This window comes from Dipodomys merriami, unplaced genomic scaffold (genome assembly GCF_024711535.1).
Source record: "Dipodomys merriami isolate MVZ:Mamm:240054 unplaced genomic scaffold, mDipMer1.0.p SCAF_617, whole genome shotgun sequence".
NCBI lineage: Eukaryota > Metazoa > Chordata > Mammalia > Rodentia > Heteromyidae > Dipodomys > Dipodomys merriami.
The window spans coordinates 512,013-634,278 of NW_027206199.1; the positions used below are offsets into that span (position 1 = coordinate 512,013).

General features: G+C 41.7%; 4 protein-coding genes across 6 annotated transcripts in view; 3 read left to right on the top strand and 1 right to left on the bottom strand.

Annotated features, from left to right (window-relative positions):
* Positions 1-11,564, bottom strand: part of LOC138814860 (steroid transmembrane transporter SLC22A24-like) — a 27,661-nt gene extending 16,097 nt beyond the window's left edge. Inside the window, exons 1-3 of the mRNA XM_070003950.1 lie at positions 10,902-11,564; positions 3,726-4,114; positions 3,039-3,142 (exon numbers count right to left, since the gene is read on the bottom strand). Coding sequence (XP_069860051.1) covers positions 3,039-3,142; positions 3,726-4,114; positions 10,902-11,016 — 608 coding nt within the window. The 5' untranslated portion in view covers positions 11,017-11,564. The remainder of the gene's footprint in view (positions 1-3,038; positions 3,143-3,725; positions 4,115-10,901) is intronic.
* Positions 11,565-23,147: 11,583 nt separating this feature from the next.
* On the top strand, positions 23,148-51,968 carry LOC138814859 (steroid transmembrane transporter SLC22A24-like). Of its 2 annotated transcripts, none has more exons than XM_070003948.1 (10): positions 23,148-23,687; positions 25,614-25,717; positions 31,614-31,768; positions 31,885-32,047; positions 33,611-33,734; positions 36,701-36,816; positions 43,662-43,876; positions 46,316-46,427; positions 49,404-49,607; positions 51,555-51,968. In XM_070003948.1, the coding sequence occupies exons 1-10, from the start codon at positions 23,286-23,288 to the stop codon at positions 51,613-51,615; spliced, it is 1,656 nt and encodes a 551-aa protein (XP_069860049.1). In that variant the 5' UTR covers positions 23,148-23,285; the 3' UTR covers positions 51,616-51,968. The 2 variants fall into 2 exon arrangements, with proteins under 2 accessions (XP_069860049.1, XP_069860050.1); XM_070003949.1 differs by having other exon boundaries at positions 36,722-36,816.
* Positions 51,969-59,137: 7,169 nt separating this feature from the next.
* LOC138814861 (steroid transmembrane transporter SLC22A24-like) lies at positions 59,138-92,247 on the top strand. Of its 2 annotated transcripts, XM_070003951.1 has the most exons (10): positions 59,142-59,686; positions 64,044-64,147; positions 75,805-75,959; positions 76,076-76,238; positions 77,840-77,963; positions 81,006-81,124; positions 84,549-84,763; positions 86,550-86,661; positions 89,689-89,892; positions 91,820-92,247. In XM_070003951.1, exons 1-10 carry the CDS (start codon positions 59,258-59,260, stop codon positions 91,878-91,880), a joined length of 1,686 nt encoding a protein of 561 aa, XP_069860052.1. In that variant the 5' UTR covers positions 59,142-59,257; the 3' UTR covers positions 91,881-92,247. The 2 variants fall into 2 exon arrangements, with proteins under 2 accessions (XP_069860053.1, XP_069860052.1); XM_070003952.1 differs by lacking the exon at positions 89,689-89,892 and having other exon boundaries at positions 59,138-59,686.
* Positions 92,248-99,185: 6,938 nt separating this feature from the next.
* Positions 99,186-119,805, top strand: LOC138814862 (steroid transmembrane transporter SLC22A24-like). The gene is made up of 5 exons (XM_070003953.1): positions 99,186-99,745; positions 104,681-104,784; positions 117,009-117,163; positions 117,280-117,442; positions 119,068-119,805. Exons 1-5 carry the CDS (start codon positions 99,344-99,346, stop codon positions 119,198-119,200), a joined length of 957 nt encoding a protein of 318 aa, XP_069860054.1. The 5' UTR covers positions 99,186-99,343; the 3' UTR covers positions 119,201-119,805.
* The last annotated feature ends 2,461 nt before the right edge of the window (positions 119,806-122,266 follow it).

The window sequence follows — 122,266 nt, forward strand, 5'->3', positions numbered from 1 at the left end:
TCCTGGCTGGAGCATGACCGGTGGCACCCCAATGGAACCAGATGCTCAAGCAGGGAGTCTGGTGAGGATGTGGGCGGTGGGAGTTCCATAGAAGGTGAAAGGGAGTATTCATATAGAATGTAGAGGGAAGAAGCCTTGTAAGACATAGGGGCATGGCTCTGTGGGAAGGAGAAGGGGAAAAGTCTCTTAAGACATAGAGGGCCTGGTTCCATAGGACCATAGAGGGATGGAGACAGTAGAAAGGTGTGGTCGCCTAGGTGTAGGGGAGTGTGGTTCTGCAGCACTTAGAGCTTGAGGTCATGTAGACCACAGAGGGAGAGGATTCTAATGAGTGTTAAAACCCTTAGGAATGGCTGATGCCTGATCCATTCCCAGAGGCTTTTCCAAAGTGAGGCTCTATACACAGGTTTGAGGTTTCTTCCTCTTTCTTAAGGGATCCTGGGATGAGAGACTCAAGAAATTTGTTTTTATTCTTGCTCAAATCTGAATTGTACTCTCCTCATTCATTTCTTTGTGTGACTTCAGAAACAGAACAAACAGTACTGGCAGGTAAAATAGAGGAGGCTGAAAGAAGTTCAAATTTAAATTGCAAAAATAGTGCCTGTGTCCATATTTGTAAACATGAGCTGTGTATATGAAAGGTGCTTCTCCCATTGGTAAACAGTAGTTTAACTACGTATTTACACCATCGGAGAAAAGTTATAATACTGAAACTTCTAATCCATTTAATACAGGTACTTAAATACATGGACTTAGCCTATCATTTTGTCCACACAATAAAGTATCAAAATCAGATGTGGAACTCTAGGACTGTACATTTCTTGACCACAGCAATGGGAACACTGGTGAAACAACACATGGGATTTTTTCTTATGAGTGGCATCAGAATCATCCTCTGCTGAATTTGGATTTCTTGGTCGTGAACAACATGCCACTTTCAACAACAGGAAGGAAGAAAGTCTCAGTGCACAGCAAAGAATGCTCAGAAAATCTGCAGAGGAAAACACTAAACAAGATGAGGAATGAAGAAATATAACAGGGAAAGTCTGTAGAAAAAAGAAAGGAACATGGAGTTCTGACTTTCATAGACTTATAGGAAGTCACAAAACAGTTTCAGTCAAAATGCAAATATGTATAGATTCGCATGTCGATGACTTATACCTATACTTATGGCTGCTCAAGAGGCTGAGATCTGAGAATCACAGTTCAAAGCCTATCCAGCCAGGAAGGTCCATGAGCCTATCTCCACTGAACTTTAAAAAGCCAGAAGTGGAGGTGTGACTCAAGAGTAGAGCACTAACCCTTGAGCAAAAATAATGCTCAGGGATAATATTCAGGCCCTGAACTCAAATCCCAGTACTGTTATAAAAAAGCAAGCAAGCAAGCTATACTTGAGAAACTACACATTAATTTAGAACAGCATAGGGAAAACACTAGACGAACTCCTTCTTGAGAGGAGGATGCTGGAAGGCTATGTTAGGTGAAAAGGAAATTCAGCCAACAATTTATTATATAAGCATTTTATTCCTCATTCAAGATTCTACATTTAATTTCTAATATTTTTTTGCTTATGATATATCTCAGTGTAGGATACAGACATTATCTACTTAGATTTTATTGAGCCTCTTTGGATTTATTTGTGGTTTCCCACTGATAGGGCGCATTTTCTTCAAATCTCTATCCATTTCTCTCTTCTTCTGAGATTATCATATCATATATGTAGGTCAGCCTCATGCCATCCCTGACTCCTTTTTGTGCTAGCCACCTTTAACCTTCTTTCGTGGATTAGCCTTCTTTTCTGTTCCTTTTTTTTGGTCAGTCCTGAGTCTTGAAATCAGGGCCTGTACACTGTCCCTGAGATCCTTTTTCTCAAGGCTAGTGCTCTACCACTTGAACCACACAATACCACTTTGGCTTTTTCTGAGTAGTTTACGGAAGATAAGTCTCATGGACTTTCCTGCCCAGGCTGGCTTTGAACCATGATCCTCAGATTTCAGCCTCCTGAGTAGCTAGGATTACAGGTGTGAGACAGCAGCACCCGACATTAACTGCTTGATCATTTCTACTGCTTTGTTTTTTCATGTCTATCCATGGATTCTTATACTGGTTCTCAGCTTCCACTGAATCTCTCTAGTGATAATTTTAATCTATTTATTTCAAGTTTTAATCTCAGATTCTAGTATATGCCTCTCTACAATTCCTCCCTTAGTATTGATATTACTACTTTTCATACATTGTTATGTCTTCATACATCTTCTAGCTTATCTTTTTGAATATGCTTAAAATACTTGTTTGGAAATGTTTCTCTAAGAAGTTGGATGTCTGTGCTTCTTCAGACACCTTGGGGCATAGTTTTCTTTGAGTGGACTGTTTTTCTTCTTTATACATTGTGATCTGGTTGTTTTTGAAAACATTTGATTAATATGCTACAAAGATTTGGGAATGTTGATCCTCTGTCTTTCACATAGTTTTCTCTGTGTGTGTGTGTGTCTGTGTGTGTGTGTTTCCTATTGTGCAAAGATATAGCATTCTATATTGCTCGTGACTTTACCAGCCTTATTCTGCAGACTACTCCTTGTCATTGTGGGCACTAAAGCCTTTTGTCCTTCTGATCATGTTCATCTAAATTTTTGACACGTGTTTCTTTGAATGTTCAAAGACATTTTTGGCAGGCTGATTTTTTTTAATATAAGAACTTCTGACAGACAAATTTACTGAGTTGAAGCTTCTCCAATGTGTGCATTTAAGATTTCCTTTTTTTGGCTTATTCATGAACTGAGGGCCTGGACACTGTCTCTGAGCTTCTTTTCTGATGGTTAGCACACTACTACTTGAGCCATAGCACCACTTCTGGCTTTTTCTAAGTAGTTTATTGAAGATAAGTCTCACAGACATTCCTGCCTGGACTCTCTTTGAATTGTCATCCTCATATCTCATGCTCCTGAGTAGCTAGGATTACAGGCATGAACCATCAGTGCCCAGCTTCATGTAAGATCTTCATGTCCTCTAACAGAGAGTACTGTGAACCAGAAACTCACCTGTCTGTTAAATGGCCACATAGTGTGTTTCCCAACAAAATCCCAAGTGTCAATATGAATTTACTTATTGAAGTTAGTAACTGAAATTCACACACCAGGTCCCACTGAAAGAGAAGGAAATGAGCACAACAGAGCTTATAGTCTTTCAGTGTAATCTGAGCAAATCTGCCTAACATGACCTACACATTTCCTTTTTCAACCTAACAAGACTTCTCTCATTTAGGTTAAAACTTAACTGTCTCCGGCAAACTTCCTTTAAATGAATAGGTTTACTATGGAAATGATCCCCTTTAATCCTTGTTGAAACCACTGGGGGACCTTAAAGCATTTTCTGAATCCTGACTATCACAGTAGATCCTCCAGATAATTCTCCTAAAAGAACTTTGTGAGCATGTAAATTTGCTCAATCTCCAGGAAGTTGCTAATGTATAAACACATTTGTGTAACATGGACTGAGTCTAACATTTATAATGAAACCATGAGTCGCTTATGCACTGTATTAATAGTGTCTATTTACTATCTACTGTCAAATTCATTAGACTCATTGTATATGTGTCTTATATTTAATAAAGATTTAATAAAGTATTGGCTAAAAGAAAGAAGATTCACCTTAAAGTGTGGGAAGGATTTGTGTTATTTCTAAACACCCAAATCCTGAACTCCTAACTGGAAAATGAAGCTTCCTACCTTGGTCACGATGGTGGAGACGAAGGAGCTGCTGTCATACACCCAGCCGTCCATACAGGGCTCTGTTTCTGCCTCACTCAGGTTCCAGAAGGTGCTGTTCAGTTGGAGGAGCTGCCATTGGGGATGGACAAAGCGCCGGCACTTCTCTGGCCTGAGGTTGGAGTCGAGTGGGATGGAGATTCTCAGGAGGTCCTCCTGGCTGAGGAGCCCAGTGCCATTGTCAGAGAGCGTGCCATTGTCGAGGATGCGCACCCAGCAGCGGTGCTCAGGCACGGCTGCCGTGAAGTTCTCCAAGGGAATATGAATGACGGCCAGGAAATCACACATCATAAGGAAAGCCAACTGAAGGATCTGGAATCTTCCCAGGCTCCAACTTGATCCAGAATTTCCTGCAAGGCCATTGGGGCTAAATAAATATCTCCAGTGGGAGGCAAAAGTATAAAATCTAGACTGCTTAAGGAAAATTAGTGCCATTTCACAGGATACATGACGGGAGGTTGGTCCTGAACCAACTTCCTTTCACTTCTGTAGCCAGGTGGTAGAATGAGTATCCTCTTGTGATTATTTTTTGAACTCACAGAAATGTTCGACTGGTTGGCTTTCTCTAATTTTATCTGTTAAAGATCAACTTTCTGCAAAATAATTGTGTCCTGAGCAATGTTTCACATTCACCTGTGGACATGGATCTCTAGGTTCCCTGTAACAAACCAGGACAGACCAACTATTGATATGTAGTCTTTCACAAAATACACAATTTATAAGACTCAAAAGTAGCCAGGCACCCGTGGCTCACGAATGTAATCCTAGGTAGTTAGGAGGTTGAGCTCTGAGGGTCATGGTTAAAAGTCAGCCGGGGCTGAAAAGTCTGAGACTCTTATTGTAAGGTCCCCTCCTGGATGGCCAGCAGACCCCACCCTCCTCGCAGCAAAGTCTCCACCCAGTACCTAGGTTTCCTAGGCAACTGGCACACCTAGAAGAGGTTACATCTGCATCTGCTGAGGTCACATCTGAATTTGAAGTGGCCACACCTTTCTCCACCCATACCCTAGATCAGGCCTAGCCCAGGCCCAGAGGCTCTCTTTCCCAGCTATCCCTTTCCCAGCTCTTTCTTTTCCAGCTCTAGCTCTTTCCCAGCTCTCTCTCTTTCCCAGCTCTTTCCCAGGCCTTTCCCAAACATGTGGAAGGGCAAGATGGCCTGGTGCCAGTCAGAATGATGAATAAACCTACCATTTACCTGAATACCGTGTGCATGCGTGGTGCTGTTCTTACTTGGCTACCTCTTTTTAAAAACCTAACATTTATCTCCAATAAACTACTAGAAAACTGGAAGTGGTGCTGTGGTTCAAGCGGTAGAGTGCTCACCTTGAGCTGAAGAGCTCAGAGACAGCGCCCAGGCCCAGAGTTCAATCCCCACGATGGACCCCTCCTCCCCCCCAAAAAAAACTCAAAAGGAAGAGCTTTAAAATTTTTAAATAATTTTTAAAATTCCTTAAATGGCAGAAAATATTTTGAAAGGACTGAATTTTATTAAAAAGAGCTCATGAAAACAATCTCAAGGTATAATTCTTTCTGTTGAGAAATGCAAACCAAAACAACACCAAGTTTCCATTTGTTCCCAGTTAGAATGGCCATCATCAAGAACAAAACCAAGTGCTGGCATGGAGGTGGGATAAAAGGAACCCTAATACATTGTTGGTAGGAATGTAAACTGGTGTAACAACTCTGGGAAACAGTTTGTAGAGTCCTCAAAAAATTAAACATAGAATTATCCTACGATCCAGTGATACTACTGAAAGACCCCAGATCCCCTGGGGTGCTTTCTTCAACGGGAGGGCACCCCAAGAACCAAGACTCCAAACCAGCAGCTGCAATAAGAGGAGTTTATTTGGCGTTTGCGCAAACGGGCTCCCTGTCCAAGGCAGACTGGAAGCCCCGAGCAGCGGTTACAGGCACTTTTAAAGACAAAAGCCCCAGGATTAGCATAAGACCCCAGGTTCCCCGGGATTGGCTCAGTTTACTACACGGGGAAGTTTATAACACTCTTTGTAATAAGACAATTAGTGCAGACGGAGGTAGGCACTCTGGGAGATAAGGGTTAGGAGATTTACAGTGTTACAGGTTTGTGATTGATTAACAATTTGGCCTAGTCTGCAGAGCCCACCAGATGGCCCTTATCTTGAGCCCCCTAAACAGGGAATTTCTGCACAGGAATGCCGAGGAACATACTCTTTGTTCCTTATCTTGGGTCCCATTTGGCCATTTGGGGAATTTATTTGTTAGCTCTTTATTTACGACTACAGAGCTTGTCCCAGGGCCAACACCTAGACTCCTAGACTCTGAAGCTTTTTATATATCTCCAGGGAGGGGAAGGGTCAGTGCTAGCAAGTTTACAGAAGCAAAACCAGCAGTTAGCATTTGTAAAAATGTAACTCTAATTTTTAATCTTTCATTCCCCCGTTTTTTTCTTTGGGCTAATTTTAATCTTAAAATTTAGGGGCTATTATCTCATTTGCAAGTGTGTCACTTGCCTGTAACACTTGGTATTGTTGAGTTAATATGATGGCTTGTATGACGGACAGCCTTTTACGAATGAACTGCAATACCTTGTTAATGATGCAAGGACCAAAGGTGAGAAGCAACAATAAAATAATGACAGGTCCTGCTACTGCCAACAGCAGTGTAGTGAGCCTGGGGGATTTAGACCACCAACTCGCAAACCAGCTACCTTGCTCAATCTTGTCCCAATTTCGAGTGTCTAAACGCTTTGGAGTTCAGCCATGGAGTCGTGCGCTATCCCAGTATGATCAGTATAAAAACAGCATTCTTCTTTTAGGGCTGCGCTCAACCCACCATCCTTGATAGAGACTAAGTCTAAACCTCTACAGTTTTGAAGTACTACCTCTGATAGGGAGGTGAGGGAATCTGTTACTGCTGTGACTGAGTTTTGTATAGCTTTTTCTGGTTCAAGGCAGCTTTTAGTTGTCTTAGGCTTTGTTGACCTTCCACATATGCGGCCCATCCTACTCCTACTCCCACAATACCTGCGGCGGTCCCGAATCCCAAGAGGACAGCTAATGTTACACTGATGGGTTCTCTTTTGTATCTGCGGGGGGGGGGGGGGGGGGGGGGGGCAGGCCTTCCGCCAGTTCTTCGAAGGATCGGGAGTCATGGTATATAACCCGGGGGGTAGAGGTGCAAGACATACTCATACCATTTGCTACATACTTCAACTTTCTGAGGTTTGTCTTAAAGACAATCCTTACTTTTTAAATCCTTTTTTTATCCAAAGGGGATACCAATTTTTCCCCAATTCCTTTCCCAAGGCTTTCTTTACTACCCCTTTCCTTTTCAGTTTATTACTTCCATTGATAACACACTCAGGTTATCACCATACCAGAGCCAAACTAGGCTGTGACCATAGAGTGGATTTCCAGTCACTATGCACTGAAGTGCCTAAGGCAAGCAAGCCAGTGATATCCTTGTCCCCAATATCCACTGTGGGAAGAGAGGGTTTCTGGATATCACCCAAAAGAATGTCCCACAAGTTCTTAGATTTAGCAGCAGTCAACCAGGAAGCAGACTCAGGTGATGGAATCAGGCAGGAGTTCCAGGTGGCTGTCAGGCCATCGTTGAACTTTACCCATTAGGGTATGCAGCAGCAGCAGCAGCAGCAACAGCAGGGTCTCTCAGTGGCTCCAAGGGACTGTCACACCTCATGCTGGGCTGTAAATTCCTACACAGACTGGTTAAAGATACATTGCATAGGCTTGGCAGGTTTTGATCCTGCTGGTTTGTAAGATCTTTAAACAATAGCCCAGGACAATTTACCAGAATCACAACTTTTTTACTAACCAGATATTTTTGTAAATAGACACAGAATGCTCAGAAGGCTTAGTCTTGTAACCATCTCTGACAGATGCAGTCTCCACACCTTGCACATCGACAACTGTTAACACTATTTTTTATGCCTTTTTTAAAAAAAAATTATTTTATCTATTTTGCTCATTTCTCCAAAATTTCTGACTCTGGACCCTTGATCTTAAAATGGGGGTAGAAGGGCGAAGGTCAATCTTCTGTAACTTCTTCAAGCTGACTTCAGGGGCGTTTATCTTACCTAGCCAGGAACCTATAACCTTAGCCTATTTTACAAAGAGGCCATCAGGGTTAGATGTCATTAAGAACAATATTTAACTTTTGACAACTGCACAGACCTTTTCTCTGGCTACAGCAGTGTAGCTTGTTTAGCACTCTGGTTTGCAAAAGCATCTTCCTAGATGGCTTAGGGATGTGATCTCTAATGATCCCTACAATGCCTAAATTACCTTTGCTGGCCTTGAGACAGATATCAATAGAAACACTCTCTCAGGTTTACAAACTTTTTCCTGAGCAGATGAATTTCATGTAGCTGGTGTCAGCTCAATATTACTGCCAATTAGAGCTTTTGGTACATAAAGGGGTTGAGATTTAAACTATCCCCCACATTTTATAACATTAGCTTTTTACTATCACAGAGGACTGGCAGGTTCCTGTCCCTTACAAGGTAGTCATGAACATTAGGCATGCTTCCAAACTATCTTTCTATGACCTCCCGGCTCTGACCTGTTTTGAAGGGCCACGCACAAATGACTCTAGGATCTGACATTTCTGTCATCCAAGCAGTGGCTTACTGCCTCTGGATGCTCCTCCATTGCTTTTGTCCCAGGAGTGTCTTTTCCACATTGGGATAAATGCCTCATTGGCATTTCCCTTTAGCTGGTTGCTGGACTTGAACTTGGGGCCTGAGCACTATCCCTCAGCTCTACAGCTCAAGGCTAGCTCTCTGCCACTTTGAGTCCCAGACTCGGGGCTTGAATGCTGTCCCCTAACTCTTCAGTCCAGGGCTAGTACTCTGCCACTGTGAGTCTCGAGCTTGCGGCTTGAGTACTGTCTCCTGACTCTTTAGTCCAGGGCTAGCACTCTGCTGCTGGCTGAATAGAGGTGACAGTCTCACAGGAACCTTTTTCTGCCCGGGCTGGCTTTGAACCAGTTTGCAGATCAATGAGTCTTATAAGAGGCCACTTTACTCCAATTAAAAGCAACAAGGTGGTCAACATAGAAGTAGCTTTTAAGCATGCTCTTACCTGAAACTTATTAAGAGTCAAAGTTACATCTGACAACTTGTAAGAATCCTCTGTGCTTTGCTCTGGGCTTGCTGGAAACTTAAAAAAACTTATAAGAGCGAACTAGAATAGCAATTATTTTGGTAATCCTAATTTTTCCTTTGTGCACATTGAGGCCAATGTCAAGAACAATTTTACATTTAAACTTTATATCCAAAAATCCATTTTTAACTTTTTTAAAACCTCTTATTAATCACCTTTAATATTTTATACTTTAGTTTTCATTTGCATTTTGAAAAGATCCCTTGAAATCTTGAGGCCAAGTGTCACTCATTGCCTCTTGGTTGCTTGTTTTAAAACAGACACACATTAAAATTTTTAAACTCAAATGACAATTTTTCCTTAATGCAAGAATTACAGTCACCATCACTATACCACAAAGCTAGACTTAACACCTTTATAACTTTTAAAAAATCCTAATTGTAGAACATAATTGAAAGTAAGCCACATTATATAAATAACTTTTAACCCTCTTTTTAAGGCCTTCCTAATTTTAATGTTAACACATCCAAGGGGAAGTTTTAGCAATACTAATCAGATCATCACATCACTCAATTTTAACCATCATGTTTTCAGTGTCTGTCTGCAGGGAAAAGAGAGAACAAAGATGGGCCACTCAGCCCCTTCTATGGAATGGGCACATACCCAATCTGACTCTTTAGGCTGGCATTTGTGCCAGCCTACCCTCTTTTACCATGCGTGGACTCCTCCCAGGGCCTGTCCCATCATGCATGACCAGCTGAAGTGCACTTTTGCTTGTTCACCCCTCACCCCTAAAGATAGGTCTTCTGTTGGCTTCTAGTTTTTCCTTTCTTATCTCTTGGTTCTCGAATGAAATACACAGTATTAGATAGACAGAACAAGTAACATCTTTGACGGTGTTAAACTAACCTTTACATTTAAATTTCTAATATTTATCCCAAACAGCCAATGCATTTGTGTTAAGCCAGATAACTTGATTACAGTATAGTCTTATGCATTTTAAAATATTAGTTTTTAAATACCAGATTTTCTAATTTGCAAGTTAAAGAAACTTTAAAAAGCCATTTAAAACAATGCGAAGATTTAAAAAAAAAAATTTTGGTAATGTCCAAACCTCATAACCTTTTGAATTTTAAATTTAAACTCACCCAATTGTTACAGCATGCTGACAATTCTTATCTTTGAACACGTTCACAGACACACACAAAACACTTACACAGATCTTAAAGCGCGCAAAAACCAAAATCAGTCGTACGTACACCTTTTAAAGTTTTTAAACAAAAATTTAAGACAGTATTTCTTTTAAACTAGGTACCTTTGTTGGGCTTCATTTTCCCAGAGCTTGCTTGTCTAGCAAGGCAATTCACTAATTAGTCTTTTGAATCCCTTCTGTTGGAGGAGGGCTGGGGGAGGGGGTCACCTAAAACTAAACTGGCCAGATTTTTTTAAATCCAATTTTAGACAAGGGCACTTTACAAATTGTTACATTGTCAGGACTAGCTGAAAAAGTCCAAACTAGGCACACAGCCTTCTACACCCTCCCTGCTGGCAGCCTCCGCTGGGAGAAGGTGCAGCCTGAGGCTTGTCCATGCCCTGCCTCTTGGCTGCTGTAACACAAGGGGCAGACTTAGCAGGTTTGTGACCAAGCCCAGTGGGAGGCTGGAACTTTTATTCCCCCAGAGATGTTCAAATAAATAACAAAAACACAGATAAACACAAAAACCAAGGATCCACATTTAAAACTGGTACCAATTGTAAAACAGAACTAGACAAGAACCAAAGGCTGAGTTGGGGACTAATGAGACCCAGTTTATCCCTACTGGAACTCTGTGCTGCTCCCACTCAGCAAGCTGAATCCAGAGTCTGCTGAGTGAGCCTGCCACACTCACCCAGAACTTTCCTACCCCATAGAACAAACACACACACTAAAGTAAACAAGACAAACAAGTGGCCACGAAGACAAAATCAGGTCTCAGTGAATGGGGCGACATCTCACCACCATTCACTTATCAGGGGACTCAACCCCCCCACTCACCTCCGGAGGATTTTTCTCTTAGATTCCTGCAGACGTTGACCCAGGGGCCTTCCAAGGTGGTGGAGAATTCCCAGTCATCTTGGGGCAAGGGAAAAGAAAAATCCCCAGCGGCCATCCCCTCAGACTGACAGGTTCTCTCCCACGCTCAGACCCCCCCAAGCCAAGGCCGGAGGCTGAGATCTAACTGGGGCCACTCGCAGGTGGTCAGTGGCAGCTTCATAATTGACAAGCAAGCAAGTTACAAAAGCAGAACCATCGGTTTTTGTTTTTAAACGAACTAGGACAAGGTCTCGGGTGTCCTAGGAGTGGACTTACTTGTTGTCCCATCTCTATAGAGAATACAAAACACACATTAAAAACGAGTAACACTAAACAGAAACAGACAGAACCAGACGCTGCGCGGCAACCGAGTGAATACAGATGAGGAAGGAAATTACAGATGGGAGTGGCCGGCCGTGCCTAACCTCCCCAGAACAGAGAGACACTTGGATCTCCTCCTTCCTCCAGACTACCCTGGAGCAGGACTCCAGGGCGGGACCAGGGTACTGGCACATCTGCTTTTCCCTCTGGCCCAAATACAGATTCAGATGACCCTGGAGCAGGGTTCCAGGGCGGGACTAGGGTACTGGGCACGTCTGCTTTTCCCTCTAGTCCAAATACAGATTTGGATCCCAGAACATAAAACGAAAACGACAAGCACGGAGAACACAGAAAATTAGAGCTCTGCCTTACCTCCAACTGGTCTTGAAATTTTGGGTCTGGGGGCGCCTTATCCCGGACGAGCCCCCACTGAAAGACCCCAGACCCCCTGGGGTGCTTTCTTCAACAGGAGGGCACCCCAAGAACCAAGACTCCAAACCAGCAGCTGCAATAAGCAAGAGGAGTTTATTTGGCGTTTGCGCAAACGGGCTCCCTGTCCAAGGCAGACTGGAAGCCCCGAGCAGCGGTTACAGGCACTTTTAAAGACAAAAGCCCCAGGATTAGCATAAGACCCCAGGTTCCCCGGGATTGGCTCAGTTTACTACACGGGGAAGTTTATAACACTCTTTGTAATAAGACAATTAGTGCAGACGGAGGTAGGCACTCTGGGAGATAAGGGTTAGGAGATTTACAGTGTTACAGGTTTGTGATTGATTAACAATTTGGCCTAGTCTGCAGAGCCCACCAGATGGCCCTTATCTTGAGCCCCCTAAACAGGGAATTTCTGCACAGGAATGCCGAGGAACATACTCTTTGTTCCTTATCTTGGGTCCCATTTGGCCATTTGGGGAATTTATTTGTTAGCTCTTTATTTACGACTATAGAGCTTGTCCCAGGGCCAACACCTAGACTCCTAGACTCTGAAGCTTTTTATATATCTCCAGGGAGGGGAAGGGTCAGTGCTAGCAAGTTTACAGAAACAAAACCAGCAGTTAGCATTTGTAAAAATGTAACTCTAATTTTTAATCTTTCACTACTCTTGGGTCTTCAGCCAGAAGATTACAAATATGGATACAGGAAAGCAGCATGCACAACCATGTTCATTGCTGCATTATTCATGAGAACCAAGGTATGGGAACAGCCCAGATGCCTTTCAATGGATGAATCAATCAAGAAAATATAGTATAGATACACTGTGGAATTTTACTCATCGGTAAGAAGAATGATATTACATCATTTGCAACAAAATAAGCAGACCTGAAAAAAATCATACTGAGTGAAGTAAATCAGGCCAAGAGAAACAAAGGGTGCATATTATTTTTCATATATGGAAGCTAATTCTGAATTGTAAACATATATAAAGTAAACATATACCAGAGTCATATGCACATGTACACAAACAGATGTACTAAAGTATGGAGAATTAAAATGTTTAACTCTTTAGAACTACTAACTCAAAGTCTAACAAAGTGGGAGAGGTCAAGGAGAAGGAGGTAGATAAATTCAGACAGGAAGTAGAAGAGAATTTAGTCATCATATTTAATGCATATCCTAGGAAGCTAGGAAAATTAAGGGATAAGTTGGATGAGAGAGTGAGGAAAGGCATGATACTGATCAAGATGCATTATACTCAGATACTGACATGCTGATTCCTTTTATACTACTATGTAACGATAATAAATACATAATTTAAAAAAATCCTTCACTATTGATAATTTACTTTCTGCTTCTGGTCAAACCATAGCTTTTTAAAAAAAATTATGTTTCTCCCCTTGTGGTAATATTGGATGGTGACAGAAGAAACAGAAGTTAGCCAATCCTAATACATATAAGTTTATTTTTATTAATTATATTTTATTTTTTATTGATTCAAATAGTAATTTTAGTTTCTTTCTGTTCTAATAGCATAAGTACAGTAAGTTGAAGACATTTTTTGTTTTGTGTTGAGCTTAAACTCAGGGCCTCACACTCTCATTTGGCTTTCTTTTTATAAGTATTTTTATTGTTATTATAAAGGTGATGTACAGAAGGGTTACAGTCACATAAATCAGGTACAGAGTACATACCTCACTCCCAGTTTTTTCTAGGTATTCTAATGTGTTTGCATGTAGTGCTTTGTTACAGGAAAATCAGAACTACTGCCAGCCTCATCCTTGCATCAGCAAGAGAAGAATTCAGGAATGATACAAGACATAGTGAAAGAGTGATAGGAAGATTTATTATGAAAGAAAAATGGCAGAGAAAGGACATTCTTTTTTCAGAGAGTGTGATGACTTGGCACTTCTGTATTGTGATGGTGATAATGTCCATAGCAGCACTACCAGAGCTTATTGCTAGACACACCAAAGACACACGCAGGATCTCCATCTCTGGGAAGAAGAAAGGACCAAGTGAAATTCTGATATGTGAGTTGAGGAATTAACAACCACCCATGTCAATCAGAAATAGATGCCATAGGGCAACTGCATGTTTGAAATATGTGCAACAAAAAATGTCCCAGGGGCAGAGAGGATGGAGTGGTAAATCCAGAGAAGCATAAAATTAGCCAATAGGTGGGAAAGGACAGAATTATCAACATGAATTGTAGCAAATCTCTTTGCAGAACAGAGATTTGTCAGTAAGGAGAAGAAAAATAGATATAGCAGGAATTTCTTCTGAGTCCTGCTATAACCTTTCTACAGAAGGTAAAAATAAACGACCATTTGACAATTACCAGAATCTAACATCACTTTACACTTGACAACTATTTAATTAATGCACAATTGGAACTGACTACTTATTCTAATTTTTCCAGGGAAGGGGGTATGAACAGTATAGGATTTCCATTTATAAAACCAAGAAATTTCCAGAAAAGCCTGGGAAGTTCAAGCCTGAGGTTTGAACACAGGGTCTGGTCTGGGCATTGTCCCTGAGCCTCTTTGTGCTCAAGGCTAGCGAGCCACTGTACCACTTGAGCTACAGTTGCACTTTGGCACTATTCAGAAGTCATGAATAAAACAGGAACAAAGATAAACTATATCTAAGATGAAGATACACATCGAGAATGGGGAGTTCTACTTGAAAAAAATGTCAGGAACGCTAAGATTTAGAAAGAGATTTCATGTTGAAAGAGGCCTAACTATATCTTTATAATATTGGAAATTATGGAGGTGCTATCACCTAAATATGAATCGCTGATATTCAGAAAAAGGTCTAGAAGCCACTACTCAGTACATTCTAGTGTAGTGTGTACGTGCAGTGAGACCACCCAGTCGCAGCGAAATGTAAAAGATTTTATTGAGTGGGGCTGGGAAGGTGGCTCAGTGGTAGGGTGCTTGCCTTGCATGCATGAGGCCCTGGGTTCGATGGTTCGATTCCTCAGCACCACAATAAGCAGAAAAGGCCAAAGTGGTGCTGTGGCTCAAGTGGTAGAGCACTAGCCTTGAGCTGAAGAGCTGAGGGACAGTGCCCAGGCCCAGAGTTCAGGCCCCATGACAAAAAAAAAAAAAAAAAGATTTTATTGAGCAACAGGTGCTCACTCACCAAGACCACACCTAGAGTAGGGAATCCCAGAAAATGGCCCGGAGCACCAGTCCACCTTGGCCTTTAAGCATTTTTGGCTAGGGCGGGGAAAGGGGGAGGTTAGTGTTGGTTTTAGCCAATGAATGTTACAAGAAATTCACACTATAAGTTCAAATTTTCTGCCAAGGTTTTGCTGGTGGGAGGCTGGGGAATAGAACAAAGGATGGTTGAGGAAACTAAGCAACTCCATTTTACTTAAGACCCCATCTCAGTTCTGCGACTTAACTCGTGACCCACTTTAGCCCCAATGCCAGTAATTTATGACAGAAAGCCGTGCACAAACAATTCTTCGAGCCATAGATGGCGTTTGCTTAAGTCAGGTGTTTACCCCTGAGTGACTTTGCCCCTGAGTGACCTAGGGCTAAGAGTTTCAGTTAAAACCATATAATGTGCCCACGGTTCTTTAGAGCCCAGGGTGAAACATGCCATGCATACTGTTGGTCCAGATGTGACTCAACCATTTGTGGTCAAGCTATGGACCAAGGATATTTTTCTGTAAAGGTCAACCAATCATATTTGCCCAGCTTAACTTGCTTTAAATGTTAACCAATCATGTAATTTCTTATGTAAAAGTTCCTTAAAGTTGTTCAATACTATAAAAGCTGTGCTGATTCTATGCTCGGGACCTCTTAGAGTCAAGTGGTAGTGGTGCAGCATAACTTATGGAAATTGAGGCCTGGTGTAGGCAACTCAGAAATATGGTATCTAGAGAGGTGATTCTCCCAACCCCCATCCAAGCTACTGTTCACCTGCAGAAAAGTCCTTCCTGCTGTATAGCTATACTCCCTCTTGCTGCAAGGAACTTACCCCTCTCCCCTGAGCCCTCCTCCCTTGGAAGAGAAGCTCCCAATCGTAAGACAATTAATATTATCCATCATTTCCCCATTGAACTGCCAACACTTACTGTAAGGATAAGGTAGGCATTAAAAACAGACCTCTCAGTAGAAACTCCAGGTTAATTATTAAAGGAACTTTGGAGTGTAGTTTGATTTTGGAGATGATAAGTAAAAAGTTTGCAATCTATTGTGATAAAGGTCTGCTAAACCCATATCAGGAATGAAAGAAAAGGGAAGCCTGGAAATGTAACTTTTGCTTTGATGACTTCTGCCTTGTTTATTGAAACTGTTATTTGTAATCGCTAACTGCTAGCTTTGCTTCTGTAGATTTGCTTGCTATCACTTATCCTGCCACTTGTGAATGACCTGCCTACCCCTTTAAAATCCTGCCATGAGAGAGCTTGGTTGCTGGTCTTCACTGTCTCAATATAGTTAAGGTCAGAGGCCAAGGCTAATAAAGGTTCCGAACGCCCTATGACTGAGTGTTGGTGATTCCTTTCGCCAATTGTGGGTTTGAGTCCCACCTGCCTAGGGAAGTTGGGATACTTCATCTAGTAACTTAGAAATGCTATCTTTGCTTCAAAGAGAGGCAACAACGCATTCTTTCCTAAGGGATGCCTTTCTCACCTAAGAACTCACAACTGCCTGACAGGATGCCCCAAAATGCAGATAGGAGGGCTCTCCTTGTTTCAGGGATAAGGATCTGTTTTATGGCAGGATGCATTCTTACCTGGAAATTCAGAGAATAACACCAGATGTCGTTAAAGCGAAGACAAAGCACCTAGCTTTGCATAACTTAAAGCCAGACTCCTTGCCTTTACCCTATTAAATACCCAACAGCTCTAGGAGCTGTGTATTTCTCTGGGTATCTCCTTGTGTGTGTCTGTGTCTGTGTCTTTGTGTCCCTATAAGAGTACCCACACTCTGCTAAAGTGTGCCCCTGCCCTTCTGTTTCCTTGCTTGTTTACTTAATAAACTCTGCCAAGTTTTCACCATTGTGACTTGTCCAGAAATTCTTTTTCTGTGATCAAAGTCAAGGACCCTAAGTGAAGAGTGCTTGTATTTAAAAGGGAACTTCACTAAACCTCACCTCTGTCCGGTGACAGTAGCACTTGCCATTAGCATAAAGAGCCTTGGAGACAGTGCCCCAGCCCTGAGTTCAAGCCCCAGGAGCGGCAAAATAAAATAAAAATAAGGAAAGAAAAAAAAACCCTAAAAGATAAAATAGTAAGCGAAATATACTTTTGTGTGAGCGTGTGTATATGTGTATATGCATGCATGTGTGTGTGTGCTGATTCTGGGGCTTGAATTCAGGACCTGTCAATGAATTTCTTTTTGATCTAGGCTAGAGCTCTACCACTTCAGCCACAACTCCACAGGGGAGTCTCTAAAGGACATGTGCTAACCTGCAGGGTGTCTGGTTTAGATAATGGTCACCCAACCCCAGAAGGGGCAGTTCTGGAATTTCAGATACCTCGACATACTGTCTTAAAAACAATACCATCTGTGGTTCCGAGAATTGCTTGTGCAAGGCTCACTGTCCTAATTCCTAGCATTGGGGCTGAAGTGAGTCAAAGGTTAAGCTGCAGAACTGAAATGGAGCCTTAAGTAAATGCTTAGGTTCCTCAGTTTGAGCTCTTGGTGCCTTCCCCCGCCCCCCAAGGCTTTTAATCTATTTAGTGACTTTTAAAAAAAATATTGCACACTTCTTTTCTTCTTACAAAGGAATTCTGTCTCCTCAAAGTCATGAAGATTCCCACAAACATGGAATGCAATCCTAATGTCTTACCATCATTCAGGATGCATAGAAACTAGGGAGAATATGAGTCCCTGAAAATATCCTCATGTGAATGACCTCACACACAAGAGAAGGGACCATCCTGTGCCTCCAGTGGATACAATGCAAGCCCTAAACACTACACACATATTTGTAGGGAACTCTGGAGCCGAGCTGTGAGACCTGGAAAGGGTTAAGGGATTGAAGGCCATTTCAAACAGCACCCAGAAGGCTGAGAGCTGGGCCCTGGAAAGATAAAAGTCTAGGCAAAACCCTAAGTGAGAGCTGCTTGGGCACCAAAAATTTAAGACCTTGGAGATAAAAGTCTATATTAATGTTGGAGTGTTCATTGCTTCCTAAGATAAGGAGGCCAATTAACACTTGTATGCAAACTATGCTTCATGTTGATGTGAGAAGCATGATATATATAACCAGATAGACCTGTATTTGCCATTTTGTATTAGACCTGCTTGAAGAATGCAGCTGCTATTCTACCCAGACACTCCCGGATCTGGAGCTGAAATTAACAACCCTCCAGCAGGGAGTACTTGACAAAGTACACATTCCAGACCACTTCCCTTCCCCAACCCCTCCCGGCCTAGGATCGGAGATAGTGGCTGCCTGGCAATCACTTCTCCTAAGTTACCCTAGAAGTACCATCTAATTAGTTAGAGCACAATAGCTTGCTAGCCTGACCAGTTATTAGCCCCAGCCCTTTTCCCGCTTTGTATTGCGCCAATCATCCGCTAGAATTATGATTTAAATTTCCCGCGTGGTGTATTGATTTGTTGCCAATACATACTGAGGCCTTACCCCTACCAAAGAACATATAAAAAGTGCTGTAACCCTGTGCTGGGGGCCGCTCTCTGCACTCGGACATCAGTGCACAGAGGGGTCCTTGCTCGAGCTTCTCAATAAACGACTCATTGCCTCTTGCATTGATCTTTGGTCCCTGGTGGTCTTTTCGGGTGCTCCAAGTCTCCGGGCATTATAGATGGTTGTATGTAACTTCAAAAATGGATTGATACCCTAGTCTGTGCACCTTCCTGTAGTCACCTCCTCTGTACTGAACTAAATAAACAGGCTTGTTAATGGGATTTTGGGATACAGAAGCTGGCAGTGAGCTCTGAATCACATAGTGCACACCTGCACCCCCCCAGCTCCCTGCTTCCTATCCTTCCTTCTTTCTCTGTTCTTAGGCTCAGTATCCTGGGTCATGGTTATTGATATATATTGGAAAGTGGGAGTGGCCAAAGGTTGCATGATCAACCTGGGACAGGATACTGGATCCACAGAAGAAATGAAAAAAGAAAGAGAGAAAATAGAAAGACAGGGAAATGGGGGTGGGGTGGGGTGTAACAATGCTCACTAGCTATGGAAACCTGAGCTCCCATAAGCAAGCTTATTTATTTAGTTCAGTACAAGGGAAGTCACTACAGGTATATGCAGAAAACAGGGTATCAATCCATCTTATGGCTACAACCATTAACATGAGATATAATTTGTATACATAGAGATAACTGACTCCCTGATCATTAGGAAGCAGAGGGAAGTGGTAGATTTCTCAACATGTGTATTCCATCTCAATCTATAAACCTCCCATTCCATGCCTTAAAAGAAAATATTTTCCAGGAGCTGGTGGTGGCTCACGTCTCTAATATTAGCTCCTCAGGAGGCTGAGACTCGAGGATTATAGTTGGAAGCCAGCTCAGGCAGAAAACTCCCTATGAGATTCTTATTTCCAGTTAACCACTCAAAAAAAAAAAAAAAAAGTGAAATTGCTCAAAGTTAGAGCACTAGCCTTGAACAAAAGAGCTCAGAGGCAATGCCCAGGCCCTGAGTTTAAGCCCCACAACTGACAAAATATAAAGTATTATCACCAAGGAGACCATTGGGAAATCTTTTGGGAAATTATATTCTGATTAGAAAATCTAGAACAAATGAATAAATTCATAGATGTCCATGGCCTGCCAAAAAATGAAATAAGAGTATACACACCTTAAACAGATGTGTAAAAAACAATGAGATTACAACAGGAATACTCTATAAGCAAAAAGAAGTCCCCCAAATTGTACAGGTTCACTGCCAGCCTCTAAAGAGCTAATAGCAATGTCCCTTCCATAAAACAGGAAGATAATGAGCTACCAGCCCATTATATGATATATTATTCAGATAGCAAAACTGTATAAGAACACAACACAAAAAGAGCAACACTCTTGATGAACATAGACGTGAAAACTTCAATCTTGCATTTCTTTTTTTTTTTTTTTTGGGTGTGGTCATGGGGCCTGAACTCTAGGCCTGGGCACTGTCCCTCAGCTCTTCAGCTCAAGGCTAGCGCTCTACCACTTGAGCCACAACACCACTTCCGGCTTTTTTCTTTTTTCTTATGTGGTGCTGAGGAATCAAACCCAGGGCCTCAGGCATGCAAAGCAAGCGCTCTACCACTGAGCCACCTTCCCAGTCCTTCAATCTTGTATTTCTTTATATTCATTATTAATGGTTTTACAACCATTATTTTATACATGCACACATTTTTCCTTTTTCATTCTTTTCTTCCTTCCTTTTGTTTTCTTGCTTTCCTTCTTTTTTGCCGATAGTGGGACTTGAACTCAGGGCTTGGGCACTGTCTCTGAGCTTCTTTCACTCAAGGCAAGTGCTCGACTTGAGCCATAGTGTCACTTCTGGCTTTTTTTTGAGTAATTTATTGGAGTGAGTCTCACAGAGTTTCCTGTCTGTGCTGGCTTGAGCCAGGACCCTCAGATCTCAGCCTTCTGAGTATCAGCTAAGATTGCAGGCATGAGCCACTGGCACCTGGCACAGATTTCTTTAAAAAACAGTTGCAATGTAGTCATGGTATTTAAGACCTGCAATCCTAGCTACTCAAATATAGAGGATCACAGTTAGAGGTCAGCCTAAGCAAAAGTTTGGTGAGACATGATCATAACTACTGAAAGATTAAAAATTAGAGTTATATTTTACTATTGCTAACTGCTGATTTTGCTTTTGTAAACTTGCTTGCGCTAACACCAATCCCCTCCCTCGAAATAAGGAATTGAGTAAAGTCTCAGAGCCCAGATGTCAGCCCCAGGACAAGGTCAGTGGTCGCAGATAAAGAACAGACAGTTCCCATTTAGAAATTCCCCAGATGGGACCTTGAGATAATGACCACCTGGCAGGACCAGCAAACTAGACCAAATCCCAACCAATCACAAGCCTGTAACTATGTGAACTCCCCTAACCCTTATTGTCCAAAGTAACTCCCCCTTGAATTCCCCCCCAGTCATTTTACAAAGAGTGTTACAAAATTTCCCGCGTAAAAAATGATTGCTAGGGTATATGGGCCAATCCCGGGACGCCTTGTGTTAATCTTGAGGTCTTTGCTTTAAAAATGCCTGCAACCGCTGCTCAGGACTCTCTCCCTTCCCGAGGCAGGGAGTCCGTTTGTGCAAACGCCAAATAAACTCCTCTTGCTTGTTGCATCTCCCGGCCTGGAGTCTGAGTTTCTGGGGCGCCCTCCCGTTGACGAAAGTATCCTAGGGGACTAAGGTCTTTCACTAACCAAAGATAGGCATGGTTGTGCATCCAAGAATCATGGGGAGCATGAAAAGGACCGTGGTCTTAGCTGGCTCAGACATAAATGTGAGACCTTATTTGGAAAATAAATAAAGGAAAAATATCTAGGAGTGTGGGTCAAGTAGTAGAGTGCTGGCATGGCAAGTATGAGGTCAGAATTTCAAATCCAATATCAAAAAAAAAAAAAAACACCAAAAAAACACTTTGTGCACTGTGTTTACAACACACAAGAGACAACTGACAGTAAGGGGGAAAATACTGACAAGCTATGCAACAGATAAAGATAACATGTCAAGGTTACACATAGAGCTCAAAAATATATACAGTAAAGGAACAAATAATGCAATTTATAAATGGACAAGTAATTTGAACAAAATTCTCAGTCAAAAAAGAATTGCAAATCAAAACCACACAAAGGGCTGGGAAGGTGGCTCAGTGGTAGAGAGCTTGCCTTGCATGCCTGAGGCCCTGGGTTCGATTCCTTAGCACCACATAAGAAAAAAGAAAAAAGCCGGAAGTAGCACTTTGGCTCAAGTGGTAGAGCACTAGCATTGAGCTGAAGATCTGAGGGACAGTACCCAGGCCCAGAGTTCAGGCCCCACGACTGGACCCCAAAAAACAGAAACAAAAACAAAAACACACACAAAGATTCTGTCTCACTTCAGTGGGGTTGAAATCACCAAAAACACAGACAACATTGCTGATGAGGATGGGGAGGGAGAGGAACTATCCTATACTATTAGTGGGACTCTAAACTAGAGCAATTACTATGGAAATCAAGGCAGAGATTCCCCACCAAACTAAAAATAGATCTTATGAACATGCTAACTACTCTTGCGCATGTATCCAAAGACCTGCAAATCAATATAGAAGAGATACCTACATACCCACGTTTATTGTAGTCATGTTCATAAAGCCAAACTGGAATCAGCTGAGGTGACAGTGAACAATGGATAGATGTGGCAATATGGTCCAAACATATCATGGAATAGTACTCAGTAATATAGGAAAATGAAATTGTGGCATTTGCAGGAAAATAGATGGTTCTGTAGAGACCAGCCTGCAGGGTGAGCCAAACTCACAAATCCAAATATCATATTTTTTGCTCACTGTGGAATCTATATATAGAAAGACACATAAATAGATACACAGAGATGAAAGTAGAGAGAGGGGGGGCATAGATTAAAATTCTAACTATGGGACTACTTGTGGAGATGAAGGAAAGAGAAGGGAGGGAAAGAATGAGGGAGGTTGAATAACAGAGGCTACATTGTGTCTTTATACATAGATGGTATAAGAAGCCTCACTGAAGCCTGGTATATTAAGGGAGCCTAGGGAGAAACAGTAAAATCAGAGCCAAGGACAGCTCCCAAGCCTTAAGTTCAAGCCAAGGGACCAGCATACACACACATACATTATTTGTTTCCTCCCTTTTCTCTATCCTTATTTCCCTATTTCAAATGTCATAAAAGCACCATTACTAGAACAATTTAAAAACTCACAAAAAGTTAGCATTAATATTCAGCATTCAACTTTGCTTTACATTTAACTAACCACATCTTTCATTTCTTAAGGGAAAATTCCACTCTGCTCCATTCTTTGCATAGAAACATAATAAACCAGTTAATTTCGGAGTGTTCAGAGTCCCTCTTCTGAAGAAGGGGAAAAAAAAACAAGACCAGGGCTGGGAAGGTGGCTCAGTGGTAGAGTGCTTGCCTTGCATGCATGAAGCCCTGGGTTCAATTCCTCAGCACCACATAAGCAGCAAAAGCCAGAAGTGGCGCTGTGGCTCCAGTGGTAGAGCGCTAGCCTTGAGCTGAAGAGCTGAGGGACAGCGCCCAGGCCCAGAGTTCAGGCCCCATGATCGGCAAAAAAAAAAACAAAAAAAAACAAAAAAAAACAAGACCATTGGACACATGCCTTTTAGGTTATGAAAGCAGTAAATTAAATAAGAAGTACAAAGATCACAGTTATTCCTGGAAACAACAAAACTACTAACTATCAGTAACTATTAAAGCCATGTAGCTGCCCAAACCCACAGGACCAGGAAATTCCTTCCCCAGGCATAGAGTGGTGAGACAGGGCCCAATGAGAAGACAGTGAGTTGGGACAAGTGCAGCACTGCTGGGCTAGTGGAGGGAAACGTGTTCCCCTCTCAATATATCTCATAGCAGCACTACATTCCCCTTGGGGGAGACTTCCTGTTCAGTCCCAATGGGTTTTGAGGTCCTACTGGAGCATGTTGGAGTCCTAGGAAGATTCCAGATCCTTCAGCTACTTTTCTTTTACATCACTGGCTTTATAGCATATACTCATGTTCTATTAGAGAACTTCACGGCAGCTGTGCCTGAGCACCGCTGCTGGGTGCGCATCCTCGACAATGGCACGCTCTTTGACAATGGCACTGGGCTCCTCAGCCAGGAGGACCTCCTGAGAATCTCCATCCCTCTCGACTCCAACCTCAGGCCAGAGAAGTGCCGGCGCTTTGTCCATCCCCAATGGCAGCTCCTCCACCCGAACAGCACCTTCTGGAACCTGAGTGAGGCAGAAACAGAGCCCTGTGTGGACGGCTGGGTGTATGACAAAAGCTACTTCCACTCCACTATTGTCACTGAGGTAAGAGGCCCTATTTAAACCTTCTGTGTGTCTGCTCAAAGGTTTTTGCAGTAACACAGAGAATAGGCTTGCTTTATATATTCAATCCCCCCCTCTCCCCAGAGTATATTAGTCAGCAATTTGTATTTCCTATTCCTTCAGCAAGTAGCAACTGCTCATCTATACTACCACGATGATGAGTTACTAGTACTGAGGTCATGAATGAAACAATCTAAACAGACACCTGTTATTAAATAATTTGCTCTAATGAGAAAGACAGTTGTAATTTTAAAGAACAAGGGAAATACCATGAAGGAAAATATTATCCTAGGTCAGTGGTTCTCAATACTTATTATGAATTATTACCCAGAGCAAGTTAGTCAGAACCTTTGGGGCATAAATCTAGTCCCCAGCATTTGTATACTTTTTAACTGAATGGATGGGTATCCAGATGAGAGTTATTTTCTCAGTTGAATTATTCAGTGGTAAAAGAAATCAAACAAGACTTTGTATTAGTCCAAGTATAAAGGAAACCTTTCTTCCTAGGGAAAAAAAGAAGTTTTTTTTTTTTTCATTGTGAGAATACCATACAGAGGAGTTACAATTACATGGGCAAGATAACCAGTACACCGCCTATCAAACATTGTTGCCTCCTCTTTGTTTTCCCTTCCCATCCCATCCCATACTCCCCCCACCACCCGCGACCTGATTCCTCCCCCTCCACCCCGCCCCCTACCAAAGTTGTAAAGTTCGTTTTTCAAGATAAGGACTTGTACATCTCATTGTTGCAATGGGTCCACCTGTATCCCTAGTTATATGATTTGATTTTGCCCTTCCCCTCCACAAATTGTACTAACATCAAATATAGTGAAAGCAGGGGTTATACTGTGGGGGAGAAAAAGAAGAGTTTTTGTCATATACTCTCCATTATGGTAACTCAATTTTCTTTAAAATACTCCTTTCTATGCTATAAATTATGGTAACTAAAGAATATATGTGCTGGTGGCTCAGGACTGTAATCCTAGCTACTCAGGAGGCTGAGATCTGAGGATCATGGTTCATCAGGAAAGTCTGTGAGACTCTTATCCTTATTTAACCACTAGAAGACCAGACGTGGTGTTGTGACTCAAAGCTGTAGAGTGCTACCCTTGAGCAAAAGAGGTCAGGGAGAGTGCCCCGGCCCCTCAAGAACAACAAGATACATACATACATACATACATACATACATACATACATACATACATACATACATACATACATAAATGCTGAGGAAATAAAATTTTGACAAAGTAATGCATAGAACCAGGTATTGGTAGCTTATGCCTATAATCCTGTCTACGCAGGATTCTAAGATCTGTGCATCCTGGTTCAAAGTCATCCAGGCCAGGAAATTCCATAAGAAAACCTGAAAAGCATGTGGTTCAAGTGAAAAGCAGTAGACTAGAGAAAAAGAGAACCAAAAAACTCAGGGACAGCACCCAGGTCCCACCCTGACTTCAAGTTCCAGGATGGACACACACACACACACACACACACACACACACACACACACACACACACACACACACACACACACACACACACACACACACACACACACACACACACACACACACACACACACACACACACACACACACACACACACACACACAGAATGTGTGTAGAAGCTAATGCATGCAACAGATGGAGTTGGTCATCTGAGGAGAAGAATAGAGAGATAAAGCCATGGAAACTTTGAAGACAGAAACAGAATCTGAAGAGTTGAAAGCAGCTGAGTATTTGAAGGTGTGTGGCCTGGCAGAGGAGAGTGGCTGCAGAGGAAATGGACAGGAAGCAGGATCCACGTACCACAGCACATTTTCCCTCACGGGAAGGCGCTTACAGTCTGTTTCCACTGAAGGCTTCAACTCTCCTGACACCGCTCTCTCTTCCTTTCTCTTCCAGTGGGACCTAGTATGTGAGTACCAGTCATCCAAATCTATAGTTCAAGTAGTATTTATGATTGGGTCACTGCTGGGAGGTCTGATATTTGGCCATCTTTCAGACAGGTAGGTGTCATTGCACTTTCTCTCTGATGTTGATCAGATGGTATAGTCTTTTCTGTAGTCAAGAAATCTCAGCTGAGCTCTAACTTTGTGCTTTACATAGTAGTCCAGCACTCAGCAGAAAATTATCTTTTAGAAGACATTTAGAGAAATTTTAATTTGTATTATACAAACTTAGACAATAGTGGGATCTGATGAACTGATGTATTCACAATCAACAAAATAAAAAGTGAGTATCTTTTCTATAAAACAACAACAAACCATCTACAAAAAAAGCCAGAAGAACCATTTCATTCTCAATGGCTTTGTCAAACTAAAATATTTAGGATTAAACTTGACCAAAGAAGTTAAAGACCTCTAGAATGAAAGCTATAAAACCCAAAAGAAAGACATTGAAAGCCAGGTATGGTGACTCATACTCCTAGCTAATCAGGAGACTGAGATCTGAGGATCAAAGTTGTACCCCAGTCTGGGAAGGAAAGTCCATAGACACTTTCCTTCAATGAGCCTGTAAAAAGCTGGTGTGATGTCCCAACCCACAGGACATCAAGAGGGCAGTGAACCTAACCGAGAAGGAATGAAGGGACAAGAGACACGAAGAATGACAGCAAGAGAAGGATTCTAATCAAGCTGCTAATTTTTATTTTTCACACAAGGGTATTTATATGCTTGGAATAAGGAAGCTTTTTCATTGGCTGAAGCAGCTGCAGGGTGCTTGCTTAGGGCAAGGTGAAAAGGTGGTCGTTACTTAGGGCAGGGTGAGAAGGTGAAACAGCCTCAAGATGTTCCAGTGAGATAGTTGGCTCCCAACATCTCCCCCTTTCTTATTTAGAAAATTGACCATCAATTGTTGGCTGCTCTTTTTAAGGGGTGACAGAGGTTCTGTTCCTCTAAGGGCCCAGGGTTTTTTTCTGCTCCCAAGTGAGCAGCCTCACTCGGGGATGGGAATTTTACAGGCCCTGGCATGTTTTTTGAGGAGACGGCTTGTGGGTATGCATGCCAACTGTCATGCACCAGAGCTTGCCACTCAGGGGTCTTGGGTTTGGGGATCTCACGGATCCATCCCCCTGCAGTCTTACCTGCACCCTTGATTTGAGCATTTTTTCTTCCTCCAATAGGTGCATCCTCCCCCAAGCGGAGGGGACCTATAAGAGGAGGGGCGAACCTATCTCTTATGGCAAGGGCGCAATAGGTCTTGCCCGTTGAGTGGTCAGGAGTTATGAATAAGGAGAAGGGTTTTCTGAATAAGAAAAAGGAAGGGGGGGGTTCCCACTGGAACAAGCTCATGACGAAACACTAATTAAAAGCCTAGGGTAAATCCTAGATCTCAATGCCTTGGTCCGCCATATCAAGGCTATGGTGATGAACCTGTATGGGCTTAGAAGCCAAGAGATTAATCTGTTATTTAATAAATTCAAACAGGAAGGTCCACATCTGGAGTTCTGGCTGCATCTGTAAAAGAAAAGGCATCATCCTGGGCAGGGCCGGAAGGTTTCCCCTGGGTTGTGATAAGCCATTCACCTGTTTTATCAAGCATTCTGGCAGCCACCTTGTGGCTGCTTGTTCTTGATCTAAAAGTCAAAGAGTGGCAGGGAGTGGTCTACATGTAGCTTGGGAGGGCATTGCCCCTTGGCTTTGTTTGCCTAAGGGACATTCATGTGTGAAGTGACCAGGTTGTTTACTTTCTGCAGCCAAGTTAAGCCACAAGACAAAGTCACTGTAGGGTTCATCTGGCCCCTGTCTAACTTTTGTCAGGGAAGTAGTAGCCAATCCCTTTTGAGGGAGACGCTCCCAAGCATAAAGGCCAGCATTTTGAATTTGTGCCAAAAGTCCGGTAGGAAAGCGCACCTGTTTAGCATTGGTATCAAAGGGCGCATTTCCCAAAAGTTTAGTATAGGTCCAGGTTTTTGAAGATGTTTTAGCCAAATTTTTTTTTGCGTGGTCTCTCTACATTGTTCCTTAAAGTCCGCATTCCATAAAACCAAATCACCCCCACTAAGGGTGGCACGGGCCAGAAACTTCCAATCATTAGGGGTGAGCCAGCGCGCACTTTGGTTTTCTAACAAGGCTAATGTATAAGGGGCAGTCGGGCCATATTGGGCACATGCATTTTTAAGCTTTTCAACAAACCAGAGGCTAAGCCTCTTATACTCTTGTTGGCCTTTTCCCTGGGTGGGTTGTTCCTCTTCATCCCCAGTATCCTGTTCCTCATCTTCTTTTTCCTCCTCTTCTGATTCGTCCTCTTCACCCTCTGAGGTCCTATCTGTCTGGCTCCGAGTTACTGGAAAGGTGAGAACTGATTGATGGTGTGATCTAACCTTAATTTTATCAGGTGGTGTTGGCGTATTGGCCAAGGCCAGTATGAGGTGTTCATAATCACGGACCGCAGTTCTTTTAAAAGTTGGAGGTGTTCTCGCCTATGTTGAAGGGCCTCCTGTGTTGGGAGCCAACTATCTCACTGGAACATCTTGAGGCTGAGTTTACAGAATCCCACCTTTTTACCTTGCCCCAAGTAAACACCCTGCAGCTACTAGCGACCACCTTTTCACCTTGCCCTAAGCAAGCACCCTGCTGCTGCTTCAGCCAATGAAAAAGCTTCTTTATTCCAAGCATATAAATACCCTTGTGTGAAAAATAAAAATTGGCAGCTTGGTCAGAATCCTTGTCTTGCTGTCATTCTTCGTGTCTCTTGTCCCTTCATTCGTTCTCGCTTAGGTTCACTGCCCTCGTTGAAGTCCTGTGGGTCGGGACACTTATGTAAAGGGGCCAGGTTAGGTAAAGGGGGGAGAGAAAAAACATCTGGATCTGGAGGGGCAGTGGGCCCTTGAAGGGCCGGGCCACAAAATGAAGGGATTTTCAGTAAATTGACCAGCAGGCATATCTAATACAACCGATGGGCAAGCCGAGGGGGGCCAAGAGGCATGTTTGAGAACCTCCTCTCCCGTTTTTACAAGTTTTAAAATTCCACTATCAAATAGAGAACATTTTAAAACTTCATTAATCAAATTCCAATAGGAAAAGGCGGTAGCAGGAACCTTTTCTGAACCAAAGATTTCATAATAATCTGCTAAACAATCTCCTACTCTTTGCCATCTTTTTGCATCTATGATTCCTTCAAAGGGAAACCAAGGACACACGTCCTCTATGAATGAGAAAAATAATTCTAAATCCTTTTTCTTAACCCCCATTCCCCAGGTCTTCAATGCCTCCTTGAGGTCTGACAGAAATAGATCATGTGACGAATTGCTTCTCCCATAGTGGGTCACTCACCATGCGCCGTCCCCACTCTCTTCCTGGATTTGTCTCTCTGGGGGTCTGTCGAGGCCATCTTGGACTCTACTTGGCCAAGTTTTCCCGGAGGACTGCGTTCCTTCCTTAGTCAGAGGCTCGTGCCCCACATTGGGCGCTAGTTGTCCCGACCCGCAGGACTTCAACGAGGGCAATGAACCTAAGCGAGACCCGCAGGACTTCAACGAGGGCAATGAACCTAAGCGAGACCCGCAGGACTTCAACGAGGGCAGTGAACCTAAGCGAGACCCACAGGACTTCAACGAGGGCAGTGAACCTAAGTGAGAAGGAATGAAGGGACAAGAGACACGAAGAATGACAGCAAGACAAGGATTCTGATCAAGTTGCTAATTTTTATTTTTCACACAAGGGTATTTATATGCTTGGAATAAGGAAGCTTTTTCATTGGCTGAAGCAGCCAATGAAATTCTATATTTATCTAAATTATGTAATTATAATTATATAATTTACATAAATATAATTATTATATGTAACATGTATATCTTATATGTGTTTATATATGCTTATTTTAGGTCTAGCATGTACATATGAGAGAAAACATGTGAACTTTTTACTCTTAAACCTGGCTTACTTCATTTCATATGATGATCTCCAGTTCCATCAATCTCTGAAATGATGTAATTTCATTCTTTTTCTTAGCTTAATAACATTCATGATACATACATTTTCTTGATCCATTCATGGCCTGGGAGTAGTATTGATAGCTTGACCCTTGTGAATAGTGCTTCCATGAATATGAGCATATAGGCGTCCCCACAATAGTCTCATATACATCCTTTTGAATAAATGTCCAAGAGTGGTAGCACTAGATTGCATGGTAGTTGTTTTTGCAGTTTGTTAAAGAACATCTATACTGGTTTTTTCCAGTGCTCACATTTGTTTATGGTCCAAATGTAGTATATAAAAAAAGTGTGATTTCCCCAAAAAAATCCTTGCCTCCATTACTTGCTTATGTTTTTGATGATGACTATTCTGCCTAGAGTGAGGTGAATTCAAGTATTGTTTCAATGACCATTTCTTTGTCACCAGAGATAGTCAGCATTTCTTCATGTATTGCTTGGCCATTTGTAGTTCTTTTCTTTTTTGTGGGGGAGGGGTGTCAACCATGGACTTTGAACCTAGGGCCTTAGTGCTGTCTCTGAGTTCTCTGCTTATGGGTAGCACTATACCACCTTGAGCCACAAATCTACTTCCTGCGTTTTTTTGGGGGGTGGGGGAACGGATGGTTAATTGGATCTCAGAGTCTAACGATCTTTTCTGCCCATGATCCTCATATATCAGCCTCCTCAGTAGGTAGGACTACAGCCACCAGCACCTGGCTAATTTGTACTCCTTTTGGAAAGTCTCTGTTCAGTTCTTTTGCCCATTTATTAATTCATTGTTGGTTCTTGGAAGTTAGGGTTTTTTTTTTTTCGAGGTTCCTGCATCTATAGAAACGATCATGTGGTTCTTGACCTTATCTCTATTGATATGATGATTACAACAATTGACTTGGAAATATTGAACCAGCTTTGCATCCCTGGAGTAAATACTGTTTGCTCATTATGTATGTTTTCTGATGAGTTGTTGAAGTGATTGGCCAGAATTTTGTTGAGAAGTTCTGCATCGATGTTCATCAAAAATAGATTTATAGTTCTCTCTCTCTCTCTCTTTTTCTGATAAGTCCTTGTTTGGTTTTGGGATTGAGGGTTATGCTGGCTTCGTAGAATGAGTTTAGGAGTGAACATTTGCTTTCAATTTCATAGAAAAGTTTGAGGAATACTGGTGTCAGTTCTGCTTTGAAGGCCTTATAGAATTCAACTGTGAATCCATCTGGTCATGGGCTTTTCTTGTATGGGAGATCTCTTATTGTTTCATTGCCTGATATGGGTCTATTTAGATGGTTTAAATCTTCTTTGAGCCTTATTCTCTCTTCTGTGAACTTTCTATCCACTCCTGAAGGGAGAGGAGGTTTCTGAGTTGTCTATTGTTCATGATGAAACAGACTTTCCAAGGCACAAGAAGCCAGACACAGCTGAGAGAGGGTGTTAGCTATCTATCTGAAACTTTGATGGATTGTCTTCCCATTCTGTCTGTCAAACAAGTTGGACATCCACCTTGACAGTGCACAGACACTAATAAAGATAGCAGAACTTTCTTGATTTCACTCCTCAGGACTCTAAGCATACATAACACACAAACCTGTCTTCCCAAATATGTGTCTACTAATGAACACTACTGACAAACTCTCATATGTTATCTTCTTTTTTATATGGCTTGACATGGCACCAGAGTTCTTATGGTGACTTTGCGTGTCCTCACTGAGAGACTGTGGACATCGCATTCATTGTCAAATTTCTCAGCTTCTTCTATTTCAGCTGTTGGCTAATATAGAAATTGCAACAAATCTCAAGTATAATGTAGAAATAATATTTAGCATTGATTAATATTTAATATTTATTTAAAGAATAGCATATTTCAAATCAATGATACCTAATCTTTATAGAAGGATTTAGTATCTACCTTAAATTTCATGATGTGATATCTTTGGCTGTTTTTAGTGTTATTGTTTTTGGTCTTGAATAATCTCACATAGTCCAATATTTCTTAGGTTTGGGCGGAAAACCATCTTCAGGTGGTGTTTATTCCAAATGGCCATCGGTGACACCTGTGCAGCCTTTGCTCCCACCTTCCTTGTTTACTGTTCCCTGCGATTCTTAGCTGGGTTGTCTCTCGTGCCTATTTTAGCAAACTCTTCATTTCTCAGTAAGTAAGTCATTTGATCCTTTAATTTCCTTCTTGACTAGAAATGTCTTGAAAACATGATTTGGTAAAAATAATTATAACCATACAACTATAATTACAACTGTGTTTTCTTCCAGTTGTAGAGTGGACAAGACCTCAATCCCAAGCTATGGTAGCAATGTTGGCTTCCTACAGTACTGGGCAGATGCTCCTGGGAGGACTGGCTTTTTTCTTTCGCAGCTGGATCACCCTGCAGCTGATATTATCCATACCTCTGTTGGTCTGCTGCGTGTTATCAAGGTATGGACAATATGTGTGGCCTTTAACTCTAATGAAAGGGGAAATAGAGGCTTAGAGGGAGGACCTGACACTTGAGATCTGTGTAATCTCTAAATGATCCTGTCACCTCACCCATAGTCACCACTGTGCTATTGAGATACAAAGGAGAACAGAATGTACTCTGCGAGGAGGCTGCAGCTATGGAGTGAGCACTTTTCTATCTTAACCACAGAATTATTATGGAATCTTTTTTTCTTTCCTTTTTAAGCATATGTTGCTTGGAATAAGAGGGGTCTCAAGGAGCTATTTTCACGCAAGTAAATAATGCACTTTGAACATACTCACACCTTCTACTTGCTTTTCTTATGCCTTCTTCCCCTCTTTTTTAAAAAATAACTTTAATTAGTTTAACAAGCTTAACTGTGCAGTTTTTTACAGAATGCAGTTATATTTGCACTCCACCCCCATCAACTACTGACTTCAATCTCCCTGTGTTCCTATGGCTCCCCAGCAACTGGGCTCCTTTTACAGTCATAACATACAGGTGCCATATCATATAAAATATATTTAAGTCCAGATTTGCTGACAAGAGTATATGATATGTGCCTTTCAGAGTCTTGCTTTTTTCACTTAACTCGATGATCTCCAGTTCCTTCCACTTTGCTATAAACAACATAATTTTGTTTTTATTTTTGGGTAATAATATTCCAGTCTGTGGATTATTTCTAGGGCTTATATTCTATTCCATTGGAATACATATCTTTTTTTTTTCTTCCAGTACCATGGTGATTCATTACTCTGGCTTTGTAGCACAATTTGAAGCCAAATATTGTGATACCTCCAGCATTGCTTTTTTTGTCCAGGAATGCTTTGACTCGGCAGAGTCTGCTGCACTTCCCTATCTGTTTTAACATTGCCTTTTCTATTTACACAAGGCATGTCACTAGAATTCTGATGGGGGCTGTATTGAAGCAGTAGAAAGTTTCAGTAGTATATAAACATGAGAGGTCTTCCCAACTTTCGTTGATTTCTTCAATCCTTACTGCTTTGTACATTTTTAGTTTTGAACAAAATTGATAAAATTAGCAAACTCTACGACTTCAGCCAACAACTTTCCTTCTGGTTTTTGATCAGTCTATGGAATAAAATTTTCATGGACTTTGTTGCCCAGACTGGTTCAAACTGTGATCCTTAGACCTCAGCCTCCTGATTAGATATAATTAGAAGTCTGAGCAGCAGTTCCCAGTGTGTAGTATTTTATTGTGTATAAAATCACTGAAAAAAACCCTCTACAGAGATTAATTATATGGCATATAGATCATATAGGGATATTAACCATTGGGATGTCAATGGATACTCAGACTATTTGTTCATTCCTCCTTGTTGTCTATAATTACTTTCAACAAACAAACACTTAGATACCCTTCCTATAAGTCCACCAGAGAAGGCAGATTTAATCAGAAATGACTCTACTATGATGTACAAAGTCTATATGAAATGGAGAGGAAAAGATATTTCAGATTAAAGTTATGTGTAAAATAAGAGGTTAGATGTTTACTGTAGCTGTGTTGTCTTCTTTTTCAGGATGCTGGTAGAGTCTGCTCGGTGGCTGGTTTTTAGCAATCAGCTAGAAAAGGGCTTAGAGGAACTTAGAAGAGTTGCACGTATAAATGGAAAGAAGAATGCTGGGGAGACCCTGAGCATTGAGGTGATCTGAGAAGGGGGCTGATTACTGGGAATGGATGATTTGAACTCACAACCCTACTATTCTGGGTCCTTTAGACATATCCCAAATTAGAATTTTCTAAGTGAGAAGTTTTTTTGTTTTTGTTTTTTCGGTCATGGGGCTTGAAGTCACCGCCTGGATACTGACCGTGAGCTTTTTCCATCAAGGCTACCACTCTGTCACTTTGAGCCACCATGCTACATCCAGTTTTCGGTTGATTGACTAGAGATATGAGTCTTGGGAACTTTCCTGCCAAGGCTGGCATTGAACTGGGATCTTCTGTTCTCAGCCTCCTGAGCACGCTGCTTCTAAGTGACACTTGCACATCACCGTCTTAGTTCCCCCACAGTCTTATTATTGTGTAGGGAAAGAGGAACCAAATAAAAAATGTGTCTATCTTTTGTCAGAAATCACATCATTGTTTGAATAAAAGAGCAATTTCCCATACACGACACACATATGGGCAAGGAAGCAGTAACCCTTTCTCATTAGTTCAATCAATCATGGTTCACTTTAGGGAAAGCATTAAACATCATTTTAACTTCCATGCATTTCTTTCAAAAATTAAATACTTAGTAGGCAACAAATAGGAACTCTTCTCTAATCCAAGTGCTTTGGCAGTAATTATATAAAAGTCCTTCTTTCTCTGACATTTACGCTGTCATTATCAGAGAGTACTAAGATGTTGCCTATGTAGAAAAGCTCTTTGAAAATCTTTTTTTTTTTTTGCATTTCTTTTCTTGTTGTGGGGTTTGTTGATGTTTCTCTTATTTGTTTTTCTCCATATTTCTAGAACCTAGGTCCTAATATGGCTGGCTTACTCATAGATACATTTTACTGACTCATTTTAAAATCTTTGTAGCAGGGCCCTAGTGATTCATGCCTATAATCCTACCTACTCAGGAGGCTGAGCTCTGAGGATCGAGTCTCAAAGCTAGCCCAGGAAGGAACGTTTGTGAGGCCCATATCTCCAATTAACCACCCAAAAGCTGGAAGTGGTCTTATGACTCAAGTGGCAGAGTGGCAGCCATGAACACAAAAGCTCAAGGGCAATGCCTAGCCCCTGAGTTCAAGTCCCAGGAGCAACTTAAGAAAGACTTAAATAAATAGCTTTGAATACATAAAGTGTGTCAGCACAGTGTTGGATATTACTAATGGAATTAACTTCATAGCATCTGTCTGCAAGAAACATTTTAAACTAGGGCTGAAAAATTTTGGGACAGTCTAATACAAAATAGGTGCTATGTGCCAGGCATTGGTGAGAAAACCAAAAAGTGTTCAGCCAGCATTAATGGTCTAGAAAGGACTAAGGTGATAAGAGCTGGAGGAGGCCTTTGACACATCACCAAACTGGGCGGCAGTGGCACTGCGGACAAACGTGCCCACAGGCTGCTCTGAAAGACAGCAAATGCCACATAAGAAAACGCTAACCAAGGAAGACACAAAGGTTGTATGTTCCCCATCAAAGTAATGTCATCCCTCTGCTATATGAAATAGCAGTGTCTCCAAAAGTTTCCTTTCATTACAACCAACATATGCTCAAAGTTCAGAATCTATTTTTCCTAGTGCTGGGTACTAAATTAAGGGCCTCTTACATGCTACGAAAATGATTTCCACCTCTAGCCCACAGAATCTTAACATTTTAATGAGGTGTAAATGTGGATGGGACTACTTAAGCATTGTGCTCTGATTATAGAATCTTTGTATATAAATCTGTGAAACTACAGAGTAAAAAAAAAGTCCACCTGTCCCAAAATCATCCAAAATGCAATGATTATATGAGCACTGTGGAAATACTGTATTGTTTTTGTTCAAAAGGGAGAGGTAACATACAAAGGAATCCAGAGCCTAGCTGAATCCAGCTAGGCAAAGGTTAGAAATTCCTATTGTAGTTTTGAAGGCATAGAAAATTCTAGCAGACTGGTCCTCAGCAACAAATTCTTGCCTTTCAATCAGAGCTCTGAATTCTTCACATCTGTCATTAATGATAGATAACATTTCAAATAAACAGTATTCCTAAATAGTGTCCCAAGAAACATTTCAGCAACACTTCCTCATTTTGTATTTTGTGTCTTTACTTGGATAATCTAAAATACTAACTCACTGATAGAACAGTCTGTCATATCCAGTATTAACTCTCCACAGGCCTAATGTAGTAAATGAATAAACTGTTATAAAAATAATAAACACAAGCCAGGCACATCTGTCTCACCCCTGTAATCCTAGCTACTCAGGAAGCTGAGAACAGGGGATCAAGACTCAAAGCCAGCCTGAGGCTCTTATCTCCCAAAAACCACACAGAAGAAGGCAAAAGAGGGCTGGGAAGGTAGCTCAGTGGTAGAGCCTTTGCCTTGCATGCATGAAGCCCTGGGTTGGATTCCTCAGCACCACATAAACAAAAATAAAAGAAAAACTGGAAGTGGTGCTGTGGCTCAAGTGGTAGAGCACTGGCCTTGAGCTGAAGACCTGAGGGACAGCACCCAGGCCCAGAGTTCAGGTCCCACAACCGGACCCCCCCAAAAAAAATTTTTAAAAAAAAGAAGGCAAAAGAGTTGCTACGGTCAAGTGTTAGAGTCTGGCCTTGAGCAAAAGCAGCTCAGGGACAGCACCCAGGCCCTGACTTCAAGCCGTAGGACCAACACACACACACACACACACACACACACACACACACACTCACGCGCACACACACACACATACTCTTAAATGTCAAGGTTCTTTACTTGTCCTTGCCTCAGTATTTAAACAGGCTTTAATCTTATCTAATTCCCCTCTTCCTGTATCTTTCATGGTTCTTCCCACCTTAGATGGATTTAATGCCCAAGTCCCTACTCTGTAGTTTTCCTTGAGGATTCAACACACCATATGTGTTTCATCTTCTAGTATTTAGCAAAATAATTGGCACATTATTGACATCTCATGAATGCTTATGACTTTTGTTGTCCAAGTTTGTGAAATCCAACCTGCAGGAGGAGTTTGAGGACGCCAAGGCAAAAATACCCATTTTTCAGTTGCTCCACACACCCAGGCTGTGTATGAGAAGCTGCTGCCTGAGTTTTATCAGGTATGTTCCTTTAAATAAACTTATCAATATATTTTACCTCCAATATCTTATTAGAGAGGAACTACATTTATTCTTTCAAAAACAATAGCAACAGCAGGCCAGGGACTGGTATAATGCTTGAGTTCGGGATGCCCAAAAAGACCACCAGAGACCAAGATCGATGTAATCAGCAGTGAGGTATTTATTGCAAGCTAGCTAGGTTCTCTGGGCACACAACAAACAACTGGTGACGCTGAGAGGCCCGAGCCTGGGGTTTGCAGCCGTTTTATACACTCTTTGGGGAAGGCTGGGGCTTTGCACTCATCATATCATTCCTTGACAACTCAACACACACCGCGGGAAAATCATAAAACATCTCTAATACATGGTTCGTGGGTCCAATGGCGGGAAAAAATTTGGAAAGAGTTATTGGTCCGATCAAGAGGTTGATGCGCTTTAAAATGATTGGTTAAAGTCACAAGGGTGGTGCAAGGGAGTACATGCAGAACTGCAGGACTTTCTGGTTAGATATTGGTCACTACTCCTAGGTGGGGTGCTGTCTGGAATCTCAGGCAATTTGGCTTATCTTAGGTAAGCATCATCTGCAGTTTTCCAAGGACTGTTTCTATTTAACTTTCTGTGGAATTTTCTGCCTTTAGCACTGCAGTAGGTCAGAGGCTAAATTCCAGAATAAAATGAGGTCTCAGGTAAATTATTGGTCAGGTCTTTCACTGGTGGCTCATGCCTGTAATCCTAGCTACTCAAAAGGCTGAGATCTGAGGATCATAGTTCAAAGCCAGCCCAGGGTAGGAAAGTCCATGAGACGCTTATCTCCATTAAATGACTAAGAAAATACCAGAAAGTGGTGCTATGGCTCCAGTAGTAGAGTGCTAGCCTTGAGCACCAAGAGGTTCAGGGACTACATGCAGGCCCTGAGTTCAGGCCCCAGGATTCTCAAAAACAAAAAACAAAACAAAACAGTGGCAGCATTGTATACAACAGATCAATACATAAGATAAGAAAAATCATATTAAAGGGTTTATGTTTAATTACCTTATGAGATCTTAGTTATGCGATCTTAGTTATGAGATCTTTAGTTACCTTATGAGATCTCTCAGTGAGACTGAACTACAGAAAATATGGAAATCACATTCCAGAACAAAGTTCAGCACTGCATATTAGCATATGGAGTAGTCTACTGTGAAACATACTTGAACATTTTATCTTTTTAGTTTTTATTGAAATAGAACTTACATAAGGAAAATTGCAGCCAGGCTCAGAGTCTCACAACATGATTCTAAGTGTTCTAAGTGCTGATGTTGGGAGGATCACAGTTCAAGGCCAGCTTAGCCAAAAAGTTCACAAGACCTCATCTCAACCAATCAGAAGAAAGGGGTGGTGTCATCACAGCTATGCAGGGGCATATGTAGGCAGGTTTGGGTCCTGGATGGCCCTGGCAAAAAGCAAGACTCTCTTTGAAAAATAACAAAAGGAAAACGAGCTGGGGTTGTAGGTAAAGTAACAGAATCCAAGTTCTCATGCCTGAGATAAAACACCATTACTTACAAAAAAGAAAAAGGCATAAATTCTGTGTTCATCCAGATCCATTTTATAAATCCATAGGCCCATATGTTAGCCAACCAAATGAGCACATTTTCATTTCTTGAATCATTTCTCTTCTACCTTTATCTCATTAAGAAAAATAATAACCATAATTATTGCTCCCTTTCTGAGATTATTTTGCTTCTTAAAAAAAAGAAGTTTTTGTTAGCCCTTGAGTTCTGTTATGGGGAAAAGCATCCACTACTCAGAGATAGCCTCAAGTAAAAAGATGACTTTACTGCCAAAGAGGAAAGCTGACCGGCCAGGGATGCAGCACACATGAAAACTGTGACCCTGAATGGCCCACAAGCTAGGGTTTTTAAAGGCAAAATCCATGTGGTCAAGCCTGGCCACAGGCAGGTGGCCAAAATGTTTACAACACCCACATAAAGATTGCATATTTATGACAGTGGCCAGTGGAGTTAGAGTCCATCTCATACTATCTGTTCTAACTAATCTATCATTCTGGTTTGATTAGGCCAGTGAATTTGGGGGGGCCCACACAAAGCAAGCAGGTATTCTTTCTCCTGGGGGGCAGGATAGGGCTAGATGGCCTGGCTGTTCTACTATTGTTAACCAAACAGGGCTGATCTTATCTGGGCTACTGATAACCAAACAGAGCTGCAGATCTCACAACCTTACCATTGAAAGATTAAAAATTAGAATTACATTTTACAATTGCTAACTGTTGATTTTGCTTTTGTAAACTTGCTTGCCCTAGCACTAACCCCCCTCCCTTCTGGAAATAAGGAACTGAGTAAAAAGTCTCGGAGCCTAGATGCCGGCCTGGGACAAGGTCTGTGGTCATAGATAAAGAACAAACAAGTAAATTCCCCAAGTGGCCAAATGGGACCCAAAAATGGGACCCAAGATAAGGACCCAAGATAAGGACCACCTGGCAAGTCCAGCAAATGAGGCCAAATGTTAATCAATCACAAGCCTGTTACTATGTGAACTCCCCTAACTCTTACCTCCCAGAGTAACTACCTCCTTTAAATCACCCGAGCCAATCAATTTTACAAAGAATGTTATAAACTTCCCCGCGTAGTAAAAATGATTGCTGGAGTACATAGTGACTTCTAAATGGGCCAATCCGGGGGACACCTGGTGTTATATGCTAATCTTGTGGTTTTGCCTTTAAGAATACTGTAACCGCTGCTTGGGGCTCTCTCTCCCTTGCTGGGGCAGAGAGACCGTTTGCGCAAATGCTGAATAAACTCTTCTTGCTTGTTGCATCTACTGGTTTGGAGTCTTAGCTTCTGGGGCGCCCTCCCGTAGACAAAAGTATCCCAGGAGTCTGGGGTCTTTCAACCACAACAATCAGCAGGGCTTTCCACATTTCCTGGGGTCTCAACAAACATCATATTTCCTGACCCTGAGGGCTTATGAGAAACCAGTATTTTGATTTTCAGGGGTGGGGGGGAACTCCTGGTATATTAAAAAAGGATTAGTTTTGGCTTCCCCCAACAAATTCCAAGTTAATAAAAAAAAATGCCCTATGTGTATGTCGGTGTGTGTTTGCTGATCCTGGGGCTGGAACTTGGGACTTGGGCACTGTCCCTTACCTTGTTTGTTCAAGGCTAGCACTTTTCCAGTTGAGGCATACCTCCACTCTGCCTGAGTCTCACAGACTTTCTGCACAGGCTAGCTTTGAAACTTAAACCTCAGATCTCAGCCACTCCCCCCACCCCTTTCTCTCTTTTTCTTTTCGGTCATGGGGCCTAACTCTGGGCCTTGGCACTGTACCTCAGCTCTTCAGCTCAGGGCTAGCAATCTACCTCTTGAGCCACAGAGCCACTTCCAACTTTTTCTGCTTATGTGATGTTGAAGAATCGAAACCAGGGCTTCATGCATAGGAGGCAAGCATTCTATTACTGAGCCACCTTCCCAGCCCAGATCCCAGCCTCTTAAGGAGCTAGGATTACAGGTGTGAGTCACTGACATTCACCCAATATATGTACACTCTGAGCTATGGAGAGTGACAGAATTCCTTTGTGCTCCAGTTCTAGACTGCCCAACAAGAGTCACTATCACACCAAATCCCACATCCACACTGGGTTTCATGTTTGTTCCTGTGTCCAGGATGTCTACTCTGTGGTCCCCCAGCTTGCCTGGCAGCCCTTGTGGTAGTGGCTTTGGCATAACCTCCTTCAAGTATGGATGTTTTCTTCTTTTCTCTCCATGGCCTTTCTGCACCTCCAGGTGTTTAGCTGTCCTCTCTTTCACAGTTCCTAATGGTCTTCTTCTCTTTCTTTCCTTAGTATGTTGTCTTTCCCCTTACACACAGGAAGCTTCTAATCTGCTGAACCTTGGATCTTGAATGCTTCTGTTCACTCAAAACCATATTCTCCCTTTGGATATGAAGTAAGGTAGCTGAGCCTAAATAATTTCTTGCACATATCCTGGTACCTAAGCAGGAGATGGGGGTGGGGGGGAAAGGGGGGCTGGCCTAGAGGTGACACAAACCATCCTTTGAAATGCAGATGCTTAGTTCAAGGTGAGCTAGGAGGCTCTGCTTCAGAGAAATGCAGATGTTAACATGCTTTCATTGTGGGGGAGGGTGATATCGCCAACCTTCAGGTAAGGGGCATACCTTGATCCCTGGAGATACTGGCAGGCACTTGGCTGATAGGTTGCTGAACGTAGTCCAGTACCTGGGAAGTGTCCTGTGAACTTGCCCCCTGCATGGGCCCTACTTAGGCAGGGATGCTATGCCATGTGTCTCCATGATCCTGTCCTGTGTCCTGGCTCCTGGCTCATCCCTGGTCATTGTAGCATCTCAACTCACTCTCAATTGAAGCTGAATTGGTTTCTTGCTTTGTTTTTGTTCCTTCTTTGCTCTCTGGACTGTTTCCTAACTGTGTTATATGTACTTGGGAACTACAGGCCTTTGTAACAACTGGCTGCATGCAGCCTGCTGTGTAAAAAAGACTCCAAAATTCTATCTTCCAAAATACGGCTTCTGGGATAATTCACTTACCACAGATGTGTTGGAACTTAGTACCTTCAGGGAGTTCATTGACCCACCCTGAATTCTTTGTCCTCTTAAAGCAGAGCAGTCAGGTCCCTGGGTTCCCCACCAGCATTTCCCATCTTCTATTTTGATATGGTTTGTTGCTGGTTATTGAAATTGTAGTGCCTTCCCAACTATGATTCCCCTCCAAAGGACAGTGACAGAAATAAACTCTTTCCCTGACTTATGGAATTCTAACACCTCTGTACATCATCTTTGTAACAACAATTAAAATTTTTTAATAACAAAGGAGAGTGCTCTCCAACAGTCTATTGCCCAGAGATGCTATTAATTGGTGTGTGACAATAGTTTTCCATCTGTATATTGAGCAACTAAAAGTTCCCTAGGCCAATATTGTCATGAATTTTAGCACAACATACAAGGAAAAATCCCAGTCAATGCTTCTTAAACACTAAGTATTATTAAATGTGTTTCTTTTAATTGCAAGTGAGTATATCATTTTAGAGCAAGTAGTCACAATCCTTGTATAGAAATAAAACACTCTCTTCTCTTTGTTATAGTGGCATTGAGATACTTGGAGCAGGGGAAGAAAACAAGAGAAAATCTAAAAGACCATGAATTTCTATTATTAGAGAGAAAGCATTGGAAAGATTTACTGAAACAATTTTTTGGGCTTGGATTCACTTTCCTAAAGCCCACCGGAGTTCTGGCATGAGACACTAACCAGTATGATGCATTTTGCATTGATTAAATTAAATGAAAAGTGCACACGACCTGGCATCAGTGGCTCATGCCTGTGAACCTGCCTACTCAGGAGGCTGAGATCTGACACCAGAAAGTCTATAAACCTCTTATCTCCAATAATCTCAGAAAAAGCCAGAGTGGCACTGTGGCTCAAGTGGTAGAATAATAGCCTTGAGCACAGAAGCTCAGAGACAGTGCTTCGGCCATTGCTCAAGCCCCAGGACTGGCAAACAAACAAAAAACAAAGCCCTATGACTGCTGGTGAAAATGCACATGATTCCATTGTATGTGTTTAATTTGAAAGTCAATTATACATACTTATTATATTCAAGATATATTTTAAACATATAAGCTATAGGTAACATACATAATACATAGCATATATAATATAAAGTATACACGTTATATATAAGATATAAGATTAGGGCTGGGAAGGTGGCTCAGTGGTAGAGCGCTTGCCTTGCATGCATGAGGCCATGGGTTCGATTCCTCAGCACCACATAAGCAAAAAGAAAAAAGCTGGAAGTGGCGCTGAGGCTCAAGTGGTAGAGCGCTAGCCTTGAGATGAAGAGCTGAGGGACAGTGCCCAGGCCCAGAGTTCAAGGCCCATGACTGGCCAAAAAAAAAAAAAAGATATAAGATTATAATAGGTTTGTTTTGTTTTGTTTTGTTTTTTTGGTCATGGAGCCTAACTCTGGGCCTTGGCACGGTCCCTTAGCTCTTCAGCTCAAGGCTAGCGCTCTACCACTTGAGCCACAGTGCCACTTCTGGCTTTTTCTTGTCATATGGTGCTGAGGAATTGAACCCAGTTCCTCAAGCATGCAAGGCAAGTACCCTACCACTGAGCCACCTTCCCAGCCCAAGATTATAATATATTTTTAAATGCTGTATATGTTTTGAATACGTGTATGTTGAAGACATCTCTGACTAAATTTGCTAAATATCTCACATCTTATGAGACAAAAAGCATACAGTAATTGGAATGAACATTACAGAGGTTGAATGGAAGAGGGTTCCATACCAGTGCTGAGATACAGAACAAGTCACTTAATAGAGATTAATCTTATTTCTTCATCTAGTCCGTAGTGATGATGAAACAGTATTTTGAAGTTCATGAAGAATTTTTACCAAAATATGTCATAGGCAGGAAAGTATGAGTCACAATGATTTGAACCGAAATCTAATGTCTACTGTTACATTTGTGTTCACCTGCAGGGAATCTTGTACTATTTCCCCAGGGAAAGCAAGGAATTCAGTGATCTTTTTTTTCTTTTGGTCATTCATGGGGCTTAAACTCTGGGCCTGGGCGCTATCCCTGAGCTCTTCAGCTCCAGGCAAGCACTCTACCGCTTGAGCCACAGCGCCACTTCCAGTTTTCATGAGAGTCTCACGGACTTGAACCGGGATCCTCACATCTCAGCCTCCTGAGTAGCTAGGATTACAGGCGTGAGCCTCCGGCGCCCGGCTTCACTGATCTTCTTTTCCTTTGTATCTGAAATTAATTTGCTCTATCATCTTAAATGTGTTTTTATTCTTTTAACTTCAGAATGGCACTGGCCATACCCTTCTTCGGCCTGATACTCAACCTGCAGCACCTGGGGAGCAACATCTTTCTGTTCCAGATTCTCTTCGGCCTTGTCACACTCATCAGCAGATTCGTTGCCTTCTTGGTATTAAATTATCTGGGCCGAAAACAAAGTCAGATACTGTTCATGTTCCTGACAGGACTTTCGATTCTGGTCAGCACCTTTTTGTCCCCAGGTGAGAAATGAGTTGGGGAAAAGTAAGTAATGTCTCCTATCTTCCAGAAATTTCTTTGGTTTACTCATCTGGGCCAAAAGAATGGCATCACCATGGATAACCGGAGGATCCCATGAAGTTAATGTGAAGGCTTAGAAGCTGTCCCTACAGCAGTTTTTGGCAAAACTTAGGCTCTTACTGAGCCAAAGTTCTTAAGGAGCCAATGTTCTTCAGGACCCGAGGCTGTCCTTATCAAATCTACGATAAATCTGAACATCAGTGCCACTGATACCTAACAATTTCTTTAGAACTAATTGCATGCATTGTGTTATCAAAGATCTTGCAATTGTAAACCCAGGAAGACACACAATCCTCTCCCTGGAATTATTTTTTCCAATTTATCAAGTCTTTCTATCTTGGTCATTCTCTCCTTTGTTACACTCTAAATGCAACAGTTTAAGAAAAGAGGCTCATTGATTTGAATGAAGGGTTTTGTTGTTGTTGTTGATTTGGGGGGTTGGGGTCAGGGGTTCAGTCCTGGAGCTTGAACTCAGGGCCTGGTTGCTGTCTCTAAACTCTTTGGCTTGACTACCACTCTACCACTTTGAGCCATAGCATCACTTACAGTTTTGTGGTGGTAAATCAGTGATAAGGGTCTAATGAATTTTCCTGCCCAGGCTGGCTTTGAACTGCCATCCTCAGATCTCAGCCTTCTAAATAGCTAGAATTTCAGGCATGTACCAGAACACCAGGCCACTGGAATAAGATTTAGAAAAACAAAAACAAAAAATAAACAACAACAATAAAAAAAAACCTTGCCTTCAGGCAGAGAGTAAGAATACAACAGGAAAAAGACAAGACACTAACTTAAGTATGGTTTTTAAATTTATTCTTTCTATTTTGGGGGGGGGGTCCAGTCGTGGGGCCTAAACTCTGGGCCTGGGCACTGTCACTCAGCTTTTCAGCTCAAGGCTTGTGCTCTACCACTTGAGCCACAGAGCCACTTCTGGCTTTTTCTTTTTGCTTATGTGGTGCTGAGGAATAGAACTCAGGGCCTCAGGAATGCAAGGCAAGCACTCTACCACTGAGCCACCTTCCCACTTAAATTTTTTTTCTTATAAAGGAGATATAAGAGGGGTTATGATTGTGTAAGTCAGGTAAGAGTACATTTCTCTTTGTCACCCCTTGAGTCCGTATATTCCAGCTTTTTTTATAATATATTCCTAAATAGCAACACAGCACAATTTACTATATTAATTGCATGACTTTAAGTGATGATTGTGGGTGAGAAAGTAAAAGAGCAAAAATAACTCTAGCAAAAACAACTTCATCTCACTCAGGGGACATTGATGCTAACCGCCCTGGGATGTTAACATCTGGTTACTGTCCCTTTGTAGCTTTTGGTTCTGTAACCCCCTGCTGATGCTAACCGCCCTGGGATGTTAACACCCAGTTACTATCACTTTGTAGCTTTTGGTTCCATAACCTCCAGCTGATGCTAACCCCCCTGGGATGTTAACACCTGGTTAATGTATCTTTTTGTCATTTTGTAGTCTTTTGCCTTTATAAACCCTGCCTGCTTTCAGCTCAGGGCTCTCTGTTCCTGTGTATTCAGTGAGCCCCTTGCATGCTTGGTGAATAAATCCCCTTGCTCTTTGCATGAGAGAACTTCTCTTAGAGTCTTCCTTGTGTGCAGCGAGCTTCTCAACCCTTACAGTGGGGACTACATTGGTCCCCTCCATCATGTTCTCACGGCAGGAATGTATTTGAAGAAGCTAGAACTGTATACTCCCTTCTATCTCCTGCTGCCAGCCGGCTCTCCTCTGAAAGTACCTTCGTTTTTAATCATATCTTTGACTACTTTTATTAGGCTTCAAAACTTTTTTCATTTTCTGTGTCAGTGATTCCCAACACAGCACTAGCTTTCTCATAAGAGTCCTAATGTTAAGATTTTAAAATCCTGGCTTGTTATCTAGATCCTGCTTTCTTCACAAAGTTCACTCCCAACGGAATCCAGTTCTCTTGTTAGTACATCTGCTGGAATACCTGTCCTATGTCAAGAAATAATCTCCTGTTGTTAGTTCTAAACTGTTGAAGGCATGAGTCATTAACTCCTCAGATTTTTATCCATGTATTCCTACCACATCCTGAACAACAACAACAACAACAACAAAAAGAGCATTTCCTGACTTTCCCTGCCTCTGCCATGTCTGATAAAACTCAAATGGGCAGGGAGAGTTGCAGCAAATGTTTTCCATTCCTTCATTCAGTGCTTAAGCCCAAACATACTAGAGTCTGCTTTCACTAGCTCATCTGTTACACGGTTTCTGCTAGGTCCTGTTTGTTTATCACATGTTTCTTGCTAGCAAATCCCTCCAATAGAACTTCTCATAATTGTTTGGGGTAGACAGATTTCTCCAGTCAAGTATGCCTGCCTCTGATGTGTCTTCCTCTCCACAGAAACTCAGCAGACCCTGCGCATGGTTTTAGCAACTCTGGGAATTGGTGCTGATACCACTGGCCTCACAACCTATTCAATTCACTATATGGAGCTCATCCCAACTGTAGTGAGGTACTGTCTCTCAAGTTTAAGACATCCTGGGCTACATAACACTTAAAAATTACAAAACAAAACCTGGTCTGCTTCCAGAGAAGATTTTCTGAACTAATGACATTTATTGTGGGGACAAAATTAAAACTTCTCAACTTTCAAAAAAATAATAAAACATTTAAATATTTAAAGGAGATATTTAAAAGGACCATACCTCTACATAATAAAGGCTATATGTCAAAATTGATAGGCAACACTGCATTAAGAAGGAAAAAATAAAGTTATTTCCTGTAAAGTCAAGGATCAGAAGTGGAACTGTGCTTTAAAGTGGTAGCCTTGAGGAATAGAGTCCCCAAACCACCACAACCAACAAAACAACAACAACAACAAAAACCAGGAAAGAGGAAAAAGCAGTTGTTTTTCTGTTTACCAATAATACTGAGGGTCAGAAAGAAAAGAGTTGTACTTGCAATAGCCTCAAAAATTAAATCCCTGGAGTAAGCCAGCGCAGGGGGTGAGAGGCTTCTACAAGAAAAACGACACATTTTAACAAAGAAGCCATGATCTTTTCATAGATGACCCATATCACTTTGATTTGTGGTGCTGGTCCTGGGACTTGATCTCAGGGCCTGAGTGCTGTCCCTGGGCTGCTTCTGCTTGGGGGGTGCTAATTTTTTTTTTTTTGAAAGAAGCCAATGAAGATAAAAAGAAAATAGATCTCCCATGTTCATGAATCAGTAGAATAAATAAAGTGGTGAACTACTGAAGGGAATCTAGTTTCAATACAAGCTGTTCCAAAATTCCAATATCATTTTATACAAATAGAAAAAAAATCAATCCTAAAATTCATGAGATTATACAAGATCTTAACTAGACAAAGCAATCCTGAACTAACAGGACACTGCTAGAGATGTCAAACTTCCCAACATCAAAATACACTATTGAGATACAGTAACAAAAACCACATGGTACCAACACAAAAAGTAGACACCTAGACTGATGGAAAAGAAGACACAGAAAAAAAAAACACACAAACTTCTAGCGATCTGATCTTAAACAAAGGGGAAAAACTTACATTCAAAAAGGATAGCCTCTTTAACAAATAGTTGGGGAAACACAATATATAAATAAATATAAGCAATTCAAAGTAGGTTACTATCTCTCACTCCCTACAAAAACCAATTCATTACAAAATGGATCAAGATATTAATTATGGCCTGAAACTGTGAAACTGATTGAGGTGATAGCTTTCTGAATAACACTCTAATTGATCAGCAAGTAGAATCAAGAATTGAGAACAAAAACTTCTGAATTGTGAAAGAAATGATTACCAGGCAATCAGAGGACAACAGAACGGAAAAGAAAGCATTTCAAAATGTTAATCAAATAAAGGATTAATATACAGCATATAAAGATCTCAAAGAATTAAAAAGCAAAAGAACAATCCACTTAACAATTCATTCAATAATAATCATTAACTAACGAGCAAACATTGGAAGCATAAAATGAGAAGGATATGGGGAGATTATGGCTGAAATACTGTGTATGTATGGAAACAAAATAGTGAAATGTGTTAAAATTGTTTCAAAAAGGAGAGAGGGAAGATAAGAAAGAATAAAACAGGGTAAATGAGATTAAGGTAGATTGTGTATATATCACATAATATAAGAATTATCAAAATACAAAATCCTTTTTACAATACACATGAATAAAAAAGGGAAGAGTATGACTTCATTAAAGGACATGGCACATTGCTAGACATAAAAATTAACTGAGGGGCTGGGAAGATGGCTCAGTGGTAGAACGCTTGCCTTGCATGCATCAGGCCCTAGGTTTGATTCCTCAGCACCACATAAACAAAAAGAAAAAAAAAAGCCGGAAATGGTGTTGTGGCTCAAGTGGTAGAGCGCTAGCCTTGAGCTGAAGAGCTGAGGGACAGCGCCCAGGCCCAGAGTTCAGGCCCCACAACCAGACCAAAAAGACAAAAAATAAAAAAATAAAAATTAATTGAAAGCTGACTGTCAGTGCTCTTGCCTGTAATCCTAGCTGCTTAGGAGGCTGAAATCTGAAGATCACAGTTTGAAACCAGCTCAGGCAAGAGTTCATAAGTGTCTAATCTCCAATTGACCAAAGAAAGACATTAATGGAGCTGTGGCTCAAGTAGTAGAGGACTGGCCTTCTGAGAAAAAGCTCAGGGACAGTACCCACACCCTGAGTTCAAGCCTTGGACTAAAAGAAAAAGTTTAACTGTGGGTTGTAAGTTGAGTATATATCCTCTATTATGTTGAGAGAGGTGCTCCTTCTAAAACATTCATTTCGTGTTGTAGGTATCCCTATTTGAAGAATAATGAAACTAAGGGTTCTAAATCATTAGCAGTAAGTGTGACAATTGACAACTGGCTGCCAGAGCCTATGTGTTTAATAACTTTATTGTGTTGCTTCCAAAATGAAATGAAGACAATAAATAAAATTTACTTGATGCAGGCATGATGTCAGATACCTGAAATCCAAGAAGTTGTGAGAGCAAGTCAGGACAGTCTCCTCCTTGTCTACATAGGAAGATCAAGGCTTTAAAAAAAGAAAAGGAGGAAGTGGTACTGTGGCTCAAGTGGTAGAGTACTAGCCTTGAGCTGAAGAGCTGAGGGACAGCGCCCAGGCCCAGAGTTCAAGCCCCACATCCAAAAAAAAAATTTTTTTTTAAGAAAAAGAAAATATACAGGCTGGGAAGGTGGCTCAGTGGTAGAGTGCTTGCCTTGCATGCATGAGACCCAGGGTTCGATTCCTCAGCACCACATAAGTAAAAAGAAAAAAAGCCAGATGTGGTACTGTGGCTCAAGTGGTAGAGCGCTAGCCTTGAGCTGAAGAGCTGAGGGACATGTCCGTCCCAGGCCCAGAGTTCAGGCCCCACGACCAGATCCAAAAAATGTAAAAAAGAAAAAGAAAATATACATGTAAAGTTCTTAAACATTTTCTTTATTATTTTGTTTGCAATCTAAGGTCAACCATTGCAGGAATCACTGAACTTTTCGGCAGAATAGGGGCAGTGATGGCGCCTCTCTTTATGACCTTAGCAGTGTATTCTCCCCACCTGCCCTGGATTCTCTATGGAGCCTTCCCCATCCTTTCTGTCCTTGCAGTCCTCTGCCTTCCAGAAACAAGAAATCGACCTCTCCCTAACACTATCCAGGATGTGGAAAATGAGTAAGTAAACACTCCAGTGGGCACCTGACTAGGCAGGGACTGTGTCCTGTATCTGTGACCAGGGATATTCTGTGTGTATACAAGTCACTTATTCATTATCAACCTCATCCCTATCCACAAAACTGTTTGTTATTGTTATTGTTCTTACTCTTTTTAAGTAGTTCTACAAAGGAGTTGCCATTTATCAAGGTATTTTGTGATATGATGAATCTTCATCAATGTCATCCCTTTCAGCATTCTCACCAACCCCTCCCCTCACTCTTCTTAATTTTGTGGGGTGGCATTGCATTCTTGAGTTTGAAAACTCCTCTGAGGCTCTCTAGATCACACAGGCTGCCTGTTGGTTTTTGATTTTTTATTAACATCGATTTGTTATACAATGATGCATAGTGATCAGAGTCACCTTCCTCCACTCTCCCTCCTCCTCTTTTCTCTTCCCAAATCAATCTCATCAGGTTGACACAGGCTGTCTTACACCAGTAAGTTTAGTGGTAGAAAGGTCCAATTTAGTCAAACTTATACATGTCATATAGTCTGTGCTTTTACGAGAAATACACATTTGCCAGGTAGTGATGGGTCATGCCTATAATCCTAGCAATTCAGGAGGCTGAGATCTGAGGATCTGAGGATCTGAGTATTGCAGCTCAAAGCCAGTCCAAGCAGAAATGTTCCCATAATATGGCTCTTGTCTCTAATTAACCACTCAAACACTGGAGGTAGAGCTGTGACTCAAGATGGTAGAGGGCTAGCCTTGAGCAAAAGAGACCAGGACAGGGGCTGAGAAGGTAGCTCAATGGTAGAGCACTTGCCTTGCATGCCTGAGGCCCTGGGTCAAATTCCTCAGCACCACATAAGCAAAAATAATAAGCTGGAAATGGTACTGTGGTTCAAAAGCTAGAATGCTAGCCTTGAGCTGAAAAATTGAGGGACAGCGCCCAGGCCCAGAGTTCAGGCCTGACCCAAGAACACGACCCAGGGACAGAATGCAGGCTCTGAGTTCAAGCCCCACAACTGACCCAAAAAATTTAAAAAAGAAAAGAAACATACATTGCTTATATTTTCTCATAAACGAGCTGAGACGTAAATTTCTTCTTCTCATATCCCTGATTTTATTACCCATCAGCCCAATGAGTGCTCAATATATTATGGGGAAAGGTGTGAGTTTATCACATAGATACAATCCTGGGTAGAATTTTGGAATTAAAACCAGGCAAAAAACAAACAAATCCTCTTCTTGCATAGTTGAACAAGTTCCTCAATAATTGGATCGTATAAGATTTAACCAAAGTTTCTGCCAAAGGCAATGGAAATTTTGAGGAAGAAGAATTTAAGAAATATGAAACTAACATATAAGGTGCACACCTATGGCTCACACCTATAGTCCTAGTCACTCAGGAGGCTGAAATCTGAGGATAATCATGGGTGGAAGCCAGCCTGGGCAGGAAAATCCAAGAGACCTATTCTCTCCACTTAACCACCACAAATCAAAATGGATATGTGGCTCAAGTGGTAGAACAGTAGCTTTGAGCACAGCAGCGCAGCCAAGGCCCTGAGTTCAAGCCCCAGGATACAAACACACACACACACACACACACACACACACACACACACACACACACACACACACACACACACACACACACACACACACACACACACACACACACACACACACACACACACACATAATTTAAAAGGAGGAAAAATTTGTGTTCCCCCTTTGATTTTTTCCAAACACCAATGTCTAATTGACAGTGTTACAAGAAGAAACGGTCAGTACCATCTCCTCCAGCATACGCTGGTGTCAAGAACAGTGTGAAGCCCTCTAATATTGGGGCACAAAGGTGCCAGGCAGAGACTGTCCTCAGGCATGCAGGAATTATGTGCTTAATCTACATCTTCTTTGTCTTCTGATTTTGTTTTTGTTTCGATTTTTTTACTTCACAGCAAAACTGCTTCAAGAAAAGTAAACAAGGAAGATATTTCCGTGAAAATCACACAATTTTAAGGAATTCCGGAGAGTTGATCCAAACAAGCCCAAAATAGGGCTCACTCCAGTAGGGATGAAATCATCCAGAAGACAAGCAACCAATGCTGATGAGGATGGGGAGGGAGAGGAACTCTCCTGTACTATTAGTGGGACTGTAGACTAGTGCACTCACTATGGAAATCAGTGCAGACATTGAGGTCAGCCCAAGCAAAAGTGTGTAAAGACCTCATCATAACTACCAAAAGATAGGCATAGTTGTGCATGCTGTCATATGCTGTCATCCAGGAAGAAGGGAAGTATTAAAATGACTGGGGTTTAAGCTGGCTGGGGCATAAATGTGAGACCCTATTTAGAAAATAAAGAAAGAAAAATATCTAGGAGTGTGGTTCATAAAGTACAGAGCTTGCATGGCAAGTTTGAGGTCATGATTTCGAAATGCACAATAAAAGCCCAACAAGGAAGTGGCACTGTGGCTCAAGTAGTAGAGTGCTCTCCTAAAGCTGAAGAGCACAGGGACAGCGTCCAAGCCCAGAGTTTAAACCCATGACCGACCAAAAATAAACAAAATAAAACAGTATCATTTTTTTTAAAGCCCAACAAAAACCAAAGCACCAAACACCTTGTCCATTGTGTTTACAACACACAAGAGACAACCCCCAGAATGGGAAAAAGTTTTGACTAGCTATGCAATAGATAAAGATACCATATCCAGATTATACAAATGAAGCAGAATTGACTCAGGAATAATGATGGTCACCTAACAGCAAATACAGGAGATATTCCTTCATGTAGTTCCCTTAAAATTAAGGGAATAAAGTCATTTAGGAGAAAATGAGTGAGGATAACTTAAGGAAACAGAGTCGTAGTGAAGGAAACTGAGAAATATGGTATTTAAAAACACAGAAGTACCATCTTTGCTTCATAGAGAGATACCTCCCTTCCTTGAGGGATGCATTCCTTACCCCAAGAAAGAACACTTGTCTAACAGGATGTATGCCTTCCTGAGAAAAGTGCTTCTCCAAATGTAAGCCACCTCCTGCCTCAAAATGCAGATAGCAAGGACCTCCTTAACTCAGGATGCAGAACTACCTGCAAACTCAGAAAGTAAAACCATAACTTTGAAGCCAGACTCTGCCTTTACCGTATAAATGGCCCAACAGCCCAAGGAGCTGTCTGTGTCTCTCTCTACGTGGGTGTGTCTCTCTGTGTGTCCTTGTCTCTTTGCGTCTGTCTCTGGCTCTTTCTCTCCATGTTTGTCTCATTCTCTCTCTGTGAGGGCATGTACAGTCTAACAGAATGTGCCCTTGCCTTTCTGTTTGTCTGTCTGTCTGCTTTTTGTCTGTTTGTCTGCTTGCCTGATTCCATAATTACTCAGTAAAGCTGTGCCAAGTTTTCTTGGTGACTTGTCCAGAAATTTTTATTCTGCAATCGAGGTCAAAGGTCCTAAGGGAAGCAATCCTACATTGAAAGGGAAACTTCACTAACCCTGACCTCCCTCTGGTGACACAAAGAACTCAGAAATATATAAAGGAACAAATAATGCAATTTATAAATGAACAAGTAAACTGAACAAATAATTTTCAGAATAATGTATGTTTCAAAGTCCTCAGTCAGAAAAGAAATGCAATGCAAAAATTACACCAAGATTCTGTCTCACTCCAGTGGGGTTGAAAACATCAAGAAGACAGACAACCATTGCCGATGAGGATGGGGAGGAGGGCAAACCCTCCTATGCTGTTAGTGGGACTGTAAACAAGTGTGATCGCTATGGAAATCAGTGCAGAGATTCCCCAACAAACTATAAATGGATCTTATGAACATGCTAACTATTCTAGGGCATATATACAAAGACCTGCAAATCAATATACAAGAGATACCTGTGTATATATATCCATGTTTATTCTAACTGTTTTATTTATTATCCCCACCTGGGGTCCTCAGCTTCAACCAGACTAGAACTCCTCCCTGCCCTAGAGGTCCTGCCAGACAGCTGGCCACTCCCTTTCTCCACCCAGACCCACCTGTGCCCCTGTGTGTGGGGACACACACACACACACACACACTCCTCACTACCTGCCACAAGAGCTACCTGCCACTTGGATAGGGGCAGATGTCCTCTGCCCCCTCTCCTTGGAAATATGGTCCCTGTAATAAACCTTATAACCATCTTTCTACTGTGCCTGCTTGAGTCCACATGGTCCCCAGGGGTGGTTGTGAAGGATTATTATGCTCACAAAGTGAAACTGGAATTCTCAGTAGTCGGAGATGAGGTTTGGAGAAGCTTCCCTTTTAATATAGGAACTCTTCACTTAGGGTCCTTGACTTTGATCGCAGAATGAGAATTTCTGGATAAGTCAGAATGGTAAGTGAAAGTTTAACTGAAAGGTTATTAGATTTGCCAGAGAACCATGCACACATCCAAGTACAGAGAATAAAGAAAGGTTTATTGCCAGGAAAGGGGGCTATCAAGACTCCTTCTCACAGAGAGAAGTGAGAAAAGCACTGGCTATTGTCTGGGGTGACCTATATAGCATTGGAGGTTTGGAGGGACTAGAAAGGGCTACGAGGTGGAGACCCTGATGTGGATGTGAGGGCCAGGGGCTTCATCATGGCAAACTAGGATTTATGTCTGCTGTCCAAATAGTAGATGCAGGGTCCTGCAGCTGCCCTAACCTGAAGTCACTCTAAGGGGCTCTTGTTGCCTTCGATGGTGGTAGATGCCCCAGAGAACTGCCATCCCAAGGTAAAGGCGGTTGGAAGTTGATTATTTCCTGCCTTTACTATATGGGCCTAGTGTTGCCTGGGAAGGGAGCATGCTAAGCTGTGAGAATCCAAGGAGTGGACTAAGCTGTGGGAAGGAAGCTCATTTCACTAACAGTTAGAAAACTTGGCACAACTTTATTGAATAAATAAACAAACAAGCAAACAGGCTGACAGACAAAAAACAAACAGAAGGACAAGAGCACACTCTAGCAGAGTATGCTTGTTTTTACAGGTTTATAGGACACACACATAGATAAATATGTAAACAGAAGGAGACACACAGAGAAATACCCAGCTCCTTGGGCTGTTGGGGTATTTATAGGGTAAAGGCATGGGATCTGGCTTCAAAGTTATGTAAAGATAGTGATTTGTCTTTGCTCTAATCACTTTCTGAGTTTCCAGGTAAAATGCAGGCTGCCATAAAACAGATCTTTATCTTTGGCACAAAGAGGTACCCCAATATCAGCATTTGGGGGCTGGAAGGGGCTTACGTTTGGGGAAGCAGTTTTTCTCAGGAAGGAATAGTCCAGTCAGAAAAGAGTTCATTCTTGGGGTGTGGAATGTATCCTTCAAGGAAGGAATACATCCCGTTGTCTCTCTTTGAAGCAAAGATGGCACTTCTATGTTTCTAAATACCGTATTCCAGTTGCCTTCACCATGCCTCAGTTTCCTTAAATTATCCTGTCTGGAGCCCAAAAGAGAGTCTCTCTGCATGATAAGCTTGACTATCTCGCTGGAACATCTCCAGGCTGTTTACAGAATCTGGTCTTTTCATCCTGCCCCAAATAAACACCAGGTAGCTGCTAAGGAACACCTTTTCACACTGCCCTAAGCAAACATCCTACAGCTGCTATGGCCAATGAAAAGGCTTCCTTATTCTAAGCATATAAATACCCCTGTGTGAAAAATAAAAATTTGCAACTTGATCAGAATCCCTGTCTTGCTGTCATTCTTCTTGTCTCTTGTCCCTTCATTCCTTCTTGCTTAGGTTCATTGCCCTAGTTGAAGTCCTGTGGGTCTCGCTTAGGTTCATTGCCCTCGTTGAAGTCCTGCGGGTAGGGACATAATCCTAATTCAGAATTCCCTGAGGTGCTTAATAGATTAGGTAATATTGTAGAAACATATTATGGAATATTATTTAGTCATAAGGAAAATGAAATTTATGGAGTTTGTAATACTGTACCTTAAATCAGATATAAATCCAGCCATAACAAAATAGAGAGGTCAAGTTTTGGAGTCTTTATTGGAGCTCTAGAGGTCTGCAGGTGGCCAACTGTTACAAAGACCTGTTACCCAGAACAGAACTTGCACCAAACTCTGTTACAGTGGAGACAAGGCCTTAGCAAAGCATTATACATAAACACAGCACAAGGAAAAGGGCTCCCCTGGGGCTAAACAACACAGTGTATCTACACATTCCCCAAAGCAAGGCCCTCCTAGTTCTATCCATTTAGCCAGACATCTGCAATTCACACTAGCCAGCCGTGAGAAGTGCCAACACGGCCTGGTGCCAGCCAGAACAACGAATAAACCTACCCCTTACCTGAATACGACATGTGTGGTGTTGTTCTTACTCAGAATCCTCTTTAAAAACCTACCACCTACCACCATTTTTTTCTTGTCTTCCTCTCCTCTATCCACATTTCTTATCTTTCTGATAAATGTCGATAGGGCTGAGTTTTATTATTTCTGTATCTTCCTCACACACATAGATACACATACTACACACACACAACACACACACACACACACACACACACACACACACACACAAACACACACACACACACAGGCAGGAGGTTGAGATCTGTAAGACTAGTTGAGGCCAGGTGCTGGTGGCTTGCACCTGTAATTCTAGCTACTCACCAGGCTGAGATCTGAGCATGACAATTTGAAGCCAGCCAAGGAAGGGCAGGAAATTCCATGAGACTCTTACCTCCAATTAATTACAGAAAAAGCCAAAAGTGGCGCTATGGCTCAAAGGGTAGAGCACTAGTCTTGAGCAAAAAGAGCCAAAAAAAAGCACTCAGCCCCAGAGTCTAAGGCCAAGACTGGCAAAAACAAACAAACAACAATAACAACAACAAAAATAACCTGTACTTTGAAACTAGCAAAGGCAGAAAAGCCCATGAAACTGGGTCACAGTGTCTCACACCTGCAATCTTAGTGTAATAAATATGCTCTCTAAGAACCACAGTGGTCACAACGATAAGAACAAAAATAAAGAACTGCTCCACATAGTGAAATTTACTTCTGTGTAGAAGGGTGAGCCATTGGCCAAAATCAGGCAAGCAAGCACACAGAGCAGGCAGGCTGCTCTGATGTTTACTCCTAATGCAGAGATCCTGCTTCTCTGGTCAGAATAGCTGAGTTCAGGAACATAATTTGCTCCCTGCTGGCTAGTTTGATAGTGTGCAATGTATTTATATAAGGTGACTCAAAAATAAGATTAACAGTACACAAGTAATCATAAAGTATGCCCACACCCTCTGCTATATCTTGAATAGTGTAGAGTGTGGCATAATTCCATCTTGAAAAAAAAAGAACTGTTTAAAGACAGAACCTTCCATTTCAATAGTCCTTTCTCATCCCAGATCAGTTCTTCTTTTCCTTAACAGGAGTCAAGCCACCACACCAAGGCAGGAATTTATAAGCAATACACTCCAATAGAAAAGAGAGTTTTTTCTCACATCACCTACTGAGGATGCTCAAATCTGAGGATCATGGCTTGAAACCAGCACAGGCAGAAATTTCTGTGAGAGTCTTACTCAAAAACACACTTGCAAGTGCAGCCATGGTACAAGCATTAGAGGATCAGCCTTGAGGCAGATAGCTAAAGGAAAGCTTACTGGCCCAGGACCCTAGCCCCAGCACTGGAGTATGTGTGACCATGTGGGCAAACACACACACATATGTACACACACACACACACATATGTACACACACACATATGTACACACACACACACACACACACACACACACACACACACACACACACACACACACACACACACACACCAGGGAGGTAATTTTAACCCTTTCTCTACAATTTTGCCTAGAGTCCTATGCTAGGTTCCATTGAAACTTTTTTTTTTTTCCATTGACACTTTCATGAAACTAAAATTCTTAATTCTGGATTCATCTAGTTTCTGTACACTAACTACTGTCCTCATCTGATTTGTTTCAGATTTTTAAAGATGCAGGGCAATGTAGGATGTCTCCAAACCACCATCTCCCCCCACCCTTTGTGTTTATTTCTATTCTACTTTTCTTTTGGTGATATTAGAGTTTGAACTGTCAGGTGTTGTACTGCTTGAGCCTCATCTCCAGACATTTTGCCTTCATAAATTTGTCTAATGGGGCCTCCTGTGGACCATGATGCTCACATATGTGTTCCCACCTAGCTGGGAGGATAGGCACACATCGCCACACTCAACTCTTACTAGTCATGGTGAGACCTCATGAGCTTTGCCTAGGCTAGCCTTGAACCATCATCCTCTCCATCTCCCCATCCTGAGTAGTTAGAATTATGGGTGTGAGACACCACACTAGAATATTTTTATGTTTTTAAACTCACCTCTTAGATTTACTTAATTATATTTATTTATATTATTTGATGACTGGACATTTTATCACATACATTCGTAGGTGATGAGTTTAAGCCCCATGTCCCATAAAAAAAGGGAAGAAGACAGAGGAAAATGAAGAGGAAGAGGAGGAGGAGGAAAAAGAGGAGGAGGAAGAAGAAAAAAGGGGGAGGAAAAGTAGGAGGATGAAGAAAAAAAGAGGAGGAGGCGGAGGAGGAACAGGAGGAGGAAAAGCAGGAGGAGGAAGAAGACGAAGAGGAAGAAGACGAAGAGGAGCAAGAGGAGGAGAAACAGAAAGGAGGGAAGAGGAGGAGGAGGAGGGGGAGAAGTGGTGTCAAGCATCACTGGATCATGCTTGTAATCCTAGCTGATCAGGAGATGTTATCTGATTTCACTGCCAGCTCCATCAGGAATATCTATGGTCTTCTTTTTTTTTTTTTTTTTTTTTTTGGTCGTGGGGTCTGAACTCTGGGCCTGGGCACTCACCCTCAGCTCTTAGCTCAAGGTGAGCACTCTACCACTTGAGCCACAGTACCACTTATGGCCTTTTCTGCTTATGTGGTGCTGAAGAATCAAACCCAGGGCCTCATGCATGCAAGGCAAGCACTCTACCACTGAGCCACTTTCCCAGCCCAATCTGTGGCACTCTTACCTGCAACTAACCATTGAAATGCAAGAAATGGAGCTGTGGCCCAAGTGGTAGAATGCTGGCCTTGAACAAAAGAAGCTCAAGGAGAGCTCTCAGGCCTTGAGTTCAAGCAACAGGAACAGCATACACACAAATACATTATTTTCTTCCTCCTTTTCTCTATTCTTTTTTCCCTATTTCAAATGTTATAAAAGCACCATGACTACAATAATTTAAACACTAACCAAAAGTCAGCATTAATATTCACTATTCCACTTTGCTTTACATCTAACTAACCACATCTTTCATTAACTGAGGGAAAATTCCACTCTGCTCCGTTTTTTGCACAGAAATATAATAAACCAGTTAATTTCTGGGTGTCCAATGTCCCTCTTCTGAAGAGGGACATGCCTTTAGATTATAAAATCACTCAGCTCCTCAAGAAGTGCAAAGATCACAGTCATTCCTGGAAACCAACAACAAAAAGTCTCTTCTAGTAACTATTAAAGCCATCTATCTGCCAAAACCCACAGGACCAGGAAATTCCTTCCCCAGGCATAGAGTGGTGAGACAGGGCCCAATGAGAAGACAGTCAGTTGGGACAAGTGCAGCACTGCTGGGCTAGTGGAGGGAAACGTGTTCCCCTCTCAATATATCTCATAGCAGCACTCACATTCCCCATGGGGGAGACTTCCTGTTCAGTCCCAATGGGTTTCGAGGTCCTACTGGAGCATGTTGGAGTACTAGGAAGATTCCAGATCCTTCAGCTACTTTTCTTTTACATCACTGGCTTTATAGCATATACTCATATTCTATTAGAGAACTTCACAGCGGCCGTGCCTGAGCACCGCTGCTGGGTGCGCATCCTCGACAATGGCACGCTCTCTGACAATGGCACTGGGCTCCTCAGCCAGGAGGACCTCCTGAGAATCTCCATCCCACTCGACTCCAACCTCAGGCCAGAGAAGTGCCGGCGCTTTGTCCATCCCCAATGGCAGCTCCTTCACCTGAACAGCACCTTCTGGAACCTGAGTGAGGCAGAAACAGAGCCCTGTGTGGACGGCTGGGTGTATGACAAAAGCTACTTCCACTCCACTATTGTCACTGAGGTAAGAGGCCCCATTTAAATCTTCTGGGTGTCTGATCAAAGGTTTTTGCAGTAATACAAAGCACAGACTTGCTTTATATATTCAATCCCCTTCTCTTCCCAGAGTATATTAGTCAGCAATTTGTATTTCCTATTCCTTCAGCAAGTACCAACTGCTCATCTATACTACCACGATGGTGAGTTACTAGTACTGAGGTCATGAATGAAACAATTTAAACAGACAACTGCTATTAAATAATTTGATCTAATGAGAAAGACAGTTGTAATTTTAAAGAACAATGGAAATACAATGAAGAAAAATATTGTGCTAGGTCAGTGGCTCTCAATACTCATTATGAATTATTACCGAGATCAAGTTAGTCAGAACCTTTGGGGCATAAATCTAGTCCCCAGCATATGTATACTTTTTAACTGAATGGATGGGTATATCCAAAGATGAGAGTTAGTTTGTCAGTTGAATTATTCAGAAGTAAAAGAAATCAAATAGACTTTGTATTAGTCCAGTATAAAGGAAATGTTTCTTCCTAGGGAAAAGAGAGTGCTGTTTTTTTTTTTCATTGTGAGATACCATACAGAGGAGTTACAATTACATGGGCAAGATAACGAGTACATCTCCTATCAAGCATTATTGCCTCCTCTTTGTTTCCCCTTCCCATCCCTTCCCATACTGCCCCTACCTCACCCCACCAAAGTTTAAAAGTTCGTTTTTCTACATAACAACTTGAAATCTCATTGTTGCAATGGGTCCACCTGTATCCCTAGTTATGCAATTTGTTTTGGCCCTTCCCCTCCACAAATTGTACCAACATCAAATACAGTGAAAGCATGGGTTATACTGTGGGGGAGAAAAAGAAGAGTTTTTGTCATGTACTCTCCATTATGGTAACTTAATTTTCGTTAAAATACTCCTTTCTATGCTATAAATTATGGTAACAAAAGAATACGTGTGCTGGTGGCTCAGGACTGTAATCCTAGCTACTCAGGAGGCTGAGATCTGAGGATCATGGTTCATCAGGAAAGTCTGTGAGACTCTTATCCTCATTTAAACACTAGAAGACCAGAAGTAGTGTTGTGACTCAAAGCTGTAGAGTGCGACCCCTGAGCAAAAGAGGTCAGGGAGAGTGCCCCGGCCCCCCAAGAACAACAAGATAAATACATACATACATACATACATACATACATACATACATAAATACATACATACATATATCATGCATGCATGCATACATAAATGCTGAGGAAATAAAATTTTGACAAAGGAATGCATAGAACCAGGTGGTGGTAGCTTATACCTATAATCCTGTCTACGCAGGATTCTAAGATCTGTGCATCCTGGTTCAAAGCCATCCAGGCCAGGAAATTCAAAAAGAAAACCTGAAAAGCATGTGGTTCAAGTGAAAACAGTAGACTTGAGAAAAAGAGAACCAAAAAACTCAGGGACAGCGCCCAGATCCCACCCTGACTTCAAGTTCCAGGATGGACATACACACACACACACACACACACACACACACACACACACACACACACACACACACACTCACACACTCACACACACACACACACACACACACACACAGAATGTATGTAGAAGCTAATGCATGGAACAGATGGAGTTGGTCATCTGAGGAGAATAGAGATATAAGGCCATGGAAACTTTTTTTGTTTTTCTTCATGTAAGGGGTATTAGGTTTATTCATGGTTCTGCCATCAGGCCATCTTGGCTGTCCATGTGGTTGGGAAAAGCCTGGGAAAGACCTGGGGAAGAGCTGGGAAAATAGAGATTGGAAAGAGAAAGAGGTAGAAAAGAGAGAAAAGAGCTAGAAAAAAGAGAAAAGAGCTAGAAAAGAGAGTGTCTGGGAAAGGTGGGAAAGAGAGAGCTAGGAAAGAGAAGGCAGCTGGGAAAGAGAAGAGAAGGAAAGAGCTTCAAGCTAGAAAAGAGCAGAGAGAGGGCATCTGGGCCTGGGCTAGGCCTTATCTAGGGTATGGGTGGAAAAGGTGTGGCCACATCATATTCAGATGTGACCTCAGCAGATGCAGATGTGACCTCTTCCAGGTGTCCCAGTTGCCTAGGTAATGCAGGTACTGGGTGGAGACTTTGCTGTGAGGAGGGTGGAGTCTGCTAGCCATCCAGGAGCAGACCTTACATTCCAGCCTTTTAATAATCTTGAAATACAGTGAGTTACAATAGCACTTCCAGTGTTTGGCTGGATAGAGATAAGAGTCTTGAGCCATGCTCCCAGCCTGACTCTCTGCAGGTTAGTTGGGAGATGGAGTCTTAGGGATTTTTCAGTGTGGGTAGGCTTTGAACTGAAATCTTTGCCACAAATGCCCTTTATTATTTCCAATTAAAGCAACAAGGAGATCAAATAGAATAAGTAGAGCTTACCTGGTCCTTATTAAGAATTGCCAACAAATATTCTGAAATGACAAAACTCATGAGATGTGATGAGAATTTTAGCACAGATATGCCCAGTGTTTTAGAACCATGTAGTCAGTAGAATACACAATACAAAACAAAAAAGGCAAAACTCAAAACCTAAAATTTTGACAACAATGTTTAGACATCTTTGCTAACAAAGCACATCAAATGGTTGGGCCTCACTTACCAGGACCTGTGAAAAGAGCAACTTGTTAGCAAGGCACCTCAGAATAGCTGGATGGAGTAGTAAGCTTGATGGAAGGTTAAGGGCCAGATGGGGCCAAACCCTTAACCCACCATGTGGCCAAGATGGGGAACTCAAGATGGCGAATTTCTGAAAAAATGCAAAGAAACCCTGAACAAATAGATCAAGCCTACATTGGCTAGCCATTGAGACGGAACATAAAGGGGGGTCCCAGGGACCCAGCCTGCGTCGCACTCTTCAGGGCACAAGCCAAAATGTAGAAAAGAGAAAGGGAGAGATAGGAAAAGTTGGAAATGAATGGCAGAGAGAGAGCAAAGAGAGCCTGAAAGTAAACAGACTCCTGACCATTTACCATTGCAGTGGAAGAAATTGTCTACATCTGAGAATTGAATAAAAATGAGGCGCTCTGGCCTTCCAGAGAGCGCAGGAGGCATTTCAAAGGGGTTCCACGGCTCAGGCGTGATTCGCAGCACCCCATTAAATGTGTAGGAGAGTCAGTCTGGTGAGTGAAGGAGAGCTGACAAGGCAGAAGCAGCATCCTGACTTCCCCAGAGCCCTCTAGAGAGAAATGGCCAAGCCCCCAAAGCCAAGCGTCTTCGGCTTCAGAGGTGACAGGCCTTTCAGCTAAAGGCTGTAGGAGCTCTCTGGCGTGGCGCCACGTCTGGACAGAGACTGAGTGACAGAGAGCCACAGAGAGGATAGAAGTGGTGTGGACGTGGATGTGAAGGCCAGCAATGGTATCGATGCGCTGTGTCCGCAGCACACAGGCCAGTTCGCAAAAAGGCCATTAGAAATGTGGGTATTCCTCAGAGCAAAAAGGGAAGAACAAAAAAAAAAAAAAGTAAAACAAGAAAAAAAAACAAAACCGAGAGGAATCAGATCTATCCTGGTGGTGCCGTGTGAACCCGGCACCATATATGTTAGGATTACTTTTTTATTTTTTGGGTCCGGTCATGGGGCCTGAACTCTGGGCCTGGGCTCTGTTCCTCAGGTCTTCAGCTCAAGGCCAGTGCTCTACCACTTGAGCCACAATGCCACTACTGGCTTTTTTCTTTTTGCTTATGTGGTGCTGAGGAATCAAACCCAGGGCCTCAGGCATGCAAGGCAAGCGCTCTACCACTGAGCCACCTTCCTAGCCCCTTATGTTAGATTTTTAAAAAGAGGTAGCCAAGTAAGAACAGCACCACACACGTGGTATTCACGTAAGGGATAGGTTTATTCATCGTTCTGGCTCTCACCAGGCCATCTTGGTCCTCCCTGCGGTTGGGAAAGGCCTGGGAAAGACCTAGGAAATAGATGGGAAAAGAGAGAGGTGGAAAAGAGAAAGAGCTGGGAAAGAGACAGACCTGGGAAAGAGCAAGAGCTAGAAAAGAGAGAAAAGAGCTAGAAATGAGGAGAGAGAACTAGAAGAGAGAGCATCTGGGAAAGGTGGAAAGAGAGAACTAGGAAAGAGAGCTGGGAAAGAGAAGAGAAGGAAAGAGCTGAGAAAGAGCTAGAAAAGAGCAGAGAGCCATGGAAACTTTGAAGACAGAGACAGAACCTGAAGAGTTGAAAGGAGCTGAGTATTTGAAGGTGTGTGGCCTGGCAGAGGAGAGTGGCTGCAGAGGAAATGGACAGGAAGCAGGATCCACATACCACAGCACATTTTCCCTCACGGGAAGGCGCTTACAGTCTGTTTCCACTGAAGGCTTCAACTCTCCTGACACCGCTCTCTCTTCCTTTCTCTTCCAGTGGGACCTAGTATGTGAGTACCAGTCATCCAAATCGATAGTTCAAGTAGTATTTATGATTGGGTCACTGCTGGGAGGTCTGATATTTGGCCATCTTTCAGACAGGTAGGTGTCATTGCACTTTCTCTGTGGATGTTGATCAGATGGTATAGTCTTTTCTGTAGTCAAGAAATCTTAGCTGAGCTCTAACTTTGTGCTCTAAATAGTAGTCCAGCACTCAGCAGAAAAGTATCTTTTAGAAGACATTTAGAAGGGGGGGAACCAAGATGGCGACGGGGCAGTAGGGAAATGCCACAGCTCTCCCCAACCAAAAGAGAGTGCGAGTTCCAATGCTTAATCTCCCCAAGAGACCAACAACAAGAAGAAGACGAACACCTAGAGAAAAACAGGAGGTGGAAAATAACAAAAAAGAGAGAAAAAGTAGAATTTGAGAACAGAGAAGAGTGAAGACCCTTCTCCAATTTTTGCTGGCTGCGTGACAGCGCACCAAGCCATGGACAGCCGGCCCGGCGGGCGCTACTGGAGTCCCAGAGACACAGGGGGCTGCTTGCAGATCACCCGTGCAGAAGCCGCCTGAGGTACGGGTCTGCAAAGTTGCTGATTGCCACAAACAGAGCAACCTACCAGCTGGGAGTCTGCACAAAGATCCCACCCCCACCCCTCACTCTCCATCTGAGCAGAGAGGATCCATCCCGCCAAAGCCGCTTAACCCCAGGGCGGGAACCCCAGAGCAACACCCCCAATCTTTACTGGCCCCGTAGCAGCATGCCAAGCCGCGGCCAGCCGGCCTGGTGGGGGATGCCGGAGTTCCAGAAACACAGGGGGCTGTCTGCAGATAACCTGCACAGAAGCCGCCTGAGGTACCAGTGTCAGACCCGCCGATTGCAATGAGAAACCCCCGAGCCCGGAACTTGGCCCCAAGACGGGAGCCCCAGAGCTACACAGGACGCCCACAGAACACCAGAGCAGAAGACCTGCAAGGAACTGGTGCTGATCTGGAGAGTGTAAACAGAGACAAACCCCAGTGCTCAGAACCTGTACGGAGGCCCCACCCAGACGCCTTGGGCAGAGGCCAGAGGCCCATCCCGCATTGTGGATTCGACAGCTTCCACATCAATGGAGGCAGAGACAGAAGAGAATCACATGGAGCCACCACCACCCACCCCAACCCCCAACCACCACAACTGAACTCTGATTGCAATGGCAACTGATGACCTACATCACACAGAAACAACTAGCTCCAGGATAGGTACCCCACAGGGAACAGTGTATCCCTCAAGGGCAACCAGAGCTGGAGGGAATCCTCAGACTCTAACACAGACTCCCTACCCCAACACCTGGACCACAGGACCCACTAAAACTGGGAACTGTTCAAGAGCTCCACCAGCCCACGGAGCACACTTCACTGGCCAGGCTAGAGCAAGAGCACCCCTGGAAGGGAGCTTAAATGCCCAAGCCAGGAACAGTGCCCCTGGGTCAAGACACCCAACACTATAAGAAATGTGAACTATGTACCCCAGGCTGCATAACCAGGTGGTATAGACAGCAGCACAGGCACAACTGGTGTGACCCAGGCAGGGGGGCGGGACCAAGCCTGGGGATCCGGTGCCTGAGCAACACAACCAACTCCTTCCAATTGAAGTCAAAAGCTCAGCATATGCCTCAGCTGAGAGGAGCAAAACAGGGAACTGCACCCCCTGTGAAGCACGTCTGTGACAACAAAAGACCTGGGGGCTCAGGACAAGAGAAGCCCAAACCCCACCAGAATCCGACCCATATTATCTAGGCTGGTAATTGGACAACACTGGCCGCCAACACCTGATGATAGGCAGGAGTTCAGGCTAGTAAGATGGCTCAGCAGTAGAGTGATACTCTTGGGTGCATGAGGCCCTGGATCTGATTCCTCAGCACCACATAAGCAGAAAGGGCCAGAAGTGGTGCTGTGGCTCAAATGGTAGGGTGCCAGTCTTGAGCTGAAGAGCTGAGGGACAGCACCCAAGCTCAGAGTTCAAGCCCACAACCCAACAACAACAAAAAAAGACCATTAGGAGCCCATAGCAGACTCCAGCATCTGGGAGAGTGCATCCAGAACATCCGATCTTGCCAAGAGCACGCGTAGGAACAAACACAAGCAGTCTAGGCTGCTCAACCTTTCCAAAGGCAGGAATTGCCAGAGATCTACAGCAGAGAGCCGAAAATCCTATGTAGGTCAAACCAGCAGCTGGAGGTAGGCCCCCAACAGAACCCAGATCAGGTACAGACTCTCTCTACCAATACAGAAACAGAAACCAAGCAAAGACAGACACACCAAAACAAAATTTCAGATTAGTCTCCAATAATCCCTGAACCCCCATGTGAAAATCACAGAGAAAAATTACAAGGTTTATCAACACCCAGGATAGCAAGCTATCCCCAAGAGCCAACAGCCACCCAGGGAAGAGCCACAGTGGGAGCAAAGCAGGAATGGAAGACAAAACCTACATCCAAGCGATGCTAGAGGCAATGACTCAAGAAATAAAGCAAGAAATAGACCAGAAATTGAAAGAGCACAGGGATGAACTATCAAAAGAGATGCAGGATATCAAACAGGAGATGCATGCAAATAAAGAGGCTACACACACTTCACTAAGAAGTGAGATAGGTGCCAAAATAGAGGCAGTACATACCTCATTAAGAGGTGAGATCAGTACTTTGAGAACCAACATCGAATCCATAAAGGAGTCCATTTCCTCCATGCAAACCATAATGGAAGCCACAGTTAAAAGAGTGAATGAAATGGAATGTAGAGTATCAGATACAGAAGACAGAATACACCCACTGGACCAAAAAATGATAGATATGGAAAATTCACTCAAATTATGCCAAAGGGAAATTCAAGAGCAAGCAGATAGTGCCAAGAAATAGAGTGGATGAAGAAGGTGAGGAATATCATAGCAAGGGAATACAACACCTATTCAACAAGATAATCGGTGAAAATTTCCCCATCTCAAAAAAGAACATCTTACCTACATAACAGAAGCATATACAACACCTTACAAGCAAGATCCCAGGAGAAACACTTCTTGACACAATATAGTAAAAATGATAGATCTGAATAATAAGGGAACAGTCTTGCATGCAGCAAAAATGAAGAAGGAGCTATACTACAATGGGAAAAAAATTAGAATTACTACAGATCTCTCCACACAAATACTGAATGAAAGAAAGGCCTGGGAAAGTACCACACGAGCCCTGAGAGCCAATAACTGCCACCCCAGACTGATATACCCGGCAAAGCTAGCATTCACATTCCATGGAGAGCTGAAAATTTTAATAGCAAAGAAAAACTAAATGAATACATAAACATTAAGCCAGCATTACAAAGCATACTAAGAGGAGGAACACAACCTGAAGAAAGCAACGAGGAACTGGGACCTGCACCCAGACAGGCATTAATCAAAGTCTAACTGAGCAAGCACAGGAGGAAAGGAAAGAAGAAAAACGGAGGAAAACAGGGAATGACAGGGACCACAATGCATCTCATCTCTCTATACTATCTCTTAATATTAATGGGCTTAATTCGCCAATCAAAAGAAAAAGAACTGCAGACTGGATCAGAAAACATGACCCATCCATCTGTTGCCTACAGGAGACCCACCTCTCAGCCAAACATACAAACACACTCAGAGTAAAGGATTGGAAAAGGATCTACCAATCAAATGCCCCCAGTAAGAAAGCAGGTGTAGCTATCCTGATATCTGACAAAATAAACTTTTCATTAAAATCAGTACAGAAAGACAAGGACAGACACTACATATTAATACAGGGAACAATCCAAGAGGAGGATATTACCATCATCAACTTATATTCCCCAAACATTGGTGCACCCAGATATGTTAAGAAAATACTCTCAAACTTACAAAATAAAATAGATCCCAATACGATAATACTAGGAGACATTAACACCCCATTCTAAACAAAGGACAGGTCTACCAACCAGAGGATTGGCAAAGAAGCTACCGAATTTAGTGAGGCCATACTTAAGCGCAATTAACTGACATCTACCAAGTATTTCACCCAAAAACAACACAGTACACATTCTTCTCAGCAGCTCATGGAACTTTCTCCAAAATAGACCATATCATAGTTCATGCAAGGAACTTAGGCAGATACAAAGGGATCGACATAATCCTCTGTATCCTATCTGAACACAGTGAAATCAAGCTAGTTCTCAATAACGAAGCATATCACAGAAATGTCTCTAATACATGGAAATTGAACAGCACACTCCTTAGCAATGCCTGGATAATGGAAGAGATTAAAGAAGAAATAAAAATTTCCTACAACTCAATGAAAATGAAAACTTGTGGGACACAGCAAAGGCAATCCTGAGGCGGAAATTTAATGCGCTCAGTGCCCACATTAAGAAAATAGAGACAGAGCAAGCAAATAATCTCATGTTGCAATTAAAACAGCTAGAAAAAACATGAAAAAATGGAACCTAAACTTACTAGATGGAGCCAGATAACCAAATTAAGAGCAGAGATTAATCAATTAGAAAATCAGAAAACTATAGCCAAAATTAAACAAACAAACACCTGGTTCTTTGAAAAAATAAATAAAATTGATGGACAGTTGACAAGATTAATTAAAAAAAGAAGATAGGAAACCCATATTAACAGGATTAGGGATGCCACGGGAAAAATCACAACATGTACCCAAGATATTCAAACAATCTTAACAGACTACTTTCAAAAGTTATACTCTCTAAAAGAAGAAAACCTGGCAGAAATGGATGCATTTTTAGAGAAATACAGGTTGCCCAAACTGAGCAAAGAAGAAGTAATTCAATTAAACAAGGCAACATCCTACAAGGAGATACAGGAACCTATCAAAAGTCTTCCAACAAACAAAAGCCCAGCAACAGATGGATTCACAGCAGAATTCTATAAGACCTTTAAAGAAAAACTAATACCCATACTCCTCAAGCTCTTCAGAGAAACAGAGAAGAAGGGAGCTATCCCAAACTCATTCTACAAAGCCAATATCACACTCATCCCCAAACCAGGCAAAGACCCAACCAAAAAAGAGAATTACAGGCCAATTTCCTTGATGAACACAGATGCAAAAATCCTTATCAAGATTCTAGCTAACAGAATCCAGAAACACATAAAAAAAATCATACACTATGACCAGGTAGGCTTCATCCCAGAGATGCAGGGATGGTTTAACATGCTTAAGTCAATAAATGTAATCAAACACATCAACAGAGCCCAGGTCAAGAATCACATGATTATCACCACAGATGCAGAAAAGGTCTTTGACAACATTCAACACTCATTCATGCTAAAAGCTCTGGAGAAAATAGGAATAGAAGGAACATTTCTTAAAACAATAAAAGCCATTTATGACAGACCAATAGCCAATATTATACTTAATGGGGAAAAGCTACAACCAATTCTCCTAAAATCAGGAACAAGGCAAGGATGCCCACTTTCTCCACTCCTCTTCAATATAGTCCCCCAAACCTTAGCCAGGGCAATAAGGCAAGAAAAAGACATTAAAGGGATCCACATAGGGAAAGAAGAAGTTAAACCATCCGTTTTTGCAGATGACATGATACTATACCTTCACCATCCCAAAAACTCCATCCCCAAACTCTTAGAAATCATAAATCAATTCAGCAAAGTAGCAGGATACAAAATCAAACCACAAAATTCAGTTGCCTTCCTGTACACTGACAAGAAGAGAGGGAAATAAAGGGAGCAACCCCATTCACAATAACCTCCCAAAAAAATAAAATATTTAGGAATTAACCTAACCAAAGATGTAAAATAACTATTTAATGAAAACTATAAAAAGGTAAAGAAAGAAATTGCAGAAGACACTAGGAAATGGAAAGACCGCCCATGCTCTTGGATAGGCAGACTTAATATAGTGAAAATGGTAATAGTGACAAAATTAATATACAAATTCAATGCAATTCTTATGAAAATCCCAATGACGTACATCACTGAAATACAGAAAACAGTCCAAAAATTCATATGGAACAACAAAAGACCTAGAATAAACAAAAAAATTTTAGGGAATAAAGACAACATGGGAGGGATATCCATGCCGAACTTCAAACTCTACTATAGAGCTATAATAACAAAGACAGCATGGTACTGACACAAAAACAGAACTGAAGATCAATGGAACAGAATAGAAGATCCAGAAATAAATCCACAGGCTTACAGTCAGCTGATATTTGACAAAGGAGCCAAACACATACACTGGAAGAAACACAGCCTCTTCAACCACTGGTGCTGGGAAAACTGGGCGGCCACATGCAGAAAACTAAAAGTGCACCCCAGCCTATCACCATGCATCAAAATCAACTCAAAATGGAGTAAAGACCTTAACATTAAACCTGAATCTCTGAAACTATTGCAGGACACAGTAGGAGACACACTTGAACTTATAGGCACAGGAAGGAACTTCCTGAACAGAGTCCTAGGATCATAACAAATTGGAGAGAGGCTCGACAAATGGGAGTACCTTAAAATAAAAAGCTTCTGCACAGCTAAATCTATTGCAACCAAGCTAGAAAGACAACCAACTAATTGGGAAATAATGTTTACCAGCAATATATCAGACAAGAGGTTAACATCCAGTACATACAGGGAACTCAAGAAACTAATCCCTCCCAAACCTAACAAACCAATTACTAAATGGACAAGGGAACTATAGAGGTACTTCTCAGATAAAGAAATAAAAATGGCAAAGAAACACATGAGGAAATGTTCACCATCCCTGATTGTGAAGGAAATGCAAATAAAGACAACCCTGAGATACCACCTTACCCCAATCAGAATGTCCCACATCCACAAGTCAGCCAACGACAAATGAAGGAGGGGATGTGGAGAAAGAGGAACCCTAATACAGTGCTGGTAGGAATGTACACTTATACAACCACTTTGGAAAGCAGTCTGGAGGGTCCTCAGAAAGCTAAAGATTGACCTCCCTTATGACCCACTCATACCCCTTCTAAAGGCATCTACCCTGAACAACAGGAACCAATATACAAGGACACGTGCACCTCCATGTTTATTGCAGCACTGTTCACAATAGCTATGATATGGAAACAACCCAGATGCCCCACCACAGATGAATGGATCCCAAAATTGTGGTATCTATACACAATGGAATATTATGCAGCCTTAGAAATGACAAAATAATGGCATTTGCAGGGAAATGGATGGAGCTAGAAGAAATCATGTTGAGCGAGGTAAGTCAAAAGCAATGAGACAAACGGTACATGGTCTCCCTGATAACTGGATGTTAAATCCAAAATGTTAGGTGATACACCAAAATTAACAGGACTTAAGAAACAAAGAACTTCCAGTCATCTGGTCAAACCACTACTAAATAACCCCATGCTGCTGATCACATGTATGGTGTATATGTGTACACCATTATATGTTATAGACCATGATAGACAATTTGCTCCAGGAAAGTTAGAATGAGTTTGTGCCTTTAAATGAGCATCATTATCCCACAATACTGTGAAATTTGGGAAATTATGTAAGGACTTAATTACAATTTTTAAAAAAACACCAGAAAACTAGAAGTAGTGCTCAAGTGGTAGAGCATGAGCCTTGAGCTGATTTGTTCAGGGACAGCTTCAGGTCTAGAACTCAAGCCCCACCACTGACCGAAAAAAAAAAAAGAGAGAGAGATAGAGAGATCTTTCATGCAATTGTTTCTAACATATTTATAAGATTATGTCTTTGTTGCCTTGTATGTCCCTCACCCATGGTATAACCCCTGCTTTCACTATCTATGATGTTGGTATATGTGGAGGGGAAGGGAAAAAACAGGGATACAGGAGGACCCATTGCAACTATGAGATGTACAAGTCATTATGTAGCAAAACCAACTTTACAACTTTGGTGGGGGGAACGGGGAGGGGGAAGGGAGGATAAGAAGGGATGGGAAGGGGAAACAAAGGAGGAGGCTACAATGCTTGATAAGAAATGTGCTCATTATCTTGCCCATGTAATTGTAACCCCTCTGTACAGTACTTTCACAATTAAACACAAAAAAGAAGACATTTAGAGAACTTTTAATTTGTATTATATAAACTTAGACAATAGTGGGATCTGATGAACTGATGTATTCACAATCAACAAAATAAAAAACGAGTATCTTTTCTATATAACAACAATAAACCCTCTACGAAAAAAGCCAGAAGAACAATTTCATTCTCAATGGCTTTCAAAACTAAAATATTTAGGATTAAACTTGACCAAAGAAGTTAAAGACCTCTACAATGAAAGCTATAAAACCCAAAAGAAAGACACTAAAAGCCAGGTATGGTGACACACTCCTAGCTACTCAAGAGACTGAGATCTGAGGATCAAAGCTGTACCCCAGCCTGGGAAGGAAAGTCCATAGACACTTACCTCCAATGAACCTGTAAAAAGCTGGTGTGAAGCTGTGGCTCAAATGATAGGGTGCTAGCTTTGAGCAAAAAGCTAAGGGAGATTAATCAGTCTCTGAGTTCAAGCCCAATGCTGGCAAGAAAGGAAAGGAAGGGAAGGGTGTGAAAAGAAGGGAAGACAGAGGGAGGAGGAAAGGAGGGAGGGAAGGAAGGAGAACCAAGCATGTGATATTTGTCTTTCTGAGACTGGTTTTTATTTTTCTGTTTGGGGTGGTAGGGGTGGGGGAGTGCATGCATGTGTGTGCCAGTCCTGGGACTTGAAAAAGTTCAAGGGAAGGGCACCGTCCCTTCTCTTAGTTTTTTTTCTCTCAAGGTAGGCATTCTACTACTTGAGTCACACTTCCACTCCCAACATTGGAGATGAGAATCTCATAGACTTTCATAGTGGCCGTGCTGGCGTAGTCTCCTGAGCTTCTAGGAATACAGGCCTGAACCCCCACCACAGGGCTCTTGGATTCCTTTAAGTCAGGTTTTCTCTCCCCCACTACCCCACCTCAATTTCACAGGCTTAAGATTCCATAGTATTTATTTCTACTGGACTATGCGTGGTATCCCTACTTCAGCTTGCTTTTCCTACTTGAGCTCTGGGCCTTCTGTCAGTGAGGAGAGACACTGACTTTCCTCTCAGCAATCTGCCATCTTGCCTCTATCTCCTTATTTATACATTCTTACATCTCCTAGTAGCCTCTTAGTAACATCTCTTACTTGTACAAGATTTCATTTTGACATGTCCATTTATGCATATGATGTATCGTGATTAGAGTAACTCCATGTATCACTCTCCATTCCTCCCTCTCTCCCTTTCTAAAGCACTTGCAACAACCTATATTGATAGTTCCATTCCACCTCTGTATAGAAAGTATTTTGATCCTATTCACCATCCTTTAACCTCTGTTCAGTTTCTTCCTAAGAGTGCCCACACCCCAGACAGTCATGCTCCATCTTCTAATACTCACTTTTATTGAAATGCTTTTTAATTATTAAAGGGGCTTCACCATGGGATTTTATATATCCATCACCACAGTTTAATGATTTCATATATACATGATAAAATGCTATGTTGTATGTATGATTATATATATAATCATAATATGTATAATTATATATTGTAGTACTGTAGTATATAATATACATTAGTATAATACTGTAATATATAATAGTACAATCTTATATAATTTCGATAAATATAATTAGTATATACAACATGTGTATATGATATGTGTTTATATATGCTTATTTTAGGTCTAGCATGTACATACGAGAGAAAACGTGAACTTTGTACTCTTAAATCTGGCTTACTTCATTTCATATGATGATCTTCAGTTCCATTAATTTCTCTGAAATGATGTAATTTCATTCTTTTTCTTAGCTTAATAACACTCATGATACATACATTTTCTGGATCCCTTCATGGCCTGTGACCCTTGTGAATAGTGCTTCCATGAATATGAGCATATAGGGGCCTCCATAATAATCTGATATACATCATTCTGAATAAATGTCCAAGAGTGGTAGCACTAGATTGCATGGTAGTTTTTTTTTATTGCAGTTTGTTAAAGAACATCTATACTGGTTTATCCAGTGCTCACATTTGTTTATGGTCCAAAAGTAGTGTATTAATAAAGTGTGATTTACCCCCAAAAATCCTTGCCTCCATTACTTGCTTACGTTTTTGATGATGACTATTTTGCCTGGAGTGAGGTGAATTCAAGTATTGTTTCAATGACCATTTCCTTGTCACCAGAGTTAGTGTTTCTTTATGTATTGATTGGCCATTTGTAGTTCTTCTGTTTTGGGGGGGAGGGGTTGTCAATCATGGACTTTGAACCTAGGGCGTTAGTGCTGTCTCTGAGTTCTTCTGCTCATGGGTAGCACTCTACCACTTTAAGCCACAAATCTATTTCCTGGGTTTTTTGGGGGGGGTGGTGGAACAGATGGTGAATTGGATCTCACAGCCTACCAATCTTTTCTGCCCATGATCCTCATATATCAGCCTCCTGAGTAGGTAGGACTACAGCCACCAGCACCTGGCTAATTTGTACTCCTTTTGTGAAGTCTCTGTTCAGTTCTTTTGCCCATTTATTAATTCATTGTTGATTCTTGGAAGTTTGGGTTCTATTTTTTTGAGGTTCCTCCTCTATTGAAATGATCATGTGATTCCTGACCTTACTCTTATTGATGTGATGATTATAACAATTGACTTGGAAATATTGAACCAGCTTTGCATCCCTGGAGTAAATACTGTCTGCACATTGTGTATGTTTTTTGATGAGTTGTTGAAGTGATTGGCCAGAATTTTTTTGAAAAGTTCTGCATCGATGTTCATCAAAAATAGATTTATAGTTCTCTCTCTCTCTCTGTTTTTCTGATAAGTCCTTGTTTGGTTTTGGGATTGAGGGTTATGCTGGCTTCATAGAATGAGTTTAGGAGTGAACATTTGCTTTGAATTTCATAGAAAAGTTTGAGGAATACTGGTGTCAGTTCTGCTTTGAAGGCCTTATAGAATTCGACTGTGAATCCATCTGGTTATGGGATTTTCTTGTATGGGAGATCTCTTATTGTTTCATTCCTTGATATGGGTCTATTTAGATGGTTTAAATCTTCTTTGAGCCTTATTCTCTCTTCTGTGAACTTTCTATCCACTCCTGAAGGGAGAGGAGGTTTCTGAGTTGTCTATTGTTCATGATGAAACAGACTTTCCAAGGCACAAGAAGCCAGACACAGCTGAGAGAGGGTGTTAGCTATCTATCTGAAACTTTGATGGATTGTCTTCCCATTCTGTCTGTCAAACAAGTTGGACTTCCACCTTGACAGTGCACAGACACTAATAAAGATAGCAGAACTTTCTTGATTTCACTCCTCAGGACTCTAAGCATACATAACACACAAACCTGTCATCCCAAATATGTGTCTACTAATGAACACTTCTGACAAAGTCTCATATGTTATCCTCTTCTTTTATATGGCTTGACATGGCACCAGAATTCTTATGGTGACTTTGCGTGTCCTCACTGAGAGACTGTGGACATTAAATTCATTGGCAAATTTCTCAGCTTCTTCCATTTCAGCTGTTGGCTAATATAGAAATTGCAACAAATCTCAAGTATAATGTAGAAATAATATTTAGCATTAATTTTTAATATTTAATTTAAAGAATAGCATATTTCAAATCGATGATACCTAATCTTTATAGGAAGATTCAGTATCTACCTTAAATTTCATGATGTGATATCTTTGGCTGTTTTTAGTGTTATTGTTTTTGGTCTTGAATAATCTCACATAGTCCAATATTTCTTAGGTTTGGGCGGAAAACCATCTTCAGGTGGTGTTTATTCCAAATGGCCATCGGTGACATCTGTGCAGCCTTTGCTCCCACCTTCCTTGTTTACTGTTCCCTGCGATTCTTAGCTGGGTTATCTGTCCCCCCTGTTGTAGCAAACGCTTTTGTTCTCAGTAAGTAAGTCATTTGATTCTTTAATATCCTTCTTGACTAGAAATGTCTTGAAAACATGATTTGGAAAAAATAATTATAACCATATAACTATGATTACAAGTGTGTTTTCTTCCAGTTATAGAGTGGACAAGACCTCAATCCCCAGCTGTGTTAGCAATGTTGACTTCCTACAGTACTGGGCAGATGCTGCTGGGAGGACTGGCTTTTCTCTTTCGCAGCTGGATCACCCTGCAGCTGATATTATCCATACCTCTGTTGGTCTGCTGCGTGTTATCAAGGTATGGACAATATGTGTGGCCTTTAACTCTAATGAAAGGGGAAATAGAGGCTTAGAGGGAGGACCTGACACTTGGGATCTGTGTATTCTCTGAATGATCCTGTCACCTCACCCACAGTCACCACTGTGCTACTGAGATACAAAGGAGAACAGAATGTACTCTGCGAGGAGGCTGCAGCTGTGGAGTTAGCGCTTTTCTATCTTAACCACAGAATTATTATGGAATCTTTTTTTTCTCTCCTTTTTAAGCATATATTGCTTAGAATAAGAGGGGTCTGAGGGAGCTATTTCGACACATGTAAATAATGTACTTTCACCATATTCACACCTTCAATTCGCATGTAAAGAATGTACTTTGACTATATTCACATCTTCTATTCCCTTTTCTTATGCCATCTTCCCTCCTTTTTAAAAACTAATTTTAATTGGTTTAACAGGCTTAACTCTGCTGTTTTTTACAGAATGAAGTTATATTTGCACTCCACCCCCATCAACTACTGACTTCAATCTCCCTGTGTTCCTATGGCTCCCCAGCATTGGGCCCCTGTTATACTCATAACATACAAGTGCCATATCATATAAAATATATTTAAGTCCAGATTTGCAGACAAGAGTATATGATATGTGTCTTTCAGACTCTGTTTTTTTTTCACTTAACTTGACCTCCAGTTCCATCCATTTTGCTATAAACAACATAAATTTGTTTATCTTTTTGAGTAATAATATGCCACTCTGTGATATTATTTCTAGGACTTATATTCTATTCCATTGGAATACGTATCTTTTTTTCCTACCATTACCATGATGATTCATTACTCTGGCTTTGTAGCACAATTTGAAGCCGAATATTGTGATACCTCCAGCATTGCTTTTTTTGTCCAGGAATGCTTTGACTCGGCAGAGTCTGTTGCACTTCCCTATCAGTTTTAAGATTGCCTTTTCTATTTACACAAGGCATGTCACTAGAATTCTGAGGGGGACTGCATTGAATCAGTAGAAAGTTTCAGTAGTATATAAACATGAGAGGTCTTTCCTTCTTTTGCTATCTTCTTTAATACTTAATGCTTTGTACTTTTTACGTTTTCATCAAAGTGATAAAATGAGCAAACTCTAAGACTTGAGCCAACAATTTTCCTTCTGGTTTTTGATCATACTGAGGAATAAAATTTTCATGGACTTTGTTGCCCAGACTGGCTTGAAAGTGTGATCCCCAGATCTCAGCCTCCTGAGCAGCTATCATTAGAAGTCTGAGCACCAGTTCCCAGTGTGAAGAATTTTATTGTGTATAAAATCTCTGAAAAAAATCCAATACAGAGATTAATTATATGGCATATAGATCATATAGGTATATTAACACTGGAATGTCAATGGATACTCAGACCATTTGTTCATTCCTCCTTGTTGTCTATAATTACTTTCAACAAACAAACACTTAGATACCCTTCCTGTAAGTCCACCAGAGAAGGCAGATTTAATCAGAAATGACTCTACAATGATGTAAAAAGTCTATATGAAATGGAGAGGAAAAGATATTTCAGATTGAAGTTATGTGTAAAATAAGAGGTTAGATGTTTACTGTAGCTGTGTTGTCTTCTTTTTCAGGATGCTGGTAGAGTCTGCTCGGTGGCTGGTTTTTAGCAATCAGCTAGAAAAGGGCTTAGAGGAACTTAGAAGAGTTGCACGTATAAATGGAAAGAAGAATGCTGGGGAGACCCTGAGCATTGAGGTGATCTGAGAAGGGGGCTGATTACTGGGAATGGATGATTTGAACTCACAATCCTACTATTCTGGGTCCTTTAGGCATATCCCAAATTAGAATTTTCTAAGTGAGAAGTTTCTTTGTTTTTGTATTTTGTTTTTTTCGGTCATGGGGCTTGAAGTCACCGCCTGGATACTGACCCTGAGCTTTTTCGACCAAGGCAACCACTCTATCACTTTGAGCCACCATGCTACATCCGGTTTTCTGTTGATTGATTAGAGATATGAGTCTTGGGAACTTTCCTGCCAAGGCTGGCATTGAACTGGGATCTTCTGTTCTCAGCCTCCTGAGCACGCTGCTTCTAAGTGACACTTGCACATCACCGTCTTAGTTCCCCCACAGTCTTATTATTGTGTAGGGAAACAGGAACCAAATAAAAAATGTGTCTATCTTTTGTCAGAAATCACATCATTGTTTGAATAAAAGAGCAATTTCCAACACACGACACACATATGGGCAAGGAAGCAGTAACCCTTTCTCACTAGTTCAATAAATCATGGTTCACTTTAGGGAAAGGATTGAATATCATTTTAACTTCCATGCATTTCTTTCAAAGATTAAATGCTTAGTAGGCAACAAATAGGAACTCTTCTCTAATCCAAGTGCTTTGGCAGTAATTATATAAAAGTCCTTCTTTCTCTGACATTTACACTGTCATTATCAGAGAGTACTTAGATGTTGCCTATGTAGAAAAGCTGTTTGAAAATCTTTTTTTTTTGCATTTCTTTTCTTGGTTTGGGGTTTGCTGATGCTTCTCTTATTTGTTTTTCTCCATATTTCTAGAACCTAGGTCCTAATATGGCTGGCTCACTCATAGATACATTTTACTCACTCATTTTAAAATCTTTGTAGCTGGGCCCTAGTGACTCATGCCTATAATCCTACCTACTCAGGAGGCTGAGCTCTGAGGATCGAGCCTCAAAGCTAGCCCAGGAAGGAACGTTTGTGAGGCCCATATCTCCAATTAACCACCCAAAAGCTGGAAGTGGTGTTATGACTCAAGTGGCACAGTGGCAGCCATGAACACAAAAGCTCAAGGGCAATGCCTAGCCCCTGAGTTCAAGTCCCAGGAGCAGCTTAACTAAAGAAAGACTTAAATAAATACCTTTGAATACATAAAGTGTGTCAGCACAATGTTGGATATAACTGACGGAATTAACTTCATAGCATCTGTCTGCAAGAAACATTTTAAACTAGGGCTGAAAAATTGAGAGACAGTCTAATACAAAATCAGAGCTAATCCAGTCCATGTGCCAGGCATTGGTGAGAAAACCAAAAAGTGTTCAGCCAGCATTAATGTTCTAGAAAGGACTGAGGTGATAAGAGCTGGAGGAGGCCTTTGACACATCACCAAACTGGGCGGCAGTGGCACTGCGGACAAACGTGCCCACAGGCTGCTCTGAAAGCCAGCAAATGCCACGTAAGAAAATGCTAACCAAGGAAGACACAAAGGTTGTATGTTCCCCATCAAAGTAATGTCATCCCTCTGCTATATGAAATAGCAGTGTCTCCAAAAGTTTCCTTTCATTACAACCAACATATGCTCAAAGTTCAGAATCTATTTTTCCTACTGCTGGTACTAAATTAAGGGCCTCTTACATGCTACGAAAATGATCTCCACCTCTAGCCCACAGAATCTTAACATTTTAATGAGGTGTAAATGTGCATGGGACTACTTAAGCATTGTTCTCTGATTATAGAATCTTTGTATATAAATCTGTGAAGCTACAGAGTAAAAAAAAAAGTCCACCATCCCAAACTCATCCAAAATGCAATGATTATATGAGCACTGTGGAAATACTGTATTGTTTTTGTTCAAAAGGGAGAGGTAACATACAAAGAAATCCAGAGCCTAGCCGAATCCATCTAGGCAAATGTTAGAAATTCCTATTGTAGTTTTGAAGGCATAGAAAATTCTTGCAGACTGATCCTCAGCAACAAACTCTTGCCTTTCAATCGGAGCTCTGAATTCTTCACATCTGTCATTAATGATAGATAACATTTGAAATAAACAGTATTACTAAATAGTGTCCCAAGGAACATTTCAGCGACACTTCCTCATTTTGTATTTTGTGTCTTTACTTGGAAAATCTAAAATACTAACTCACTCATAGAACAGTCTGTCATATCCAGTATTAACTCTCCACAGTCCTAATATAGAAAATGAATAAACTGTTATAAAAATAATAAACACAAGCCAGGCACATCTGCCTTACCCCTGTAATCCTAGCTACTCAGGAAGCTGAGAACAGGGGATCAAGACTCCAAGCCAGCCTGAGGCTCTTATCTCCAAAAGATTATACAGAAGAAGGCAAAGAGGACTGGGAAGGTAGATCAGTGGTAGAGCCTTTGCCTTGCATGCATGAAGCCCTGGGTTGGATTCCTCAGCACCACATAAGAAAAAAGAAAAAAAGCCGGAATAGGTGCTATGGCTCATGTGGTAGAGCTCTAACCTTGAGCTGAAGAGCTGAGAGACAGTTCCCAGGCCCAGAGTTCAGGCCCCAAAACCGGATTCAAAAAAAAAAAAATTTAAAAAGAAAAAAAACAGAGGAAGGCAAAAGAGTTGCTATGATCAAGTGGTAGAGTGCTAGCCTTAAGGAAAAGCAGCTCAGGGACAGCACCCAGGCCCTTACTTCTGGCCATAGGACCAACACACACACACACACACACACACACACACACACACACACACACACACACAAACACACACACACACACAAACACACACACACACAAACACACACACATACCTTCTTAAATGTCAAGGTACTTTACTTGTCCTTGCCTCAGTATTTAAACAGGCTTTAATCTTATCTAATTCCCCTCTTCCTGTATCTTTCCTGGTTCTACCCAACTGGGAAGAACCCAGACTGGTTTCTGCCCAAGTCCCTACTCTGTAGTTTTCCTTGATGATACAACATACCATATGTGTTTCATCTTCTAGTATTTAGCAATATAATTGGCACATGATTGACATCTCATGAATGCTTTTGACTTTTGTCGTCCAAGGTTGTGAAATCCAACCTGCAGGAAGATTTTGAGGACAACGCCAAGGCAAAAATATCCATTTTTCAGTTGTTCCATGCACCCAGGCTGTGTATGAGAAGCTGCTGCCTGAGTTTTATCAGGTATGTTCCTTTAAATAAACTTATCAATATGTTTTACCTCCAATATCTTATTAGAGAGGACCTACATTTATTCTTTCAAAAACAATAGCAACAGCAGGCCAGGGACTGGTATAATGCTTGAGTTCAGGACCCCCATAAAGACTACCAGAGACCAAGATCGATGTAATCAGCAGCGAGGTATTTGTTGCAAGCTAGCTCGGTCTTCTGCACACACAACAAACAACTGGTGACGCTGAGAGGCCCGAGCCTGGGGTTTGCAGCCGTTTTATACACTCTTTAGGGAAGGCTGGGGCTTTGCACTCATCATATCATTCCTTGACAACTCAACACACACCCTGGGAAAATCATAAAACATCTCTAATACATGGTTCGTGGGTCCAATGGCGGGAAGGAATTTAGAAAGGGTTATTGGTCGGATAGAGATGTTGATGCGCTTTAAAATTATTTCCTAAAAGACTGGTAAGGTGGCTCAGTGGTATAGCACTTGCCTTGCATGTATGAGGCCCTGGGTTCAATTCCTCAGCACCACATAAGGAAAAAGAAAAAAGCCGGAGGTGGCGCTGTGGCTCAAGTGGTAGAGTGCTAGCCTTGAAATGAAGAGCTGAGGGACAGCATCCAGGCCCAGAGTTCAGGCCTCACAACTGGACCAAAAAAAAAAAGTTAATGGTTAAAGTCACAAGGGTGGTACAGGGAGTACATGCAGAACTGCAGGACTTTCTGGTTAGATATTGGTCACTATTTCTAGGTGGGGTGCTGTCTAGAATCTCAGGCAATTTGGCTTATCTTAGGTAAGCATCATCTGCAGTTTTCCAAGGACTGTTTCTACTTAGCTTTCTGTGGGATTTTCTGGCTTTAGGACTACAGTAGGTCAGAGGCTAAATTCCAGAATAAAATGAGGTCTCAGGTAAATTATTGGTCAGGTATTTCACTGGTGGCTCACGACTATAATCCTAGCTACTCAAAAGGCTGAGATGTAAGGATCACAGTTCAAAGCCAGCTCAGGGTGGGAAAAGTCCAGGAGACCCTTATCTCCATTAAAGGACTAAGAAAATACCAGATAGTGGAGCTGTGGCTCCAGTAGTACAGTGCTAGCCTTGAGCACCAAGACCCTCACGGACTACATGCAGGCCCTGAGTTCAGGGACCAGGACGCTCAAAAACAAAACAAAACAAAACAAAACAGTGGCAGCATTATATACAACAGCTCAATACATAAGATAAGAAAAATGATGTTAAAGGGTTTATGTTTAATTACCACCTTTAAGGTTAACTTATGAGATCTCTCAGTGAGACTGAACTACAGAAATATGGAAATCACATTCCAGAACAAAGTTCAGCACTGCATATTAGCATATGGAGTAGTCTACTGTGAAACATACTTGAACTTTTTATCTTTTTAGTTTTTATTGAAATAAAACTTACATAAAGAAAATTGCAGCCAGGCTCAGAGGCTCACAACATGATTCTAAGTGTTCTAAGTGCTGATGTTGGGAGGATCACAGTTCAAGGCCAGCTCAGCCAAAAAGTTCACAAGACCTCATCTCAACCAATCAGAAGAAAGGGGTGGTGTCATCACAGCTATGCAGGGGCATAAACAGCCAGGTTTGGGTCCTGGCTGGCTCTGGCAAAAAGCAAGACTCTCTTTGAAAAATAACAAAAAGGAAAAGGAGCTGGGGTTGTGGCTCAAGTAACAGAATTGAAGTTCTCATACCTGACAAAACACCATTACTTACAAAAACGAAAAAGGCACAAATTCTGTGTTCATCAAGATCTATGTTATAAATCCACAGACCCATAAATTAGCCAACCAAATGAGCACATTTTCATTCCTTGAATCATTTCTCTTCTACCTTAATCCCATTAAGAAAAATGATAACCATACTTTTCCGTCTCTTTCTGAGATTAATTTGCTTCTTTATTAAAAAAAAAAAAAAAAAGCTTTTGTTAGCCCTTGAGTTCCGTTATGGGGAAAAGCGTCCACTACTCAGAGATAGCCTCAAGTAAAAAGATGACTTTACTGTGGAAGAGGAAAGCTAACCGGCCAGGGATGCAGCACACATGAAAACTCTGACCCTGAATGGCCCACAAGCTAGGGTTTTTAAAGGCAAAATCCATGTGGTCAAGCCTGGCCACAGGCAGGTGGCCAAACGGTTTACAACACCCACATAAAGAGTGCATATTTATGTCAGTGGCCAGTGGAGTTAGAGTCCATCTTATCGTATCTGTTCTAACTAACCTATCATTCTGGTTTGATTAGGTGAGTGAAATTGGGGGGCCCACACAAAGCAAGCAGGTATTCTTTCTCCTGGGGGCAGGATAGGGATGGATGTCAGGGCTGATCTACTATTGTTAACCAAACAGGGCTGATCTTATCTGGGTTACTGATAAGCAAACAGGGCTGCAGATCTCACAACCTTACCACAACAATCAGCAGGGCTTTCCACATTTCCTGGGGTCTCAATAAACACCATATTTCCTGACCCTGGGGGCTACTGAGAAACCAGTATTTTGATTTTCAGGAGTGGGGGAACTCCTGGTATATTAAAAAAAGGAGTTAGTTTTGGCTTCCCCCAACAAATTCCAAGTTAATAAAAAAAAAATGCCCTATGTGTATGTTGGGTGTGTTTGCTGATCCTGGGGCTGGAACTTGGGACCTTGGCATTGTCCCTTACCTTGTTTGCTCAAGGCCAACATTTTTCCAGTTGAGGCCCTGCACTCGGCCTGAGTCCCACATATTTTCTGCACAGGCTAGCTTTGAAACTTAAACCTCAGATCTCAGCCACCCCCCTCTCTATTTCTCTCTTTCTCTCTTTTTCTTTTTTTCAGTCATGGGGCCTATCTCTGGGTCTGGGCACTTTAGCTCTTTAGCTCAAGGCTAGCACTCTACCACTAGAGCCACAAAGCCACTTCCAGCTTTTTCTGCTTATGTGATGTTGAAGAATCTAGTCAGTAGTGATGAAGAAACAGAGTATTTTGAAGTTCATGAAGAATTTTTACCAAAATAGGTCCTAGGCAGGAAAGTATGAGTCACAATGATTTGGACCTAAATCTAATGTCTACTGATACATTTGTGTGCTCCTGCAGGGAAACTTGTACTATTTCCCCAGGGAAAGCAAGGAATTCAGTGCTCTTTTATTTTTTTTGGGGGGGGGGGGACGGGCTTGTGGCTTAAACTCTGGACCTGGATGCTGTCTCTGAGCTCTTCAGCTCAAGGTGAACACTCTACAGCTTGAGCCACAGCGCCACTTCCGGTTTTCATAAGAGTCTCACGGACTTGAACCAGGATCCTCACAGCTCAGCCTCCTGAGTAGCTAGGATTACAGGCCTGAGCCACTGGCACCCGGCTTCACTGATCTTCTTTTCCTTTGTATCTTAAATTAATTTGCTCTATCATCTTAAATGTGTTTTTATTCTTTTAACTTCAGAATGGCACATTCCATACCCTTCTACGGCCTGGTATTCAACCTGCAGCACCTGGGGAGCAATATCTTTCTGTTCCAGATTCTCTTTGGCCTTGTCACACTCATCAGCAGATTCGTTCCCTTCTTGGTATTGAATTATCTGGGCCGAAAACAAAGTCAGATACTATTCATGTTCCTCACAGGACTTTCGATTCTGGTCAGCACCTTTTTGTCCCCAGGTGAGAAATGAGTTGGGGAAAAAAGTAAGTAATGACTCCTATCTTCCAGAAATTTCTTTGGTTTACTCATCTGGGCCAAAAGAATGGCATCACCATGGATAACCGGAGGATCCCATGAAGTTAGTGTGAAGGCTTAGAAGCTGTCCCTACAGCAGTTGTTTGCAAAACTTAGGCTCTTACTGAGCCAAAGTTCTTAAGGAGACAATGTTCTTCAGGACCCGAGGCTGTCCTTATCAAATATACAATAAATCTGAACATCAGTGCCACTGATACCTAACAATTTCTTTAGAACTAATTGCATGCATGGTGTTATCAAAGATCTTGCAATTGTAAACCCAGGAAGACACACAATCCTCTCCCTGGAATTATTTTTTCCAATTTATCAAGTCTTTCTATCTTGGTTATTCTATCCTTTGTTACACTCTAAATGCAACAGTTAAAAAAAGAGGCTCATTGATTTGAATGAAGGGTTTTGTTGTTGTTGATTTGGCAGGTTGAGGGCAGGGGTTCAGTCATGGAGCTTGAACTCAGGGGCTGGTTGCTGTCTCTAAACTCTTTGGCTTGACTACCACTCTACCACTTTGAGCCATAGCATCACTTACAGTGTTGTGGTGGTTAATCAGTAATAAGGGTCTAATGAATTTTCCTGCCCAGGCTGGCTTTGAACTGCCATCCTCAGATCTCAGCCTTCTAAATAGCTAGAATTTCAGGCATGTACCAGGAACACCAGGCCACTGGAATAAGATTTAGGAAAACAAAAAATAAACAACGACAACAAAATCCCTTGCCTTCAGGTAGAGAGAAAGAATAGGAAAAAGACAAGACACTAACCTAAGTATGGTATTTAATTTTTTTTCTTATAACAGAGATATAAGAGGGGTTATGATTGTGTACGTCAGGTAAGTAAGAGTACATTTGTTTTTGTCACCCCTTTAGTAGGTATAATCCAGTTTTTGTTTTATAATATATTCCTAAATAACAAATAGATGAAGAAACTCACCCAGCACAATTTACTATATTAATTGCATGGCGTTAAGTGATGATTGTGGGGACTACATTGGTCCCCTCCATCATGTTCTCACGGCAGGAATGTATTTGAAGAAGCTAGAACTGTATACTCCCTTCTATCTCCTGCTGCCAGCCGGCTCTCCTCTGAAAGTACCTTCGTTTTTAATCATATCTTTGACTACTTTTATTAGGCTTCAAAACTTTTTTCATTTTCTGTGTCAGTGATTCCCAACACAGCACTAGCTTTCTCATAGGAGTCCTAATGCTAAAATTTTAAAATCCTGGCTTGTTATCTAGATCCTGCTTTCTTCACAAAGTTCACTCCCAACGGAATCCATTTCTCTTGTTAGTACATCTGCTGGAATACCTGTCCTATGTCAAGAAATAATCTCCTGTTGTTAGTTCTAAACTGTTGAAGGCATGAGTCATTAATGCCTCGGATTTTTATCCATGTATTCCTACCACATCCTGAACAACAACAACAACAACAAAAAGAGCATTTCCTGACTTTCCCTGCCTCTGCCATGGCTGATAAAACTCAAATGGGCAGGGATAGTTGCAACAAGTGTTTTCCATTCCTTCAATCAGTGCTTAAGCCCAAACTTACTAGAGTCTGCTTTCACTAGCTCATCTGTTACATAGTTTCTCCTAGGTTCTGTTTGTTTATCACATGTTTCTTGCTAGCAAATCCCTCCAATAGAACTTCTCATAATTGTTTGGGGTAGACAGATTTCTCCAGTCAAGTATGCCTGCCTCTGATGTGTCTTCCTCTCTACAGAAACTCAGCAGACCCTGCGCATGGTTTTAGCAATTCTGGGAATTGGTGCTGATACCTCTGGCTTCACAGCCTATTCAATTCACCATATGGAGCTCATCCCAACTGTAGTGAGGTACTGTCTCTCAAGTTTAAGATATCCTGGGCTACATAACACTTAAAAATTACAAAACAAACCTGATCTGTTTCCAGAGAAGATTTTCTGATCTAATGACATTTATTGTGGGGACAAAATTAAAACTTCTCAACTTTCAAAAAATAATAAAACATTTAAATATTTAGAAGGTCCATATCTCTACATAATAAAGGCTATATATTTAAACTGATAGGCAACACTGTACTAAGAAGGAAAAAATAAAGTTATTTCCTGTAAAGTCAAGGATCAGAAGTGGAACTGTGCCTTAAAGTAGTAGACTTGAGGAACAGAGGCCTTGAGCTCAAGCCCCCAAACCACCAACAACAACAAAACAACAACAACAACAACCAGGAAAGAGGAAAAATCAGTTGTTTTTCTATTTACCAATAATAATGAGGTCAGAAAGAAAAGAGTTGCACTTGCAATAGCCTCACAAATTAAATTAAACACCTGCAAGTAAAGCCAACGCAGGAGATGAAAGGCTTCTACAATAAAAATGATACATTTTAAGAAAGAAGCCGTGATTTTTTTCACAGATGACCCATATCACTTTTCTTTATGGTGCTGGTCCTAGGATTTGATCTCAGGGCCTAACTACTGTCTGTGGCTGCTTCTGCTTGGGTGGTACTAATTTTTTTTTTTTAAAGAAGCCAATAAAGTTAAAAAGAAAATGGATCTCCCATGTTCATGAATCAGGAGAATAAATAAGGTGGTGAACTACTGAAGGGAATCTAGTTTCAATACAAGCTGTTCCAAAATTCCAATATCATTTTATACAAATAGAAAAAAATCAATCCTGAGGTTCATGAGATTACACAAGATTACACAAGATTTTAACTAGCCAAAGCAATCCGGAACTAACAGGACACTGCTACAGATGTCATACTTCCCAACATCAAAACACACTATTGAGACACAGTAAAAAAAAACACATACCAACACAAAAAGTAGACACCTAGATGATAGAAGAGAAGAGAAGACACAGGAAAAAAACACACAACTTCTGGCCATCTGATCTTAAACAAAGGGGAAAAACTTACATTCAAAAAAGATAGCCTCTTTAACAAATAGTTGGAGAAACACAATATATAAATAAATATAAGCAATTCAAAGTACATTACTATCTCACACTCCATACAAAAATCAATTTAATACAAAATGGATCAAGATAGTAATTATGGCCTGACACTGTGAAACTGATTGAGGAAAGCACAGGCAAAGAACCAAAGATGTTTTCATAGGTGATAGCTTTCTGAATAACACTCTAATTGATCAGCAAGTAGAATCAAGAATTGAGACAAGGGGCTAGGAAGGTGGCTCAGTGGTAGAACACTTGCCTTACATGCATGAGGCCCTGGTTCGATTCCTCAGCACCACATAAGCAAAAAGAAAAAAGCCGGAAGTGGCGCTGTGGCTCAAGTGGCAGAGCACTAAACTTGAGCGGAAGAGCTGAGTGACAGTGCCTAGACCCAGAGTTCAGGCCCAAGACAGGAACCCCTCCCCCAAAAAAAAAGAATTGAGACAAAACTTCTGAATTGTGAAAGAAATGATTACCAGGTGACCAGAGAGACAACAGAATGGAAAAAAAATGCATTTAAACTGTTAATCAGATAAAGGATTAATATACAGTGCATAAGAAGATCTCAAAGAATTAAACAGCAAAAAACAATCCAGTTAATCATTCACTCATTAAAAATCATTAATTAACCAGCAAACATTGGAAGCGTTAATGAGAAGTAGATGGGGTGATTATGGCTGAAATACTTTGTGTGTATAATGAAAAAAAATGGTGAAACGTGTTAAAATTGTTTCAAAAGGGAGAGAGGGAAGTTAAGAAAGAATAAAACAGGGTAAATGAGATTAAGGTACATTTTGGATGAATCACATAATATAAGAATTATCACAATACTAATTCCTTTTTACAAAAAACATGAATAAAAAAGGGAAGACTATGATTTCATTAAAGGACATGGCACGTTGCTAGACATAAAAATTAGCTGAGGCACTGGGAGGGTTGCTCAGTGGTAGAGCACTTGCCTTGCATGCATGGAGGCGGCCCTGGGTTCGATTTCTCAGCACCACATAAGCAAAAAGAAAAAAGCCGGAAGTGGCCCTGTGGCTCAAATTGTAGAGCACTAGCCTTGAGCTGAAGAGCTGAGAGACAGCAAGCGGGCCCAGAATTCAGGGCCCACGACCGGACCCAAAAAAAAAAAAAAAAAGAAAATGAATAAAAAATAATTGAAAGCTGACTCTCAAGTGCTCATGCCTGTAATCCTAGCTGCTTAGGAGGCTGAAATCTGAAGATCACAGTTTGAAACCAGCTCAGGCAAGAGTTCATAAGAGCCTAATCTCCAATTAACCAAAGAAAGACAGTACTGGAGCTCAAGTAGTAGAGGACTGGCCTTCAGAGAAAAGCTCAGGGACAGTACCCACACCCTGAGTTCAAGCCCTAGGACTAGAAGAAAAAGTTAAACTGTGGGTTGTAAGTTGAGTATATATCCTGTATTATATTGAGAGAGATGCTCCATCTAAATCATTCATTTAGTGTTGTAGGTATCCCTATTTGAAGAATAATGAAACTAAGGGTTCTAAATCATTAGCAGTAAGTGTGACAATTGACAACTGGCTGCCAGAGCCTATGTGTTTAATAACTTTATTGTGTTGCTTCCAAAATGAAATGAAGACAATAAATAAAATTTACTTGATGCAGGCATGATGTCAGATACCTGAAATCCAAGAAGTTGTGAGAGCAAGTCAGGACAGTCTCCTCCTTGTCTACATAGGAAGATCAAGGCTTTAAAAAAAGAAAAGGAGGAAGTGGCACTGTGGCTCAAGTGGTAGAGTGCTAGCCTTGAGCTGAAGAGCTGAGGGACAGCGCCCAGGCCCAGAGTTCAAGACCCATATCCCCCCCCCCAAAAAAAAAGAAAGAAAGAAAAAATGTGAAAAAGAAAAAGAAAATATACAAGTTCTTAAATACTTTCCTTATTATTTTCTTTGCAATCTAAGGTCAACCATTTCAGGAATCATTGAACTTTTCGGCAGAGTAGGGGCAGTGATGGCGCCTCTCTTTATGACCTTAGCAGTGTATTCTCCCCACCTGCCCTGGATTCTCTATGGAGCCTTCCCCATCCTTTCTGTCCTTGCAGTCCTCTGCCTTCCAGAAACAAAAAATCGACCTCTCCCTAACACTATCCAGGATGTGGAAAATGAGTAAGTAAACACTCCAGTGAGCACCTGACTAGGCAGGGACTGTGTCCTGTATCTGTGACCAGGGATATTCTGTGTGTATACAAGTCACTTATTCATTATCAACCTCATCCCTATCCACAAAACTGTTTGTTATTGTTATTGTTCTTACTCTTATTAAGTAGTTCTACAAAGGAGTTGCCATTTATCAAGGTATTTTGTGATATGTTGAACCTTCATCAATGTTATCCCTTTCAGCATTCTCACCAACCCCTCCCCTCACTCTTCTTAATTTTGTAGGGTGGCATTGCATTCTTGAGTTTGAACACTCCTCTGAGGCTCTCTAGATCACACAGGCTGCCTGTTGGTTTTTGATTTTTTATTAACATCGATTTGTTATACAATGATGCATAGTGATCAGAGTCACCTTCCTCCACTCTTCCTCCTCCTCTTTTCTCTTCCCAAATCAATCTCATCAGGTTGACACAGGCTGTCTTACACCAGTAAGTTTAGTGGTAGAAAGGTCCAATTTAGTCAAACTTATACATGTCATATAGTCTGGGCTTTTACGAGAAATACACATTTGCCAGGTAGCAATTCAGGAGGCTGAGATCTGAGGATCTGAGGATCTGAGTATCGCAGTTCAAAGCCAGCCCAAGCAGAAATGTCCCCAGAATAAGGCTCTTGTCTCTAATTAACCACTCAAACACAGGAAGTGGAGCTGTGACTCAAGATGGTAGAGGGCTAGCCTTGAGCAAAAGAGATCAGGACAGTGGCTGGGAAGGTAGCTCATTGGTAGAGCACTTGTCTTGCATGCCTTAGGCCCTGGGTTCGATTCCTCAGCACCACATAAGCAAAAAGAAAAAAACCGGAAGTGGTGCTGTGGCTCAAGTGGTAGAACACTAGCTTTGAGCTAAAGAGCTGAGGGACAGTGCCCAGGCCCAGAGTTCACGACCAGAACATAATTCCCAACCCCCCCCAACCAAAAAAGAAAAAGAGAGATCAGGACAGAACCCAGGCTCTGAGTTCAAGCCCCACAACTGACCCAAGAATATTTAAAAAAGAAAGAAATATACATTCCTTATATTTTCTCAGAAATGAAATGAAAATTAAATGTCTTCTTCTCAGATCCCTGGTTTTATTACCCATCAGCACAATGAGTGCTCAATATATTATGGGCAAAGGTGTGAGTTTATCACATAGACACAATCCTGGGTATTTCTTCAGGTAAAGGAGAATTGTGGAATTAAAACCAGGCAAAAAACAAACAAATCCTCTTCTTGCATAGTTGAACAAGTTCCTCAATAATTGGATCGTATAAGATTTAACCAAAGTTTCTGCCAAAGGCAATGGAAATTTTGAGGAAGAAGAATTTAAGAAATATGAAACTAACATATAAGGTGCACACCTATGGCTCACACCTATAGTCCTAGTCACTCAGGAGGCTGAAATCTGAGGATCATCATGGTTGGAAGCCAGCCTGGGCAGGAAAATCCAAGAGACCTATTCTCTCCACTTAACCACCACAAATCAAAACGGATATGTGGCCCAAGTGGTAGAGCAGTAGCTTTCAGCACAGCAGCTCAGGTACAGTACCAAGCCCTGAGTTCAAGCCCCAGGATACAAACACACACACACACACACACACACACACACACACACACACACACACACAATTTAAAATGAGGAAAAATTTATGATTCCTTAAATTTTGTGTTCTCCCTTTGATTTTTTCCAAACACCAATGTCTAAATGACAGTTTTATAAGAAGAAACAGTCAGTACCATCTACCCCAGCATATGCTGGTGTCAAGGCCAGTGTGAAGCCCTCTGATATTGGGGCACAAAGGTGCCAGGCAGAGACTGTCCTCAGGCATGCAGGAATTATGTGCTTAATCTACATCTTCTTTGTCTTCTGATTTTGTTTTTGTTTCGATTTTTTTACTTCACAGCAAAACTGCTTCAAGAAAAGTAAAGAAGGAAGATATTGCCGTGAAAATCACACAATTTTAAGGAATTCCGGAGAGTTGATCCAAACAAGCCCAAAATAGGGCTCACTCCAGTAGGGATGAAATCATCCAGAAGACAAGCAACCAATGCTGATGAGGATGGGGAGGGAGAGGAACTCTCCTGTACTATTAGTGGGACTGTAGACTAGTGCACTCACTATGGAAATCAGTGCAGACATTGAGGTCAGCCCAAGCAAAAGTGTGTAAAGACCTCATCATAACTACCAAAAGATAGGCATAGTTGTGCATGCTGTCATATGCTGTCATCCAGGAAGAAGGGAAGTATTAAAACGACTGGGGTTTAAGCTAGCTGGGGCATAAATATGAGACCTTATTTAGAAAATAAAGAAAGAAAATTATCTAGGAGTGTACTTCATGTGGTAGAGAGCTTGCATGGCAATATGAGGTCATGATTTCAAAAGGCACTACAATAAAAGCCCAACAAGGAAGTGGCGCTGTGGCTCAAGTGGTAGAGTGCTCGCCTTGAGCTGAAGAGCGCAGGGAAAGTGCCCAAGCCCAGAGTTCAAGCACCACGAAAGACTAAAAATACATAAATAAAATTAAACAGTATCTTTTTTTTAACAAAAGCCCACCAAAAACCAAAGCATCAAACACCTTGCACATTGTGTTTACAACACACAAGAGACAACTGACAGAATGGGAGAAAGTCTTGACCAGCTATGCAATAGATAAAGGTACCATATCCAGATTATACAAATGAAGCAGAATTGACTCAGGAAAAATGATTATCAGCTAACAGCAAATACAGGAGATATTCCTTCATGTAATTCCCTTAAAATTAAGGGAATAAAGCCATTTAGGGGAAAATGAGACAGGATAACTTAAGGAAACTGAGTCCTGGTGAAGGCAACTGAGAAATATGGAATTTTAAAACACAGAAGTACCATCTTTGCATTTGAGGGAAATACCTTCCCCTTCCTTGAGGGATGCATTATTTACCCCAAGAAAGAAGACTTGTCTGACAGGATGTATGCCTTCCTGAGAAAAGTGCTTCTCCAAATGTAAGCCACCCCCTGCCTCAAAATGCAGATAGCAAGGACCTCCTTAACTCGAGATGCAGAACTACCTGCAAACTCAGAAAGTAAAACCGTAACTTTGAAGCCAGACTCTGCCTTTACCGTATAAATGGCCCAACAGCCCAAGGAGCTGTGTGTCTCTCTCTACGTGGGTGTGTCTCTGTGTGTCTCTCTGTGTGTCCTTGTCTCTCTGTGTCTGTCTCTGGCTCTTTCTCTCCATGTTTGTCTCATTCTCTCTCTGTGAGAGCATGTACAGTCTAACAGAATGTGCCCTTGCCTTTCTGTTTGTCTGTCTGTCTGCTTTTTGTCTGTTTGTCTGCTTGCCTGCTTCCATAATTACTCAGAAAAGCTGTGCCAAGTTTTCTTGGTGACTTGTCCAGAAATTTTTATTCTGCAATCGAGGTCAAAGGTCCTAAGTGAAGCATTCCTACATTGAAAGGGAAACTTCACTAATCCTGACCTCCCTCTGGTGACACAAAGAACTCAAAAATATATAAAGTAAAGAAACAAATAATGTAATTTATAAATGAACAAGTAAACTGAACAAATAATTTTCAGAATAATGTACATTTCAAAGTCCTCAGTCAGAAAAGAAATGCAATTCAAAAATTACACCAAGATTCAGTGTCACTCCAGTGGGGTTGAAATCATCAAGAAGACAGACAACCATTGCCGATGAGGATGGGGAGGAGGGCAAACTCGCCTATGCTGTTAGTGGGACTTTAAACAAGTGTGATCGCTATGGAAATCAGTGCAGAGATTCCCCAACAAACTATAAATGGATCATATGAACATGCTAACTATTCTAGGGCATATATACAAAGACCTGCAAATCAATATACAAGAGATACCTGTGTATATATATCCATGTTTATTGTAGCTGTTAGTATTATCCCCAACTCCGGTCCTCAGCTCTAACCAGACTTGAACTCCTCCCTGCCCTAGAGGTCCTGCCAGAGAGCTGGCCACTCCCTTTCTCCACCCAGACCCACCTGCGCACGTGCTTACACACACACACACACACACACACACACACACACACACACACACACACACACACACACACACACACACACACACACACACACACACACACACACACACACACACACACACACACACACACACACACACACACACGCCTCCCCATCACTTTCCACTTGCATAGGGCCTATGTCCTCTGTTTCCTCTTCTGGGAAATATGGTCCCTCTAATAAACCTTATAACCATCTTTCTACTGTGCCTGCTTGAGTCCTCATGGTCCTCAGGGGGGCTTGTGAAGGATTATTATGCTCACAAAGCCAAACTGGAATTCTCAGTAGTCGGAGACGAGGTTTGGTGAAGCTTCCCTTTTAATGTAGGAACTCTTCACTTAGGGTCCTTGACTTTGATCGCAGAATTAGAATTTCTGGACAAGTCAGAATGGTAAGTGAAAGTTTAACTGAAAGGTTATTAGACTTTGTCAGAGAACCATACACAAATAAAGGTACAGAGAATAAAGAAAGGTTCATTGCCAGGAAAGGGGACTATCAAGACTCCTTCTCACAGAGAGAAGTGAGAAGAAGCACTGGCTATTGTCTGAGGTGACCTATATAACCTAAGAGGTTTAGGAGCAACTAGAAGGGGCTAGGAGGCAGAGACCCTGGTGTGGATGTGAGGGCCAGGGGCTTCATCATGGCAGATTAGGATTTATGGCTGCTGTCCAAATATTAGGTGAAGGGTCCTGCAGCTGCCCTCACCTGAAGTCACTCTAAGGGGCTCTTGTTGCCTTCAATGGTGGTAGATGCCCCCAAAGAACTGCCATCCCAAGGTAAAGGGGGTTGGAAGTTGATTATTTCCTGCCTTTACTATATGGGCCTAGTGTTGCCTGGGAAGGGAGCATGCTAAGCTGTGAGAATCCAAGGAGTGGACTAAGCTGTGGGAAGGAAGCTCATTTCACTAACAGTTAGAAAACTTGGCACAATTTTATTGAATAAATAAACAAACAGGCATACAGACTGACAGACAAAAAACAAACAGAAGGGCAAGAGCACACTCTAGCAGAGTATGCTTCTTTTTACAGTGTTATAGAGACACACACATAGATAAACCTGTAGAGAGACACAGACCAGAGGGAGAGCACACACATACAGAAGGAGACACACAGAGAAATACCCAGCTCCTTGGGCTGTTGGGGGTATTTATAGGGTAAAGGCAGGGGATCTGGCTTCAAAGTTATGTAAAGATAGTGATTTGTCTGTGCTCTAATCACACCTGTTGTTACTTTCTGAGTTTCCAGGTAAAATGCAACCTGCCATAATACAGGTCTCTATCCTTGGCACAAGGAGGTGCCCCACTATCAGCATTTGGGAGCAGGAAGGGGCTTACGTTTGGGGAAGCAGTTTTTCTCAGGAAGGAATAGTCCAGTCAGACAAGAGTTCATTCTTGGGGTGAGGAATGCATCCTTCAAGGAAGGAATAACATCCCATTGTCCCTCTTTGAAACAAAGATGGCACTTCTATGTTTCTAAATACCACATCTCAGTTGACTTCACCATGCCTCAGTTTCCTTAAATTATCCTAATTCCCAATCCGCTGAGGTACTTAATAGATTAAGTAATATAAATTGTAGAAACATATTATGGAATATTACTTAGTCACAAGGAAATTGAAATTTATGGAGTTTGTAATATTTTACCTTAAATCAGATATAAATCCAGTCATAACAAAATAGAGAGGTTAAGTTTTGGAGTCTTTATTGGAGCTCTAGAAGTCTGCAGGTGGCCAATTGTTACAAAGACCTGTTACCCAGTACAGAACTTGCACCAAACTCTGTTACAGTGGAGACAAGGCCTTAGCAAAGCATTATACATAAACACAGCACAAGGAAAAGGGCTCCCCTGGGGCTAAACAACACTGTATCTACACATTCCCCAAGCAAGGCCCTGCTAGTTCTATCCATTTAGCCAGACATCTGCAATTCACACTAGCCAGCCGTGAGAAGTGCCAACACGGCCTGGTGCCAGCTAGAACAATGAATAAACCTACCCCTTACCTGAATAGGACATGCGTGGTGTTGTTCTTACTCAGAATCCTCTTTAAAAACCTAACACCTACCACCATTTTTTTCTTGTCTTCCTCTCCTCTATCCACATTTCTTATCTTTCTGATAAATGTCCATATGGGTTTTGTTATTTCTGTATCTTTCTCTCATACACATATAGATACACATAGTACACACACACACACACACACACACACACACACACACACACACACACACACACGAGTCAGGAGGTTGAGATCTGTAAGACTAGTTCAGGCCAGGTGCTGGGGGGCGTGTGCCTGTAATGCTAGCTACTCACCAGGCTGAGATCTGAGCATGACAGTTTGAAGCCAGCCAAGGAAGGGCAGGAAAGTCCATGAGACTCTTACCTCCAATTAATTACAGAAAAAGCCAAAAGTGGCACTATGGCTCAAAGGGTAGAGCGCTAGTCTTGAGCAAAAAGAGCCTAAAGACACTACTCAGTCCCAGCGTTTAAGACCAAGACTGGCAAAAACAAACAAACAACAACAATAACAACAACAAAAATAACCTGTACTTTGAAACTAGCAAAGGCAGAAAAGCCCATGAAACTGGGTCCCAGTGTGTCACACCTGCAATCTTAGTGTAATAAATATGCTAAGAACCACAGGGGTCACAACGATAAGCACAAAAATAAAGAACTGCTCCTCATGGCGAAATTTACTTCTGTGTGGAAGGGTGAGCCACTGTCCAAAATCAGGCAAGCAAGCACACAGAGCAGGCAGGCTGCTCTGATGTTTACTTCTAATGCAGAGATACTGCTTCTCTGGTCAGAATAGCTGAGTTTAGGAACATAATCTGCTCCCTACTGGCTAGTTTGATAGTGTACAGTGTATTTATATAAGGTGACTTAGAAATAAGATTAACAGTACAGAAGTAATCATACAAGATGTCCACACCCTCTGCTATATCTTGAATAGTCTGGAGTATGGCATAATTCCATCTTGAAAAGAAAAAAGAACACTTTAAAGACAGAACCTTACATTTCAACAGTCCTTTCTCATCCCAGATCACTTCTTTTCCTTAACAGGAGTCAAGCCACCACACCAAGGCAGAAATTTATAAGCAATACACTTCTATAGAAAAGAGAGTTTTTCTCTCATCAGCTAGTCAGGATGCTCAAGTCTGAGGATCATGGCTTGAAACCAGCACAGGCAGAAAATTCTGTGAGAGTCTTACTCAAAAACACACTTGCAAGTGCACCCATGGTTCAAGCAGGAGAGGATCAGCCTTGAAGCAGATAGCTGAAGGAAAGCTTACTGGCCCAGGACCCTAGCCACAGCACTGGAGTATGTGTGACCATGTGGGCAAACACACACACATATGTAAACACACACACACACACACACACACACACACACACACACACACACACACACACACACACACACACACACACACACACACACACACACACACACACACACACACACACACACACACACACACACACACACACACACACACACACCCCAGGGAGGTACTTTTACCCCTTTCTCTACAATTTTGCCTAGAGTCCTATGTTAGGTTCCATTGACACTTTCATGAAACTAAAATTCTTAATTCTGGATTCATCTAGTTTCTGTACACTAACTACTGTCCTCATCTGATTTGTTTCAGATTTTTAAAGATGCAGGGCAATGTAGGATGTCTCCAAACCACCATCTCCCCCCACCCTTTGTGTTTATTTCTATTCTGCTTTTCTTTTGGTGATATTAGAGTTTGAACTGTCAGGTGTTGTACTGCTTGAGCCTCATCTCCAGACATTTTGCCTTCAAAAATTTGTCTAATGGGGCCTCCTGTTGGACCATGATGCTCACATATGTGTTCCCACCTAGCTGGGAGGATAGGCACACACCGCCCAACCAACTCTTACTACTCATGGTGAGATCTCATGAGCTTTGCCTAGGCTAGCCTTGAACCATCATCCTCTCCATCTCCCCATCCTGAGTAGTTAGAATTATGGGTGCGAGACACCACACTAGAATATTTTTATTTTTTTAAACTCACCTCTTAGATTTACTTATTTATATTTATTTATATTATTTGATGACTGGACATTTTATCACATACATTCGTAGGTGATGAGTTCAAGCCCCATGACTCATAAAAAAAAGGGAAGAAGACAGAGGAAAAGGAAGAGGAAGAGAAGGAGGAGGAAAAAGAGGAGGAGGCAGAAGAAAAAAAGGAGGAGGAGAAAAAGTAGGAGGATGAAGGAAAAAAAGAGGAGCAGGAGGAGGAGGAGGAACAGGAGGAGGAAGTATAGGAGGAGGAAGAAGAGGAAGAGGAAGAAGAGGAGGAGAACCAGAAGGGAGGGCAGAGGAAGAGGAGAAGTGGTGTCAAGCATCACTGGCTCATGCTTGTAATCCTACCTGGTCAGGGGATGTAATCTCACTTCACTGACAGCTCCATCAGGAATATATGCTGTATTCTTTTTTTTTTTTTTTTTTTTTTTTGGTCATGAGGCCTGAACTCTGTGCCTGAACTCACCTGAGCTCTTAGCTCAAGGTGAACACTCTACCACTTGAGGCACAGTACCACTTCTGGCCTTTTCTGCATATGTGGTGCTGAAGAATCAAACCCAGGGCCTCATGAATGCAAGGCAAGCACTCTACCACTGAGCCACTTTCCCAGGCCAATCTGTGGCACTCTTCCCTGCAATTAACCATTGAAACAAAAGCAATGGAGCTGTAGCTCAAGTGGTAGAATGCTGGCCTTGAACAAAAGAAGCTCAAGGAGAGCTCTCAGGTCTTGAGTTCAAGCCCCATGACCAGCATACACACAAATACATTAATTGCTTCCTCCCTTTCTCTATTCTTTTTTCCCTATTTCAAATGTTATAAAAGCACCATGGCTAGAAGAATTTAAACACTAACCAAAAGTCAGCATTAATATTCACTATTCCACTTTGCTTTACATCTAATTAACCACATCTTTCATTACCTTGAGTGAAAATTCTACTCTGCTCCAGTTTTTTGCACAGAAATATAATAAACCAGTTAATTTCTGGGTGTCCAATGTCCCTCTTCTGAAGAAGGGGGAAAAAAAAGAAAATAACATTTTACACATGCATTTAGATTATAAAATCACTCAGCTTCTCAAGAAGTACAAAGATCACAGTCATTCCTGGAAACCAACAACAAAAAGTCTCTTCTAGTAACTATTAAAACCATCTAGCTGCCAAAACCCACAGGACCAGGAAATTCCTTCCCCAGGCATAGAGTGGTGAGACAGGGCCCAATGAGAAGACAGTCAGTTGGGACAAGTGCAGCACTGCTGGGCTAGTGGAGGGAAACGTGTTCCCCTCTCAATATATCTCATAGCAGCACTCACATTCCCGTTGGGGGAGACTTCCTGTTCAGTCCCAATGGGTTTCGAGGTCCTACTGGAGCATGTTGGAGTCCTAGGAAGATTCCAGATCCTTCAGCTACTTTGCTTTTTTATCATAATTCTTATAGCATATCCTCATATTCTATTAGAGAACTTCACGGCTGCCGTGCCTGAGCACCGCTGCTGGGTGCGCATCCTCGACAATGGCACGCTCTCTGACAATGGCACTGGGCTCCTCAGCCAGGAGGACCTCCTGAGAATCTCCATCCCACTCGACTCCAACCTCAGGCCAGAGAAGTGCCGGCGCTTTGTCCATCCCCAATGGCAGCTCCTCCACCTGAACAGCACCTTCTGGAACCTGAGTGAGGCAAAAACAGAGCCCTGTGTGGACGGCTGGGTGTATGACAAAAGCTACTTCCACTCCACTATTGTCACTGAGGTAAGAGGCCCCATTTAAACCTTCTGTGTGTCTGCTCAAAGGTTTTTGCAGTAATACAAAGCACAGACTTGCTTTATATATTCAATCCCCTTCTCTCCCCATAGTATATTAGTCAGCAATTTGTATTTTCTATTCCTTCAGCAATTAGCAACTGCTCATCTATACTACCAAGATGATGAGTTACTAGTACTGAGGTCATGAATGAAACAATCTACATGATTGAGTTACTAGTACTGAGGTCATGAATGAAACAATCTACACAGACAACTGTTATTAAATAATTTGATCTAATGAGAAAGACAGTTGTAATTTTAAAGAGCAATGGACATACCATGAAGGAAAATATTATGCTAGTTCTGTGGCTCTCAATACTTATTATGAATTATTATCCAGAGCAAGTTAGTCAGAACCTTTGGGGCATAAATCCAGTCCCCAGCATTTGTATACTTTTTAACTGAATGGATGGGTATATCCAAAGATGAGAGTTATTCTGTCAGTTGAATTATTGAGTGGTAAAAGAAATTTAACAGACTTTGTATTAGTTCAAGTATAAAGAAACCTTTCTTCCTAGGGAAAAAAAGAACTTTTTTTTCATTGTGAGAATACTATACAGAGGCGTTACAATTATATTGGCAAGATAACGAGTACAACTCCTATCAAGCATTGTTGCCTCCTCTTTGTTTCCCCTTCCCATCCCTTCCCATACTGCTCCTACCATCTCCCACCTGATCCCCCCCCACCAAAGCTGTAAAGTTCGTTTTTCGATATAATGACTTGTACATCTCATTGTTGCAATGGGTCCACCTGTATCCCTATTTATACGATTTGCTTTTGCCCTTCCTCTCCACATACTGTACCAAGATCAAATACAGTGAAAGCAGGGGTTATATCATGGGGCAGACAAAGAAGAGTTTTTGTCATGTACTCTCCATTATGGTAACTCAATTGTCTTTAAAATATTCTTTTCTATGCTATAAATTATGGTAACTAAAGAATATGTGTGCTGGTGGCTCAGCACTGTAATCCTAGCTACTCAGGAGGCTGAGATCTGAGGATCATGGTTCATCAGGAAATTTATCCTCATTTAACCACTAGAAGGCCAGAAGTGGTGTTGTGACTGAAGGCTGTAGAGTGCTATCCTTGAGCAAAATAGGGCAGGGAGAGTGCCCCGGTCCCCCAGAACAACAAGATAGACAGATACATACATACATACATACATACATACATACATACATACATACATACATACATACATACATACATACATGCATACATAAATGCTGAGGAAATAAAATTTTGAAAAAGGAATGTGTAGAACCAGGTGTTGTTAGCTTATGCCTATAATCCTGTCTTCATAGGATTCTAAGATCTATGCATCCTGGTTCATAGACATCCAAGCCAGGAAATTCCATAAGAAAACCTGAAAAGCATGTGGTTCAAGTGAAAAGCAGTCGACTGGACAAAAAGAGAACCAAAAAACTCAGGAACAACACCCAGGCCCCACCCTGACTTCAAGTTCCAGGATGGACACACACACACAGACACACACACACACAGAGAATGTGTGTAGAAGCTAATGCATGCAACAGATGGAGTTGGTCATCTGAGGAGAATAGAGAGATAAGGCCATGGAAACCCTTTTTTTTTTTTTTTTCAGGTAAGGGGTAGTCCGTTTATTCATCATTCTGGCTGATACCAGGCCATCTTGGCCCTCCATGTGGTTGGGAAAGGCCTGGGAAAGACCTGGGAAAGAGCTGGGAAAAGAGAGGTGGGAAAGAAAAAGAGCTGGGAAAGGGAGAGAGCAGGGAAAGAGAGAGAGCTGAGAAAGAGCAAGAGCGAGAAAAGAGAGAAAAGAGCTAGAAAAGAGAGTGTCTGGGAAAGGTAGGAAAGAGAGAGCTAAGAGAAGGGAGCTGGGAAAGAGAAGAGAAGGAAAGAGCTGAGAAAGCTAGAAAAGAGCAGAGAGAGGGCATCTGGTCCTGGGCTGGCCTTATCTAGGGTATGGGTGGAAAAGGTGTGGCCACATCAAATTCAGATGTGACCTCAGCAGATGCAGATGTGACCTCTTCCAGGTGTCCCAGTTGCCTAGGTAACGCAGGTACTGGGTGGAGACTTTGCTGCGAGGAGGGTGGAGTCTGCTAGCCATCCAGGAGCAGACCTTACATTCCAGCCTGTTAATAATCTTGAAATACAGTGAAGATTCTCTCTGGATACTTCCTGCTGACAAGTGGCATAAACAATAGGGGTAAAAGGCTGGAATTTGGTCTCCTCCCACAGAAGGCAGTGAGTAGCAGCTGTCCCTTGGTGGCATGAGTCCTTAGATGAAGTCTGGAGAAGTCTCATGAGCATTGAGGGGCTGGAAAAAAATATACTAGAGAGCAAATAAATGGCAAGAGGAAGGTCTTGGGGCTGAAAATGTTGATAGAAGTGTCCCTAGCTACTTCTGACATCTGGCGACTAGGTAGAGAAGTCAGGTGACAAAGGCAAGAATATAAATTCCTGTTCAGTTAATAGGTAGACAGGTATAGACATTGAATGGGCAGGCTTCTTACTTCTACTGACCTCCCGGCTCTGGTTAATTTTGAAAGGGCAAGCACCAAGTAGCTAATGTGACATCATCTCCTCTTACTCCTCTCCATGTTCTCTTGTTCCCCAGACTGGCTGAGTCTAGGTGCTCATTGCTGGGATGGCTTATCCCAGTTGGTATTCAAGGAGGATTGAACTCAAGGCCTTGGCATTGTCCCTGAGCTCTTCTGCTCAAGGCTAGTGCTCTACCACGTTGAGTTACAATAGCACTTCCAGTGTTTGGCTGGTTAGAGATAAGAGTCTTGAGCCATGCTTCCAGCCTGGCTCTTTGCAGGTTAGTTGGGAGATGGAGTCTTAGGGATTTTTCAGCCCAGGTTGGCTTTGAACTGAAATCTTTGCCACAAATGCCCTTTATTATTTCCAATTAAAGCAACAAGGAGATCAAATAGAATATGTAGAGCTTACCTGGTCCTTATTAAGAATTGCCAACAAATATTCTGAAATGACAAAACTCATGAGATGTGATGAGAATTTTAGCACAGATATGCCCAGTATTTTAGAACCATGTAGTCAGTAGAACACACAACACAAAACAAAAAAGGCAAAACTCAAAACCTAAAATTTTGACAACAATGTTTAGACATCTTTGCTAACAAAGCACATCAAATGGTTGGGCCTCAGTTACCAGGACCTGTGAAAAGAGCAACTTGTTAGCAAGGCACCTTAGAATAGCTGGATGGATTAGTAAGCTTGGTGGAAGGTTAAGGGCCAGATGGGGCCAAACCCTTAACCCACCATGTGGCCAAGATGGCGAACTCAAGATGGCGAATTTCTGAAAAAATGCAAAGAAACCCTGAACAAATAGATCAAGCCTACATTGGCTAGCCTTAGAGAGGGATCCAAAAGGGGGGGTTGCGGGGACCCAGCCTGCGTCGCACTCTTCAGGGCACAAGCCAAAATGTAGAAAAGAGAAAGGGAGAGATAGGGAAAGTTGGAAATGAATGGCAGAGAGAGAGCAAAGAGAGCCTGAAAGTAAACAGACTTCTGACCATTTACCATGGCAGAAACTGTCTACATCTGAGAATTGCATAAAAATGAGGTGCTCTGGCCTTCCAGAGAGCGCAGGAGGCATTTCAAAGGGGTTCCACAGCTCAGGCGTGATTCGCAGCACCCCATTAAACGTGTAGGAGAGTCAATCTGGTGAGTAAAGGAGAGCTGACGAGGCAGAAGCAGCGCCCCGACTTCCCCAGAGCCCTCTAGAGAGAAATGGCCAAGCCCCCAAAGCAAAGCATCCTCGGCTTCAGAGGTGACAGGCCTTTCAGCTACTGGCTGGAGGATCTCACTGGCGTGGCGCCACGTCTGGAAAGAGACTGAGTGACAGAGAGCCATTAGAGAGTAGTTTCACTCACCAGAGTATAGAAGTGATGTGGATGTGGACGTGAAGGCCAGCAATGGTATCGATGCGCTATGTCCGCAGCACACAGACCATTTCCGAAAAAAAGGCCATTAGAACTGTGGGTATTACTCAGGGCAAAAAGGGAAGAAAAAAAAAAAAGAAAAAAAGGAAAAAAAAAAAAAACGGAGAAGAATCCTACCTATCCTGGTGGGATTATGTTAGATTTTTATCTTGTTACTCTTTTTTATTTTTTGGGTCCGGTCATGGGGCCTGAACTTTGGGCCTGGGCTCTGTTCCTCAGCTCTTCAGCTCAAGGCTAGTGGTCTACCACTTGAGCCACAGTGCCACTTCCGGCTTTTTTCTTTTTTCTTATGTGGTGCTGAGGAATCGAACCCAGGGACTCAGGCATGCAAGGCAAGAGCTCTACCACTGAGCCACCTAACCCTTATGTTAGGTTTTTAAAAAGACATACCCGAGTAATAACAGCACCACACACATGGTATTCAGATAAGGGGTAGGTTTATTCATCGTTCTGGCTGGCACCAGGCCATCTTGGTCCTCCATGCGGTTGGGAAAGGCCTGGGAAAGACCTAGGAAATTGATGGGAAAAGAGAGAGATGGAAAAGAGAAAGAGCTGGGAAAGAGACAGACCTGGGAAAGAGCAAGAGCTAGAAAAGAGAGAAAAGAGCTAGAAATGAGGAGAGAGAACTAGAAGAGAGAGCATCTGGGAAAGGTGGAAAGAGAGAACTAGGAAAGAGAGCTGGGAAAGAGAAGAGAAGGAAAGAGCTGAGAAAGAGCTAGAAAAGAGCAGAGAGCCATGGAAACTTTGAAGACAGAGACAGAACCTGAAGAGTTGAAAGGAGCTGAGTATTTGAAGGTGTGTGGCCTGGCAGAGGAGAGTGGCTGCAGAGGAAATGGACAGGAAGCAGGATCCACATACCACAGCACATTTTCCCTCTGTTTCCACTGAAGGCTTCAACTCTCCTGACACCGTTCTCTCTTCCTTTCTCTTCCAGTGGGACCTAGTATGTGAGTACCAGTCATCCAAATCGATAGTTCAAGTAGTATTTATGATTGGGTCACTGCTGGGAGGTCTGATATTTGGCCATCTTTCAGACAGGTAGGTGTCATTGCACTTTCTCTGTGGATGTTGATCAGATGGTATAGTCTTTTCTGTAGTCAAAAAATCTCAGCTGAGCTCTAACTTTGTGCTCTAAATAGTAGTCCAGCACTCAGCAGAAAAGTATCTTTTAGAAGACATTTAGAAGGGGGGGAACCAAGATGGCGACGGGGCAGTAGGGAAATTCCACAGCTCTCCCCAACCAAAAGAGAGTTCGAATTCCAACGCTTAATTCCCCAAGAGACCGACAACAAGGAGATGAACACCCAGTGAAAAACAGGAGGTGGAAAATAACAAAAGAGAAAGAGAGAGAAAGAATTTGAGAACAGAGAAGAGCGAAGACCCCTTCCCCAATTTTTGCTGGCCGCGTGACGGCGCATCAAGCCGTGGCCAGCTGGCCCGGCCGTAGCTGCTGGAGTCCCAGACAAACAGAGGCCTGCCTGCAGATCACCCGCGCAGAAGCCGCCTGAGGTAAGGGTCTGCAGACCCACTGATCGCCACAAAAAGAGCAACCTACCAGCTGGGAGTCTGCACAAAGCTCCCACCCCCACCCCTCACTCTCCAACGGAGCAGAGAGGCTCCATCCCGCCAAAGCCGGTCAACCCCAGGGTGGGAAACCCAGAGCTACACCCCCAATTTTTACTTGCCCTGCAGCAGTGTGCCAAGCTGCGGCCAGCCGGCCTGGTGGGGGATGCCGGAGTTCCAGAGACACAGGGGGCTGTCTGGAGATAACCCGCGCAGAAGCTGCCTGAGATACCAATGTCAGACCCGCTGATTGCGACCAGTAACCCCTGAGCCCGGAACTCTGCCCCACGACGGCAGCCCCAGAGCTACAGGGGACACCCACAGAACACCAGAGCAGGAGACCTGCAAGGAACTGGTGCTGATCCGGAGAGTGCAAACAGAGACAAACCTCAGCGTTCAGAACGAGTACGGAGGCCCCACCCCCACACCTCGGCCAGAGGCCAGAGGCCCATCCCGAGGCGTGGACCTGACAGCATCAACATCGATGGAGGCAGAGAAAGGAGAGAATCACACAGAGCCACCACCACCCAGGCCAGCCCCCAACCACCCCAACTGAACTCTGATTGCAATGGCAACTGATGACCTACATCACACAGAAACAACTAGCTCCAGGGTGAGTACCCCACAGGGAACAGTGTATCCCTCAAGGGCAACCAGTCTGGGAATCCCCAGACCCTGACCCAGACTCCCTACCCCAACACCTGGACCACAGGACCCATTAAAACTGGTAACTGTTTGAGAACTCTACCAGCCCAAGGAGCACACTCCACTGGCCAGGCTAGAGCAAGAACGCCCCTGGAAGGGAGTTTAAATGCCCAAGCCAGGAACAGCGCCCCTGGGCCAAGACACACAACAGTATAAGAAATTTGAACTGTGTACCTCAGGCTGCATAATGTAGGTGCTAGACACAGCAGCAGAGGCCCAACCAGTGAGCCTCAGGCAATGGGGCCGGACCAAGCCTGGGGATCCAGTGCCTGAACAATACAACCAACTCCTCCCAACTGAAGTCAAAAGCTGAGCATAGGCCTCAGCAGAGGGGAGAAAAACAGGGAACTGTACCCCCTGTGAAGCACGCCTGTGACAACAAAAGACCTGGGGGCTCCGGACAAGAGAAGCCCAAAACCCACCAGAACCCGATCCATATTTTCTAGGCTGGGAATTGGACAACACTGGCCGCCAGCACCTGATAATAGGCAGGAGCTCAGGCTGGTAAGATGGCTTAGCAGTAGAGTGCAAGTCTTGGGTGCATGAGGCCCTGGATCTGATTCCTCAGCACCACATAAGCAGAAAGGGCCAGAAGTGGTGCTGTGGCTCAAATGGTAGGGTGCCAGCCCTGAGCTGAAGAGCTGAGGGACAGCACCCAAGCTCAGAGTTCAAGCCCACAACCCGCCAAAAAAAAAAACCATTAGGAGCCCATAGCAGACTCCAGCATCTGGGAGAGTGCATCCAGAACATCCGATCTTGCCAAGAGCACGCGTAGGAGCAAACACAAGCAGTCTAGGCTGCTCAACCCTTCCAAAGGTAGGAATTGCCAGTGATCTACAGCAGAGAGCCGAGAATCCTATGTAGGTCAAACCAGCAGCTGGAGGTAGGCCCCCAACAGAACCCAGATCAGGTACAGACTCTCTACCAGTACAGAAACAGCAACCAAGCAAAGACAGACACACCAAAACAAAATTTCAGATTAGTCTCCAATAATCCCTGAACCCCCATGTGAAAATCACAGAGAAAAATTACAAGGTTTATCAACACCCAGGATAGCAAGCTATCCCCAAGAGCCAACAGCCACGCAGGGAAAGCCACAGTGGGAGCAAAGCAGGAATGGAAGACAAAACCTACATCCAAGCGATGCTAGAGGCAATGACTCAAGAAATAAAGCAAGAAATAGACCAGAAATTGAAAGAGCACAGGGATGAACTATCAAAAGAGATGCAGGATATCAAACAGGAGATGCATGCAAATAAAGAGGCTACACACACTTCACTAAGAAGTGAGATAGGTGCCAAAATAGAGGCAGTACATACCTCATTAAGAGGTGAGATCAGTACTTTGAGAACCAACATCGAATCCATAAAGGAGTCCATTTCCTCCATGCAAACCATAATGGAAGCCACAGTTAAAAGAGTGAATGAAATGGAATGTAGAGTATCAGATACAGAAGACAGAATACACCCACTGAACCAAAAAATGATAGATATGGAAAATTCACTCAAATTATGCCAAAGGGAAATTCAAGAGCAAGCAGATAGTGCCAAGAAATAGAGTGGATGAAGAAGGTGAGGAATATCATAGCAAGGGAATACAACACCTATTCAACAAGATAATCGGTGAAAATTTCCCCATCTCAAAAAAGAACATCTTACCTACATAACAGAAGCATATAGAACACCTTACAAGCAAGATCCCAGGAGAAACTCTTCTTGACACATTATAGTAAAAAATGATAGATCTGAATAATAAGGGAACAATCTTGCATGCAGCAAAAATGGAGAAGGAGCTATACTACAATGGGGAAAAAATCAGAATCACTGCAGATCTCTCCACACAAACACTGAATGAAATAAAGGCCTGGGAAAGTACCACTCGAGCCCTGAGAGCCAATAACTGCCACCCCAGACTGATATACCCGGCAAAGCTAGCATTCACATTCCATGGAGAACTGAAAACTTTTAATAGCAAAGAAAAACTAAATGAATACATAAAAATTAAGCCATCATGACAAAGAACACTAAGAGGAGGGACACAACCTGAAGAAAGCAACCAGGAACTGGGACCTGCACCCAGACAGGCATTAATCAAAGTCTAACTGAGCAAGCACAGGAGGAAAGGAAAGAAGAAAAACGGAGGAAAACAGGGAATGACAGGGACCACAATGCATCTCATCTCTCTATACTATCTCTTAATATTAATGGGCTTAATTCGCCAATCAAAAGAAAAAGAACTGCAGACTGGAACAGAAAACATGACCCATCCATCTGTTGCCTACAGGAGACCCACCTCTCAGCCAAACATACAAACACACTCAGAGTAAAGGGTTGGAAAAGGATCTACCAATCAAATGCTCCCAGTAAGAAAGCAGGTGTAGCTATCCTGATATCTGACAAAATAAACTTTTCATTAAAATCAGTACAGAAAGACAAGGACAGACACTACATATTAATACAGGGAACAATCCAAGAGGAGGATATTACCATCATCAACTTATATTCCCCAAACATTGGTGCACCCAGATATGTTAAGAAAATACTCTCAAACTTACAAAATAAAATAGATCCCAATACGATAATACTAGGAGACTTTAACACCCCACTCTAAACAAAGGACAGGTCTTACCAACCAGAGGATTGGCAAAGAAGCTCCCGAATAAAGTGAGGCCATACTTCAAGCATAATTAACTGACATCTACTAAGTATTTCACCCAAAAACAACACAGTACACATTCTTCTCAGCAGCTCATGGAACTTTCTCCAAAATAGACCATATCATAGTTCATGCAAGGAACTTAAGCAGATACAAAGGGATCGACATAATCCCCTGTGTCCTATCTGACCACAATGAAACCAAGCTAGTTCTCAATAACGAAGCATATCACAGAAATGTCTCTAATACATGGAAATTGAACAACACACTCCTTAGCAATGCCTGGGTAATGGAAGAGATCAAAGAAGAAATAAAAAATTTCCTACAACTCAATGAAAATGAAAACTTGTGGGACACAGCAAAGGCAGTCCAGAGGGAGAAATTTAATGCCCTCGGTGCCCACATCAAGAAAATAGAGACAGACCAAGCAAATAATCTCATGTTGCAATTAAAACAGCTAGAAAAAACATGAAAAAATGGAACCTAAACTTACTAGATGGAGCCAGATAACCAAATTAAGAGCAGAGATTAATCAATTAGAAAATCAGAAAACTACAGCCAATTTTAAACAAACAAAAACCTGGTTCTTTGAAAAACTAAATAAAATTGATGGACCGTTGGCAAGATTAATTAAAAAATGAAGAGAGGAAACCCATCTTAACAGGATTAGGGATGCCACAGGAAAAATCACAACATGTACCCAAGATATCCAAACAATCTTAACAGACTACTTTCAAAAGTTATACTCTCTAAAAGAAGAAAACCTGGCAGAAATGGATGCATTTTTAGAGAAATACAAGTTGCCCAAACTGAGCAAAGAAGAAGTAAATCAATTAAACAAGCCAATATCCTAAAACGAGATACAGGAAGCTATCAAAAGTCTTCCAACAAACAAAAGCCCAGCACCAGATGGATTCACAGCAGAATTCTGTAAGCCCTTTAAAGAAAAATTAATACCCATACTCCTCAAGCTCTTCAGAGAAACAGAGATGGAAGAAGCTATCCCAAACTCATTCTACAAAGCCAATATCACACTCATCCCCAAACCAGGCAAAGACCCAACCAAAAAAGAGAATTACAGGCCAATTTCCTTGATGAACACAGATGCAAAGACCCTTAACAAGATTCTAGCTAACAGAATCCAGAAACACATTAAAAAAGAACCATACACTATGACCAGGTAGGCTTCATCCCAGAGATGCAGGGATGGTTTAACATGCTTAAGTCAATAAATGTAATCCAACACATCAACAGAGCTGAGGTCAAGAATCACATGATTATCACCACAGATGCAGAAAAGGTCTTTGACAACATTCAACACTCATTCATGCTAAAAGCTCTGGAGAAAATAGGAATAGAAGGAACATTTCTTAAAACAATAAAAGCCATTTATGACAGACCAATAGCCAATATTATACTTAATGGGGAAAAGCTACAACCAATTCTCCTAAAATCAGGAACCAGGCAAGGATGCCCACTTTCTCCACTCCTCTTCAATATAGTCCCCCAAACCTTAGCCAGGGCAATAAGGCAAGAAAAAGACATTAAAGGGATCCACATAGGGAAAGAAGAAGTTAAACCATCCGTTTTTGCAGATGACATGATACTATACCTTCACCATCCCAAAAACTCCATCCCCAAATTCTTAGAAATCATAAATCAATTCAGCAAAGTAGCAGGATACAAAATCAAACCACAAAAATCAGTTGCCTTCCTGTACACTGACAATGTACAAGAAGAGAGGGAAATAAAGGGAGCAACCCCATTCACAATAACCTCCCAAAAAATAAAATATTTAGGAATTAACCTAACCAAAGATGTAAAAGAACTATTTAATGAAAACTATAAAAAGGTAAAGAAAGAAATTGCAGAAGACACTAGGAAATGGAAAGACCGCCCATGCTCTTGGATAGGCAGACTTAATATAGTGAAAATGGTAATACTGCTAAAATTAATATATAAATTCAATGCAATTCCTATTAAAATCTCAATGACGTACATCACTGAAATACAGAAAACAGTCCAAAAATTCATATGAAACAACAAAAGACCTAGAATAGCCAAAACAATTTTAGGGAATAAAGACAACAAGGGAGGGATATCCATGCCGAACTTCAAACTCTATTATAGAGCTATAATAACAAAGACAACATGGTACTGGCATAAAAACAGAACTGAAGACCAATGGAATAGAAAAGAAGATCCAGGGCTGGGAAGGTGGCTCAGTGGTAGAGTGTTTGCCTTGCATGCATGAGGCCCTGGGTTCGATTCCCCGGCACCACATAAGCAAAAAGGAAAAAAGCTGGAAGTTGCTCTGTGCCTCAAGTGGTAGAGCGCTACCCTTGAGCTGAAGAGCTGAGAGACAGCGCCCAGGCCCATAGTTCAGGCCCGCAACTGGACCCCAAAAAAATTAAAAACTTAAAAAAAAAAGAAGATCCAGAAATATATCCACAGGCTTACAGTCAGCTGATATTTGACAAAGGAGCCAAAGACATACAATGGAAGAAACACGGCCTCTTCAACTACTGGTGCTGGGAAAACTGGGCGTGCACATGCAGAAAAGAAAAGTGTGGGCTGGGAAGGTGTGTCAGTGGTAGAGTGCTTGCCTTGCATGCCTGAGGCCCTGGGTTCGATTACTCAGCACCACATAAGCAAAAAGAAAAAAGCCGGAAGTGGTGCTGTGGCTCAAGTAGTAGAATGCTAACCTTGAGCTGAAGAGCTGAGGGACAGTGCCCAGGCCCAGAGTTCAGGCTCCAGGACCAGATCCCCCCCCCCCCCCAAAAAAAAAGAAAGAAAAAAGAAAACTAAAAGTGGATCCCAGCCTATCACCATGCACCAAAATCAACTCAAAATAAAGATCTTAACATTAAACATAAATCTCTGAAACTACTGCAGGACACAGTAGGAGACACACTTTAACTTACAGGCACAGGAAGGAACTTCCAGAACAGAGTCCCAGGGTCAGAACAAATTGGAGAGAGACTCAACAAATGGGACTACCTTAATATAAAAAGCTTCTGCAAAGCTAAATCTATTGCAACCAAGCTAGAAAGACAACCAACTAATTGGGAAAAAATGTTTACCAGCAATATATCAGACAAGGGGTTAACATCCGGTATATACATGGAACTCAAGAAACTAATCCCTCCCAAACCTAACAAACCAATTACAAAATGGGCAACGGAACTAAAGAGGGACTTCTCAGATAAAGAAATAAAAATGGCAAAGAAACACATGAGGAAATGTTCACCATCCCTGGCTGTGAAGGAAATGCAAATAAAGACAACCCTGAGATACCACCTTACCCCAATCAGAATGTCCCACATCCACAAGTCAGCCAACGACAAATGCAGGAGGGGATGCGGAGAAAGACGAACCCTATTACACTGCTGGTGGGAATGTACACTTATACAACCACTTTGGAAAGCAGTCTGGAGGGTCCTCAGAAAGCTAAAGATTGACTTCCCTTATTAGCCAGTAATACCACTTCTAGGCATCTATCCTGAACAACAGGAACCAACATACAAGGACACATGCACCTCCATGTTTATTGCAGCACTGTTCACAATAGCTAGGATATGGAAACAACCCAGATGCCCCACCACAGATGAATGCATCCAAAAATTGTGGTATCTATACACAATGGAATATTATGCAGCCATTAGAAATGACAAAATAATGGCATTTGCAGGGAAATGGATGGAGCTAGAAGAAATCATGTTGAGCGAGGTAAGTCAAAAGCAATGAGACAAACGGTACATGGTCTCCCTGATAACTGGATGTTAAATCCAAAATGTTAGGTGATACACCAAAATTAACAGGACTTAAGAAACAAAGAACTTCCACACATCTGGTCAAACCACTACTAAATAACCCCATGCTGCTGATCACATGTATGGTGTATATGTGTACACCATTATATGTTATAGACCATGATAGACAATTTGCTCCAAGAAAGTTAGAATGAGTTTGTGCCTTTAAATGAGCATCATTATCCCACAATACTGTGAAATTTGGGAAATTATGTAATCACTTAATTACAGTTTTAAAAAAACACCAGAAAACTAGAAGTGGTGCTATGGCTCAAGTGGTAGAGCATGAGCCTTGAGCTGAATTGTTCAGGGACAGCTCCCAGGTCCAGAGCTCAAGCCTCACCAATGACCAAAAAAAAAAGAGAGAGAGAGAGAGAGAGAGAGAGAGAGAGAGAGAGAGAGAGAGAGATCTTTCATGCAGTTGTTTCTAACATATTTATAAGATTATATCTTTGTTGCCTTGTATGTCCCTCACCCATGCTATAACCCCCGCTTTTACTATATATGATGTTGGTATATGTGGAGGGGAAGGGAAAAAACAAAATTTTCAAACAATGATACAGGAGGACCCATTGCAACTATGAGATGTACAAGTCGTTATGTAGCAAAACCAACTTTACAACTTTGGTGGGGGGAACAGGGAGGGGGAAGGGAGGATACGAAGAGATGGGAAGGGGAAACAAAGGAGGAGGCTACAATGCTTGATAAGAAATGTGCTCATTATCTTGCCCATGTAATTGTAACCCCTCTGTACAGTACTTTCACAATTAAAAAGAAACACAAAAAAAGAAGACATTTAGAGAAATTTTAATTTGTATTGTACAAACTTAGACAATAGTGGGATCTGATGAACTGATGTATTCACAATTACAAAATAAAAAACGAGTATCTTTTCTATGTAACAACAATAAGCCATCTACGAAAAAAGCCAAAAGACCAATTTCATTCTCAATGGCTTTCTCAAACTAAAATATTTAGGATTAAACTTGACCAAAGAAGTTAAAGACCTCTACAATGAAAGCTATAAAACCTAAAAGAAAGACATTGAAAGCCAGGTATGGTGACTCATACTCCTAGCTACTCAAGAGACTGAGATCTGAGGATCAAAGCTGTACCCCAGCCTGGGAAGGAAAGTCCATAGACACTTACCTCCAATGAACCTGTAAAAAGCTGGTGTGAAGCTGTGGCTCAAATGATAGGGTGCTAGCTTTGAGCAAAAAGCTAAGGGAGATTAATCAGTCTCTGAGTTCAAGCCCAATGCTGGCAAGAAAGGAAAGGAAGGGAAGGGTGTGAAAAGAAGGGAAGACAGAGGGAGGAGGAAAGGAGGGAGGGAAGGAAGGAGAACCAAGCATGTGATATTTGTCTTTCTGAGACTGGTTTTTATTTTTCTGTTTGGGGTGGTAGGGGTGGGGGAGTGCATGCATGTGTGTGTGCCAGTCCTGGGACTTGAAAAAGTTCAAGGGAAGGGCACCGTCCCTTCTCTTAGTTTTTTTTCTCTCAAGGTAGGCATTCTACTACTTGAGTCACACTTCCACTCCCAACATTGGAGATGAGAATCTCATAGACTTTCATAGTGGCCGTGCTGGCGTAGTCTCCTGAGCTTCTAGGAATACAGGCCTGAACCCCCGCCACAGGGCTCTTGGATTCCTTTAAGTCAGGTTTTCTCTCCCCCACTACCCCACCTCAATTTCACAGGCTTAAGATTCCATAGTATTTATTTCTACTGGACTATGCGTGGTGTCCCTACTTCAGCTTGCTTTTCCTACTTGAGCTCTGGACCTTCTGTCAGTGAGGAGAGACACTGACTTTCCTCTCAGCAATCTGCCATCTTGCCTCTATCTCCTTATTTATGCATTCTTACATCTCCTAGTAGCCTCTTAGTAACATCTCTTACTCGTACTAGATTTCATTTTGACATGTCCATTTATGCATATGATGTATCTTGATTAGAATAACTCCATGTATCACTCTTCATCCCTCCCTCTCTCCCTCTCTAAAGCACTTGCAACAACCGATATTGATAGTTCCATTCCACCTCTGTATAGAAAGTATTTTGATCCTATTCACCATCCTTTAACCTCTGTTCAGTTTCTTCCTACGAGTGCCCACACCCCAGACAGTCATGTTCCATCTTCTAATACTCACTTTTATTGAAATGCTTTTTAATTGTTAAAGGGACTTCACCATGGGATTTTATATATCCATCACCACAGTTTAATGATTTTATATATACACGATAAAATGTTATATTGTATGTATGATTATATTATTAGATAACATTATATATTATAGTACTGCAGTATATAATGTACATTAGTATTATAATACTGTTATATATAATAATACAATCTTATATAATTTCGATGAATAGAATTACTATATATAACATGTGTATCTTATATGTGTTTATATATGCTTATTTTAGGTCTAGCATGTACATATGAGAGAAAACATGTGAACTTTGTACTCTTAAACCTGGCTTATTTCATTTCATATGATGATCTCCAGTTCCATCAACCTCTCTGAAATGATGTAATTTCATTCTTTTTCTTAGCTTAATAATATTCATGATACATACATTTTCTTGATTCATTCATGGCCTGTGAGTAGTATTGATAGCTTGACCCTTGTGAATAGTGCTTCCATGAATATGAGCATATAGGCGTCCCCACAATAGTCTGATACACATCCTTTAGAACAAATGTCCAAGAGTGGTAGCACTAGATTGCATGGTAGTTTGTTTTTTTTTTGTTTTTTTTTTTTTGTTTTTTTTTTTTTGCAGTTTGTTAAAGAACATCTATACTGGTTTATTCAGTGCTCACATTTGTTTATGGTCCAAAAGTAGTGTATAAAAAATTGTGCTTTACCCCAAAAAATCCTTGCCTCCATTACTTGCTTACGTTTTTGAAGATGACTATTCTTCCTAGAGTGAGGTGAATTCAAGTATTGTTTCAATGACCATTTCTTTGTCACCAGAGTTAGTATTTCTTTATGTATTGATTGGCCATTTGTAGTTCTTCTGTTTTGGGGGGAGGGGTTGTCAATCATGGACTGTGAACCTAGGGCCTTAGTGCTGTCTCTGAGTTCTTCTGCTCATGGGTAGCACTATACCACTTTGAGCCACAAATCTACTTCCTGGGTTTTTTGGGGAGTGGGTTTAATAGGGGAGAGGATGGTTAATTGGATCTCAGAGTCTAACGATCTTTTCTGCCCATGATCCTCATATATCAGCCTCCTGAATAGGTAGGACTACAGCCACCAGCACATGGCTATTTTGTACTCCTTTTGGGAAGTGTCTGTTCAGTTCTTTTGCCCATTTATTAATTCATCGTTGATTTTTGGAAGTTTGGGGTTTCTTTTATGAGGTTCCTGCATCTATTGAAATGATCATGTGGTTCCTGACCTTACTCCTATTGATGTGATGATTATAACAATTGACTTGGAAATATTGAACCAGCTTTGCATCCCTGGAGTAAATACTGTTTCCTAATTATGTATGTATTTTGATGAGTTGTTGAAGTGATTGGCCAGAATTTTGGTGAGAAGTTCTGCATCAATGTTCATCAAAAACAGATTTATAGTTCTTTCTCTCTCTCTATCTTTTTCTGATAAGTCCTTGTTTGCTTTTGAGATTGAGGGTTATGCTGGCTTCATACAATGAGTTTAGGAGTGAACATTTGCTTTCAATTTCATAGAAAAGTTTGAGGAATACTGGTGTCAGTTCTGCTTTGAAGACCTTATAGAATTCGACTGTGAATCCATCTGGTCATGAGCTTTTCATGTATGGGAGATCTCTTATTGTTTCATTGCTTGATATGGGTCTATTTAGATGGTTTAAATCTTCTTTGAGCCTTATTCTCTCTTCTGTGAACTTTCTATCCACTCCTGAAGGGAGAGGAGGTTTCTGAGTTGTCTACTGTTCATGCTGAAACAGACTTTGCAAGACACAGCTGAGAATGGTTGTTAAGCTATCTATATAAAACTTTGATGGATTGTCTTCCCATTCTGTCTGTCAAACAAGTTGGACTTCCACTTTGACAGTGCACAGACACTAATAAAGATAGCAGAACTTTCTTGATTTCACTCCTCAGGACTCTAAGCATAACACACAAACCTGTCATCCCAAATATGTGTCTACTAATGAACACTTCTGACAAAATCTCAGATGTTATCTTCTTTTTTTATATGGCTTGACATGGCACCAGAGTTCTTATGGTGACTTTGCGTGTCCTCACTGAGAGACTTTGGATATCACATTCATTGGCAAATTGCTCAGCTTCTTCCATTTCAGCTGTTGGCTAATATAGAAATTGCAACAAATCTCAAGTATAATGTAGAAATAATATTTAGCATTGATTAATATTTAATATTTAATTTAAAGAATAGCACATTTCAAATCGATGATACCTAAAATCTTTGTAGAAAGATTCAAGATCTACCTTAAATTTCATGATGTGATATCTTTGGCTGTTTTTAGTGTTATTGTTTTTGGTCTTGAATTATCTCACATAGTCCAATATTTCTTAGGTTTGGGCGGAAAACCATCTTCAGGTGGTGTTTGTTCCAAATGGCCATCGGTGACACCTGTGCAGCCTTTGCTCCCACCTTCATTGTTTACTGTTCCCTGCGATTCTTAGCTGGGTTATCTGTCATGCCTATTTTAGCAAACTCTTCTGTTCTCAGTAAGTAAGTCATTTGATCCTTTCATTTCCTTCTTGACTAGAAATGTCTTGAAGACATGACTTGGAAAAAATGATTATAACCACACAACTATGATTACAAGTGTGTTTTCTTCCAGTTATAGAGTGGACAAGACCTCAATCCCAAGCTTTGTTAGCAATGTTTACTTCCTACAGTACTGGGCAGATGCTGCTGGGAGGACTGGCTTTTTTCTTTCGAAGTTGGACCACACTGCAGCTGATATTATCCATACCTCTGTTGGTCTGCTGCGTGTTATCAAGGTATGGACAATATGTGTGGCCTTTAACTCTAATGAAAGGGGAAATAGAGGCTTAGAGGGAGGACCTGACACTTGGGATCTGTGTATTCTTTGAATGATCCTGTCACCTCACCCACAGTCACCACTGTGCTACTGAGATACAAAGGAGAACAGAATGTACTCTGCGAGGAGGCTGCAGCTGTGGAGTGAGCGCTTTTCTATCTTAACCACAGAATTATTATGGAATCTTTTTTTAATCTCGTTTTAAAGCATATATTCCTTGGAATAAGAGGGGTCTGAGGGAGCTATTTCCACACATGTAAATAATGTACTTTGACAATATTCACACCTTCTATTAGCATGTAAATAATGTACTTTGACCATATTCACACTGGACTTTGACCATATTCACACCTTCTAATCGCTTTTCCAATGCCATCTCCCCCTCCTTTTCAAAATATACTTTTAACTCGTTTAACAGGCTTAACTCTGCTGTTTTTTACAGAATGAAGTTATATTTGCACTCCACCCCCATCAACTACTGACTTAAATCTCCCTGTATTTCTGTGGCTCCCCAGCATTAGAGCCCCTTTTACACTCATAACATACAAGTGCCATATAATATAGAATATATTTAAGTACAGATTTGCAGAGAAGAGTACATGATATGTGTCTTTCAGAGTCTGGTTTTTTTCACTTAACTTGATCTCCAGTTCCATCCATTTTCTATAAAAAACATAAATTTGTTTATCTTTTTGAGTAATAATATGCCACTCTGTGATATTATTTCTAGGACTTATATTCTATTCCATTGGAATACGTATCTTTTTTTCCTACCATTACCATGATGATTCATTACTCTGGCTTTGTAGCACAATTTGAAGCCGAATATTGTGATACCTCCAGCATTGCTTTTTTTGTCCAGGAATGCTTTGACTCGGCAGAGTCTGTTGCACTTCTCTATCAGTTTTAAGATTGCCTTTTCTATTTACGCAAGGCCTGTCAGTAGAATTCTGATGGGGGCTGCATTGAATCAGTAGACAGTTTCAGTAGTATATAAGCATGCGAGGTCTTTCCATCTTTTGCTATCTTCTTTAATTACTTAATGCTTTGTACTTTTTACGTTTTCATCAAAAGTGATAAAATGAGCAAACTCTAAGACTTTAGCCAGCAACTTTCATACTGGTTTTTGATCATACTGTGGAATAAAATTTTCATGTACATTGTTGCCCAGACTGGCTTGAAAGTGTGATCCCCAGATCTCAGCCTCCTGAGTAGCTATAATTAGAAGTGTGAGCACATGTTCCCAGTGTGAAGAATTTTACTGTGTATAAAATCACTGAATAAACTATCTACAGAGATTAATTATATGGCATGTAGATCATATAGGGATATTAACCATTGGAATGTCAATGGATACTCAGACTATTTGTTCATTCCTCCTTGTTGTCTATAATTACTTTCAACAAACAAACACTTAGATACCCTTCCTGTAAGTCCACCAGAGAAGGCAGATTTAATCAGAAATGACTCTACTATGATGTACAAACTCTATATGAAATGGACAGGAAAAGATATTTCAGATTAAAGTTATGTGTAAAATAAGCAGTTAGATGTTTACTGTAGCTCTGCTGTCTTCTTTTTCAGGATGCTGGTAGAGTCTGCTTGGTGGCTGGTTTTTAGCAATCAGCTAGAAAAGGGCTTAGAGGAACTTAGAAGAGTTGCACGTATAAATGGAAAGAAGAATGCTTGGGAGACCCTGAGCATTGAGGTGATCTGAGAAGGGGGCTGATTACTGGGAATAGATGATTTGAACTCACAATCCTACTATTCTGGGTCCTTTAGGCATATCCCAAATTAGAATTTTCTAAGTGAGAAGTTTCTTTGTTTTTGTTTTTTGTTTTTTTCGGTCATGGGGCTTGAAGTCACCGCCTGGATACTGACCCTGAGCTTTTTCGACCAAGGCAACCACTCTATCACTTTGAGCCACCATGCTACATCCGGTTTTCTGTTGATTGATTAGAGATATGAGTCTTGGGAACTTTCCTGCCAAGGCTGGCATTGAACTGGGATCTTCTGTTCTCAGCCTCCTGAGCACGCTGCTTCTAAGTGACACTTGCACATCACCGAATTAGTTCCCCCACAGTCTTATTATTGTGTAGAGAAAGAAGTACCAAATAAAAAATGTGTCTATCTTTTGTCAGAAATCACATCATTGTTTGAATAAAAGAGCAATTTCCCACAAACGACACACATATGGGCAAGGAAGCAGTAACCCTTTCTCACTAGTTCAATAAATCATGGTTCACTTTAGGGAAAACATTAAATATCATTTTAACTTCCATGCATTTCATTCAAAGATTAAATGCTTAGTAGGCAACAAATAGGAACTCTTGCTCTAATCCAAGTGCTTTGGCAGTAATTATATAAAAGTCCTTCTTTCTCTGACATTTACACTGTCAATATCAGAGAGTACTAAGATGTTGCCTATGTAGAAAAGTTCTTTGAAAATCTTTTTTTTTTTTGGTATTTCTTTTCTTGGTTTGGGGTTTGTTGATGTTTTTCTTATTTGTTTTTCTCCATATTTCTAGAACCTAGTTCCTAATATAGCTGGCTCACTCATACATACATTTTACTGACTCATTTTAAAATCTTTGTAGCAGGGCCCTAGTGACTCATGCCTATAATCCTACCTACTCTGGACGCGTAGATGTGAGGATCGAGCCACAAAGCTAGCCCAGGAAGGAATGATTGTGAGGCCCATATCTCCAATTAACCACCCAAAAGCTGGAAGTGATGTTATGACTCAAGTGGCACAGTGGCAGCCATGAACACAAAAGCTCAAGGGCAATGCCTAGCCCCTGAGTTCAAGTCCCAGGAGCAGCTTAACTAAAGAAAGAATTAAATAAATACCTTTGAATACATAAAGTGTGTCAGCACAATGTTGGATATTACTGACGGAATTAACTTCACAGCATCTCTCTGCAAGAAACATTTTAAAATAGGGCAGAAAAATTGAGAGACAGTCTAATACAAAATCGGTGCTAATCCAGTCTATGTGCCAGGCATTGGTGAGAAAACCAGAAAGTGTTCAGCCAGCATTAATGGTCTAGAAAGGACTAAGGTGATAAGAGCTGGAGGAGGCCTTTGACACATCACCAAACTGGGCGGCAGTGGCACTGCGGAGAAACGTGTCCACAGGCTGCTCTGAAAGACAGCAAATGCCACATAAGAAAACGCTAACCAAGGAAGACACAAAGGTTTTATGTTCCCAATCAAAGTAATGTCATCCCTCTGCTATATGAAATAGCACTGTCTCCAAAAGTTTCCTTTCATTACAACCAACATATGCTCAAAGTTCAGAATTTATTTTTCCTAGTGCTGGTACTAAATTAAGGGCCTCTTACATGCTACGAAAATGATCTCCACCTCTAGCCCACAGAATCTTAACATTTTAATGAGGTGTAAATGTGCATGGGACTACTTAAGCATTGTTCTCTGATTATAGAATCTTTCTATATAAATCTGTGAAGCTACAGAGTAAAAAAAAAGTCCACCTGTCCCAAACTCATCCAATATGCAATGATTATATGAGCACTGTGGAAATACTGTATTGTTTTTGTTCAAAAGGGAGAGGTAACATACAAAGGAATCCAGAGCCTAGCTGAATCCAGCTAGGCAAAGGTTAGAAATTCCTATTGTAGTTTTGAAGGCTTGGAAAATTGTAGCATACTGGTCCTCAGCAACAAACTCTTGCCTTTCAATCTGAGCTCTGAATTCTTCACATCTGTCATTAATGATAGATAACATTTGAAATAAACAGTATTACTAAATAGTGTCCCAAGGAACATTTCAGCGACACTTCCTCATTTTGTATTTTGTGTCTTTACTTGGAAAATCTAAAATACTAACTCGCTGATAGAACAGTCTGTCATATCCAGTATTAACTCTCCACAGTCCTAATATAGAAAATGAATAAACTGTTATAAAAATAATAAACACAAGCCAGTCATATCTGCCTCACCCCTGTAATCCTACCTACTCAGGAAGCTGAGAACTTGGGATCAAGACTCAAAGGCTGCTTGAGGTTCTTATCTCCAAAAGATTACACAGAAGAAGGCAAAGAGGGCTGGGAAGGTAGCTCAGTGGTAGAGCCTTTGCCTTGCATGCATGAAGCACTGGGTTTGATTCCTCAGCACTACATAAGCAAAAAGAAAAAAAGCCGGAAGTGATGCTGTGGCTCAAGTGGTAGAGCTCTAACCTTGAGCTGAAGAGCTGAAAGACAGTACCCAGGACCAGAGTTCAGGCCCCAAAACCGGACCCCAAAAAAAAAAATTTAAAAAGAAAAAAAAAACAGAGGAAGGCAAAAGAGTTGCTATGGTCAAGTGGTAGAGTGCTAGCCTTGAGCAAAAGCAGCTCAGGGACAGCACCCAGGCCCTGACTTCAAGCCATAGGACCAACAGACACACACACACACACCCATACCTTTTTAAATGTCAAGGTTCTTTACTGGTTGTTGCCTCAGTATTTAAACAGGCTTTAATCTTATCTAATTCCCCTCTTCCTGAATCTTTCATGGTTCTTCCCACCTGGGAAGAACCCAAACTGGGTTCTGCCCAAGTCCCTACTCTGTAGTTTTCCTTGAAGATACAACATACCACATGTGTTTCATCTTCTAGTATTTAACAATATAATTGGCACATTATTGACATCTCATGAATGCTTTTGACTTTTGTTGTCCAAGTTTGTGAAATCCAACCTGCAGGAGGATTTTGAGGACAACGCCAAGGCAAAAATATCCATTTTTCAGTTGTTCCATGCACCCAGGCTGTGTATGAGAAGCTGC

Coding starts and splice junctions, on each gene's coding strand:
- LOC138814859 (XM_070003948.1), top strand. CDS start 23,286: ATGGGTTTTGAGGTCCTACTGGAGCATGTTGGAGTCCTAGGAAGATTC. Junction 23,688..25,613: donor ACTCCACTATTGTCACTGAG/GTAAGAGGCCCT, acceptor TTTCTCTTCCAG/TGGGACCTAGTATGTGAGTA. Junction 25,718..31,613: donor TTTGGCCATCTTTCAGACAG/GTAGGTGTCATT, acceptor AATATTTCTTAG/GTTTGGGCGGAAAACCATCT.
- LOC138814861 (XM_070003951.1), top strand. CDS start 59,258: ATGGGGGAGACTTCCTGTTCAGTCCCAATGGGTTTCGAGGTCCTACTG. Junction 84,764..86,549: donor CAGCACCTTTTTGTCCCCAG/GTGAGAAATGAG, acceptor TCCTCTCTACAG/AAACTCAGCAGACCCTGCGC. Junction 89,893..91,819: donor ATCCAGGATGTGGAAAATGA/GTAAGTAAACAC, acceptor TTTACTTCACAG/CAAAACTGCTTCAAGAAAAG.
- LOC138814862 (XM_070003953.1), top strand. CDS start 99,344: ATGGGTTTCGAGGTCCTACTGGAGCATGTTGGAGTCCTAGGAAGATTC. Junction 99,746..104,680: donor ACTCCACTATTGTCACTGAG/GTAAGAGGCCCC, acceptor TTTCTCTTCCAG/TGGGACCTAGTATGTGAGTA. Junction 117,443..119,067: donor GTCTGCTGCGTGTTATCAAG/GTATGGACAATA, acceptor CTTCTTTTTCAG/GATGCTGGTAGAGTCTGCTT.